This window comes from Mauremys mutica, chromosome 21 (genome assembly GCF_020497125.1).
Source record: "Mauremys mutica isolate MM-2020 ecotype Southern chromosome 21, ASM2049712v1, whole genome shotgun sequence".
Lineage (NCBI taxonomy): Eukaryota > Metazoa > Chordata > Testudines > Geoemydidae > Mauremys > Mauremys mutica.
The window spans coordinates 12,205,314-12,316,576 of record NC_059092.1 but is presented as its reverse complement, the minus strand read 5'-3'; the positions used below and the strand labels follow the sequence as shown (position 1 = coordinate 12,316,576).

General features: G+C 48.8%; 5 protein-coding genes and 1 long non-coding RNA gene across 12 annotated transcripts; 3 read left to right on the top strand and 3 right to left on the bottom strand.

The window, feature by feature from the left end:
- Positions 1–2,628: 2,628 nt before the first annotated feature.
- Positions 2,629–17,696, bottom strand: LOC123354426 (migration and invasion inhibitory protein). Of its 4 annotated transcripts, none has more exons than XM_044996501.1 (11): positions 16,798–16,875; positions 15,347–15,401; positions 12,113–12,303; positions 10,938–11,402; positions 10,210–10,312; positions 9,441–9,552; positions 8,117–8,181; positions 7,561–7,690; positions 7,056–7,152; positions 4,171–4,278; positions 2,629–3,863 (listed from the first exon to the last, which is right to left on the bottom strand). In XM_044996501.1, the coding sequence occupies exons 1-11, from the start codon at positions 16,858–16,860 to the stop codon at positions 3,723–3,725; spliced, it is 1,530 nt and encodes a 509-aa protein (XP_044852436.1). In that variant the 5' UTR covers positions 16,861–16,875; the 3' UTR covers positions 2,629–3,722. The 4 variants fall into 4 exon arrangements, with proteins under 4 accessions (XP_044852436.1, XP_044852439.1, XP_044852438.1 ...); XM_044996503.1 differs by lacking the exons at positions 15,347–15,401; positions 16,798–16,875 and adding exons at positions 17,149–17,241; positions 17,633–17,696 and having other exon boundaries at positions 2,633–3,863; XM_044996504.1 differs by lacking the exons at positions 15,347–15,401; positions 16,798–16,875 and adding an exon at positions 16,949–16,971 and having other exon boundaries at positions 2,632–3,863.
- Positions 17,697–21,191: 3,495 nt separating this feature from the next.
- Positions 21,192–37,398, bottom strand: MFN2 (mitofusin 2). 3 transcript variants are annotated; one of them, XM_044996300.1, is made up of 19 exons: positions 37,271–37,398; positions 36,362–36,500; positions 34,720–34,900; positions 33,930–34,065; positions 33,129–33,291; positions 32,664–32,788; positions 32,262–32,370; positions 32,067–32,174; positions 31,459–31,612; positions 31,136–31,203; positions 30,870–30,991; positions 30,383–30,509; positions 29,958–30,062; positions 29,270–29,372; positions 27,830–28,050; positions 27,524–27,679; positions 26,535–26,731; positions 25,943–26,077; positions 21,192–25,031 (listed from the first exon to the last, which is right to left on the bottom strand). In XM_044996300.1, the coding sequence occupies exons 3-19, from the start codon at positions 34,892–34,894 to the stop codon at positions 24,962–24,964; spliced, it is 2,274 nt and encodes a 757-aa protein (XP_044852235.1). In that variant the 5' UTR covers positions 34,895–34,900; positions 36,362–36,500; positions 37,271–37,398; the 3' UTR covers positions 21,192–24,961. The 3 variants fall into 3 exon arrangements, with proteins under 3 accessions (XP_044852235.1, XP_044852236.1, XP_044852237.1); XM_044996301.1 differs by having other exon boundaries at positions 37,277–37,297; XM_044996302.1 differs by lacking the exon at positions 27,524–27,679.
- On the top strand, positions 27,940–34,084 carry LOC123354345. The gene is made up of 4 exons (XR_006574732.1): positions 27,940–28,056; positions 29,298–29,455; positions 30,429–30,583; positions 30,976–34,084. It is a non-coding gene; the product is annotated as an uncharacterized LOC123354345 (long non-coding RNA).
- Positions 37,399–39,820: 2,422 nt separating the features above from the next.
- Positions 39,821–66,545, bottom strand: PLOD1 (procollagen-lysine,2-oxoglutarate 5-dioxygenase 1). 2 transcript variants are annotated; one of them, XM_044996162.1, is made up of 19 exons: positions 66,328–66,545; positions 57,248–57,339; positions 56,412–56,545; positions 55,339–55,502; positions 54,418–54,530; positions 52,043–52,106; positions 49,470–49,567; positions 48,561–48,662; positions 48,276–48,407; positions 47,439–47,560; positions 46,407–46,511; positions 45,266–45,391; positions 44,395–44,536; positions 43,733–43,846; positions 43,436–43,501; positions 42,772–42,876; positions 42,066–42,212; positions 41,658–41,783; positions 39,821–41,354 (listed from the first exon to the last, which is right to left on the bottom strand). In XM_044996162.1, the coding sequence occupies exons 1-19, from the start codon at positions 66,407–66,409 to the stop codon at positions 41,199–41,201; spliced, it is 2,190 nt and encodes a 729-aa protein (XP_044852097.1). In that variant the 5' UTR covers positions 66,410–66,545; the 3' UTR covers positions 39,821–41,198. The 2 variants fall into 2 exon arrangements, with proteins under 2 accessions (XP_044852097.1, XP_044852098.1); XM_044996163.1 differs by lacking the exon at positions 66,328–66,545 and adding an exon at positions 64,441–64,529.
- Positions 66,546–72,595: 6,050 nt separating this feature from the next.
- Positions 72,596–78,787, top strand: KIAA2013 (KIAA2013 ortholog). Its single transcript, XM_044996164.1, has 3 exons — positions 72,596–73,639; positions 75,290–76,143; positions 78,046–78,787. The coding sequence occupies exons 1-3, from the start codon at positions 72,640–72,642 to the stop codon at positions 78,061–78,063; spliced, it is 1,872 nt and encodes a 623-aa protein (XP_044852099.1). The 5' UTR covers positions 72,596–72,639; the 3' UTR covers positions 78,064–78,787.
- A 14,351-nt stretch (positions 78,788–93,138) lies between these two features.
- LOC123354499 (receptor-type guanylate cyclase gcy-22-like) lies at positions 93,139–100,800 on the top strand. The gene is made up of 7 exons (XM_044996617.1): positions 93,139–93,672; positions 95,594–95,728; positions 97,282–97,456; positions 97,928–98,026; positions 99,201–99,292; positions 100,183–100,320; positions 100,471–100,800. The coding sequence occupies exons 1-7, from the start codon at positions 93,139–93,141 to the stop codon at positions 100,798–100,800; spliced, it is 1,503 nt and encodes a 500-aa protein (XP_044852552.1).
- The last annotated feature ends 10,463 nt before the right edge of the window (positions 100,801–111,263 follow it).

The window sequence follows — 111,263 nt, the reverse complement described above, 5'->3', positions numbered from 1 at the left end:
AACATGTAACCGAGAGAATGTCTTAATGCTGCAAATACACCCACACTGTGAGACACTCAAGCAGCTAATGGATTGGTTCTGGCATGTCAATCACTACTTATACTGAAAGAGGATTGAACGGGGTTGTATGAAAAAGGCCAGCGAACTTTGCGATGGCAAAAATGGTAAAAGGCAAAAGCCCTGTAGATGGAAAACGTCCATCCACAGATTGGGCAATAAAACATTCACCCACTCTTCCATGCCGCTGTGCCTCCTCTCTGATGTGGAGTCATCATCTCGAGGCGGGAGAGGGCCCTTGGCCTCTCTGCTGAGACTACCAGCAAAGAGTTTAACTGGGATGGTCATCTTGGTGTGGTCGTCACGCCTCCTTCAGGAACTGGTCTGAGGCCCACCGACTTGTTTCATGAAGTCACCGAAGAGCCAGGAGAGAACATCTTTCACCATGACCAAGCTGGGCTATATTCCAGTTAGTGATCTAGCTATCGGAGACTTTGTAGCCAGTTACTAACCCCCACTGCCATACAGGCCACGACTAGAGCATCAGTTGGATGCTAAAGGTCGAACAAAATCACCTTCTGCCTGCCTTTGCTAGAGGTTGTAAGCGATTTGAGACAGGGAATGTTCTGGTTTTGGACAGGGCTTAGCCCGGTGAGGTTCTGGTCCATGGCCAGGGTTTGTAGGCACCACCACCATTCAAATAATAATAGTAACAATTACCTAGAGTCTGCTGTATACTGGCACCACGAATGCACCCCAGCAACCACAGCTCAGAGCTCAGGAACAGCAACATACGCAGTCCTTCTTCCATGTAGGTTACAGTAGGACAAGTACTCTGGCGGGATCACAAAATCCACGATGCACAGAGTCCACCTGGAACTGCTGGAACCTAGCAGGGGATATTTACCTGCTCCCATAGCAACGTCACAAAAGGCCGTCAAATAGCAGCCATTCCATAGAACACGTGCACCAGTCAACGTCTTCGGAACTTCCTGTGCTTGGCTTCGTTTCAATTCAGCAGAGCCTGGCTCTTTACGTACCTGGGAAGATGGTCAAGAATAGACTGGAAAGCTGGTTTCCCTTTCCTGGCTTCCAGTACAGGATACAATTCATTTTCTGGCTGACATGTAGCACGACACTACCAAAATCACCTGTTCTCCCAGCATTACTGGTTCCCGTATGGAGCCAAAGGGTTCACAGCCCGCCTTTTTAGAAAGGCAGTATGGTCTGTAGGAACGAGCACAGTCCGGGAGCCAGGAGACCTGAGTTGTAATCTTGGTTCTGCCACTGATATGCTGTGTGGCCTTGAGCAAGTTACTTAACCTGCCTGGGTTTCAACTTTCCCCATTAGTAATAAGGGGATAACCTATGTGGATGGGGATGTAACAGCAGCAGGTTCACATGGCTACAGTGTAGCCACGGTGGTGCGTAGAATGGAGCAGTGGGGGTATAACACTTTATATAAACGCTGTGCCTTATTCCAGGGAGGAACTGGGAAAGGGTTTATGAGTTGAGGGCTTAGTGGTGAAAAGGTTTTAAGGAGTCCTGCCGTAAGATACAAGTTTGCACAATGAAGTTTTACTGCTGTGTTCTGAATTAGTTTGAGGGGTATGTGTAGTTTCTGTGCCCCCAAAATGGACTTTCCATGTACTTTGCATCATATTTGATATACTGTTTGTTGTACCTTTTTACACTGCATTCAGATTAAGGCAAAGAAACTAAAGTGATCAGTTGCGCTTTCCATTTACAGTCAGTTTCATTTTCTATTTCTCATCCCGTCACGCAACGCAACCATGTCTAAACTTCCAACACTAAAGAGCACTTCATTTAAAACAAAATTGCTTTCAATTAAATTATTCCATTCATAGTCTTGTAAAATTAATTCCCGTTTTAAAAAAATGCACAACCTACATTTGGTGCCTGTAGTAAGCTCTGTAACACTAACAGACAAGGAGCCAAACTCATCCCTGGGGTAAGCCCATAGAAGTCAATGGTGTTACACACTAGGGACAGGTTTGGACCAAGGTTTCTAAATACTCTTATGAGTAGGGCTCTTTGTTGGCCACGGAAGTCACGGATTCTGTGACCTCCATGACTTCTGCAGTAGCCAGTGTAGCTGACCCAAGGGCCGCCTAAGCAGCTGGCTCCGGGACCAGCTGCTCGAGCAGCCCTGCAGCTGCCGCGGCTGGAGCAGTCCCAGGGCCAGCCACACTGGCAGTTGCGCCTGGCCCTGGGGACCGCCCAAGCAGCAGTCCGTGGGGTGGCTGGAGCAGCAGCTGCTCCGGAGGCCCCCCCGCAGCAGCAGCCCACCAGGGTGCCCTCTGCAGTAACAGCCCCCAAGATTTAGCCAGGAGTATTTATTGTATAAGTCATAGCTAGGTCACGGGCATGAATTTTTTGTTTATTGCAATGACCTGTCTGCTATAAATATATACACCAGTGGTCCCCAACCTTTTTTGTCTGGCAGGTGCCAGACAACAAGCCCCGGAGGACCGTGGTGGCGGACAAGCATCCGCCAAAATGCCGCCGACAAGCGGCATCATCCAGAGGCGTCGCCGCCGAAATGACGCCCAATTTCGGCGGATGCTCGTCTGCCGGCAAGTACGCAGGCGCACTTAGATGCCATGGTGCCTGCGGGCACCGCGTTGGGAACCCCTGGTATATACTATACTGACTATACCAAAAATACTTGTAAGTAAATCGTAGCCTTACTTATGAGTTAAGAAGGCTTGACTACAAGCCTATTCCTATGATAGAACTCTACATTCCAGGTGTTATACTAGAAGATATAAAACTCCTTTCTTTATTTCCTAAAGAGAAAATAAAACCACACCACATTACACACCTCAAACAACTCTCACACATTATTTCAATGCAATCAAAAACCTCCATGAGCATGTCTTCAAAATGCCTTCCCACCAGCCTTTTACAGTCAGAGGGAAACATGATGTCAGCACATTCTAAGGCATTTTGTGGCTTTGTGATTCATAAAACATCTCTTTTTTTGACAATGGTTTCTTCCCCGCCACAGATCTATGCTGAACATGACCCACCAAATCGTCTGTCCAAAGATAATGCACAAAAACAAACATGTTTTTTCTTATTGGAACTAAGTCAGTGTCATTCTTCTTTAATGTAAGAATTAATCATGTTCCAAACCTCCTGGAAGCATGAAACTGAGCATCTTTGCACAACTCATGCTGTGCCATGTAGCTCACAGTCTGAACTCCTTGTCCAGAAAGTCAGAATTCTTGGTTTGATGAGTCAACTGTATCGTTTTTATGAGCTGGGTGAATGAACGCTCTGTACGTGTCTATTGCAATATACCCGATGGCTGTTCTATTACAGGGAGCAGGACTAGTCATTCTGTTTTCTTAAACCTACCAGATACGTCTTACAGCAACTTACCACGTACACTCAGTTTACACCCCTGGGTGGGAAAGTACAACGCGTGCACACAACTGCGGTGATTGTATGTACAACGGGCCGGTTAGAGGCCCAAACTGGCCAACTGCAAGCAATTTCAGCTATTGTCTAATCGCAACTTGCGCAATTCCAATACGCACGGGCACGTGGATTTTTGCGAGGGCGTTTGCACTTGCAGAGCTCGGAAAAAATCCCTCCTCTAAAGGTTCACTTTTAGGCAAACGCCATCATTTTTACTCACTCCCAGTATCCCCCTGGGTAATCAGGTCAGCAGCTGATACGGTTGAGACAGTAGGACTTTAATTAGGAGTTGCTCTGGAGCGTAGTGGCTTGTCTGGAGCTCTCTGCTGAGAAGCATTGCTAAGTCTGAACTGAGCTGAGCGGGACAGGGTTAGGAGCTGGTCCGTTCTGGTTCCTCCGGACATTCGGGACGCCAAGGTCTAGAACCCAAACAAAGACTCGATCAACCTACAAAACCAAAAATCCCACATCCCCCATCTCGTCACAGCGCAGAGAACCTTATGACACACTGTTGGTCTCCCAGCTCCATTAACCCTTTCACTGCAGCACAGCGGCAGCATCGTTCCCTGGCCATCCCACTGGAAGGCAGATGCTTCCCAGCTTCATACCCAGTACACAGGGAAACAGAGCCCGATGCACTCTACGTCTCTTGCTCAGCTGTCAGTGAATTACCATCCTGGGCCCCCGAAAACAGGGCAAGTGCAACTCAGAAAAGCCTGTCCTTACCAGGTGAGAACGGTCAGTGGGTTTTTGCTGCAGTGAAGTTCGCAGATCCAAACCGCTAAGCGTGGGGCTGCTGGAGGGGACGACGTTTTCCCAACCGGCCAGGCAGTGCTGCGGGGAGAGGTCTGCCTGTGAATGCCTTCTTTGGTAGTGTACATGCCCCCAGAAAAGCAACAGCTCAGTCTCTCCAAAAGGGGGCTCTGAGAGACTGTTGAGTTCATTTCTTTAAGAGCTTTATATGGTCACAAAGAGGGACCGATGAGAACTTCACAGAGGCTCTAAGGTGCAAAGCTACCTCACTTCCCCCATGTGTCCTCTTCACTGGCTTCCAGCCATTTCCAAAAGCAGGTTCAAAAAAATAATAATGGAACAATTGGACTTTTTAAAATTTTAACTAAATACACATTTTCTTTTAAAAAATTAAAGCTAATTAAAATTAAATTTGAAATTATGACAAATTTATGTTTAGGCCTAACCTTACTATATACTAATAAAGTCTTTTACAATAAATACAAGTAATACAATTCATGCAGGACATGTTGGCTGCAGAAATTTTAACTAAAGTCAAAGCCCTGAACTGGTGGAAGTTTCTGGCTAAGCGCTTGGAGCCAGAATTTGTTGAAACGGTAAACTAGCTTTTAACTGCAGTAGCCTATTCTGCAGGTGGAAAGAGAATTTTCTTCAGTTCAGTTTATTCAATTAGTTCAGTTCAAAGTTGAAAAACTCACTAGGAGTTGGAAAAGCAGGCAAGTTTTTTCCCCACCCTCTTTTCCAATCTGTGGACAAAAATTAGGTGTGAGAGGATTAAATCTACTAGTTCTAAAATCTTGAAGGATATGGTGACCAGACACAATCTGTTGAATTCATTAATACAGATAGTGCTTCCTTTGATTAATAAACCAGTTAGTTTTAAACACAAAACATTTTGATGACCTCACTTTGTGTTTTCTTGTGTATCCAGCACACTTACGGCAGTTTTATTTAACTAATTAAAAAAATATATAAAAACCTTTAAAATGCTGGTTTGCGGCATTTTTAATTGTATTTCAATTTCCATCCAAATGCAGCTTATGACCCAAAACAATTAAAAAATGACTCGTCTACTAAAGAAGAAATGCATCATTCTCTAACATAATAAAGCGTCATAAAATCCATCATTTTCTAACAATAAAACAGTTGTAAAAGAATCTGAATAAATGAATGTTAGGCTATAGAATTTCTTAAATAAATGCATATAAATATAGTGTGTCCTCCTGGTTAGCAAAAAGAAGTACCAAGCAATCACAACCAACCTTTCTGTATGAAAATAAGTAAAAAGTACAAATGCAAACAAGATTAAAATTGATTATTTAAATCAAGAGTTTCTATTTGCTGTTTGAAATCAAACTTAAAACCAATGATTGTCAAATCACATGTGGTTGCAATGACAGACAAGGTGGGTGAGATAACACCTCACCTTCCTTATCTCTCTACTAATCTGGGACTCTCGCAGCTACAGCTACACTGCATAAAACACGGAGTAACACATAGTTGCAAGATTTGTCACATCAGCTTCCTGAGCATTCTGAACTCAATGCACCGGGCCTGCATTTACCTCCAGACAGAATTTTGGCTGGAGCTGTGCAAATAACTGGTTGCCTCCCTAAGAAACTACTTTGCTAGTTTTTCAGTGAATCAACAAGCCAAAAGAATATTTGTTTCAGGTCGAAGTAAATGTTTTGCTTGACCCAAAACATAATGTTTTGTTCCAATTTCAAAAGGGTTTCTGGTTTTGTTTTTTTTTAAATCAAATGGAAGGAAACTTCAAATAAAAAAGTTGTTTTGAAGTGAAAAAAAGTCAAAACGTTTCCTTTGGAAAAACTGTCAAAACTAAATGTTTCTATTTGTCTGGAAAACAATATTTTACAGGTTGAGTTTTTTGACCTAAACAATTTGGCGAAATTGACACGATTTCACAAAATGTTTCAGTCAACTTAAATCTGCAGTTTTCAATGACAAAAGTTTCAAGGCCAGATCCGCCTCTCTGGAGCTCTTTGCTCTCCGAGCCACCGAGGGTACGTCTACATAGCAACTAGACACCCGTGGCTGGCCTGTGCCAGCCAGCTTGGGCTTGTGGGGCTTGCACTTGCAGGGCTGTTTCACTGCTGTGTCGACGTCAGGGCTTGGGCCCGGGCTCTAGAATCTTGCAGGGTGGGAGGGTCCCAGATCTTGGGCTCCAACCTGAGCCCCGAAGTCTACACAGCTGTGAAACAACCCCGCAGCCCGAGCCTCGGGAGCCTGAACCAGCTGGCACGGGCCAGCTGCGGGTTATTCTTTTGCTGTGTAGACATACACCTTGTCTATATAAACACCTGCCTCCTCTGCTTCGGCCCACACTCTATCCATTCATCCTGCTTGTCTCCTTTTACCGCACGCTGCGGTTCGCTGCATTTTACCAGCCAAACTGTTTATTTGCAGTTGCGAGCAGTGACAACAACAGCCTGTTTTTCTCTCTCTGCTGCATTCTTTTGCCCTGTCTGTCTGCAGGAGAGCCACTGTACCCAACTCTGCAGGCATCTGCTCTCAGTGTCAAGCATTTGGACACACGCCGTGTATGCAGAGGGTTATATAAATTATATTGTGTTACAGACGGGCATGGGCCGCAGAATTTGCACCTAAGCTTGGCTCTTCCTGGCTGCCACAATGATCGGACCAGTCTTCAAAGCCTCGTTCTGAATTTCCCCCCAGTTTGGGGGTGTTCAGCTCTGGGATCTTAGCCGAGACCCATGCCTGGCATTAACACATCAAGGCTCTTGGTTCTCTTGTTTTCCTAACATGCTACTATTATCATTCACCAGGTGAGGATGCAGCCACCTGCATAACATTCAAATGGGAAGGTGGAAACTTACCGAGGGTAAAGCCAGATCGTCTGCCGGTTCAAAGCTCTTCCTGCGATGGATTTTGTGCTTATAGGCCGGCAGAAGGGTGGACCTGGGAATGCTGACCCTGCAACCAAACAGAAGGAGTAACTGCGCAGGTCCTCCAGAAGAGACATCGCAGCACAGAAGACATCTGCACTCCTCCTGCCACACCGGGAGTGTTAGGGCCTCATCCAATGCATACTGAAGTCAATGGGCTCTGGATAAGGGACTTGTGTCTACACCCAGACTCTGGACTAAATTCAGCCCCGAGGTAAGAGGGTACATCTCCCATTGACTTCATATGGGAGCTACTCCTGCTTACATCATAGCTGAATTTGGCCCTTTTGCATTTCAAAGCCCAGAGCTCCTTCTCCCTTAAGACAGCAACTTTGTAAGGAGACATCTTAAAGAGACCTCCTCCCCCATGCTTAGCTGGCTCTTTGTCACAGGAAGCCATCAGGGTAGACACTCGGGCTACTAGCACTGTACAGACCTGACGTAGGCTGGTTCCTCCAGTGTCTCCGGAGGCCGTCGGGCTCTCGGGGTCTTACACACGGGGCAGGCAGACTGGGAATCCACAGGGACGGTAAACAGGCGCCTGTTTAATCGATAGCAATAAACACCTGTCAGGCAGAGGAGAGAGCGTTACTTCATTCATAGCCTGTGGCACTCTTCTTCCCCAATGCACCGTACACACCACACAGAACCAAACCCCGCTGTTCTCCCAGAGTACTTTTTACACAGTTATTTCCCTCCCATTCAACTGTTTCCTGAAAACAGATGCAGATTTAGCTGAACTTCCTCAACTTACAGCATGGTCAGTCAGGTCAATTACAGAGAACCCTGGAGAAACAGAGATTCTCTTTCGTGTCATCAGCTCAGGGTCTCCTGCCTCTTTGGAGTGGGAAGTGGGGGCTGGAGAGGGGCTGAACTGTGAATTCTTCTTGCATCCCTTCTGAGAGGCTTAAGGCTGGGGTTTTCCAAAAAGAAAGCCACAGAGCACAGCTGCCCGTGCCTAGAAACTAGATCTGGAAGGCATCTTATCTTACACTGATGGGAACTGGAATCCAAGTCTGTGTCTTGCTCAGGAGCCAAGAAATCCGCTGCCTCTGGCCTGAGGAAACAAAGATTCAGTCACAGCTGTGCACTCTGGAGCCAGTGATGGGAACAATCAATATCCCCCAGAGGGGGTCTCTTGCTGTCCAGACCTCCCTTTAGACTGGCGTGGTGGGGAAAGCACTCGTCTCACTTTACACTTGCACCAAGAAACCGAAGGGCTATTCACAGAGCAAAATGTCCATCTCTGGACAGAGGACAGACCTGCTGCATTAGCATATACAGTAAAAGCTCTGCTATCCGGCACTTTATCAAGTGGAAATCTCTAGAAACTGGCATTTCTGAAGCTCCATTAAAAGTCTGGTTGATGAGGAGCTAGTAGGCTCCCTACCCGGCTCTGTGTGGCTCCCCAGAAGTGGTGACATGACCCTGCTGCTCTTAGGTGGTTCATAGGGGCTCCGTGTGCTGCCCCAGCCCTGTGCGCTGGCTCCAGAGCACCCATTGGCCAGGAATCACAGCCAGTGGAAACTGCAGGGGCAGAGGAAGCATGCAGAGCCGCCTGGCTGCGCCTCCGCCTAAGAGCAGCAGGGACATGCCGCTGCTTGCTGGGAGCTGCCCGAGATGAGTGCCGCCCGGATCCGGCACCCAGCACCCCCTCCCACACCCCAACCCTAAGCTCCCCCAAACTCCTCCCACAGCCCACGCCCCGCACCCCACCCCCTCCCATGCCCCAACCCTGAGCCCCCTTCCAAACCCAAATCTTCCCAGAGTCCCGCACCCCAACCCCCAGTCCTGAGCCACCTCCCACACCCAAACTCCTCCCAGCGCCCCACATCCCAACCCCCAGCCCTGAGCCCCTGCCACACCCAAACTCCTCCCAGAGCATGCGCTCCACACCCCTTCCCACACCCAACTCTGAGCCTCCTCCCACACCCAAACTCCCTCCCCTCCGTTGGTAAGTACAACTCTTAGTTAACCGGAATTTTTGACTTACCGGCACCCCCAATTCCCCGATGCTGGATAACAAAAAGCTTTTACTGTACTTGATGACACAAACTAATTCAGAAACCCATTTCAATCGCTCCCAGATGTTCCTGGTTTCTTGGCCATGCAGGAATGATACCATTCACCCTCTGTACGTGACACTATTTCAGTAGCAAACAGCTGCTCCCCAGAAAGAGAGCAAACGCTCGGTGACCCGCTGATGGGCTGGATGAGCCATCCTCACAGTCTCCTGCTCCTCAGAGGAGGTGGCAAACCCCCCACCAGTTCTTCCCTTGTTCCTGGCGCCCACTGCCACCTCAGTCCCCATCTTACCCCAGGTCTTCCTCATGGACACACGCTTCCTTGTTCACCTGCCGGAACTCCCTGAGCTCAGAGAAGTACTGCTCAGACTTCTCTGACAACGACGAGTCCGTCTCCAGCAGCCCTGGGAACGCGAAGCAGAGAAGGCAATTCAAAGCTGGAACTGCATCCGAGACAGGTGCCCTGGGAAAGCTCACGTGAAGCTGTCAGCTAACCAGGGTGCCGAGTGCCAAAGAGGGCGACTGATCAGACCAGCAGACACAAAGGGAGCAGCGTGGCCAAGCAGACACTGCCTCGGTCGAAGGAGAGACCCCAGCAGCGCCACAGACCCGGAGGGGCCTGTGACTTCCGTGACTCTGAACAGCTAGTGCAAAAAGCCTTGAAATGATCTCCCCTCCTCGTTTCCTTTGTTCCTCTCCTGCTCCTCTGGGCCCCCCCTCGAATTCTCTCAGCCCCACAGCAGCTGCATGGATTCCTGGCCAGTCTCCTCACTGCCGTCCCAGGAAAGCACAGGTCATCTCTGCACTGACCGAGGAACCGGGTCTGGCTTGGCAAAACTGCAGCTCTTGTGCGGAGAACACTGGCCAACTGGCAGCCTTGTCAGTGGTACCGAGGCAACAGCTCACTATGCCCTGGTCCCACAGCGCACGCCGTCTCCAGCCGCGGGCCTGCACCTCGGTCTGTACCCTTCGCCATACAGGAGGGGAGTTGTGATTTTAGCCCCTCCGTCAACCAGATCACCCCCATAACACCACAGATGTGCGGTGGGGCTAGGACTCGCCTGCAATCCAGTCGTAGCCCAAGAAAGGACGCGCTGACCAGCTATCGGCGGGGATGGTGTATTCCTCAGGGTCCGACAGAAAAGTCACTCGGCCAGCTTCCTTCTGGGGCGAAAAGAGTTCACAGCTCACTAGAGACTCCTTATGCGGCTACACGGACGCTGCGCTCCTCAAAGGGGACCTATTTTCTAGCTGTAGAAAGGGGGGCAGCTGTGGTCTAAGGAACTGGGCTCTGGTCTCAGCTGTACCAGCAATTCACTGCCTGGCTTTGGGCGGATCTCTCACCCCTCTCTGCACAACGGAGCCACGTGGCCAAGGCCACGCAGCAAGTCAGTGGCAGAGCCGCAATCAGCACGCAGGGCTTGCCGACTTCCAGCTCCGCGCTGACAATGCTACCCCGGGCTGCCCTGAGCTGCCTAGCAGGATGCCGGAAACAACTGGTGCCGGATGTATACTCTGTGCTTCTGGAGACAAGCTGCGCAATGGGGGTATCCCACGAGGCCCTCTGCGGGCAGTCAGTAGCCGCGCTGCCTGTCCCGAATGTGCGTGGTGAGGGCAGCAATGGGGTGAGGGAGGGGGGCTCGGCTCTCATTCCACAGAGAAGGGGGAAGAGGGTGGGTGAGATGCCAGGGGCCCTCAGCTACTAGGAATGGAACAATCTGGACCCGGATATTTATTTCCCCTCCACCTGGCTTGAGCTGCTCAGGCCGATGCTCATCTTGCTTTTTACCTTGGCTTCTTTGCCCCCAGGTGTCAGCAGGATTGATTTGGGAGTCCTGGAGTCTCTAATGGCCGTTTGCCGCCGGCCACTCCCTTCCGCTGGAGTCCTGCCCAGCGCCATCTCTGCCTCAGCCCGTGGCCTGCCCCTCTCCTGGGCACCGTGGAGCATGGTGGATTGCTTTCTGCTCTCTCTGTCTTCCACAGGGCTGGATTCTTCCTCAGGGCTTCTCAGGGCGCTGCCGTCTCTGGAGGTTACTCTGGTGCTGGAAGCTGCCGGTGTGAAGCTTCGTTCTGCCCTGAGGGAACCCGGATGCGCCCCCACCCTGCGGTGCAGCACACCCCTCCCCTCCCCGCCGCACGCTGCGGGTTTCAATGGCGAACGAAGGGCTGCCCTGGCTGTGCTGGCTCCGGGTTCCACAGACACTAGCGTCACGGGGTCCGTCGCATCCTTCGTCACACGGACTTGGTTCTCCTTCTGTAACGAGCACAGAGACCCACACGTCACCACTCAGAGAATTAGCTCTTCGATAACTCAGCCTCCTACCGTTCTACGCATCCCCACCCTGCCGTGCGCCAGTCATACGGTGGCTGCTGGAGAGAGAAGGGAAAAGGCCTCGTACTGGGCTTGAGCCACCACTGATCACTCTACGGAGTGGGTGTGAACAGGCTACATCCAGGCCTCTTCGCCCACATGCGAAAATCACTGCAATGGGTGACCTCTGAGGTGGTGGGGGATTAAAGGACAATGGTCCAGGATACCCCTCCTCGCACCTCAGCTAGTGATATGTGTGTAACAGACGCTGCCCTAGCCGAGAGGCAGAGCCTTTGCTAGACGGACGGAGCTCAGACCATGGGATTGCTTATTTCTCCAGCAGACTCCACAGCCACTGGATTGCACCACGAGTCTCATGCACATGCACCTCATCTACCCGGCAACTCTCTCTGCAGCATTGCTGTCTGTCACTGCGATGCCCACTTGCTTCCCCACCCTGTGCCTGGTGGATCTCAGCATTTCTAGCCCCGAGCCTCTGGGTACTGCAGGTTTGAAAAACGCCTTTTACATTAGGAAATCTCAGTTCCAGGCATGGAACAGTTAGAGAGGAAAATGCATTTCTGCTACAGCATCATTGCCCCTTTGCATCACTCTTATCTAGCCAGCCCAGCCCGGCTCAGCTCAGCACATACCCCTCTCTTAGGAACAGGGACAGCTCTCTCTGCAGGAGTTGTTCTTCTGGAAAGAGAGGATGCTGACAGTGGCTTGCGAGGAAGTCTTTTCTTGATCTCTTCCTGCTTCGCCTTGAGCCTTTCCAGAAGGTCTTGGTTTGCATGACGCAGCCTCTCCAGTTGCTCCGACTCCATCTTCTGCATGACGGTCCCTGTAGGGCCAGAGAAAGGTGGGCTGCATAACTGTGAGCACTCCACAAAGGAACAGAAAGGGAGGAGCCATTGAGTTACAAATTGAGGGGAATCCTCTCTAGAGACAAGTGCTGGAGGGTCTTCTGACAGTTGGAGTTTTTATCAGATCCCCTGAGAAAGGAATCAGTCTCAAAAGTCTCCACGCTTTACGCACTCTAAGAACAAGCATCATTTTTCATTTTTCTTCCTCATGGGACGTTATCAAGTAATTTAGGCCCCAAATCTGAGTGCTCTTAAAAAGAGAGATTATAAAACCTAACAGGGGAAATAAACCACCACGATTTAAAAACAAAAACAGAATAATAGGACTGGAAGGGACCTTGAGAGTCCAGTCCCCTGCACTCATGGCAGGGCTAAGTATTATCTATATCATCCCTGGCAGGTGTTTTTTAAGAGCAGGTTAGACAAACTCCAATGATGGAGATTCCACAATTTCCCTAGGCAATTTATTCCAGTGCTTAACCACCCTGACAGTTAGGAAGTTTTTCCTAATGTCCAACCTAAACCCCCCTTGCTGCAATTTAAGCCCATTGCTTCTTGTCCTATTCTCAGAGGTTAAGAAGAACAATTTTTCTCCCTCCTCCTTGTAACACCCTTTTATGTACTAGAAAATTGTTCTCATGTCCCCTCTCAGTCTTCTCTTTTCCAGGCTAAAGAAACCCAATTTTTTTCAATCTTTCCTCCTAGGTCATGTTTTCTAGACCTTTAGTCATTTTTGTTGCTCTTCTCTGGACTTTTGCCAATTTGTCCACATCTTTCCTGAAATGTGGACACAATACCCCAGTTGAAGCCTAATCAGCGCGGAGCAGAATGGAAGAATTACTTCTCGTGTCTTGCTTACAGCACTCCTGCTAATACATCCCAGAATGATGTTAGCTTTTTTTTTGCAACAGTGTTACACTGTTGACTCATATTTAGCTAGTGGTCCACTATGACCCCCAGATCCCTTTTCGCAGTGCTCCTTCCTCGACAGTCATTTCCCATTGTGTATGTGTGCAACTGATTGTTCCTTCCGAAGTGGAGCACTTTGCATTTGTTCTTATTGAACTTCATCCTATTTACTTCAGACCCTCTCTCCAGTTTGTCCAGATCATTTTGAAGTTCAATCCTATCCTCCAAAGCACTTGCAACCCCTCCCAGCTTGGTATCATCTGCAAACTTTATAAGTGTACTCTCTGTGCCATTGTCTAAATCACTGATGAAGATATTGAACAGAACCAGACCCAGAACTGATCCCTGCAGGACCCCACTCATTATGCCCTTCCAGCATGACTGTGAACCACTGATGATTACTCTCTGGGAACGGTTTTCCAACCAGGTTTGCACCCACCTTATAGTAGCTCCACCTAGGTTGCATTTCTCTAGTTTGTTTACAAGAAGGTCATGTGAAACAGTATCAAAAGAAACAAATATTTAAATGAAATTGGGTTTAAATAACCCTGCACTGAACATGAGAATGTGAAAACCTGCTATATTAATTAGCCTAAACTTAGGCACCAAACCCCATACCCTGATTTGTAGAGGGGTGGAGCACCTGTAACTCTGGTTGATAACTTTGGCCTAGGGTTTTAAATTACTTTTTGGTTTAATCATAGCTATTTTAGTAATTCCTAGAAATGTACACATTCAAAGCATCGTGCACACAGTAATTAATCCATAGCAGACCCTGGAGAAGTATGTAGGTCACTATTGTCACCCACGTTTTACAGACGAGCTAACTAGAACACAAAGAGGGGAAATGACTTTCCCAAAGCCAGAGTGTGAATGAGTGACTCAGACACGGCAAGTGTACTGACAGCCAATCCTATGCCTCAGCCTCTGCACCACGCTGCCTCTCTCGTTGGTAATACCGGTAGAGGGAGTTAAAACAACAAACACTTGTGTTGACAGGACGACGCCACAAGCCAGGGAAAAGGGATTTTATAAAGGAAAGAATCATAGAAATGTAGGACCTCGAGAGGTCATTAGTCCAGTCCTCTGCACTAAGGCAGGACTAAGTATCATCATTCTAGACCATCCCTGACAGGTGTGTGTCTAACATGTTCTTTAAAACCTCCAATGACACACACGCCACAATGTCCCCAGGTAATCTGTTCCAGGGCTTACCTACCCTTACAGTTAGGAAACATTTCCTAATGTCCAACCTAGATAGCCCTTGCTGCAATTTAAGTCTTAGCTTGTCCTCAGTGGATAAGGAGAACAATTTATAACCCTCCTCTTTATAACGAGCTTTGACTGTTATTATGTGCCTGTCAGTCTTTTCCCCAGACTAAACAAACCCACTTTTTTAATCTTTCCTCGTAGGTCATGGTTTTTTATACCTTTCATCATTTTCGTAGCTCTCCAATTTGTCCATATCTTTCCTGAAGTGAGGTGCCCAGAACTGGACACGGTACCCCAACTGAGGCCATGCCAGTGCTGAGTAGAGAGGAATTACTACTTCTCAGCTCTGGCTTACAACACTCCTGCTAATACAGCCCAGAACGACGTTCGCTTTTTTTTGCGAGTGTATAACATACAGTATAGTGTATACCATGTTAAGGTTGTGAGCCACTCCCCCAGATCCTTCCTAGGCAGTCATTTCCCATTTTGTATTTGTGCAGTTGATTACTTCTTCCTAAGCACAGTATTGTGCATTTGTCCTTATTGAACTCTACCCTATTTATTTCTGACCATTTCTCCAGTTTATCAAGATCATTTTGAATTCTAATCTTGTCCTTCAAAGTGCTTGCAATCCCTCTCAGCTTGGGGTCATCTGCAAATGTTATAAGTTCACTCTCCACTCCATTACTCAAGTCATTAATGAAAATATCAAATAGTACCAGACCACGGACAGATCCCTGCACGGCCCTACATATTATGCCCTTCCAATTTGATGGTGAACCAATCAATAAAAAAAACTGAGTGTGGCTTTCCAACCAGTTGTGCATCCACCGTACAGTAGGCTCTCTTTCCCCAGTCTGCTGATGAGAAGATCATGTAAGACAATATGAGAAGCCTTACCAAAGTTGAGATATACCACATCTACTGCTTCCCCACATCCACAAGGCTTGTTGTACTGTCAAAGAAGGATATTAGGTTGGTTTGACATCATTTGTTCTTGACAAATCCATGGTGAGTGTTACTTATCACTTTATCTTCTAGGTGCTTACAAATTGATTGTTTATTTGCTCCAATTATCTTTCTGGATACCAAAGTTAAGCTGATTGGTATATAATTTCCCGGGTTGTCCTGATTCCCCTTTCTAAATATACGTACTATATTTGTCCTTTTCCAGTCCTCTGGAATCTCTCTTGTCCTCCATGAGTTCCCAAAAATAATCACTAATTGCTCAGAGATCTCTTCAGTTAATTCCTTAAGTATTCTAAGACGTATTTCATCAGTCCCAGCCAGGGGCCCGAATCAAAAGAGCAGCCATCAAAGACAGTGTCAGGACTTCGACGGCAGCTCAATTAGCCGCCGGTGCCTTCAGTGGTACGTCAGCGGAGGGTCCTTAGGGGCGCGGGGCCCGATTCAGGGGAATCGCCCTAAAGCCGGCCCTGGTCCCAGCCTACCTGAAGACATCTAACTTGCCTAAGTCATTCTTAACTTCTTCGTTCCCTATTTTAGCCTCAGATCCTACCTCATTTAGATTGATGTTCACTATGTTAGTCTGATCACTGCTAATCTTTTTGGTGAAAACTGAAACAAAAAAGTGGCATTTAAGACTCTTTGGACATCGTTGCGTTTTCTGCTATTGTCCTTCCCTCTTCATTAAGTATTGGACTTGCCCTGTCCATGGTCTTCCTCTTGCATTCATAGAATGTTTTCCTGCAACCCTTTCATGCTTCTGGGCATGTATATATTTATATATGAATAAAAATGTCATCCTTCATAATCTGACCTAGTTCATTGGGATGGTTTGCTCTTGTGCGCCTTTAATAATGTCTTTGAAAAACTAACAACTCTCCTGAATACTTTTTTCCACTTAGCCTTGCATGCCACAGGATCTTATCTGCCAACTCTCTGAGTTTGCTAAAGTCTGCCTTTTTGAAGTCCATTATCTTTATTTTGCTGTTTCCCCTTCTGCCACTTCTAAGAATCATGAACTCAATCATTTCATGATCACTTTCAACCAAGCTGCCTTTCACCTTTAAATTCTCAACCAGTTCCTTCCTATGCGTCAGCATCAAATCCAGAATAGCCTCTCCACTAGTTGCTTTCTCCATCTTCTGTAGTAAAAAGTGGTCTCCAATGCATTCACGAACTTGCTGGATAACCTGTGCCCTGCTGCATCATTTTCCCAACAGACCTCCGGGTAGCTGAATCCCTCCCATCACCACAAAATCATGTGCTTTGGATGATTTTGTTAGTTATTTAAGGAAAGCCTCATCCGCCTCTTCTCTCTGGTTAGGTGGCCTGTCAAAGACCCTGATCATGACAGCACCCACGGTTTTTACCCTTTCTATCCTTACCCAAAGACTTTCAACAGGTCTGCCTCCCACTTTTCTTTCAACCTCAGTACACATCTTTGCCATCCGAGGCAACTCCTCTTTTCCCCGCCTGTCCTTCCTGAACAGGCTGTAGATAACATGTATCCATTGGCTAAGATGGATTTTCTCCTACCTTTACAATTCTATAGCACCCTTTGTCCCAAAGCACCTTGTATAAATCAGATCTGATTTGTTTACACGTGCCTGTTGCCCTGGCAGCTGGACACATGACTCAGATCAAACCCCCGTGCACACAGCACGCCTGGGTGAAGAGGACACAATTGAAACAACCGCACACAACATAAGTCACGGCAGCGAGGGGAGAGGCCCTACCATCCATGCAGAAGTGTATGGCCTTGGGGCACCCCGCGGGTTACACGCAGGTCTGAGCTGCTCTTCACACGGTGTTTCTCCGGCTCTGATCACCTGGGGAGCGAAGCCGCAGAGCTCTTTAATGTCCACACTGAGCTGGGCAGAGACCGGGCTGCAATGTCACCCGAAAGACCCAGCCCGCGGGGGGGGGGGGGTCTTTGCGCCTCCCCTGTAAGAGAGCAGAGGGATCCTTTCCCAGCTCAGGGGGGGCCTGGCCGGGCACGTCCCCCACGGGTCAGGGGGAGGCTCCCGGGCCGCATGGGGCAGCAGCTGCGGGGCTGAGTCGGACACGGGGGCGATGGGGCTTTGAAGCCTCCGTGCCCAGAATTATGGGTCACAGCACCCCCCCCCCAGGCTCTGCTCCAGCCCCAGCGACCCCCGACAACCCCGGCGCCTCCCTGCTCCCCCCCAGGGCCGGGGATTCCCCAGCCCCGCACGCACTCACCCTCCAGTCGCTTTCTGGTTTGTAGCAAAAAAGCCCCCCCCCAGCCGCCTGCTGATTGGCCAGGGCGCCCGTCCCCAGCATGCAACGCCCCAACGGCCCGGAACTCAGTTTAAAGGGCCAGATCTCCCCCCCCCCCCCGCCAGCTGGCAGGGAACACGTGGGCGGCTGGCTCACGTGTCCGGTGCTTCCCCGCGGCTGCGAGGGGAGCCCCGGTAGGGCCCCAGGGCAGCGGAGATCAGGGATTTCCCTACACCCCCCCCCCCGAATTTCCCCAACGCCCTCCCCACCAGTTTGGTGAACTAGTTACATGCAGTAGTGGCAATTTGGTGATTGGAAATTGAAACATTCATACACACTTGAAAAGCCTATGGAAATACCTGTAGCTGAAAAAAGTAGAATAGATTTGAAAAGGATGACCACAGCCTAGCTTTCTGATCCAGCTGTTGGGATTTTAGGCCCATGCAGGTGCATTCCTTTCAGTGACATTGGCCAACTTAATAATTTCAAATTCTGATTTGTAAGCCAAGTCTAAATGAGCCCTCCCTGACAGCTAGTGATGAGCTGAGGGGAAAAGGCTTCAGGACCAGAATGTATTTACATTCACACCTAAACTACCTAGGTATCCAGCAAACAGAGCTGTGTTGCCCAAGTGATAGATTTTGGCTGGAGTTGGGTTACAAATCACTTGAATGCAAGGGGGTAATGAAATGTTGTTGTTGTTATTGTAGGAGTAAAGGGCAGTAGAACTGTACTTAGCCTGTGCTGATTGAGGGCACCGAGAAAGGGTAGGAATAGGTGTTTTGCTTGATGTCTGCATGAGTCACAAGTACTAGCTGACCTGCCCCTCTCCACTGTTTAAAGAGAATTGATTAGGCTCCATCGCTGGTCTTCTGTTTTGTTAAGTGACCACTACAGACCTGATTATCAGTCATTTCAGCTAAGTGCGTAGACCTGCTGTGGGACATGTTTCTGTGGAAGAGACGGCCCAGTCTGCACTGCCAGCGAGATTCCCCACTGAGAGCTGGGCTGAACCTCAAGAGACTAACTCGCAGAGGTCACAGTGGCAGGTCACATCAGCAGGTAATGGCACAGGGCCATTGGCAACAGAGCAATGGAGTGAACAATGGCACAAGTGGCCAGAGCGAACTCTGAACAGCTGGAGGAATGAGCAAGGTGCCTTCTTGGCCCCCACCTGGGAGGTGAACTCATGTGAAATCACCTCTGAACTCTGAGTCTCCACTGACCAAGGACAACACTGGTGAGTGTTAATGAGGCTGTTAAGAAGGGTGGAGCTACAACACAGTTCATGCGAACAAACATAGCTGTGGCATCATACTTTCTATTTAAACAAGAGAACTCACACTACAAACTGGAGGCCAACATTAAGGGCACTGTCACTTTTTCATCCTGAAGTTGAACACTGATTCCGAACAAGAGCAGCAAATGCTCACTCTCTTTCTGCAAGAAACTCAGCTGACTGGCTAGAAGCATGTGGAGCAACAGTGAAAGACTCAACAGTTGAAAAAGTGAAGACCTCTCTCACCACATTAAAAAAATTTGCATACATGGCTGATGAATGCACCGATGCAAATGGGCATCAAGTCATTGTGTATGTTATCTTGATGTCAGTGGTAGGCCAGTAGATACATTTCTAGATGTTCAAGTTATAGAAGACACATCGGCTGCATCTGTGACATCCCACATCTTAGAGTTAAATGCTTGTCAGTTGGACCCCAAACAGATGGCTGCTTGTGCATTTGATGGAGCTGCAAACTTCTCTGGAAGACATAGTGGAGTATAAGCTTTGCTCAGTGAAAAGTATAACCCTAATCTCTCCTATCCACACTGCAGAGGCCACCTACTTCAACTAGCGCTAATACGAGCTGCAGACTCTTCAAAAGACATTTTAAAAGCTATACATTTAATATCTTCATTATATTTTTTCAGCAAGAGTCCAAAAAGACTGAATATCTTGGAAAATATAGAAGATACACTGCGACTGAAGTTCAAATTAGTCCAACCTGGGAAAACCCTCTGGCTTTCTCATGAGCGATCCTTGGCTGTTGTCTTAAAATTACTCCAACCGTTATTACTGGCTTTGGAAAGCAGCTACCAAGATGGGATGGATCTAAATAGTGAGGCTGGTGGATTACTTTTGCTACTACGTTCAGAGAAACCTAGTGCCATTCTCTCTTGCAAGTCTACTGTTGAAACCACTTGGGTAATTAAACAATGCCATCCAGGCATCTGCTACAATAGTAGTAGATCTTTGTCCAGTAATAGAAGCTACATTTGGATCCATCAGAGAGCTATCCATTGAAAAAGTACCCGAAAAAGCAAAGACTTAAATCCAGAAGTTGACTAATAAGGATTCAATATAAAATGTCTTCAAGTGAAAAGGACAAGAACTATTTGTTAAGACAACTGAAAAAGTACAGACTTGATTCTTAAACTACAACAGTGACTTCTAGATTCAACTCAACCTCTATATAGCTTTTACAGATCCTGGTCTATAAAACACCGACAGTTGAGTGGAATGAGGCACTACCAGCAATGGGGCTGCCCTGTGCTCAGGACAGAATAGAGAATTTGAACACAGAGTGGAATATCATGACAAATGAATGAAGATTTGACTTCAACTTTTTTTTTTATCATCATCACTAGTGGCTCAACCTGATCTTTGTGCTGTTTCCTGGGATGAAAGAAGTAGGAATTCATCTCTTGCTACTCCCAGTCACAAAAACTACAGTTGAGCATTGTTTTTCATCATTGAATAGAATTGTGTTCTGAGAGAAGTTGCTTTCTGCCTGATCATGTGAATGAACTAATGAGCATATCAATTGAAGGAACAGGAGTACCAGACACATGAGAAGCCACCAAAGATGAATGCATTGCACTCAAGAATTTTGTTAACAGTTGTGCAAAATTATAAGAAGAAACCAAGAAGGATGTAGATGTAGTGCTTCATAGACGGCTTGAGTAGCCAACTTTTAATGTGTGTGATGATTTAAAACATGAGTTAAATCTAATAAAATGGTCATGAAACATTTTTCAGTATGGTGCATACAGCCCACCCTCACCGTCTCACTCCTCATCAGCCCTGACCCCTCCCACCCGTAAATTTGAACACCCCTCCTAATTTCAATTCCTGGGGAAAACACTGGCTGGGATCACGCTGGCCCTGGGGCGCAGGGTGAAGATCCAAGTCTCTCAGGCTGCAAACAGCCCCCACTCCCTAAGGTTTGCCCAATCCCTTACCCAGAACACGGCAGGGCTGATGGAAACAGAAGCCAGGCTTAGGAAGTGGGATGAGGAGGGATTCAGTTTGCTCATAAATCCAATTCAGACACCACATTCCCTTGTCTGGAAGCATGTCTTCCATTACCTTCGCTAGGGCAGCCTGGGAAGGAGGCGTACAAAGGAAGTTCTTTAGTTAGTAATTAATTTAGGGCAAACCTGGAGAGCTATTTTGAATGAGCAAATATCACCCAAATCAGGTCAGGGTAATAGCGCAGGGCTGGCTGGGGTATGCACAAGGTGGTCAGGGACAATACACACACACGTGAGATGAGTATATCTTCAAGGGTATGAGGCATTTTATTAGTTGTCAGAATGGTCTCCATTTCTGACCTTATGTTTCACAAAATCTAGACACAGTTCAAGTGAAAAGGCTCAAACCCCTACCACGGAAACACTCGTGTGCTGTAGCCTTGGATGCATTACTCTGGCTCTGATTTTTCAGGAGTGCTAAGCACCCGCAACTCCCAACTGAAGTCAGCAGGCGCCCCAGTTGGTCAAACATTCCTGGAAATCTGGCCTTTAACCTCTGTCCGATGATGTGAGGATTAACTTTTACATAGCATTAGTCAACCACTAATAGTTCAGGCAATCTTCTCAAGAAATCACTGATTCAGTTCCTCCTTCTCAGACTCGAATCCCACCCGATGAGATAAAATGATCTCATACATCTGGGCCTGCCAAGTTTTGCTGTGAAGACAGTACAGTGGAGAACTCCCAAGTGGTTAATATAAAATGATCAACAATAGGCTATTAACAACAAATGATGAATAAGAGCTATTCACTGTTGCTCCAAAGCACGTTTTCTTCAGAATTTACTGAACTAGCTCATGAAGATTTTGTATCGAGATAGTAGGACAGACACACACAATTTTTCCCCCCCCAATTCATTTTTATTTTGGTTTCCAATGTTAACGGCATTGATACAGGAATAATTCATGCAAATGTATCATCTTAAATACAGCAGAGAGAAAACTCACTGTTAAGAGGATTTAAGAGTTCCATCAACTCAACACCAAAAATAACCAAGAAAAAAAAAAAAGTAAATTAGCAGCAATAAAATAAAGTGCATTTAGCCAAACTTCTTTAATATGAACCTGGAGGAGTCTGTTCTTGCAATCCTTTGCTCTCATACATAAGAGTTGATCACTCCCCATTAGGAGGCAGAGGCGAACTGTCTCCATAATATACAGCAACACTGTGAACTCTTCCACCCGTCTGTATTAAAGGAGTTCAGTTGTACTTTGCTTTAGTTTTAGAAGAATCAAATTAAATGGCAATTATGTTTAACTTTGATTCTGTTAATATAACATGCATAAGGCAATCTTCTCCAGACTGTAGGTGGCTAGGGTTAGATGCTCTTAACATTTCTCTGCCTGCGTTAACAATTTTGCTTTATAAAAGGTTCAAGTAATTCTTATCTGGCCTGTAGAGCGAGGGGTTTCACTGCTATAGTGAGAATGCCCAACTCACCAAAAATCTCTGAAGAAAGCATTAGCAATATCAACTCAATAGCAAGATACCCTGTTTCGCTTCTACCATCCTCTAAAGGGGGTTCAAAGACCACAATATACTATCTGATTTGAAGCCTATGCCACTTATTAGATTATCTCCTAGGGTCTGCACAAAGACCTGGCCACTTGAAGCGGTGAACGTCCCAGAAAGTCACATCAACACTTTCCAGAGGCCCCATGTAACACAGCATTATCCTTCCTGCACTCGGGAACAAAGAATTTCCTACTGCAGCAGGGATCTGCCTATTGTTTCAAACCATACAGCCTGCTGTAATGCTGGATTAGCAGCCCTGCAGTCTGAAGGGTGTTTATCAACAGAACATGCTGCTGCTGCTGCCTCTGTTTACACATACACCCACAACAATGACCTGGAGAAACCACCTGCAGAGGCAAGAATTCAGTCTCTTTTCCTATTCAGTCTTTGAGCTCAGGAACAAGTTACTGCAAGCTGTGATGGCAACTTTGATGCAAACGCACATTCTTTAGGAAACAGACTAAATTATTCTCATTCCCCAAAGGCTACTGAAGAGCCATCAGAAGGCCATGACTTTCCAGTTGGAGTTGGATTCAAACCAGCAAGCTAGAAGTGAAATGTTCCATTATCCCATAGCTAATGCCCTGATCCATCCCCTGGCAGAATCTATTCCCCTCCCTTCCATCCCAAAATGCAACTGACTTGCTTCTTGTGACAAGAACTTAACAGAACACTCAGTCTACTAACACTCTGTGCTAATCCACTGGAAAATCCCAAATCCTAGTGCTTTGAGGTTAAAATAACCTAACTGGCTTAATGCTACTTCACTATTTATCCTCCCTCAGACACCGGATAACATCTCCCTCCTCCTTTCCGGGAATAGATGAGAAGCAAGTACGCTGGTTACTGGCACATGGGTATCGACATCTGTACTTGAGCAAGAAATCATTCTAAAGCCTGTTGATACCATTTTCAAGTATCATTGTCAATATGACAAACTCCCTTCAGTCTTTCTAACCTCAGCTGGGACCTCCTTAGAGTTTTCATTCTGGATTCTTTGGAGACATCTCTGACTTCTGGAGACATGCCATGGGAAAAAGAAAAGCCCCATCACTACACATGGTGGAGAAGCATTTTCCCCAAACGGCGGGGAACCTGATCCTGCTGCTATTGAAATCAGTAGGAGTTTTACCCCCCAGTTTCAATGGTAACAGGGTCAGGACCACATTGTTCTGAATATGATCAGAATTAAACTGCATTTAGGGCAAACCCCAAAACCAATCTGATCTGTTTACAAATAAAGCAAAGCTTAGAAAGTTATGGTGACCCATTGCTTCCCTGGCATGGAATTCCCACACCAATACACGACTCCTTGGCGCCATATGAGCTGCACTGGATCAGCCCATCTTCATTCTGTTTAACTCCCCCCCAATGGAACCATATTAATGCAGACAGTAACATCCTATAGAAGCTCTACATGAAGCAAGATCTCCTACAGCTTGTAATCTACCCTGTCCTAAAGGCCATGTAGTGATAATGGAATTCCAGAAGCCTGCATCCCAAAACGCGCACTTTTAAAAAACACATTTGTCTATATATTTCATAAAGTAGCTATTCACACCCTGCCGACTGGCCCATCTCAGATCCTGCTTATCTTTCTCAATAAGATACCAATTTACCAGGTCACCAAATGCAACTCCTAATTCCACTAACTCCACAATAACTACATGACGACAGTCAGTCAGTTTTGTCTCTGCCATGATTTGTCTCTCAAGTAACACAGGGCTAGGCAAAGAGCTTTCTTAAACTGAAGAGCTTGCAGGAGGAAGATGCCCAAAACCCAAAAAGACCAGGAGAAGAAATTTACTATAGCAGGATCCCAACCCACAATCAAAAAAATGATTTGTTTTCTGCTCCTGGGTCTTATTTGCACTGACACTTCTCCATGGAAAGAAAAAGAGCAGCAAGTCTCTCTTCCGCTCTCTCTCCAGCAAGTCTCTCCCCCGCTGTATTGCAATTGAAGAGTAACGAAGAAGTGTGGACAGGTCTCTGCATGGTCTGTTAGAGTGACATATGGGCCTCTAGATGTGTGGGAGGAGGAGGGGGCAATGGCCTGCGTTTAGATGACGCTTTTCACACACATATCTGATCTTGTGACTACCTCAAAGGATTATCAAGATCCATCTTTACATATTAAGGTGATAATTCATCAAGGGGGAAGTTTTGAACTTGATGAACTTTGGTGACTAGTGAGATTTTTTTTTTTTTCCAACAACTGACAAACTACCCTACTTCGTTCTGCATTACAAAAGCCTCCTGTAAGTGTATGAAGCAGAAATTCCTCCTAATCTCCCTGGCAGGCAAGAAGAGAGGTGTGTTGAGAGGTTGGACATGATAGGGGAAAGAAGAATCCCGTTGTTCACATGGTGATAGACCACGCAACAGCTTGCTTTTGCTCGTGCTCCTTAGGGATTCCATCACCCACCATGTTCTCTGCAGCAGTTAAGAGAGCACTGAAGGGAAATGGTTTTTTGCCTTCTCACATTATCTGCTCTGCTGCAGGTACTGATGCGTGAACATGTTGAGTTCACTGTCCAGCCAGCCTGCTTTATTCCTGCAAGAAGGAAGAAAAAAAGTCTCAGTTAGGCCTATGCATTGAAGTTAGTTCACATTCACTGCCCACTCTAGTCTGAAAAGGTATGAAAGGGATGCACGACTGGCAAAGAATGGAGAGAGCTGCCAAAGAGTCCCATAACTAGGTGTCTCTACTCTAGGTCAGGGAGCTTGCATGGACAGTGATCTATAAGTTTTGGGGTTCAAACCAAAATCCTAGTTGCAAGTTTAAAGTGATCTCATCCACTGTTTGTGGGAGTGGAATATTTGAGAGGGGAGCTCCCTGCCCATCTGGAATGAAGGTGAGCAGCAGAAACTCACATGCCTTGCAATGAGGAGGGGAAAAGGCCCTTTGTCTCATTTTAGGAGATACGAGTGGTCCTGAAGGATCTTGTAGTACCCATAGTTTTCTTGGGTTTGTGATGATCCTGACCAGATCGAGAGTCAGAAGAAAATGGTGAAGTCCCAGATATCTGACTAGCGCCAGATGACTAAAAATGTCTGGCAGTGTAGGGGAAAAAAATCAGTTTTTCCTACAGAAGAAAGGAAGAGGCTGAGGGTAACAACCCAACTGCTACCAAAGCTCCAGGAACATCCCTGGAACCCTCTCTTCTTACAGGCTGAACAAAGGCAATGCCATCTACACAAAAGGACATACAACAGATCTCTGTTCAGAAGCAATGTAAGATCTGGTCCCTTAGGAACACGCATTGGCTCTTTGGAAGATTCAGAGAACAAGGAGCATGTTTACTTCACTTCCAAGCAGGAGTGAGTTGATGCTACAGTAAGGCACATTCTGACCTAAACAGTCCAGGGAAATCTTTACATTACATGTAATTGTGACTCCGCTAAAGATGGCACAGAATACAGACAGTTCTCCATGAATTTGCTGTCAGGAAGCAAAGATCTCACCTGAGCAGTTTTGCTTTGCTCTGCAATGAGTCCAAGATTTCAATTTTTTTATTCATGGCAGCAATTTCCTGCTCAAGATTCTCCCGTGTGACATCCACCTGCTGACACAAGTGAGCAAATGTCCCAGCAAGCTCCCTAGAAAATGGAGAGAGGAGGGAAGAGAGAAGAGATCAAACTCAAAAGGTATTTACACTGTGCAATGATTTGATTAAACCACCTCCAGCAAGCCTCGCTTGACACTCTCCCTTCCCATTCCCGCTTCAGAACATTTCACAGTCAGTGGACGACAGGGAATTTACTGCAAGTTCTGGACAGTGGCATAGGAACTTCAGAACTTGATACTCCTGAAGTATTAGTACTCATGTTTAAAAGCACCAGGTTACTATGACGACAGGTGCTTTAGAAATACATGTGATAAAGTTTCAATGCATGCTCATCCGTCACTGTACATTTTTAGACCTGGGAGTACAGACTACGTACAACAGACCTGTCATGTGGTAGCCAGGGTGACAGCTGGCCTTACGTGGCTTAATGGAGAGTACCTTGAAAATGGTGTTATTTAAGAGAGATTAGTTGAATTGAGGCAACTCACTGTTGGACTTGGTGGCTGCAGTTGGAGCCTGTGTAGCTGACAATGAGCTGCAGTTTCTCACTCGCATACTCCACAAACTGGCGTTTGAAGGCTCTCTCCTTCGCTTTCATAGTCCAAGTGAGGCGCTCATATACATACAGGAGCCCGTAAAGGCCAAAAGAGAGAGCAATCAATCTCCAGCCCACAGCCTTCCAGACCTGCAATAAGCACAGTAGAAAGGTGGCATAAGTAAGTCATCAGCCAAGAATGATGCTAAATTCTTACAATGGAACAGAAAACTCTTGAAAAAGGTCCATAAGTGTAAGGGATCCCTTTCCTCTTCATGGTATTCCTGTCTCTGAAGTGTAGGCAATTAAGCAAGAGCTTCTTAAAGAGATCTTCCATATATGGACTAGGGCCTTGGACTCTAGCTCCTGCTCTAGAAAGGATTTGCTGTGCAACTTCAGCCAATTCTCTCGACTTCTAATTTTGGATGCCCAGCTTGAGGCACGTAGAGCCTATTTTTGAAGGAGCTAAGCACCCACAACCCCAAATCAATGGGAACTGCAGGAACTCAGCAACTCTGGGTGAAAAAAAAACAGCCCAAAATATCTGAAGTTGGGAATCCCAAAAGTGGAAGTACACAAAACCAGAGACTGATTGCGAAAGTTTCAGCCTCCACCTCTGTCTTAGCTTCCCCGCCATTGAAATGGGAATAATACTTACTTACCACCCAGGCTCAGAAGAGTAGTAGTTAATGTTTGTAATGTGCTTTGAAAGTGTTATTTTAATCTTAACAGCCCTGAATCCACCCCCAAACTTCAAGTGCAATAGTTCAGTGGATCTCTCCCTTTTGATGTTCCTTGGGATACAACACTTCGCTCTAGGCTCCACGATGGATGAATATCACATCAGTTACTGACTGAAGCCTGCAGTCTAAATAACTCTCCAAATCAAACAGCACAACTAGCTCTGAGAAACAATTGTCTGTACAGAGATTTTCAACCCACCACTCCACCAATCACGAGGATCCCCATGGAAGTTCTGGAAGTCAGTGATGCCAATCCAGTCACCATAGACACCATGAGCTCTTCCTGGGTCATAGAACCCTGGGGTAGGGGAGGCAGACTGGGATTCGCTGGGGTTAAAGGTAAAGGACGTTGAATCTAATTAGAAGGGAAAAAGAAAAAAAGCCGCAGATAAAAGGGAGAACGCAAGCCACAGCTGTTTCTTTCAGAGCTTTGACAGCCACTGAAGTCTTCAGTGAAACCCAGTATCTACTACTGACCCACTGAACATTTAATGAGATGTCACACCTGGTCATTATAGCCCATCAAGGCCCGGCGACTGTTCTTTGGTCCCAAAAACCTATTCACAAGCATTGTCCAGCCAAGAGAAAAATGGAATTCAACGTCCTCCTGGAAGTCGGCACAAAGCTTGTCACAGTTCAGGTCATAGCTGAGTGTGAAGCATTGCCGGGGGATCAGCATGTCTATCTGACCCCGGAGAGAGACTGGGAGAAGGGGCTTTAAACCATCTGCAGGTGAGAAATGGGAGAGGATAGGAAAAACGTCAGCATAATTACGAATGGCCATGACTGGAATCAAACAAGCTCTCAGTTCTGTGCTTACCTTGTTTATCAGTTAATTGGTGTCTCTTAAAAAAAATAATAATAAATAATAATAATAAAAAACAAACAAAAAAACGCACCCAAACCTGACCCAGAACAACTGGTAGGATCTGAAATTCATTATGGCCAAATATGGCACTAAGGTTCCCCAGAGCAGTCATTCTCCAATTTTCCATTTTATAGACCACTTTGTGAGAGATCCTTCTGTGGACCCTTCCCTTGCTGCTTCTCTCCTCTTTCCCCTATCACTTCCCCACAGTTACCTAGAGCAGAGGTTCTCAAACAGTGGTCTGTGGACCACCAGTGGTCTGTGAGCACCATTCAGGTGGTCTGCGGATAGTTCCCTCTAATCTATGGACCACTGCAGTCTATGAACCATAGTCTGAGAATCTCTGTTGCACAGAAGTTGCCAGAGGTATCGTTTACCCCTTCCATTATATAAATTAGCACATGCTCTGACATTAAAAGAGGCAAATGCATCAAATCTCCACCATTTGGTTTTATTTAAAACAAATGGCCACTTTGTCTTGACCACACTAAACAATAAACTATGTTTCATAAAATAATTTTGAAACTGCTTCAAGAAAAGTATGGTTCCTACCAGCTGTGGGCGGGAGCTTTGCTAGAGCAACCGGCAAAAAGCCCCTGCAGTGGGACTAACTGAAAGTATTGCAAACTGTGCACATCACAATATCAAACCTTTTTGCGGTAACACGGAGAAGATTCCTATTCCTGCAATGAGGTCTTGTCCAGAGCATCTTGTCACAGCAAGATCTGCAAGCCTTTTAGTTAGTGCCACTGCATTTTTGCTGCATAAGCCTCATCAAAAGTTCTATTGTTTTTGAAATTGTATAGAACAAACTGCTCCCAAGCAGAGGAGGTGGGTGTGAAGTTTCAATCCAGAATGAGTTTCATGACACGGAAAACCCCTGAAAACAGGTATTTAAGAGGGACCATGCAGACACTCTGAACTACAGTCTCACTAAACAAGGCATTATTAATTGAGAAGTTGCAACCAGTTCATCAGCCCTCACAGCCCATCTAAACTTGCATGGACACAATTGCCATGCTAGACTTATTCTCATTTGTCTGTAGTAAGGGCTGGTTCTTTACATGCTGTACTGACCTATCATTTCTTGTTGCATGGTTTGCAGGGAACCAGTGATGGCATTAGAACATCGATCTGACATGTTACGGCCCAAACCCTCCTCAATGTGTCGATGTAGTTCCTGAAACAGACAGAAAACAGAGGCTGACACTGAAGCAAATCCAGACAAGATGCATCATTATCCAGACTGCTCGTTAACTGCAGGTGCTGGAATCGCCAAAACAGGCAGTTCAAAATAGGAAGCATACATTCTGTCCGCCCCCAATCCCGCCATTTGTTAAAAGTAGTCCAATATTGCAAGAGGGGGCAAGGAAAAATAGAACTGACCATATGCCCTCTGCTTTGGTGAAAATGCTGTTTACATTTCATCTACACCATACAAAGTGAAACAAGATACTAAGACAACTAGTGCCTTACCGTCATACCCTGCAATTAAATACTATATATATTTTTTTATACCAGTCTATTACCACTAGGTTAGTTTGGAAAGCCCCGGTTCCTTTTCTGGGATATAATGAAACCCTCAAAGCACAAGAGACAAATATGAACTAATAATTTCCACACTACAAAAAACTGTGCCTAAGCCCTGTGCACTTGAAAGTTACGTATTTTGAACAGCTGGTGGCAATTTCTGAGTCATCAGAGCAAGAAACAAAATTGTTTAGGTGGGTGGTCCAACATGTTAAAAGCCAGTGTCATTACTCACATTCTTGTAAACTTTGAGGACCACTGGAGATGGGTGGAAATCCATCTGGTAGTCATCTACCAACACTGAGAGCCGCCTAATCTCTTCAGCCATTGCATTCGACACCTGAAAGTGCAACCACATACTGTATGTACAGGGTTATCTGGAACACTAGCAGAGAAAACTCAAGATTATTCCCAGGATAGCTGAAAAAAGCTGTTAGAAAGATTGATTTGCTAATAAGCAGCAACACACAGATAAACCGGTTACCCCTACAGCAATACCTCCACCACATATGTTTTAGCAGAACGTGTGACTTCAGTGCTTATTCAGTATGTTGTGTTTTCTCAGCTCCTAATCCGCCTCCCATCTTCCAGTCAACCCGTCACACCTTTCCTTTCATCCCTCTGATTGGCCTCTAGGCCAACAAAGCACCTGTTCCTTACCTGTCTTTCTACCTCTTCTGTGATCTGTTTTATTTTCATCTTGTAGTCTTGAGTGAGCAGCTCCAGCTGTTTGTCAATAAAACCCAAGCGCTCCTGTCGTTCCTCTCGCATCTCCAGGCAGTAAACCCTGAGAAAAGAAGGTGCCTATCAGAAAGAAGCATCCGCACATCTCTGATCTTCAAGCTAAATGGAATCCCAGAGGTAAGACATTTGGGGGGGAGCAGAGATTCTCTTTCCCAAGGACAGGCACTAACAATATCTAAGACACGTTACACACAAGTAGCATACAGGAGAGATAGGGGGTTTCTCCATAATTATACATTAGATGCAGGAGTAATGGTATGTGTCCTCCTGTCCCTAGAAATTTTGTATGCTCTATTGTGATTTTAAAAGCAAAGGCCTGATACTCATGTTTCCCAGACTCCCTCCCAGAAATATTCAGTGCAAGCTTCAGTCTTGTGTGCACTGAGTCTCTGCAGCTGCTCACCTCTGCTCCTGGGCAGCAATATGCAGAGAGTCCATGATAAGGCGAACATCTTCAGCAATCTGCTTGGCTCTCACTGTGTGCTGCTCAAACTTTGTTTTCACTGCAGACTGTGAGATGCATTCCTGTGCATACAGAGGCAGCCATCAGAAAATCAGCAGCGACCAGAGGCATTAACATAGACCTCTCTTCTGCATCATTTACTGTCAACAGCCCAAAGTTACAGGCTCCATTCTTTTCCACCCCCTCAAGAGGACTGTAGTGCTCACCTCAAATCGTCTCTCGAAGTTTTGAAACTCAAACATTCTTACTTGAAATCCTTCTGCCAATGCTCCACCTAGGGCAAGGTGGAGGACACAAGGTTACCAGGGCAAATTTACAGAAAGTGAACAGAGAATTTGAAGCACCAGCAGGAAAGGCAGAAACATCTCTGGGGCTGGTTCTACTGACCTGCCAGATACCCTCTTGTTTAATTTTGGCTTCTCTTCACTCCCCCACTTTTTAGTTAAATCACCAATTGATTATTTGAGATAAGACAATCTTTACCTTCCCGCACAAATGAAATGAAAGACAGAGCTGGTAGTTTTCCTACCTCCTTCCGGCATCCCTTGAGCTTTCTGGATCCTGGCATTTAGCACTTCCTTCGCTGACACAAAGAAGATGCGGTCCCCAGCCTGCGCTCGATCCACCACACCCAGTTCATCCACTAGAAAACTGGTGCAGCGCTCCATGTGCTGTCGACGGACCTGAAGGATAAACCCACCCAGACACACTGTTTTAAAGTCTGCTTGATAGTCCACACCATTGCATTCAACAGGATCAGGCAACCAGATGCCCCCTGCAGGCCCTATATAGCAATACAAGTCTACAATAAAAATATTTTGCTCTTTTATAGCTCCTTTGTGGGTCTCAAAGCACTTTTCATACATTAAGCCTCACAAAACCCCTGTGGGATAGTTGAATACTCTAACCATTTACAAATACATAAACTGAGGCATGAAGATATTAAGTGATCTGTCACAGGTCCCCAAAAATGTCAGTGACAATAACCATTAGACCATACTGTCTGCCAGATGACTCCTCATTATGGTAAGCAAAGTCCAGACTGTAAGAGAATCATCCTCTCTTACCGCTAGCCACTCCTCGGCTCACAGAACGGATCCCAGTTTGAGTGAACACCAATTTAAATATGGCACAAACCTCTTCCATGTATTCAGGTTCTGAAGCTGATGCATCCCAGCGGTTATTCAGGATAAAAATGTTGGGGCGAGACAGACGCTCGTTCACTTTGTGGAAGAACTGCTTCTCCTAAACAAGGAAATCACATATCGATATGCAAAATGTCAAAGCATTTACCCCAAACCAGCAAGCATTTACAAGTGGAATTCGAGTTACCGTTTGCATCAGCGTGGACTCAGAGTTTGCCACCAACACAAATACATCAGCATCCAGACAAAACTTGTCAATCCAGCTGTCCAGTTCTGTGGTTACATCAATGCCAGGGCTACAGATAACAGAAAAACATGTCACGAGAGCTGTGAAACTTCAAAAATACAATTAGTCATTCTCCAAAGAAGAAGAAGAAAGCAGCACATTACATTTTCTTACAAAAGATGCTTTCAAAAGGTGTAGCTGCTCAGCGCAGCTAATGTCCATACTTGAGCTACACTGTGTTCTGGGGCTATTTAGTTCAGGAAATGAAGGAATTATTAAGTGGCACTCCATCTGCATTTCTCAGCTCTGCTTCCAGGTCACTTCACATCAGAGTCTCTGTACAGGAAGAGTGAAATCTCTCACCTGTCCATAAGCACTAGATCATCCTTTAAGAGAGGACATTTGGAATTGGGCCACATCACACTGACCAGGCTGCCAGCATTCAGAAATTCATTTTGATGGAGAGCATGAGCCAGTTGGTTGACTGTCTGTCAAAGGGAAGGGAGGGAGCAAGAAAAGATCGACAGGAGTATGTTATTAATGTCTGATAACTGCTAGAATAATTATCTCCCCGCCCTGAAATATTCACAGACAAGAATAAGTCAAGACCCAAATGAGAGTTATTTTCTCCCTTTTCTGAAAAAGGGGCTGCCCCATAAAACTGCACACATGTCCCTGCTGAGAAAGAGCTCCATTTATTAGGAACTACTCAAGGGCAGGATTCCTCAACACATTACTGAGATTACCCTTATCAAGAGAAAATTCCTTTCTGAAATCTCTTAGATTGGGTCAAAGTCCATCATCATCATATACTACTTAGGAACTTACCTTGACACTCCTCTTCTCCTCTGAGCCTTCAGTAAGTAGGAAGGCATCGTGACCATCCGTCCCCTCCACACGCAGGAAACAATTAGTGGTGTGTCCAATGCCTGAGGGAAGGACTTTATCCCACAGCATGGCATTTATCACTGTGCTTTTTCCATTGCTTGTCCTGGGGTTAAATGCAGAGTGAGTCATTGGGGCTCTCAAGACACAGCTGTGCTCTTTGCATATTACAGCCACTCAAATCTCAATGTCCCAATCAGATCCAGAAAGTGGTAGGTCATGTATTAGAAGCATTCTATCGGTATAGGAATACTGAAATACTACACCAGAAGAGCATTCCTAATGTGGGTGTTTTGTTCAGTATAGATTATTCTATCTCCCCTGAGCAAAACAAGCCATACCACTAATGGTGCAGTTTTGCTGGTGTGTCTGAGTGTATTCTTGGGGCTTTTGCCAGCTCAGATATGTTGATCGGCGATCACACCTCTTCACGCTGTCAGAACTGTGCCAGAAGCAGCCCCTCAGTGTAAATACGACCGTAGTGCATTAGCTGCCATATGCAACTTGCTGGTCAATCAGTACTAAAAGGATTTATTTGGGCATAAGCTTTCGTGGGCTAGAACCCACTTCTAAACAGAGTGAGGGATTCTAAACGAAAGTGAGAGAATACCAATGATGATCAGACTTTTACATTTCAGAGTCTGGACAGTTTGTGTTCCTATAAATACTTTTCACTGGCCATGATCCTAAAGATCCCAGTTGCTTCATTGAGACGAGTCTAGGCAACACAATTATCCAACTCACCTGCCAAAAAAAGCCACTTTCATGTGTCGCCGTGCCAGCACCTCACTAATGCCACTGACTTTTGACAGGTATCCTTTGACCTCCAATACCTGCTCTTCTGTGGTGACAGGGTCAAGTTCCACATTCCTGTGTGTTTCTAAAATGCAAATAAATTGTCCCCCTGAATTTCAGAAGTAATGTATCAACAGCAAAATAAATCTGAATGAATCTAATCTAAGTCTCTGGAGTGTAGTTATATATTTATCTGCGTGACAGTCAGACCCTGCTTGTTTGAGGGCCACAAACAAGTACACCTTGCCTATGCCCTGAAGCCTGTCTCACTGGCTGTTGAACAATGCCCCCTCTCTTAACTCTAAGGGTTGTCACGTAAAAGAATGCCTTGAACAGCACACAGCTGACATTTCACACCCCAAAGAGCCTTAAAGCCAATTTCTGGCATTAACAGATTAAGAAATGCACAGCAGTGTCACAGGTGACATTCACATGTTGCCAGCAACGAGATGTCAGGACTGTAAGAATCAAAGAATTAAAGACAGAAAAAAACCAATGCAGCCTAGTACAAGACTAATTTCCTTAATTTTTTTTTTTAAATATCAGTTCAATGACAACTATAATCTGAGATCAACTTGAACATTCAGAAGCCTGTACCTTTATCCAAATTTGATGCAATTTCGTCTTTTATACATATACAGGTCCAGTGATTGCATTTAATCTAGCATTTTTTGTGTGACGTACTGAAATAAAGCACTACTGTACACATGATGGCGGGCTACTCAGGGATACAGCTTACCTTCCAGGAATGTGGAACTCTCCTGGATATATGCAGCCAACTGTTCAAAGATGCCATTGATTTTCTTCTTTGCAGTGACAAAATGTTTGAGAGGAGAAGCATTTACCTCGGCCATGTGTCTTTTATCCTTCTTTACAGCAACTATGGACTTGGAGCGAGTGAACAACAGGGACATTGCGCTGTGGGGAAAAAAATCTAAGATGATACAAATTCTTAAACGCTAATTCCTGCCCAAGTTTTTTTTTTAATGTGTCTATTACCCAAACAGCTAAAAATAGCTAACACATTTTAAAGAACACTCTATTACGAAGAGTCTATATATTTCACAAATATAAGTGTCGGAGTAGCAGATCAATATGGTTCATGCTGGTTATTGCCACCCAGATTTCTTGTGTGGACAATTTAGATTTTAAAATCTAAATTTGATTGCGATTTTTGTTTCACATGGTATTTAAGCCACCAATCTACGGTCACTGAGAAACTCACGGAACACATTATGGAACAATCAGCGACAGACGTCTACTCCAGAGCAAGGAACTGAATCTAGGCCTGCCACTTACCATGCTAATAACCTAGCCACTTGTCATCCTTCCTTTTTTCCTAATCTCTACTTCCTTCTAATATAGATAAAGTTCAGAAAAAAGTATTGGGAGTATAAAAATGTTACAACAACACTGCAAGCATAAATGGGAAGTAACTGTGTTGTTCCTGGGATAGGAGAGAGAGAAGGTGGGTGAGGTAATATCTTTTAGTAGACCAACTTCTGTTGGTGAAAGAGACAAGCTCTGTGCAAGCTTGAAAGCTTGTCACTTTCACCAACAGAAGTTGGTCCACTAAAATATATTACATCACCCACTTTGTGTCTCTTGAAATTTATAGCATTTTACTTTTTAGAGTACTTCCAAATGTTAGACAATATTTCATACGGATGTTGAAAAAGTGTTGTATCTCCATTGTACTGATGACAAAACTGAGGCAAACAGATGATGGGACTCTTTCCCAGAGCCAAAAATAGAACATAGTTCTTGGCTCCCTGCCATGTGCTCCAAATCACTCTGCTGCCCATGCCTTTGGAGCACAGAATCAAGCATACAGACACCAGATGCAAAAACACTGAATTTCAGTCTCCGAAAGCAATTACAGTGCATTGGTGAAGCTCCCTATAGCACCAGAACAATCATTACTGCATTCCATTATAAGAATGGCCATACTGGGTCAGATCAATGGTCCATCTAGCCCAGTAACCTGTCTTCCAATAGCAGCCAATGCCAGAGATGCTTCACAGGCAATGGACAGAAATGAAGGACAAAAGGCATCACCCCAAGATTCCTAAAAGTGCTACTAAATAAATATCTCAGAAAAGTTACTTTAACAGCCCACCCTAGTGCCCCTACATCCAACTGCATTGCAACATGAAAGAGTCTAAGCCCTTCAGAGGGACCCTACTGGGAAGAGGGAAGTATCCTTTTTGATTAACACTGTGAGGAAGCCTGTAGCCCACTACATCAACAGCTCATACAGAGACACCCATAGTGAAGTGCCATAGGAGCATCGCACCCTCCATCCCTTCTGCCCTTTCATGAACCAGTGACTCCGCCCCTCCGGGGAAGGGGAAGAGGGGGAGGTTGCAAGCCTAGCTTACTTTCAGGATGAGTGTTAAGTTTTCACAAGCCAGGCATGGTCAGCTCCCTCTGTCCCACGTGCCAATGACTGCTTTCCACAGTGCTCACTTCTCTGGGTGGGTCTGGGTCTGGCAGCTCCTGGGGCAATGTGGATCCAGCCTGTCCCAGTCACGGGAGGAGAAGGAGCGAGATCAGATGGTGCACACAGACCCAGGAGGGTTCAGGGTGAGTGACTGTCAGGGCAGTCAGTTCAGGGTCTTGCACGCATGACTGTGCATAGGGGTTGATGTGGGCATTACATACCCTGACCCCACCACCCTCTCTGGGAGGGCACACCCAGCACACACACCAAGTCAATCTGCCTTGTACACCTGAGTGCGCACACCCTAACCCCGCCCTCCCCGTGCCCTGCACACAGTATGCACACCCAGAGCCGGCGTGCCATGTGCACGTGAGTGTACACCCTAACCCCGCCCTCCCCGTGCCCTGCACACAGTATGCACACCCAGAGCCGGCGTGCCATGTGCACGTGAGTGTGCACCCTAACCCCGCCCTCCCCGTGCCCTGCACACAGTATGCACACCCAGAGCCCGCGTGCCACGCGCATGTGAGTGTGCACCCTAACCCCGCCCTCCCGTGCCCTGCACACAGTATGCACACCCAGAGCCCGCGTGCCACGTGCATGTGAGTGTGCACACCCTGACCCGGCCCCGCGCCCTGCACACGAGGGGGCCCGCAGGGCCTCGTACGCGACGGGTGGAGGAGACCCAGCCCCACAGCTGCTCCCCGGGGGGCGTGTCCGCGCGGCCCCGCTCCCCGAGCTCGGCCTGCTGCCGCTACCCGGTCCTCGCTTCTGCGCCGCCGCCGCCCCGCTCCCCAGCTCCCGCTCCCGCGGGCCCGGCCGCCGCCCCGTTCTCCCGGCCTCTCACCTTCACCTTCTCTCCCGCACAGCAGCCATGACACCGCCGCATCGTCATCGGAGCGCGCCAGGCTGCGCGCGTCACGACACCCGCGCGACAGGCGGGAACCGGGCTACTCCGGCCCGTCGCTGGTCCCCCAATGCACTATGGGAGGAGTAGTCCAGGTACGCCCCTTTCCCAAGGCCTCATGGGAGCTGTAGTTTGAGGCAATCGCTTTAGCCCAAGGCCTCATGGGAGTTGTAGTCCTCAGAGGTTGACCCTCCCCTCCTGCTCTTTTACCTGGGCAGTGGGAGCTGGTGGGAGCAGCAGGGTTCTGGGAGGAGATTCATTTCTGCAGCCCCAGGGGCATTGTGCCTCCCTGAGGGAGCTATGCTGGCTGTCCTGGGCGTAATCCAGCCCAGTGTCACCCACCAGTGCCAAGGGCGCTGCCTGCTGAGCTCCGCTCCCTCACACTGCAGCTGCAGTGGCCGGAGAAGCTGCAGACCAAGCCCAGGTGGTGGTGGGCAGGTTCAAGTAGGAATGCCCCCACACGGAGGCCTAGCTGAGCAGCAAGCTGGGCCGAGTCCTTGGGGATGTTGAAACCCCAGGGCTGTGTCCTGAGAGGGGAAAGAGGAAGCTGGATTGAGCCCCGCTGAAGAAGAAATACTGGCTGAAATATGTAGAGAAGACGGCCGCCTGGCTAGGGCTGCCAACTTTCTAATGGCACAAAACTGAACACCCTAGCCCTGCCTCTGCCAAGAGGTGCTTCCCCCCCCCCCTCCACAAGGCCCCGCTCACCACATTTCCCCTCCCTCTGTGGCTCGCTCTCCCCCACCTTCACTCACTTTCACTAGACTGGGGCAGAGACTTGGGGTGTGGGAGAGGGTGAGGGCTCTGGCTAGGGGATGGGGTTGAGGGATTCAGAGTCTGGGAGGGGGCTGCGGGTTGAGGCCGGGAGTTGAGGTTCAGGCGGAGGTGAGGGCTCTGGGCTGGAGATGAGGGGTTCAGGGTGTGGGAGGGGGCTCTGGACTGTGGCAGGGGGTGGGGGGGCAGGGAGGGTGATGGCTTTGGGGTGGGGCAGGGGATGAGAGCTTTGGGGTGCAGGTGTGGACTCCAGGTTTGTGGGGGCTCAGGGCTGGGGCAGGGGGTTGGGGTGCAGGAGGGGTCTTAGTGCTGGGGCACGGCCTTACCTCAGGCAGCTCCTGGTCAGCGGCGCAGCAGGACTAAGGCAGGCTGCCTGCCTTTCCTGACACCACGTTGCGTGTGCCCCAGAAGCATCCAGCAGGTCTAACACTAGTGGGGAAGTTCCCAGCCATTGGAAGTGTGGAGCCAGCGCTCGGGTGGTATGCGTATCCTCATGGCTCCCCCGCCAGGAGCTGGACCTGCTGGCCGCTTCCAGAGCGAAGCGCGGTGCTAGGACAGATAGGACTAGCCTGTCTTAGCATTGCAGCACTGCCGACCGGACCTTTAATGACCTAGTCAGCAGTGCTGACTGGGGCCACTAGGGTCCCTTTTTGACCAGGTGTTCCAGCTGAAAACTGGACACCTGGTCACCCTACTTCTGGGAAGTTGAGTTGGAGGTGTGGCTCTCCCACTGTTCCTCACCGGGACCAGCCCTGCCACCTCCAGAACCAGAATTTTATTCCATTAAACAAAATGTCTGAGCCTCCACTAACCTAGGCTGGACTCAAACTAGTAACCCAATGATTGAAAGCTTCCATAGCCCAGTGCTAATCCCCCCAGTCTCTGGGAAGGGGTCACAATAACCCTCTTACACCAGCACTCTCTTAGGTAGTTATATTGAGAGATCAGTTTCTTTTGTTTCCTTCTGGATTTTTTTAAAGACCTTTGCTCTTCAAAAGAGTAACATTGGGGGCCATTCTTGAAATATTTAACTGAGATCCCCTGCCACAAGAAAAGCATAGGGCATACAGTCAAAATAAAGTAATCAAATGGAACATCTGGAAATTCTTCATTGTACTACAAAAATCTGAATCTTAACCCAAGCCCTGGACAAGACTGTTACTAATTAGGTATTTTTTCTTCTTTACAACATGAAAATAATTTATGAGGGTCACCATTTTCCAGAACAATATTCTAATATTTTTTAAAAGTATCTGTTTTGGTAAGTATTACAGCTCCCCAGCATTGTAGCACATGAACACTTCATGAGCATGAATGCATTTATTACAAACACCCACATGAGGAGAAAATAATTATTGTGCCGTACTTCCCCCATCTGTAAAACAGCAGAGAGATTAGTTCTGGGATTTATCAAAGGTCACACAACAGGCCCATAGCAGAGCCCAGACTTGAACCCAGACTATCTGTCCTGATCTTTAACTACAAGACCACTCATCCCCTCCTCATCAGGATGAAGGACAAATGATCATGTAAAGATCCATGCTTAACCATAGTAGGGAGTGACCTCATTTTTCAGCATCTGCTTTACCAGTTACTATAGATAACTTGGTGGATCCCCAATATATGAGCGCTATGTGTTCTGTCATTAATTATATGAAGTCTGCCTCGCCCGTACAATTTAAATACACATATTAAAGAATCCAATTATTGCACACATCATTTTGTTAAGTTTTAATGTAAAACTTGCTGTTTAAAACTGTACATCTGGTGTGAAATACTATGAGACCTCTATACTGATTCCAGTCAATTCCCGGGGCAGAGGCAAAAACAACCAATAACTGGGTAAATCTGTTGAATAAATACATACAACTCTTCAACATCTTCTTACTCATGACTGGCCTGGTGACACTGAGAAATTAACTTGATTCAGATTTTCATTAAAAATAGAAGCAAGTTTTGCTTTTTTTAGCTGATTGTTGGTGCGTGGATTTCTCTCCCTTCTCTGTAGGTGTGTTTGTGGACATGCATGCGCCTGGGCCCAGAAAGGAAAAGGTCACTGTCCCCTTCTTCTGTCCTATATTTGCTAATTAAAGTTCTCTGTCAAAACACACATCTATCTACCCCAGTTGTGGAGCAATTCCTTCCATCTGACTGTAACTGCCTGGTATCAGAGGCAGTAGGCTCCACTACCTGGCAGTTATAAACAGATGGCAGAGTCACTCTAGAAACCCACAAATAATATGGTTTTAGAAGGTGGCTGTTCAAAATAACTTTTGCTGAAAATTTAGAGCTCTCTCTCTCGCGCGCGCGCACACGCACAGAGAGAGAGAGAGAGAGAGAGAGAGAGATTGGGTGCGTGGACACATTCCCTTCCAGCTGCAGCAAGATAAGGTTGGGATGACATCTTTCACCCCTTCAGTCTAATCACAGAAGTCAAATATCATCAGCCAACTACGGTTTGGCTAATAGGATCCATGGGGGTTATCATCGTTGCAGTTTTTAACAAGGTGATGTGCTTCCAAGTAACTTCAAATAGGTATGGCTAAGATGAACCTCAGGCTGGGGCTACTAAGTTTCATCCAATGCTACAGCTGTTAAGACTCCACTCCCTGATCCTGGAACCAGCTCCCTGATCCCACTCATGTTTAGAGCAGTGTCTAGAAAGGATTCCCTAAAGTCTATTTCTCTGTAAGATGCACATAGAGACAGTCTTCCTGCTGCTTGGAGAAGGGGCTTGTGGGGAGAGGAAAGAAGTGACCTGCCCCCAAAGAGCTGGATTTTCAGTCCAAGCAAGTAGTCCAGTAAGCCATGGCAGATAGTGAAGAAGTAAAGTACAGTCCAAGCACAGATGAGGATGAATATCGGAATTGAAGGCACATAGAATCTCTCCAAATTCTAGAACTACAGTCCAACTTATGATCTGCAGTGTTAGCAGAGGTGATCTTCCAACAGTGAAGTCAAACCTTCATTAAAAAAAAATCAATATCCAAATAACTTTGATGGATGCCTTGGAGACTCAGCAGCGTTCCCTACTCCCACTCACAGTCAGCAGTGGGTGATGCTGGGAAAAAGGTCCTTCTCGTGAAGCATGGCTCTAAGGGTCGAGAAAGGACACTGCAATGTAACGGGTCCCTTTTGTGGTTGGAAGGCCCTCGTGATAATGGGTCAGGCGTCCCGGGTGCAGGAGGGTCCAACCCTTCCGAGGAGCTCGAATGGAGCAGTTGTAACGCAGAAACCGGCAGCCTCCTCCCTGCACGAAACAAAAAGAAACAAGCATCAGCCAAGTACCAGCAGGGAAAGGATCCCTGTATTATCCCAACAGTCTCCTGATTTTCTGGACTCCCTTGTGATGGGTTGGTGGAACTTTCTACCACCGATCTCCCTCATTAGAAAATCCTGAAATTCAAACCCCGTCACTGATTGCAGTCCCCTTTGGTATCAAGATGCCCAAGATGGAGGTGGGGATGAGCTGGGAGGTGTTCTGGATACAGCAAAGAGAAGACCCTAGACTGGTCTGGGAGACTTCCAGACTGACCTTCTTGCAAGCACTTACCTCGTAATCTATCCCTACCCGGTTCAGGGCAATGTTGATGGTGAAGGTGGAAGCATCATGGTGAGGCATTAAGGAGGGTTGCTCATCAGGTTTGTAACGAACGACAAAGGCCAGCTCAAACTGTGTCTGCAGGAGAGAAGAGAGACATACCCAGACAGTGCCACAGCACCCAGAGGGCATTCACTTCTAGGGGATGGTGTGTACATTGGTGTAATAGGAGTAACATGCCCCTTAAATAAGGGAGAAAGGGGCATGTGGTGCACACCTTGATAACATACTCCAGGGTCATTTCCTCCATTATGGCACGTATTTTGGTACAGTGCCCCAATGATATTGCCTCTCCATGGCCATGATCATGAAAGATAGGGAGCACTCAAATCCCATTGACCAAAAGTGTGTGATGCCTACCTTTGTATAGTATCCTGGGTAAAATTTCTCTGTGATTGGAGCAATATAGTGCAGAAGGAACCTGTACCATTCTCTCTCATAGCCAATTTGGTTCATGTGGATGTCAATAGTTGGGACATTTTCATAACCCCCTAGTAGCCTGCTGTCCTGGAACAGAACCATAAGATTGATTGGGGACAAATATCTTAGATGATAAGTATGAAAAACAGTTTGACGGTAACCAACAAACATAATGCTCATCTATAGGGCTTTTCAGGGTTGTAATGCAGGGACGGACCATCTACATTTTATAGAAGGGAAGTCAAGGCACAGAGGAGGTTGGAGCCCAAGTTTTCAAAAGTGGCTACTGACTCTGGATGATCGTAGTTGTCCAACTTTACAACCCCTTGGCCCTAATCTTCAGAGGTGCTGAGCACTCCAGTGCTCCAGTGGACGGCAGTAGAGGTTGCAGGTGCTCAGGGCCTGCGAAAATGAGGCCTAGGGGCTCTCAGACTGATTTTCTGAGTGCCCAGCGACCACTGTTGAACATTTGGGCCTATGTCTAAGATCACACAGTGAGTCAAGAGCAAAGCTCAATTGTCCTTACTCCAGTCCCCTGCTTGAACCACAGGATTAAAACTCCCGCCTGTAGCAGGCTGCAGCTATGCTCAGGGACTCTGGTTAAGTGGTGGGAACTGTCGCTTTGAAAGCTCCAACTTTTTCTTACTGTGTTATCTCCCGTGGACCACTGGCCAAAGTGCTCCATTTCCTCCACCAGCTCGTCACAGGCGACATCAGTGAATATAGGGAACCAGTAAACATCAGGGCAGGGCTGGAAAGACAGAACACATGAGAATTCAGACAAACAGAAGAATGAGACAAACACAGACAGACATCGGGGGCACTCCAGAAGTTACGTAACGCATGGGGTTAGGGGAGTTCCTTAATTTTGCAGGACAGCATCACGGGGGTGTTTGTTTCAGTTTTACAAGGGGGTGGTTGGGTCTTTTTAAAAAACAAAAAATCACCCAACAATGGGTTATGTAATTTATGAACAGTCCCTAGTCAGAAAAGAGGAAGACACAGTCAAGAGGAGGGAGAGAGGGCTCACTGGAAAAACAGCTAAAATGTTAAAGGTTGAATCCTGCCTTCAAATTCACATGCTTTGCTCCCAGTAAAATTAAGGAACCTGGACAGGTGCCTCTGAAGGAGGGATTTGTCCCGAAGAATACTTTCAAATAATGACAGATCACATTCTCTCTGAATCTGAAGTTCTTTTAGGCTGCACTGTCTCCTGTAAGCTACCTATTTCTGAGGCCGAAAGGCTGAAATCCTATGATAGTGACATGCCGTTCGCTCCTCCGCTGAGAGACACGAGCAGCATTTCTTACCGTCTCCACCAATTTCCCTTTCAGAGCTAGTGTGTAGTTTTCATGGATGTACTTTTCTTTCCAGTCCTATGGTTAGAAAAAGACAAGGAAAGCGGTCACTTCTGTGGCCCGTGGCTAAGGATGTGGTGCTCTGGCATCACCCTCTCTCTCATCACGGAAAGGGGAAGTGGAGCAGTAAACAGCAATTCACAGCATTTTCTCGGCTTTGAAGCATTAAGGCCCAGAGGAGTTTGAGTGAAATGCTTTCCCAAAGCCCTGCATGCACCTAGGGAACCCCAGGCCTGCTCAGCCCCTCACCTCAGGATTGCTGAAGATCTGCCAGAGGTCGTTGTGGAGATGAGTCGTCTGATAATCCTCCAGAGAGAGTATGTGTCCAAATTGGTGACGGTTTGTCACGAACATGAAGACCCTCTGTAGAATGGATTGAAACCATCAGGCTGCAACTGTCTACAGTGGGAGCTGCTTCCCAGTGGCGATGGCTCCATTCTCTCTGTCCACCCACCTCCCTCTCTAATCTTCACACTGGGCATCCCCTCCCCACTGAGCCTTTATTGTTAAACCCAGACCCACCCTAGATGCAGAGAAGACTAAATAGTCCTAGCGAGGACCAGTGATGGAGGCAGAACCTCTGTACGTTTCATCAGCTCTAGACAGAAGCAGGATAAAACAGCTCACAAAGGGTCACTCGGCCTGTGGCTATGCACATGTAGCTCCCACCGACGTCCACCGGAGCTGCATGAGTGGATCCTAGAGTATAACTGAATTTAGTCCGTGTTTCTCAGACCACAGGAAGAGATTTCCCCGACTGCATGTGCCTCGGGAAAGGCATGTAGGCTTAGTTGATGCCAGTTCATTTCTTTCCACCTAGGCCTGTACAGTTGTAATGGGTGTCCTGAAACCTGCCTGCAGAGTTGTTTCATCTCCACCCTTGCTCCCTGCAGCCAGCTCCCTCTACTGACCTGATCCCGGACATTATGGCAGAAAGCCATGTCTGCATCTAGTTTGCCGCTGTGGAAGAGGTCTCCCTGGTTGAGCTGGGATCTCAGGGTGCTGCCTTTTATGACATAGATGCTGGAAATGTAGGGAACATTCCAAATCCCACTGCAAAATGGGGAGAGGGAGATTTAGACACTAAGTAGTAACAGGACAGAGCTTACAGGATCAGGCCCCAAAGGACTAAGGGCTAGATTTAAAAAACACCAACAAAGCCTTGCTGTTCTTTGGAATTTGGTTTGTCACAAAGTTTAAAGGGTCAGACTCAAAAACCCACATAGCAACCAAACACAAGGACCTACACAAACCCAGAGAGGAGCAAATCAGGAATGCAAGCCGTTCCAGTAATCTGCCTTTGGACAGCTACAGCACCTTCCATCCAAGCAGCACACAGCCCTTTACAAACACTGTCTAAAGAAGAATGACAACCCCTCCTCCCCGCCCACTGTGAGATAGTTAAGCATCACATTCTCTATCCTTAGCAGATGGAGAAAACAAGGCACAAGGAGAGATTAAGCGATTTGGCCATACAGTCAATTAGCAACAGGGCTGGAAACAAATCCCAGGGCTCCTGCCTCCAAGTTCCCTCCTCTGGTCACCAGACCTTACTCCCACTATTGCATATGGTATGTAGAGGACAGGGACATAAAACAGCTCCTGCCTGGAAGGAGAAACTTCCTTTCCTTCTTTCAACACAGCGATGGTCTGGTACTCTTGCCCCAGCATCCCAATTGGCTTTAGACTGATTTTGGGGGTACATGCTCTCTAGCCACTGTCTATTCAGCAAGCCTTCTATTTAGGGGATTCTGACTGGCAAAAGTCCCTCACAATACTCACACCCTCCGCCCTTGAACAATATCCACGTAATCCTCTGAACGGGCATAGTATCCATCAGGACTCAGCGCACCCCAGAAATTCGACCACAGCTTTCCGAGACGGCTCACCAATGGGGCAATCACCGGCCTGCAGGCACAAGAAGGAGAGACAATTGGAGGGCAGGATGCTGCCAGGGGAGGAAAGGGGGAAGATCCCAACGAGTGTCTCAGGGTCCAGTTTTGTCTTCGCTTACACAGACGCTATCCCCCTCTTGACACCTGTGTGAGTAAGGACAAACTTGGGCCCTAAGCTTATATCTAAACACGTTCAGCAGTCAGTCCCCTCTGAATGTGCTCTAAGGAGTTCTAGCAGCTGGAGACAGAGCTGGAAATCTTTCTTCTTGAGGAGCAAGAATCATTTCAGTACCACAGCCTATATTTCTCTACTATGTATCCAGCTCCCTGAGACTGAAGGCCCAGCTAAATCTCTGAGTCAGAGACAGAAATAACCAGGAATAAATTCTGTTCTCTATGAAGCCCCAATGTTTGGAGGTTTCTGATCAGCAATGGGCCTGAAAAACTCCCTCCCTCATATGCTCAGCTGTTGAAAGTCAGTGTAGCATCACTGAAATCAATTTACACCAGTCCAGGATCTGGCTTCTTGGATCCAACACTCATGATCTTTAGGGATGGGGAAGAAAGAACTTGGACTCTGAACCTGGATATAGATCCAGATTTTCCAATGAATCCCTCCCCTTATAATGGGCTGAAGCAAAACCTGCATCTGAATGTACTGCCCGGGATGTTTGAAACGTAAATCCAAATCCAGACCTCATCCCTGTGGCTTAGACCCACTTCTGGTTTGGAAAAAAATGGTTCTGATTCTGGCCACTCTGTTCCCAATAGTGTAGTCTCTGCTCCAAAGAGATAAGGGTAAAACTAGGGATGGTTTACAGGGCCCACTGTATCTGAATCCAATAATCCAGGGAGGGTGTTGGATAAATGGCTCCAGTTTGGGTCCATCTCTACTGGAGAAAACCCTTAAATTTCATTCCCAGCAATGTTGTCTCCTCTCAGCCCCTTACACATTTGCCAGGAAAGAAGGAGCTCCCTATCTATGTTCCTGACCTGAAACCTGCCCAGGAAGGATCGTTCAGACTCACTTGTTCTGTTCAATCAGGATCCGTAGAACCTTTGAGCTCTTCAGAACCACTTCGGCATCCAGGCTGAAGTAATATTCACAGTCAGGATCCTGTCTGCACAAATCCCTACAGCCAGAGAGCCCACAGGTCAGAGCTTGAACAGCAACAGGACAGCAGAGATGACCTTCACTTTGCAGTCAAAGGGCCTTCTCTTCTGGGATGGGGATGTTTATCCTTTACAGTCTGGGTGCAGAGACCCTGACTAGGGTTGGGGGGAAGAGAGGGTTAAAACCCCATGCCTGAGTAGAGAGTAGTAGGTGGCTGGCCCTTCATGGCAGGGAGGAATGGGGCTGAGCTCAGGGGAGGATGTTTTCTCCATCAGGAAGATGGCCGAGGAGGGAATGGGTACAGGGAACCATTGCTTTGGAAGTTGAACTAAAAGAGGAACAGGCTGCATCTGAGGCTAGAGAACCTCAAAGTCCTCTGGATGCAGGAGCCTTACTGCTTCTGTTTGTTTGGCCCCAGGCAGTGGACAGCTGTATACTTAGCCTGGGAATCTAGCCTAGCTTTCACCCGTGTTGGCTGGACAATAAGCATGGGCTAAATTCATGCCTGCCATGGACAGGTTTCAGGCCAGTGGCAGGAAGATGGGGAACGCGGATGCAACCTGGACAGAGAGAGTGTTTTGTGGGACAGAGGTTGTTCTTAGCAGAGGGTCTGAGAACCCCTTTGGCAATGAGGGCATCGAAATGTGTTTGTAATGCTGTCACCCCAGATAAGTTGCATCTAATGGGCATGCATAAGGGCATATGGAAGGAAGGGAAAGGGGGAATGGTTTTGGGTGTTGCACAATATACCACTGCTGCACCAGCCATTGTTCCTGCAAAGCTCCAAAGCAGACATCTATGAAGGAAGCTTCTGTTGCTCTGCCCACAGAGGCCTGTTATCTTGGATGCAAGAAGCCTCTCCCTTGTGCTACTGAGCCCAGACAGAGAGTGGGGTTGACTCCAGAATCCCTGTCGTCTGGCCTTTCACACCTGCCTTTTCACTTACATGCCCATGTTCCGAGCATCAGCATTCTCCACGTGATCTTCCGGCCCAGTCACTTTGACCGCATGATATTCTTTGCCGTGCTCCTTCACAAACCTGTCCACCTGAGACAGGTGATGGTGCTCCTGCACACAGAGGGAAATGACACAGAGCGAAGAGTAGGTTACATGAGCTTAAGACAGGCTGTCTGGCCTCAGCTAAAGCTAGGTTTGCCGGCTACCCAGCTCTCAAAGCTCTGGCAACACCAGAGCACGTGAGCTGCACGTACCCTCACCTCCGTGTCTTCGTGGCTGGAGGTAATTGATGACCAGGCTTCTAGGAAAACAAAACATGAGTTGTACCTGTCTTCCAGGTCCTGGCAGTCTGGGGAAGTTCCAAAGACGTCTGGGATATGGGAGGATATGACAGAAGTAATGGTCTCAGGTTGCAGTGAGGGAGGTTTAGGTTGGATATTAGGAAAAACTTTTTCATTAGGAGGGGGTGAAGCACTGGAACGGGTTCCCTAGGGAGGTGGTGGAATCTCCTTCCTTAGAGGTTTTTAAGGTCAGGCTTGACAAAGCCCTGGCTGGGATGATTTAGTTGGGGATTGGTGGTCCTGCTTTGAGCAGGGGGTTGGACTAGATGACCTCCTGAGGTCCCTTCCAACCTTGATATTCTATGATTCTAGGAGGCAAGCCATCCCTCACATGGCAAAACAAAGAGACAAGGTTGGTGAGGTAGTATCTGTTATTGTTGGTCCAATAAAAGATATGACCTCATCCACCTTGTCTCTCTAGCATCGTGGAATGAACACGGCTACAACAACACTGCATAAGACAATCCAAGGCAGATGTTCCTTACATGGTTGTGGATGAAGAGCTGAGTGCGTTTCTTTGGGTACTGGAGGTTCTGAAGCCTCAGGAAGAACTGGGAGAGAAATGGAGTGGGCTGCTCGATGAAAATTCCAATCAGAACCAACGGCAACACATCATCCTGCATTCGACAAGAGGGTGAGAAGCATGAGGGCTGCTCTCCAGCTCCAGAAACCTGGCTACACCCTCACCATCTCCAAGGTAACCCAAAACCACAATGTATTCTTTTGTTAGCACCAGGCCTCTGCCACTCTAAATATGCATCAACCCTTACCTTGAACCCTGTGAGACTTCTCAGGCCTTCATCACACACAGTGCAGCCTGTCTCGAATGTCCAGGCCCGAGGAATATAGTTTCCCAGGTAGTTCAGCTGCAGCTGCAAAGGGAAATCCCCCAAGTGCTTAATTACAAGACAGGAGAAAATCTCAATCAGGTTCCATCACCAGCCTTATCTTCCTTCTCTCCCTGGGAGAAGGGGAATGGACTAGGATGCAAATCTGCAGGTTTAATTTCCTACGGTGAAGGATACTGATGTGCTGGGATAATGCGAAGGGGTGAGAGCACTTTTCAGTCTCCATGGCCTGGTCAGTCTTTGGCATCTAGGTGCTGAGACTGGCAACAAGGGGACCAAGGGTGGCAATTATTCTCACGTGGATACCTGTCCACTAGGAACTGGATTGATACCACCAGCTCAGTGCACATGTAACACCGACAGACAGTCATCGGGATTGAACCTGGGATCTTTGAAGCTTAGTGCATAAGCCTCTACCACATGAGCTAAAAGCCAATTGGCTGTTAGCTAAGGCTGTACTGCAAAGTCATTAATCTCTCTCTCTCTAAGTGGTCTTGGTGCCACTAGATAGGACAGAACACCACACCCAGAAGGTGTGTGCGTTACACACGCTGGCCAGTCATTCCTCAGGTGGTGACACTTTCAGTCACTGCTGATCTTGGTCTTGATTTGACCCAGTGACCAAGAAGTAAAACGCTCCATGTCTTGCTGTCATGGCAGGGGGCCATTCAATCCCCCAGTCTGTGAATTTATGCGGGAAGAAGTCAGTGCGTGAGGGATGGATGCCTGATTTCCCAGCATTGCCTGGGCAAGTGCTTCACCACCTCAAGCCTAAAGAGGTTATTTGCCTTGGTTTCATACCCAACCTTCTTTTTCAAGGCTCCTGCTTACCTTGGTGGGTCCATTGCCGTGGATCAGGACTGGGAGGGTGTCATACTCTACGTTTCTTGCTCTCACGCGTGCATTTTCAAACTTCAGAGCCACCTCATCTAGAAATCACATCACAGCAATGTTATCTGCAGGAGGCTTTAGTAGCAATCTGGCAACACAATGCCCTAGCCAGCCCACACAAGCAACCCCTGGGAAGCCGGGAGAGTGGGGCTGGATAACCATCTATCGTATCTGTGGGGCACAGACAATCCACGGAGGGAGAGGAATTGTTTAGGGTGGCCCAAAGAGGTAGAATTAGGAGTGATGAGATGGAACTTGAGAAAAGATAGGATCAGGGAAGGCTTTGGAGAGTGAAATCTATTAAGCCAGGGGTGGGCAAACTATGGCCTGTGAGCCGTTTTAGGACAGCCCGTGAGCTCCCGCTGGGTCGCACCACAAGGCTCAGTCCCGCTCCGGAGCTCCAGTCGGGGCGCCGGGTCGGGGGCCGCACCACACAGCTCCTGGAAGCTACGCCATGGCCCCGCTCCAAGGTCAGGGACTGCTCCATGCCTAGGAGCCGGAGAAGGGACATGCCACTGCTTCCGGGAGCCACTTGAGGTAAATGCCGCGTGGAGCCTGCACCCCTGAGCCTCTCCCCATGCCTCAACCCCCTGCCTCAGTCCTGCTCTCCAAACCCCTCAATCCCAGCACGATGCCCCCTCCTGCACCCCCAAACCTCTCAGCCCCACCCCAGAGCCCGCACCCCCAGCCAAAACCTGCACCCCTTCCTGCACCCCTGCCCCAATTTTGTGAGCATTCATGGCCCGCTGTACTATTTCTATTCCCCGATGTTTGCCCACCCCTGATTTAAGCCGTAGGGCAGCCTCCCATGGGGAACTGGTAAAGCCTCACTGATTGCATCCTTTAAATCAAGACTAGGCAAAGGATATGTGGTGAGGAACAATTCTGCACCAGCAAGGGGGTGGGGAGAATCCAGGCAAAAGCAGCTTTTCCACCTCTGAATTCTATGCTCCCTATGTCTGTCTGTCTGGCACGTCCCCAGATGGCATCATACAGTGACTGCAGAGTGACCAGCCAAGGGGTCTGTGTAACTCAGCTAGCCAAAAACGGCTAGTTCAGGCACGAAGTCCAATCACCCACAGTAACAAGGGCCCTCACCCCTGTAACGCCCCCTGGCGGCCCAGTGCAGTGTCGCCATCACGTCTCTGCCTCACTTTCCCCAAATGAAGGTTTTAATAAGTTTGTATCGTGAACAGTGCCCCTTCAGGGGTCTAGCTTGTTCAACCCCACAGGCGGAACATCACACAAAAATTCCTCCCCCAGCCTCTCTAGCGAGAGGAAGGAGGCCCTGAGTCAACCTTTGTCTGTCAACTCTCGTGATGTCCAAGGCCCCTTACCGGTGAGGCCTTCATGACCTGGAACCCTCTTCTGGAGTCAGGGGCCTCCTGTCTCTAGCAGAGGAAGGGTCCCTTTTCCTGGGTCAAGGTCTCCTCACAGAGGCCAAACCACAAAGACTCTTCCTCACGACCTTGTATAATTCCTCTCATCTAGGGTTCCTGCTGCTGCCTGGTGGAATCTTTCATGGGAGCCAGGCTTCTCTGAGCCTTAACATTCCCAGGCCCTTCCTTCTGGCCACTCTCCCACTCAGGAGCATTCGCCCCAGGTTTCCTTTGCTGGTGAGCCCCTCTCACCAGGTCCCCCCCCAGGAAGCCTTCTATGTAGACATTTTCTCTTCCTGCGCTCTGGGACCTCTTCCCCTCCCTCAGGGCCCTGTTCATCCAGCCCTGTCCCGCTGGGAGCAGCGTCCTTTTATCTCACTGAGGTGCTTCCCTGCCTAATTGACTGCCTCCCAGTCACTCAATGAGTGACCTAGTCCCAGGTGAACCTGAGCTGCCTCACTCAGCCATCAGAGATAGGCTGGGCTCCTGACCCCTCCAGAGGGCCAGCTACTCTCTGACTCCCAACCGTACCAAGATAAGAATGGGACCCCAAAATCCCACCCCCAGAAATGATAACTGCCTAGCTAATTAAAATAAGGGGAAGGGGAGAAGAGAGAAACTAAAATAAATACCTATATTTCTCTGCTCCGGGAGAACAAGTGGATAAAACTTTCCAAGGATGGAATAACCGACTGGCCAAAAGCACAGTACGGGTGAGTGAGTGCTCGCACACGGCTCTGAATGTATCTCATCAGCTCCCTACCTTTCAGGCCATTCAATCCAATGTACTTAGCCAAGAAGGCAGGCAGGTGGCCCTTAGCCCTGGGCTGTGTGTTGCTAGCTCCCTACCAGTTTCACTCCCGAAAGCTAGTGTACTTTGATATGTGTGGGGATCAAAGTGGAGAGGAGGTGTGGTACGGAAAACCCGACCTGCAGGCCTAACTGTGGAGCTGGTATTGCCGTGAGAAGCAGGCTGGGGATTGCAAATCCATTCCAGGAATCTGGGCAGAGGTTTTTAAACAGAAACCTGCTCTGGGGATGGATTCTGGACTTTAACCACTTCAGTCTCAGTGTGACAGTTTCTAGCTGCTCTGCACTCTCCAAGGAGGAATGAGCCCCCCACCCCCATCTCACCTAATGCTCCATTCAGGTTCTGGAAGATCCGGCATCTCTGATCCAAAGTGATGTTGATATTTTCCTTTAAAAGAATGAAATAAATAACCTCATTTAGAACACACAGGGCCATACGCTCTGCAAACGGATGGGTCATGCCAGCCCTCCCACTGCCCCTCCATTCATTGCAGAAAACACTATAAAACCAGCCTCCCTTGTTTCTCACACCCTCCATGGATTTGCTTCAACCTCCCTCCTGGATCTAGGCCCAGGTCCTTAGCTGCTGTAAATCAGTTTAACACCATTAACTTCAACTCCCTAGGAGCCCTGAACCTGCTCCATGGTCCCTCCACTCATCACCACAGATTTCATCTCACCACTGCTAATGCAAGAGCCTGCTCCGCTCTATCTTCTGATCTCTAGAATAGCCTCCTCCACCCGCAGCGGATGCTCTGTCTCTTTTCAGATCTCCTATAAAATAACAACTCTCCTTGCCTGCGTTTCTTCATGTTCCCCTCCCTGGGCTATTGTTGATCTATGTCACTCATTTTAAAATACACTTCGTGTGAAATACCATGTGCTAAATAAAGATGTATTGTATCATTCTGATCACTAGCATGTCCCACAGGCTCCAAAACCTTAAATAATCCCAGTGATCCCCAGTCCCACCTGAACTTTAGCAGTTCTCCCTTTGCTAAAACATCACCACCCCTTAGCTCTGACCTGGCGCTTTTCCGCGTTAGATCTCAAAGTGCTCTCCAGAGGAGGTCAGTGTCACTATCCCCATTTTACAGAATGCGGTTTTTATATTGCACTAGGCAAAACCAGATAACACGAACTGCTTAAAGCTTCCCAGGGCATGAAAAGACGACAAATCACAGCACACGGATGGAAATATGCCGGCCGGCCTGCCTGCACAGCAGCATATGAACCACGTGTCAGAACACAACCAGGAGCGCAGGTTTGGCAAATATTTCTTTTGTGGACACTCTCCAGCTTCTATCTATCTTCCAGTGACAAGGTTGTGCTTGTTTCAAGTGCTGCTCCTGTTAGCAGTGTTAAACCACAACTTAGCAATGGCTTAAGACTGGGTGGCAGACATTGCATTTACACCAGGCGGCTTCAAACCATGGTACATTGGATTTCATCAGAATCCCACTCAAACCTAGGTCTGACTTAACAGTTCACTGCCCCTCCAAGCATCACCTAAGATACATTAGAATAACTCTCAGAGCGGGAGAATGGATGGAACAGTATCTGGATTTTGAAAGCCCTGTCAATAGGACTATTCAACTCTGGTCTGGCTTTGCGCCAGGACTTTAGCTGAGATCATTAAAGAGAAACTATCATGGTAAAGGTTATGGGCCGGATTCAGACCTGGGGATAAGTACGTGCAACTTTACTGGCTTCTCTTGGCTTTTTGCAAATAGCGGACTTCACTTTCACTTTTCTTTATCATCCCAAATTTCACTTCCTGGTTCCTATGCTCTTCCACGATCCTGCAATATTTGGGTCACAAACACTCTAGGAGAATGTTTCCTTGTTCAAAGATAATAAGCCTTTTTAAATGTTATGATGCCACTGCCATTGGTATTAAGTGACATGAAACCTTGTTTTAAAAACTCCTGCCATCTGAATCAAATCTGATAGGGCAGTGACCCTTTCAAAACAAAAATTGCAAGGACGGTACAGTGTGTGTGTGTGCAAGGGGCAGGGGCGGCTCCAGGCCCCAGCACGCCAAGCGCGTGCATGGGGCGGCATGCCGCGGGGGGCACTCTGCCGGTTGCTGGGAGGGCGGCAGGCAGGCAGCCTTCGGCGGCGTGCCTGCGGAGGGTCCGCTGGTCCCGCAGCTCCGGTGGACCTCCCACAGGCGTGCCTGCGGAGGGTCCGCTGGTCCCGCGGCTTCGGTGGAGCCGTGGGACCAGCGGACCCTCCGCAGGCACGCCTGCAAGAGGTCCACCGAAGTTGCGGGACCGGCGACCGGCAGAGCGCCCCCTGCGGTGTGCCACCGTGCTTGGGGCGGCAAAATGTCTAGAGCCGCCCCTGGCAAGGGGGCACATCTGCCTGAACAAAATGGGTCACTGTACACATAAGTGAACATTTACATGTGCCAGTGCAATCCTTATTGGGGCAAGAAAGAGACACCTAGGGAGACATCCTAAGAAGAAGGGGAAAAAACAGGAAAATATTTCTGGGGTGATAGGCTCCTAAGTGGTCAACCTCCTTTGCAGTCAGCTGGGACGCTGCATGGGGGCTGGGGGATGCCACACAAGTAAGTCTGGAAATGAAAAACACACTGCATGCCCCAGAAAAGGGTTCAGGCTACCAGGGATCACTGGCACTGGCCAGATGCGGCACCCAATCCCGCCTAAACTGCATCACCTACTCACACGTACCCTTTTTTCCGGATCCAAGAAGATATTGGTGTAAAAGAGCTGGTCGCTATCATTGTCAAGTCCTTTCCAATCCTCCACAAGCTTGTTTAGGTTAGGAGCGTAACCTATGAAACCTGCGGGAACAAGGCAAAGGGGGAAGAGAGCTAGGGTCTCAATCCAGCCAGCCCGGAAGGGAAAATTCTCAGGGACTCATACATGTGGACAATGTCTCAGTCCCTTCTCCAAGGGGACATATACACTGTCTCAGTGCCCCCCTGCAACGTAGCACAGATACACAGTTTCAATCTCTCTGCAAAAGCATGTGTACTCATTCTCCCCTGCCATGGGTCATCAGTGGGGATAGAACCCTTAATCTTCAGCACCCAAAGCACAGGCTGCTGTAACCTGAGCTAAAGGAGTAGCCGCACTAGCTAAGTGTAAGTTGCTGGTTCTTATCATAGAATCATAGACTGTCAGGGTTGGAAGAGACCTCAGGAGGTCATCTAGTCCAACCCCCTGCTCAAAGCAGGACCAATCCCCAACTAAATCATCCCAGCCAGGGCTTTGTCAAGCCTGACCTTAAAAACCTCTAAAGAAGGAGACTCCACCATCTCCCTAGGGAACCCATTCCAGTGCTTCACCACCCTCCTACTGAAAAAGTTTTTCCTAATATCCAACCTAGACCTCCCCCTCTGCAACTTGAGACCATTACTCCTTGTTCTGTCAGGATCTTGAGGATACTCTTTATCCTCTACATGGACTGCAGTCAATGGAGGGAGACATATTTGCAAGTGCCTAGCTTATGTGCTACGAATGTGTGCGCACACGGTCTCAATTCCCCTCTGAGTGCACAGTACTTTTCTGCCGCTCCCACCCCCCATCTTCTCCAAAAGCCCCGTCTCCCGGAAACACAAAGCTGGGAGACGCTGACCCGTCTCTTACCTCCGGAACCCAGGAACCGCTTGCCATCTCGCACTGGAGGGTACTTGGCTTCCAGCCTCCGGTCAGGGTAGATGAAGGTCTCTGCTGAGAAAACCACCTTGCTCTTGGCCTGTCTGAACTTCTTCAGCAGCTCTGCAGGGCCCGATGCAAAGAGCACATCATAGCTACAGGAGCAGCAGAGCACGGCAGAGAGGAGAACAGAAAGGAACGAAGTCAAAGAGAACAGGTCAGGAAGAAAAGAGGGTGAGAAACAGAAGATTCCCTAGGAATCCCTTTCTTTTAACCCTGCGCTACGGCATTACAAGCCCTGCAGTCATTACAGGCATCAGTATGTCCAATAATTGCCCGATGGAATCCCCAACGCTGGAGGTTTGAAGACCACGTTGGACAAACCTCTGCCTTGCCTCAGTGCAGGGGGCTGGACCCGATGACTTCTCGAGGTCCCTTCCCGTCCTATTTCTCTATGGTTCTGTGAATACTCGTCGAGCGGGGTATGGTACTTGTTCCAAACTAACCTACTGTGGGTGAATAAAATGCTCAGCTCGCAGGTGGATTGTTTCTTACATCCCTTAACACCCAGGAGATTTGCTTCTACAGAGCTTTCCCTCCACGTCCAAGGAGCCTGTGGCAGACGCTGGTATCCCAGACCTGTCTGTTGTGGGTGCTGGGACTCCAACTCTGGCATCTGTCAGCCTCCTCCCCGCAGCCTAGTTCTTAGCCCCCAAGATGCCACTCGCCTGGCTCTCTGCCTCTCCTCGCCAAGCAGACAATTCCACTGGGAAAGGCCAGGCCAGAACGGCAGACTAGCCCACTGATCCCTTGGAGGCCAAATTCAGCCTGGCGTAAGCAGGGGTAACTCTATCATCCTTACACAAGAGCTGGATTTGGTCCACTGCCGTCAGAGCTTCCCAGCTGGCACGGATGCATTTAACATTTAGCAGTCGGCATGGTGCAGGGAATCCCAGCAGGCAGGAATTCATCTTCCCCAAACAACCTCCTTCAGGGTTAATCACCCCCTGTTGAGAACCTGCCTCTCGGCTCAACTCATGGTAAATCCCTTCGGCCCCATTTACCTTTCGGTGACAAGGATGATCAAGTCCTCTTTATCCGCATACTCCTTCAAAGCTGACTTCAAGAGACGGACCTTCTGCCCACCTCCTGCTGCCTTCATGTCCTCACCATGCCACTCCTCATCCAGCCCCAGCACCTAAAGGGGGACAGGGTATCTTTTAACAAAGGGTTCACGCTACACAGGCAACGGCTTGTTTCCCCAGCATGAGTCACTGTAAGAAATGGGGTAGGAGGACTGGCTGCCAGAGAAACTCACAGCTACTTCGCTTAGACTTTTGGCAAGGAGCAATGGTGAGGAGGAGCTCAGTTACACCCGTCCTGACCTCTCCCAGTGCAACTCACAGTGGGCGAGGGCGTAAGGACACTTGCCCTGGTGGACACACAGCTACTGCTGTGCCATCCTCTGCCACTGAGCGTCACCAGGAGAAATGGTGCGGGAGAGCTGGCCTGGCGGCGACGAGCTTTCATGGGGGTCTCTCTGTAGGGAACGATCAGGGACAGGGGCTGGCTTGCTGTAGCAGTTTTTGAGTCACTGTGGCGTGATGCTGCATCACAGCTGCGTGGCTTGACACAACCATGAAAGCTTTCTGATGGAAACGTTGTGTTGGGGGGGAGGGTCCCTTTGGAGCAGCTCCCGAGGATCTCCCCTCAGCCCACCTATGAATGAGGTAGGGATGCCTGGTGTACAGCAGCTCACCGTCCCAGCCTGTCCCCGGGAATGCCCTCCCTGGGTGAGTTGTCTATGACCCCCGAGGGGACACCCTCCAGCCCCCTCCCTCTCAGGATAACCATCTCAGAGTTCCCCTTTCACTGTCCACCAGAGGCTGCAGGGCTTCACCTGGACTTTGTAGTTGAAGAACTGAGCTGATCTTTTGAAGCGTTTGAATCCCTCAGTCTCCTGGGTGGCCACAGTAAGAACCAGCAGGTTTTCTGTAAGCAGGAGAAAGCACAGGGTAAAGAGAGACGTTCCGCCCTTATCCGTTTCACAGTTTAACAATCCACCTTCAAAAAGAAGCTTTGCTACTAGAAACAGGGTCAAGGTGGGGACTAACAGCCTGAAGGTCCCAACTGACTTCATGAAAGTAGGTCGTGTGGGGAAAGTTGAGGCACAGAGGATACGTCTACACTGCAGTTGGGAGCGAGCCTCTCGCCCAGGTGGACGGACTCACTCTAGCCAGACTCGAGCTAGCACGTTAAAAGAATAGCAGTGTGGACGCTGAGGCTCGGGCTCTGACCCCCTAGGCTCGAAAGCCCAAGCTGCAGCCTGAGGGGCTACGTCCACTCTGCTTGTTTTAGCATGCTAGCTCGAGCCCCGCTAGTGTGAGCCTGTCTACCTGGCTTGGGAGGCTCGGTCCAAGCTGCAGGGTAGACATACCCCAAGAGGTTAAGTGACTTTCCCAAGGCCACATGGCAAGTTAGCCACAAATGCAGGAATAGAACTTGACAGAGTCCTGCTGTCTTCTTCATGAACCACCCAGTATTACTGCCTCCGCACCACCTCTGCTTTTCATTGAGACAACATAGTCCTATGAAGCACAGACTAAAGCAACGTCTAACTTGAATATAGGGTCAAATGATGGCAATAGCAAAGTCATGCTCCACTGCAGCCTCTCAGCTCCTATGTTTGGACCAAATTCAGCATGCGCTACTCTACTGATTTCAATGTGGGTGGTGCGCTTCTGTCCCTGGGAAAAGATGGCTCCTAAATGACAGTCAGGATTTGATTCGCAGCCTGGAGTCCACTGGTGGAAGCCGAGCTGCAGGCCAGCAATGGTGGAAAGCCATTCTGGAGGTGCACCACGGCAACGCAAGATGCCCACCCACCGCACTGCTCCACTGGAGCAGCCAGTCAGCGTAGCTCCTGAGTGGGGCCAGTCAGAGACAGAGCACAGCTAAGGAGCCCTATGCTAATACCAGTGAAACCAGTGTCGTGACATTGCCTTTACACTGGTACAACCGAGGTCAGAAGCCGGCCCGGCACATGAAGTGTGATACTTTACAAAACTATAATTTCACTGCACGGCTTGTGAGACGTACACAGAGAATACAACTTACTGAGGGTTTCTCTAGTAACGTCAAACGTAAGCCGCGCTTTCCTCAGACGGAGTTTAAAGAAAATTAAACATGAAGGTTAAAAAAAGAACACTGCCATCAATGAAAGTGTGTTCTTGAAAATCATCCACTTAGCTTAGGTGCTTCCCTGCAGCATTGCTCTCTCTCTCTCCAGTCAACATTTACATCGGCATAAGGAACTGCAGAATTTGGCCAGGTAGCTGTTATTTTTCTCTTGGAAGCACTTCTGATTTTCTATTGTATTCCCGATCTGTATTCCAGATGTCTCCTATATATAATGTGGATTTATTCTGTCACAGTCTCCATCCAACATTCTCGTCTCTACTGCTCTTGATGAGGCCAAATTCTGAAGTATTTTTTCAGTTTTTGCACAACCTTATGCTGGCAAAACTCCCATTGCCTTTGATAAGAGCTTTGCCTAAGTAAAAATGGAGTAAAACTCTTAGGATTGGACCCATGATTTCTTTGATGTAACTGAATGCTCTGCTTTTTGGCAGGTCTTCATGTTAACACTTTCACCTGGATAGGAATGTGCATGGGTCCTGGCAGCTGTGTTTTAACAGGATCCCATGCCATTGGAATGGAACATTGGAAAATTCCAAGAATAACTGATCACACTGGAGGAGCATTTTCTTGGGTCTAGCAGGCTTATCCAGTGACATTGGAGGAGTGAATTTCCTAATGGATATACCTGATGTGCATCCCCAATGCATCCGGATAGATTTCCTGGGCACACAGAGCCCGACAACTCTGGATGCATGAGAAAAGCAGGATCTCTGGATGGATCTGGTAGACCACTCAGCATAAAATGGCTATTAGCCGGGGTGGGCAGGGATGGTGTCCCTAGCCTCTGTTTGCCAGAAGCTGGGAATGGGCAATGGGATGGATCACTTGATGATTCCCTGTTCTGTTCATTCCCTCTGGGGCACCTGACATTGGCCACTGTCGGAAGACAGGATACTGGGCTAGATGGACCTTTGGTCTGACCCAGTATGGCCGTTCTTATGAAAATGGTGAAGGGCTGATACTAACCCATAGCAATTATCCGTCAGAGTCCTTGAGATATGGATGAAACTATAGTACAGTTACAGAGAGAGATCTGGGGCAGGGGTAGCGAGGGTAGAGATTAAGTTTGGGATTTCTAGCTGAAGGAGAGAAGGGGTTTTAACTAGAAGTCCATGAGATCCTTTATTCCCATCAGAATAATATGAAGAGAGATTACAGATCAATAAGAGACCATCACGCTGGATTTAAGTATATTTTGTTAGAGATAAGGTGCGTGAGCTAATATCTTTCATTGAACCATCTTCTGTTGGTGAAAGAGACAAGCTTTCAACCTCCACAGAGCCCTTCTGGGCTATTTGTTAAGTCATTTAGGTATCACAGAGCTGAGCATGAGCCAGGTGGATGGACAGACCGATGGACAAAGCTATAAAGGAATTTGAATGATGCATAAGCACAGTTTTTAAACTCAGTTGTTTAGCCAGCATAGTTGGGGCCGTAATTACACTCCTGCTTTCTGTGTTCTGTGGAGTCAGACGATGTAAACCATGTAGGAAAGTATGCAGTCCCCCAGGGACTACGCTAAAGCTGGCAAGTCTCCAGTCATGTGACAGCGTGCAGAGCACCAGGACAGCCTCCTGTGCTAAGGAGCCAGGAGCTCAGGCTTTCCTAGAAAATAGGAATCAGCCTGCTGGTGAGAAGGGATGCAAATGTGGAATATCAGGCAGGGGCCTGGAAGAGAGACTTTAAATTCCAGCCCCTGCTGTGAGAGCTGGAGATGTAAATTAACTGAATAAGAAGGAATAATTTACAGGAGTCCACTGCGGGGCAGCTATTCCAGCCTGAATTCTCTCCAAGGACCGAGGATCTCAAACCAAACAAGGCAGGAATTCATTTTCACGCCACCTTCCAAAGACAGTCAGCAAACTGTTCACACTCATCTTATGTGACTTCCAGAGTTTTCCTGCACCAGCTGGCCCCTCTGGTGGGAGCGCGAGAGGCTCCAGCGGATGGCTGAGGAAGAGGTGTCATATTTCGGAGCCCGAAAAAGACCTCACTGTGCAGCATATAAATTAATTAAAGCAAGAAAAAGCCAGTGCAGAGCCTCAGTCCTCGCCACCCAGACTCTGGGCCGAATTCCTCAGTAAAGATTCCCCTTAATCACTGATCTGGAGGGGAGGAATGACTTTGAGAGACGCTAGCGAGGCTTCACTTCTGTGCCAAGAGACCTCTAGCTGCAGAGAGAGCTTTCCACCCACGAGGCATTCTTTCAGCCCAGTCCTGGAAGTCTTAAGGCTGAGCTATGCGGCCTCCATTGGGTGACCGGATGTCCCGATTTTATAGGGACAGTCCCGATTTTTGGGTCTTTTTCTTATATAGGCTCCTATTACCCCCCACCCCTTGTCCTGATTTTTCACACTTGCTGTCTGGTCACCCTAGGCCTCCAGCCACCTTCCCCTTTTACCCTTGTCTTTCTTCCTCAAAGTTACTGCTGTCAGTGGTCACTTCCTAAGCCGCAGTAATAACCCTTCTTTTTTCTTCCTTTTTGCTCTGTAACTGGCAAAGCCCTTTGCTGGGTTCCCCAAACACTCTTCTCTTTCTTCACTTCACCATTTCAAATCCTAGCTCCCCTCTCCAGACATAAATCACACAGGGCCAGACCCCCAGCTGGAAATCACGGGAACGGTGCCAGTTTACACCATCATTCAAAAGCCCTTGTGAGCAGGGTAACATATGTTTGGTATCTCGTGGAAGCATTTAAAAGCAGATTTACTCTTTCACATCTTCTGTCCCACATTACAGAAACATTGACTCCTTTCTGTCTCCGTCATCCAGACTCAGTGACGCTGAGGGCCACTCAGACAACCAGAAACCTGAGAAGTTACAGTGAATTGTATAAACACAGGGTACAGAAGCAGTATGGATCAGCAGATCAGGCACTCGACTTAGATTCAGGAGACTTGGGTTCTACCTCCCACTGACCTGCTCTGTGACATTAGCATAGCACTTCACTCTCTGGGCCTCCATTTTCTCATCTGTACAATGGGCATATGATGCTTACCAACTTTTCTAAAACACTTGGAGCACTGTGGTGAGAAGAGCTATGTAAGCAAAGTATCGTTACAGAGACACAACTTTGAGATCAATAATAAATGCAAACAGCAATACTATCAGGGTGGACTTAAATGTTTCTCCACATAAATAGTTAGAATCTGCTTGCTGGAGGAATTCAGCAGCAATAGACTATGGCTACAGTACGCAGCTTTTAATGACATGGCTGTGCCGCTACAGCCGTGCTGCTAAAAGCCGCACAGTGTAGCTGCTGTTTGTCGGCAGGAGAGTGTTCTCCTGCCAACAAAAAACTTCCATCCCCCACAAGCAGCAGTGGCTTTGTCAGAAGGAGAGCGCTCCGGCCGACAAAATGCTGTTCACGCCGGTAAAATGTTTGTCATTCGGGGTGTGTGTGTTTTTAACACCCCGAACGACAAAAGTTTTGCCGACGAAGTGCCAGTGTAGACATACGTTTAGTGACGATCATCTTTTTCCTGAACCTATAGGGAAAACGCAGATGCATTTGCATTATAAGACACCAAGGGCTGCCTTTAGCCGCGCTTTGGAAAGCATTACTGTAAAGCTTCCTAGTCAAATACAGCTTAAGAAAATACTACTCACCCTGGAGACAATTAGTAAAATCAATGCCTGATTTGACATCTGAGAATTGAATTGCCATATTAAGTTTACTTGTAGCACACTTTCTCTTTTAGTAGTAAGTCTTCTTGAATCATAGAGTAGCAGGGTTGGAAGGGACCTCAGGAGATCATCTAGGCCAACCCCCTTCTCAGGGCAGGACCAATCTCCAGACAGATTTTTGCCCCAGATCCCTAAATGGCCCCTTCAAGGATTGAACTCACAACCCTGGATTTAGCAGGCCAATGCTCAAACCACTGAAACAAATGCAACACAAATAGTACCTACACTTGCAAAAAGATGGCTCTCCAGGTGCTTTACAGAAGAGGACGGGTAGCATTATCCTATTACAGTTGTTGAAGCTGAGGTACAGAGAGGGCAGCAGATTTTTCTTAAGGCCCCGCAGCAAATCAGTGGCCGAAAGGGAAAAGAACTCATTCCAAGCCCCTTGCCCTATGCAATACACCACACTGATTCCTGCATAGGGCCAAATTTCTGTTCCTGATGTGCCTTGGATTCCTGTTAATAAAACCAGTGAGAACCTGGGGTACACAAGGAATGCAGGATGTGTGACCCAAGCTGAGTTGCTATTCTTATACTCATCTAAGGATTCGCCTACACACCAAAACTGTGGGGCTTTAACCATTGGTGGTAGTTAAAGCAGTACACGGCCCCAGAGGCGATAAAGTTATACAAGTAAAAAGATGCTTATAGCAATCTAAATTATTCCCGCTAATTTAGGGGAATAACCTATACTGGTACAAGGCACCTTATTACTAGTACAATTGGATCCGCACTAGGGGCTTGTACCAATGCAACTATTTTTGTAAAAAACAAAAAGCAAAAAAAAAAATCACTCTCCTAACTGAAATAGTCAAATCAGTACAAAATTTGTGCGTCGAGCAGGCCTGATTTTTTTTAATAGGTTCACACTTTCAGCTTCTATTGCTGCCTGTGATGGCCCACAGTTTAGCCTCCTTCATGAGCGATTTCAGAGGGGTAGCCGTGTTGGTCTGTATCAGCAAAAACAACGAGGCATCCTTGTGGCACCTTAGAGACTAACACATTTATTTGGGCGTAAGCTTTCATGGGCTAAAACTCACGTCACCAGAGGCATGGAGTGGATCGCTGATGACGTGGGTTTTAGCCCATGAAAGCTTATGCCCAAATATATGTTAGACTCTAAGGTGCCACAAGGATTCCTCGTTGTTCTCAGTGGGAGAGGACAGGGAACCTTTCCCAGCTAGGCTCCCAGTTCAAATCCAGCCTGGCAGCAGTGATCCAAAGACATCCCCATTGGGTAGCTGTCCTCAGTTACAGGCAGTCAGAGCGATATCCACAGCATTGGCAGCTCGGTGGCAATCTCAGTAGAGAAGCCCAGGATTGAGTGAGGCTGGAGACTGAACTGCCCCTGCAAATGATCTGATCCTCCAGATCAGGGTCTGGGTACATGGACGGGACGGTGAAGATGAAGCTTACTGTGCAGCTCTCTATGCTAACCCTCTGCTGTGTCTGAAGAGAGGCCATTGGTCTCTAGAGCTGGCATTCTTGCCTTTGACCGGAACTAAATTCACACAAAGATCTAGAAAGGTAAAGAGGAAACTTCCTGCTAAACCCCCTCAGTGCTTGACCCTTTATTAATTTTAGCTTGTGCCTTCTTGTTTAGAGCTGGTCTGGTATTTTTTGCCAAAACTCCCCCCCCCCCCCCAAAAAAAAAAGAATGCCCATTTGTCAAAAGCAAACTGTTCCCGCAAAGAGTCGGTCTTGACAAACCTCCCAATCCAAAACATTTTGGGCAATTGTCGAAACATCACATTTTGACATTTTCAAAATAGAAACTTTCAATCGGGAGGCTATTTGCTTTTAGAAAATTTCCACAAAAAAGGGTTAAAACAAAAAAGGTTGAAATAAAAAAAACCACATTTTGAATGTATCTAAATAGAATGTTTCTATCAACCTGAACGGATTTTTTTTTTCAGTTTCTTGATTTGTGAAAATTTTCAAGATTTTGACTTTTCATCCTGATTCAGGATGCGGAAATTTGTGGAATCTTGAAAATTCCCTACTCCTGATTTTGAACTTGTACCCTTATTTACAACTTAAATCACATTGCCTCTTAATTGCCACTTCTTTCATGAAAATAAATGTAATTAGGCAAATTGCTCTTCAGAGTGGTAAAATGCATGAAACTCTATCATCCCTGTAGTCATCTGCAGTAGTTTTTCCAATGCTTCTGCATTTAGCAAAATACTTTAGAGGTTCCCTCACCAGCTGTATGTAAAATGATGGTATCTTCTGATTGTTCCAGACCTCAGACAATCAGCCAGGCATCTCAGGGCTCCAACTCTCAATTTACCAATCCCTGTCTGGCTGTCTAGGTGCACCATGGAAGTGTAACAGGCACTGACCACAGGCTGTGTGATGCAATAGAGCCCAATGGCTGAGCCATGGGCACTTACCTCAGACTGGGTGGTACCTGAAGCTCATGTTACTCATTCTGTGCTATGAGCACTGACTCCAGGCTGGCGGTGCCCAGATCTCTGGGCAGGGGACACTGGCCCCAGGCTGGCAGGACCCAGATCCCTGTGTGCAGGAGACACCGGGCCCAGGCTGGCAGTGCCCGGGTCTCTCTCGGCAGGGGACACCAGCCCAGGCTGGCAGTGCCCAGATCTCTCTGGGCAGGGGACAGCGGACCCGGGCTGGCAGTGCCCAGATCTCTCTGGGCAGGGGACACCGGCCCAGGCTGGCAGTGCCCAGGTCTCTCTGGGCAGGGGACACCGGCCCGGGCTGGCAGTGCCCAGATCTCTCTGGGCAGGGGACACTGGCCCGGGCTGGCGGTGCCCAGATCCCTCTGGGCAGGGGACACTGGCCCAGGCTGGCGGTGCCCGGGTCTCTCTGGGCAGGGGACACCGGCCCGGGCTAGCGGTGCCCGGGTCTCTCTGGGCAGGGGACACCGGCCCGGGCTGGCGGTGCCCGGGTCTCTCTGGGAAGGGGACACCGGCCCGGCTGGCGGTGCCCGGGTCTCTCTGGGCAGGGGACACCGGCCCGGCTGGCGGTGCCCAGATCTCTCTGGGCAGGGGACACCGGCCCAGGCTGGCGGTGCCCGGGTCTCTCTGGGCAGGGGACACCGGCCCGGCTGGCGGTGCCCGGGTCTCTCTGGGCAGGGGACACCGGCCCGGGCTGGTGGTGCCCGGGTCTCTCTGGGCAGGGGACACCGGCCCGGCTGGTGGTGCCCGGGTCTCTCTGGACAGGGGACACCGGCCCGGCTGGCAGTGCCCGGGTCTCTCTGGGCAGGGGACACCGGCCCGGGCTGGCGGTGCCCGGGTCTCTCTGGCCAGGGGACACCGGCCCGGCTGGCGGTGCCCAGATCTCTCTGGGCAGGGGACACCGGGCCCGGGCTGGCGGTGCCCGGGTCTCTCTGGGCAGGGGACACCGGCCTGGGCTGGCGGTGCCCGGGTCTCTCTGGGCAGGGGACACCGGCCCGGGCTGGTGGTGCCCGGGTCTCTCTGGGCAGGGGACACCGGCCCGGCTGGTGGTGCCCGGGTCTCTCTGGGCAGGGGACACCGGCCCGGCTGGCGGTGCCCGGGTCTCTCTGGGCAGGGGACACCGGCCCGGGCTGGCGGTGCCCGGGTCTCTCTGGGCAGGGGACACCGGCCCGGCTGGCAGTGCCCGGGTCTCTCTGGGCAGGGGACACCGGCCCAGGCTGGTGGTGCCCGGGTCTCTCTGGGCAGGGGACACCGGCCCGGCTGGCAGTGCCCGGGTCTCTCTGGCCAGGGGACATCGGCCCGGCTGGCAGTGCCCGGGTCTCTCTGGGCAGGGGACACCGGCCCGGCTGGCAGTGCCCGGGTCTCTCTGGCCAGGGGACACCGGCCCGGGCTGGTGGTGCCCAGATCTCTCTGGGCAGGGGACATCGGCCCGGCTGGCAGTGCCCGGGTCTCTCTGGACAGGGGACACCGGCCCGGCTGGCGGTGCCCGGGTCTCTCTGGGCAGGGGACACCGGCCCGGCTGGCGGTGCCCGGGTCTCTCTGGGCAGGGGACACCGGCCCGGCTGGCGGTGCCCGGGTCTCTCTGGCCAGGGGACACCGGCCCGGCTGGTGGTGCCCGGGTCTCTCTGGCCAGGGACACCGGCCCGGGAGCTCAGAGCCCCCCTCTTACCCTCCTGCTTGGACCCGCAGCTCCCCTCCGGGATCAGCAGCGTGAGGACCAGCCCGGGCAGCAGGAGCCGCTGGGGCAGCATGGGGGCGGCTTGCGGCGGATCCTGGGCTCCCCGAGTCCGGTTCCAGCCGCGGTGCTGCCTGCAGACCGGACCCAGCCCTGCGCACCGGGGAGCGGGACAAAGCGGGCGCCCACTGCGGCCAACTCCCGGCGCTGCGAGGTTCTCGCTGCCACGCACTAAACCCGCCCCTCCGGGGGGCTCCTCCCTGCCGTCCTGGCTCATCCCCTTTCCGCCCGCCCGGGCTGCAGGGGCGGATCGCTGGAGCCGCCTGGGACAGGGGCGCGGCCCCCCGACAGCTGGAGAGTCTGCCCACCCCACCGCCTACCCCCGACCCCCAAACATCCCCCCACTAACCCAGCCCCCAGCCTGCGGGAGACAGGGTTCCGGCTCCAGTCACCCCATCCCCACTACCCCGCTTCAGGGGGGCTTCAGGGACACACCTCCTTAAGTATTGCCGGCGATTTAGGTATGAAAAATGCTGCACAGAGAGAGCATCGCTATTGCTATTTAGAAACGAACTCATGTGGCAAAGTTCAGATCCCAACTTTCCCAAAGGGTGTGTGTTGGGGGGGGGGGTCTTCAGGGGAATGGCGGGTTTTGCTGTGGACCCCTCTCTATTGTGACTGTACCTCCAGTGGTCCTGGAACTGGCGGGGGGGAGGGGGATGCAACTGGATTGAAGTAGTAATAACAGACACCAAATAACATGGTTTCCATCTTCAGAACCCACGCCCCAACCCCCGTTCCTGCCTCCCTGTGTGTATCAGGACCCAAGGGATGGATTTGTACTGAAGGAGTGGAGGGAAGTGGAGCATTTCATCGTGGTCAGAGAAGTGGGAGGAACACTTCCCTCCAGCCTCATCCAATGCATGGTTATCATGTGATCATAGGTGATGGAACTATGGGTGCTGGGGTGCTGCCGCACCCCATGGCTTGAAGTGGTTTCTAGCATATACAACAGGGTTTACAGTTTTGTTCAATGGCTCTCAGCACCCCCATGACAATAGAACCTCAGAATTATGAACACCAGAGTCAACCACAAAATCTGATTTGGAACCAGAAGTACACAATCAGGCAGCAGCAGAGAAGACCAAAAAAAAGAAGCAAATACAGTACCATACTGTGTTAAACATAAACTACTAAAAAAAAAAAAGGAAAGCAGCATTTTTGTTCTGCATAGTAAAGTTTCAAAGCTGTAGTAAGTCATTGTTCAGTTGTAAACTTTTGAAAGAACAATAATGTTTTGTTTAGCGTTACGTACATTTCAGAATTACAAACAACCTCCATTCCCAGGGTGTTCCTAACTCTGAGGTTCTGCTGTATACAAATTGTTCCAGCACCCCTGCACGTGGTTTGCACAGACATAAAGCGTGAGAAAGTTGCAGCAGCAAAAGATTACACACAGCTTTGGAATTTGGGGATCATTATTAAATATTTTCCTTCCACCTGTCAGTTCACATTAGTCAGCTCTTACTAGCATAGTATAAAATCTGTTACAATACTCACATAGGGACATGGTGTGTTTCATCAGCTACCATTTATTGCTCATTTCTCCTTTTGCTTACAGTTATTTTTTCTGTTTATCATTAAGAACCTGGTTAGTTCATCTTTAATTGTTTTGTTGTGCAAGCATTTCCCCCCTTGAAGTCCCTGCTTAGTTTTATAACGAGGCTATTTTATGTTTGGTTTGCCTTATTGATGTAATAAAAATATACTAATTTAAAAGGATGAGGCAGGGGGGTTCTGGTCATTTTTGTAAGGTACTGAATGTTGCGCCGAGTAGACCTATCTCTGATACTGACTTGCTCTGTGGCCTGCAGCAAATATTATTTATTATTACTACTACACCTCTACCCCGATATAACACAACCCGATATAACACAAATTCAGATATAACGCGGTAAAGCAGCGCTTCGGAGGGGGGGGGGCTGCGTGCTCTGGCGGATCAAAGCAAGTTCAATATAACGCAGTTTCACCTATAACACAGTAAGATTTTTTGGCTCCTGAGGACAGCGTTATAGTGGGATAGAGGTGTATTTATATTGCAATAGAACCTAGAGCAGGAGTGGCCAAACTTCCTGGCCCTCTAAGCCACATACGACAATCTTCAGAAGTTCAAGAGCCAGGGCACACGTGCCAGGAGCCGGGGGTTAAGGCTGCTGAAGCCCCGAGCCCTGGCAGATGCGCCCCGCAGGCTGAAGCCCCAACCCCTCCTCCACGCAGAGCTGAATTTGGCCCACTGCCTGTATGTGAGGATAGGAAATCTGTCAGGGTAGAGGGACTAGCACTGGGTAGATCAACAGGGACAGAGAACTAGAGATGGTAGAGTATGTGTACAGGGATAGAAAAAAGTGCAATTAGTATCAGAGAGCTGGGGAGTGCTTAATTGAGGATAGGGAGCAAGTGTCAGGAAATGTACAGCGTGTGTCAGGATATTAGCATCGAAGTAATGGGTCAGATGCTGGATGCTTCCTGATACAAAGCTCACCGCTGTAAATCAGAGAAGAAACTCACTCAGTGATGTAGAATCCTGTGGCCCAATCCTGCTGTCTTTAGGCAGGCAAAACAAACTTGTAATCAAGTGAAATTTTAGTTCCCTAAGGACTATGGGCCTCTGCAGGGGAAACCTAAGGAAGCAAGATCTTGAAAGGGAAGAGAAAATATGAAGTACATCAAAGATATCCCAGAGAGATGTAGGGTCTACAGCAGGGGTCAGCAGCCTTTCAGGAGTGCCGTGCCGAGTCTTCATTTATTCACTCAGATTTAAGGTTTCACGTGCCAGTAATACATTTTAACGTTTTTAGAAGGTCTCTTTCTATAAGTCTATAATATATCACTAAACTATTGTGGTATGTAAAGTAAATAAGGTTTTTAAAATGTTTAAGAAGCTTCATTTAAAATTAAATTAAAATGCAGCGCCCCCCAGACTGGTGGCCAGGACCCAGGCAGTGTGAGTGCCACTGAAAATCAGCTCGCGTGCCGCCTTCAGCACGTGTGCCATAGGTTGCCTACCCCTGGTCTACAGTTTTATAACTAGTTGGGGCATTCAGTTTTGCTTCATGTCAGAATATTGGCAACCTTGACACCTCAACAAAGAGCCATAGATCTGATTTTGTTTGTGCAATCAAAGTAAATGCCTGAGTGTGTTTAAATCATCTTTGATTCCAATCCCTGACCTCAGAGTAGGGATTTTCTTGATATAGTTGGGCAAACAGAGAAGTCTTCAGTATAAAACAATGCACCACAGCAGGTAGCAATCTGATAGGCTATGGACTCTCCCTAGCAAACCTGCCCCTTCAAACCTGCCAGGTCTTGTTCGTTTTATTTTTAAGGGAGATTCTTTCACTTGGGATTTGGGGGGCATTGATGGATTTGAGCTGCTTGGGATTTGAATCCAAGCCCAAACCAAACCCCTGGATTCAAATCCAAAGCAGCTCAAATTCATCAATGCCCCCCAATCTATGTGTGACCTTTAGGTGCTATTGCAATATAAATACTGAATAAATATCTATGTAATAAGGCAGATCCAAACCCCAGATCAGGACACACCAAACACTGGGAAAATTTGGGTCTGGATTCCAAACTCCTAGAATCAGGGAAGTTCAGATCCCAGGTTTTGGTTGAGCCCTTTATATAGATTCAAAACTCAAATCTGAGTTCATGTTCAGATCCAGGTTTTGATTCAGCACTTTATGTAGATTCAAACTTTGGATTCAGCTCCACAGTTCATCTCAGATTTTTGGAACAGGCCTGTCTGTCTCTCAGTTTAAGTCAGTTTAAGTATCTCCATTCTAAGATGAGAGATTTCTCGGTGCATTTAAAACCTGAATTTTCATTGTTTATAATCTCCCCTTATTCAAACTGTCCCCGCTTGGCAGCCTTGCTTGCATTCTGCAGCTCTACCAACCATCCCAGTGAGCGTATGTTTCTTTCCTGGTTCTCTGTTTGTCCTCCCCTTTGCCCTCCTCTTGAAATTCCATGCCTGTCTTTTTAAACAGCAGAAGCTGCCAATGCAGATGTTCCAGTGAGTACGTGCAACACGTGCTTCATGTGAAGCATCAGCTTGCCAACGATTTAAAGAAACAGAACTCAGTTTTAATAGGTCCTCAACCAAAGAGTGGATACTCTGGATGAAAAATCATGGCCCTATTTAATTTAATCAGAGGGAGTTTGGTCATTCACTTGATGGTACCAGGATTTCTCCCTCCATTTTTTGAAAAGATCCCAGGTGCCATAAAGTCAGTAATGTATTTACAGGGAGGAAGCCAAGAAATTTTCCTCCTCTCTTTCCCCTCGCTAAACTGTCAATTCTCTGGCTCTAAATAGTTAATTTCCCACCCAGTGAACACATTTCCTACCCCATTATATTTCTCTGTGATTTGTACTGTCATTTGAAAACTACAGCGCAAAGCACAATTTGCATTGGCTTGGTCTGTAGATTTCAGTAACAGCATAAACTTATTTTTTCCATTCACTATACAGTGTGGGCAAATATTTAAACCTAACAGAAGAGAATCAAGCTTTTTCTCCCTAAGCTTACAGGCTCTGCTGGGATAACAGGAATAACATTAATTAAAAACGTGCATTATGAGAAAAAAATGGTTTTGTCAGTAAAGTCAGCAGATTTAAGGAGGCAAAATATAATTCCTTACACTGAAATGTGGCCATGACTCCTTGACTGATACAAAATGTACCATGAAATCATCACATGACCAAGAATTTGGTTTGAACAAAAGACAGTATCTTCAGCCACACAGCACCCTCCATGTTAGGGCACTGATTCAGTACTGACTCTAAATCACTGCCACCACTCCCTGCAGCAAGTAGAAGTTCTCTGGAGTAGACACATCCAAGTAACAACTAATCTTCAAAATAGAACCGCCTGGCCAACTTTAATTTTATAAGCAAAATAATTCTTTTTGCCTTGAGACTGGTGTAAAATCTCCAGAAACTACAGAAATGAATTTGTAGAGCAACTTAAAATCAAATGAATGAGATTTAAGTGGCTCATTTGAGCCAGCTGCTTAAATATCATATTTCAGACCAACAGGATGCTAAGTGGTTGAGATCTAGATGTCTGAAAAGAGAGATTTATAAGAAGAAGCTGGTGGTATTCCAGCAGGGCTGCTCTAGGTAATGCTCTCTCTACAGTGCAGTAACAATACCCACTTTATATTGTAAGAAACCTATTGCCAAGTCAGGCTGTTTTTAAATTAGACTCTGGAAGACTGCCTGATTTGGTATGTGTCTGAAGAGCAGCTTTTATCAATTACTAACGATCCAATCCAATGGCTAGAATTGTTCTGTGTGGATCTTGCATATCCCCATAGTAGAGATTTGAAACAAGCCCCTGATACGGTAGGGTTTACACTGTGCTGGAAGTTGCTCTTTACCTCACTTAACTAGTGGTGCAACCACATTTAAAAAAAAGTTGAGCTTGAGGAAGTGGGGGAAGGAGAGCAAGAATGAAACTCAAGCGTCCTACTGCCCCTGCCCCACCCCCAGCCTGGCACTGCCCCACCCCCAGCACACCCCCAGCCTGGCACTGCCCCGCCCCCTAGCGCCCCCCCAGCCTGGCACTGCCCCCGCCCCCTAGCGCCCCCCCAGCCTGGCACCGCCCCACCCCCTAGTGCCCCCCAGCGCCCCCCCAGCCTGGCACTGCCCCCGCCCCCTAGCGCCCCCCCAGCCTGGCACTGCCCCCGCCCCCCAGCACACACGCAGCCTGGGCACCGCCCCGCCCCCCAGCACACCCCCAGGCTGGCACCGCCCCACCCCCTAGTGCCCCCCAGCGCCCCCCCAGCCTGGCACTTCCCCCGCCCCCTAGCGCCCCCCCCAGCCTGGCACTGCCCCCGCCCCCTAGCGCCCCCCCAGCCTGGCACTGCCCCACCCCCAGCGCACACCCAGCCTGGCACTGCCCCACCCCCAGCGCACGCAGCCTGGCCACCGCCCCGCCCCGCCCCGCCCCCCCAGCGTCCCCCCAGCCTGGCACCGGACACTGCACCTTCCCGGGCCCCTAAAGGTTAAGCCCGGTGTGTCGTAAAGTGTCGCGCTGCGGGGCAGGCTCCCCTTTCCGGCCGTGGTGGCGCTTCCTTGGCGGCAGTTCGGGCCGGCGCGGGCGGAAGCGGGGCTCCGAGGGGCGCGGCCGGGCGGGCGAGCGAGCGGAGGGAGGCGCGCGGGCCGGGGATGAGGGCGCCCCCGCGGGGCGGCTGGTAGCTGCAGGCCGGGGACAGGCCCCGCCGCCCCCCGCCCCCCATGTGGCTGCAGCAGCGGCTGAAGGGCTTCCCGGGGCTGCTCTCCAGCAGCTGGGCCCGGCGCCTCCTGGCCCTGCTCGGCTTCCTGCTCGTCGCCTACTGGTACCTGGGGGGCGCCCGGCTGCGGCCGCGCCTGCCCTGGGGCGCCGGGGAGCCGCGGGGCGGGGGGGCCGGGCTCTGCCTCCTGGCCGAGACGCGGGCCTGGCCGGGGCTGGAGGAGCGCGGCGATGCCCTGAGGCTGCGCCTCGCCGGGGACGGCGCCCAGGAGGCTCCCGGGGGGCACCCGGCCCTCGTGGGCAACGGCTTCCTCCTGCTGGACGTGGCCGCCAACCGGCTCTGGGTGTCCGCCGGGGCCTCGGCGGCCGGCCCGGCCCACGCCACCGACTACCCGGCGCTGGTGCAGCTCAAGGCGGTGAGCGGCCAAGCTGAGGCCCGGGCCGCGGCCGTGGTGCTGAGGGACGGGGCGGTGCGGCGGGTCCGCTGTATCCAGAGCGGGCCGGGGGCGGCTGCAGCGCAGACCCGCGACTGCGTGACGGTCCGGGAGGAGCTGCTGGCTCACCGCAGCCGGCCCCATCTCTACCTGCAGCGGATCCACATCTCCAACCCCACCGAGAGGGTCACCGCCTTCGAGGCCTCCACCCCTTCGTCCCCCGCCTCTGCCCTGGGAGCCAAGTTCGCCACCAGCCTGGAGAAGGTGGGGGACCGGCAATTCCTGCTCTCCTCTGGCCGGGTGCTCCTCGCTGGCAGCTCCAAGGTGGTGCTGGTGGTGGTGGCTGCCAAGAAACTGGTGACCCGGGTGCAGGTGGCACCCAAGTCTCAGTTCCACGAGACAGTGCTGTCCGTGGTATACACCTCAGAGCCCATCGAGGCCTCCAGCCTGGAGGAAACCTTCAGCAAGCTGAGGGAGTTGGCTAAGAAGGAGATGCTGGAGGTGATGCAGATGGGGGTTGAGGATCTGTTCCAGGAGCACCAGCAGACTTGGTCCGATTTGTTTATTTCAGGTAAGGAGTGCTAGGTTCACTTGACAATCAGATAGCGAGAGCACCACCTTGCATTAACAGGTGAGCCCCACCCACACCATTCTGGTCACTTACGAAGCATTTCAGCTCACATGAAATTCCATCCTCTTTATGAGATGGTTAGAGGGACAGTAGGGATGTCTCAGGTTGTTAATAACCTAATGCTTTTTGCTCAAAGCACTTCAAAGGAAGCTAAGCATGATTAGATAAAGAAACTAAGGTTAAGGAGAGAACTTTAAGAAGTAGCCTCTGATTTCTAGCCCTGCTCTGGATCAGCCACTGACTTGCTGTGTTTGAGGCAAGTTAGAGACCAAAACAAAGTAGCCTCTGATCCTGGCTGCCCAGTTTGAGAAACCTTAGGCTAAGCACTTCAGAAGTGCTTAGCATCCACAACTTTAAGTTAATGGGACTGGTGGGGGCTGAATACTAAGACACTCTCACTTAATAGGGCTGGAAGAGACCGTGAGAGGTCATCTCATCCAGCCCTGTATGCTGAGACAAAACCAAGTATACCTAGACCATCCCTGTCAGGTGTTTGTCTAATCCATTCTTAAAAACTTCCAATAATGGGGATTCCACAATCTCCCTTGAAAGCCTAGTCCAGTACTTAAATACCCTTAAAGTTAGAAAGTTTTTCCTAATATTTAACCTCAATCTTTCTGGCTGCAGATTAAGCCCATTACTTCTTGTCCTACCTTAAATGGACATGGAGAACAATTGATCACTGTCCTTTTTATAACAGGCCATAACATATCTGAAGACTTATCAACTCACACCCCCCCTCCCCCTCCTGGTCTTTTTTTCCCCCCCAAGACTAAACATACCTATTTTTTAACCTTTCCTCAGAGGTAGTCTATTGTTACAGGCTGGATCAGTAGGATGAGGCAACAAAGTACCTAAATAAATCTGGTAAATTACAGTTCATAAACTGTTTAAGAAAGCATGGAAAATCCAACTACATTAATAAGGAAGTTAGTCACCATTGCACATCCATCTGCAGGGTCTCAAAGCAGCAGAAGTTCCATTAACTAGAGAGAATTCAACCACAGACGCTCCTAACCGAGAGCTCCTTGGTTTCTCCAGGGATAATGTAATAGTCCTGTACTTGCTTTAGACTGGGTAAGGTTGGTTAACACTAAGTTAATGTCAGCTATGTGAGTGGACTGGAACTGAAGTAGGCTTGAGGTGTCTCCATGTGTTGCACATGTGTACAGTTCTAGGGAAAGAGTCTGTAAGTCTCCTTTCACAGGATAGGTATCTTGCCCATTAAAACTTCCTCTGGGCTGAAACTTAGTACAAGATCTGCACATAGCAATTTTTTTTAAATGAGAAAAATGCAACTTTTCCTGTTTTGATTTATAATAAATGGCACATGATCAGGTCCCGAATTTGTTCCATTCACTTCAGTGTTTTCAAACCAAGTTAAAATGGAAGATACTAGGGTTAGAAATGGCTGAGCACTGGCAGCCACGCGTAAGCGTTTGCACTCAGTTCCTTGTCACCCCCACACCAACATCTGTGTAGCTGTTGGCACCAGTGTCTGCAAATCAGAACTTCCTGTTTTCTCTGTTTACACACTTAACGTCACACCTGTTTGCCAAACTGAGTGATTTTTTTCCCCCTATATTGCAGGGGTCGAAATGAGAAAGATTACAGATTCCCACACACCATCCAGCAAGACCGTCAATATGACTCTCTACTATGTCCTAGCCTGCATGCCAGCTCCTCTGCTGGACCCACTCATCAGTGGTGAGGACAGAGAAAAAATGGAAGCCAACTTGAACTATGCCGACCACTGCTTCAGTGGCCATGCAACCATGCATGCAGAGAACCTGTGGCCTGAGAAGCTATCCAGTGTTCCTCAGATCCTGCAGCTCTCAGACTTGTGGAAGCTGACTCTCCAGAAGCGAGGATGCAAGAGCTTGGTGGCAGCTGGGGTCCATGGTCTCATGCAGGGGATGGTGCTCAGCTTTGGAGGTCTGCAGTTCACAGAAAACCACCTCCAGTTTCAGGCTGACCCTGATGTGCTTCACAACAGCTATTCCCTGCGTGGGATCCACTATAACAAGGACCTGATTAACCTGGCTGTTCTGCTGGATGCTGAAGGAAAGCCCTTCCTGCATGTGTCTGTGAAGTTCCAGGACAAGCCAGTTAGGCTGTATGCTTGCGAGGCAGGCTGCTTGAACGAGCCTGTGGAGTTGACCTCTGAGCTGCGGGGCCACACCTTCCCTGTCATGGTGACTCAGCCTATCACACCATTACTTTATATATCTACAGACCTGACCCATCTGCAGGACCTGAGACACACGCTACATCTGAAAGCTATCCTGGCCCATGAGGAGCACATGGCCAAGCAGTACCCAGGTTTACCCTTCCTGTTCTGGTTCAGTGTGGCCTCCTTAATCACACTCTTCCACCTGTTTCTGTTCAAACTCATCTACAATGAATACTGTGGGCCAGGAGCCAAGCCGCTCTTCAGGAGTAAGGTATAAAGCTGCCACTCTCCGCTGCTTTCTTGGGAGCCAAGTCATCGGCCTGGTTTTCTGTCAGCTGTTCCTAGGGAGGTTCTCTCTGGTTGTGAAAGGGTTTGGAGTCTGTCTTGAAATATGTGATGTGTGTGTGTACACTTGCACCGAAAGGTGACTCTTCCTGCAAGACAGTAGGATTAGGTCAGGGAGACTGCAAGAATAGGGCTCACTCAACCATTAACAAAATAAATCCATTTTTATTCCTTGTAAAAATCTTTGGATGGCTGCCGTGTAAAGCAGACACCCTCTTTCACTGCAGCAACTTGGAGGTTTGTTTGTATTAACACCACAGTTGCAGCAGTGACACCATACAGTGTTTGGCCTGCAATTATACAGTAGTGGAATGTTAGTGACAAGGCTGCTGTGCTTTTTCCACGGAGTACTCTTATCCTACTGTGGTGTGGGCATTGCTTGCACACTTGCCTGCTGTGAGTGAATTGTGTAGTGTGGAAATTCACACACAGGCAAGCTCCTGCCCTAGTACATAGTCCAGATGCTTATTTGTTGGGTCTGTGGATAAATATTCTAGACTTGTAGTCACTGCACGGTTCTCACTGAATGTCACCTTTACCAGCCTCAGTTTGGATAAGTGCTAAACCAATATTAGTTCTCCTGCTATTTAGACTAAATGTGCAGCCATCCTGAAGGCAGGACAAGAGGGTTCTTTCCTGAAAGCTGGGGATTTGGGCCCCAAGATTTGTTGCACCTCCCAGCTGCATAAGGGCTTTGACTACTTGGTTTACGAGGTATAGTCAAGGGCAACAGCAGAAGAGATGGAAACTTAGTACAGAAGAGACTAGGAAACATTCTCCTGCTCTTAGTGCCAATACTTTCTAGCTGCACCTTACTGGCATGGAGGGAAGATGAAAAATTAGAATGATTTGCTGTGTGAGCCAAGTGCATTGTTTAAAACTGCCTCTCTTTAGGATCAATTGTAAGACTTAATTGCGGAATTGTTTTGTGTGTTTATTAATAAACAGTCACCAAATAGAGACGAGCTCAGGGGAAACATTCTGGCTACAGATTGTCCTGCTTTTCTAGATCGGAAAAGCAAATTAAATGAAGGTTAGCTGAGGCTGGACTAGACACTGGATTTAGTTTAAATTTTCACCAAATAAGAGGGGGTTAGAGATGGACTTTCAAGGAGATTCTCTCATATGCAAGTAACTTACTGCCTCCCTCACTGCTGGTGGGAGGCTGATCCTGAGTGGTGCTGAACACTTGCAATCCTGTGAGGTCATTGGGAGTTGAAGCACTTGTGGCTGGACTCCAGCTAGACAGAGGAAGATGTAGATTAAATGTACAGCTCACAGAATGCAACTGTCTGCAGATTTCTTTCTCCAGGCATTACCCTGAGATCATGATCAAAATATTAATGCAAAGGGAAAAGTGCTCAGGAAGTCCATTTGTATTGTGGTACGGGCTACTACATCCTGGAACTCAAACTATCTCATGATCCTTATTCACTGCTGTCTGTATCTCTCTCTGCTTTTGTTACTGGAGGATCGGGGAGATTCACCTTCTGCCTTTTACATAATGGATTGTGTTCACCATTACAGCTTATTAGCACTGACACTACCCACTGAATTACTGAGAAACTGCACAGCCATAGACTTGGAGCTGAGTAAGCATCTGTTTCTTGCATTGGTGCTCTTTGCTTTGCAAGGAGTCGTGCAACGGACAGCAGATTAGCTCATTCAGTGTCTTGGGCTGGAGCCAGCTACAGTGAAGATGGTACAGAGCTGCTGTGGTCTAATGACAGCTCAGTGCCACAGACAGAGATGAAGTGAAATCTGTTGCTGAAATATAATGTTTCTGTAGCTGTAAGCAAGATAACACCTTGTTTTATTAATTGCACAGGAAGATCCCAGTGTCTGAGCAAGTGAACTAACAGTCCTGCTTTCAGCCTCCATTTGCACAAGACACCTAGTGCCCGACAGTTCTGCGGCTGAGAACAAGGATCTTCTGAAAGCAACAACCCTTTTGTGCCTTGTTAAGAGGAGAGCCCGTGACTTGGAAAGTTGATGGTTATGCAAGGGTTTACACGAGAATCTCATGTATCACTGGGGTGTCTTTTTGATGTGTAACATGTTCAGTTCCATAAGATTAATCCATTTGGTGAGGAATACTTGAAAATATGATGAGTCCTTTGATTCTTTTTAACTTTACAGGAAAATAAAGAATGAGCGTTCCCTTCAGAATTAACCTAACGAGAAAACTCTTTAATTCAATGTCACTTCTCCTTTCTAGTATGCATTTTAATTTATTGCACTGCGGGGCAGGGGTGGGACGGGATGTTAATTTTGCATTCAACTTTGATAGCAGATAACACCCACTTAAAATGTATATATAAGTGCTGGTGTCACAAGTTTAGTTCAGCCTCTGTGATTGTAGAGTGCAAAACAATCAGTTTAATGAAGTGATTTCTGGGTTAAATTTGGAAATGTTGACCTGTCAGTTTTCTGTTCTGAGGATACTATTGAGAGTTTGTGCATTGGTATGTTCTGGCTACTGGGGAGGCGTCCGACTTTGTAGTGATTTGAAGATTGTTTGGTTTTAAAATGCCAAAGCTGTTGTTTTTAAATAAATACCTTTCAGTCTACACGTGTTATGGTTCACTTTTTCTGTAGGTTAAAAAGCAGCAGCAGCACCTTTTGAAAACTGAGTGCCAGCAGCTTTCGTTACAGCCAGAACTGAGTACGCTACTGAAGTGGGTTTGGATTTAAAGGGGGAAATAAATAGGGAAAAAAATGGTGGGAAAAGGGACAAGAACGCCAAACTTTCTCTAAATCATGGGTAAAAGTAAAATTTTGCACACACAATAGCTAGATGTTGAGAAACTTATTTCCAGGCAATGGTCTTTTTAGAAAGAACAAAAGATGCTATTACTCAGTACTTCAGGAAGCAGAATAAAGAAAGTACAAATGTCAGCCTTGCACAGTATCGAATGAGAGGGGAGAAGGAACCAGCTCTTAATACACACTTGTTTTTCTGTGCTTTCCCTGTTATGCTGTAGGCCAAAGAAGGATCCCTTTAGCCCTCTCCTGAAGACTTTTCCCTTAAAGCAATAATAGTTACTCATTTTATATTCTATTTTAAGGTTGAGATTTTCAAGCAGTCTAGGGGATTTAAACATCTTCCATTAATTTTAAATGTCTAGATACCCTAGACTATCTGGGAAATCTCAACCTGTGTTTTAAAGTTCATAGTTTAAATGGAACTCTCGGAAGGTATGTTGTAGGGAAATGCCAAACTAATGAGATCTGATCCTGTGGTATTTCTGCCACCCACTAAAACAGTACAGGTTTAGTTACGGTATGTGAAACAGGGTCATGTCCATGGCGTCAGTGAAAGTTTCCTCAGTTATCCAAACTTATTCAGTGCTCCTGGTGCCATTTAGATGATCGAGGTTGTACTGTGAGAAGACTCGCTTATTTCATCCCCATCCCCAGATTACTCAAGGCAGTTTGCAAAACCTCTCAGGGCGATAATCAGATAGTGCCAGAAAAGGGAATAAAAGCAACGTATTTACTGGCTGTAAGAGAAGCCCACACCAGAGACTAGTGCTTCTGGAAAACCTTTTTCTGTAACAGGATTTTATCTGAAGGACTGATCAATGGTTTATCTGTTCAGCAGCAGCAGCACCACCTTGTATCTTACTTCCCCACACAGTATTGAAGAGAACATGATGCTTCTGAATTACGAGGAAAGTAGACTCCTGCTTCTTTACTACTTAAAGATCATGGTCAAGGGTTTCTCAGTGTTAAGTTCAGTACTTTGTTCTGGAAACTAAGCACAAGGTTGATAATTGCCAAGGAATTTCTAATGAGAATAAATGACCTGTCTTCAGAGCTGTATCTCCAAGTAAAATGAGGTGCTTGCAACACTGAGAAGAAACACATTACCAGTTCGGTTAAGGTAGATAGCAGCAGCAGACAGAGCAAGCTCAATAGTTATAGGCAGGGCTGCTAAGGTTGCCCAACACTTTCCATTCTAAGACCCTGTTTTCAATTACTAATAACTTTCCCAAACTTTTAGCATTCAGGTTGAAATTTTCCATGCTGCCTGTTGCCTTAGGCTAATTTTTGGGGGGAAATGTTTCTGAGAATGAGGCTAATGGAAAACTGTGCTTTGCATATGTTAAAAGAAATTCTGGTCAGCTTTTATTTATTTATTTTTTTAACAGGTTTAGTTTCCCCCATGCGTTGAGCAGGGAGTTGAAATGTGGGGAGGGGATAGCCTTTGTGTCAGGGATGTGACTTTTCCTGTTCCTGTAAAAATCCATCCAAATTTGGCCAAGTTAGAAGCTGTTGAAAGATTGCTTCTCACACACTCAGAGACTTGACAGTGTAGCAGTTAAATCCCCTGAAAATTCTATCTGCCATGGGCACGCTCTAGCTTTGGGCTGAGCAGGACATTCCCTGCACTCGCAGCTCTGGTTTGTGGTAGGCCATGCTGGCTCTTGGCACCTGAGCTAAGCACAGGGAGACATTCTCCTGTACTCTCATTGACCCCTCCCTGGCCCAGCAGCATGATGGAAGAATCTGCCTGATCAGAATGCAGAGGGGACCAAAGCTGGACTGGGGCAGGGGGAGTAGATTGGGATGGAGAGCCTGAGTGTGGAGAGTGGGACTGGAGAGAGAATTGGGTGAGGACAGGAGAGTGGGAGACAAGGGGTGGGCTGTGACTGGCTGGGCAAGGAGCCATAGCTGGGGGTGGGGATTGCGATTGGCTGAGAAGGCAATGGGGACTGGCTGGGCAAGGGGACTGGGGTGGGGTGCGGGGGAGAAGTAAGGACGACCAATCTGGCAAGGAGCTAGGGAGAACTGGGACTGGCTGGGCAAGCAGACTAGGACAAGAAGCCCGGGGGATGGAAAACACTGAGACTGGAGGCAGATGAGGACTGGGAGCTAGCAGGGATGCAGAATGTGGGTGAGGAAGAGAAATCAGACAGGGGAGGAGGCTGGGAGTTGAGACTGGCTGAGCAAGGGACTGGGTCCTGGGACGGGACTGAGATCAGATGAGGTGGGGAGAGAGAAAGTACTGGGGAAAGGAGACGGATCTGATTAGGAACCAGAGGATAATTGGGACTGTCTGGGCAACCAGACTAGGACATGAAGGGGACACAGATTGGATGAGGAACCTGGGGAGGGAGATAGGGACTGGTGGGGTGACTGGAGGCCAGGGCTGGAGAGAGACGGATCAGATGAGGGGTGGGAGTGTGGAGACTGGTAATTTGGAGGGATGGGACTAGGACTTGCTGGCAAGGACACTGGGCTGAGACATCTGAAGAGTGGAGACTGGGATCAGCTAGGTCAGGAGAATGGGACTGGAAGGAGGAGCCAGTGATGAGGAAGGGGCAGGTTGGAGGAGACAAGGAAGAAAGTGTCAAACTTGGGGGGAGCGGGCAGAAGACACTGTGCCCACTGGAACACACATCCCTGCAGAGCCAAGAAAGGAATTCCCTCTTCCCTCTGCTGTCAGCAAATAGCTGAAATGCACTGGCAAAATGTCCCACCCCAGCCCATGCTGGTCCACATGGAGGTTGACAACCTACTACTACTATTGGTTACTCAGTTCGCTCTTTGGTGGATCTGAGGGTTCCACCCACATCGATGAGCCATGGGGATGTTGATATGCTCCATCAACTTTGTTTATTCAGTTTGCTTTTTTCAAAGCCTCAGAAACCACTCAGAGCTCTGTTAAAAGCTCTGGTTGCAAAGTCTAAGGAATGCCAGAATTAAGGTTACCTGCGTAACCTTAATGTAGCCTCTTGTGCATATGCATCATATGACAGTCTTTAATTACATAATCAGGCACTATTTTTTTCAAATGAGACCTGCCTCTTGCAGTGCCTGGGATGGTCTTGTTCTGAGAATGAATCAGGGTTGTGTAGTAAAGATTTATTTGTAGGACCCCGGCCTCATTTTTAGCAGAAATTGGAAGATGTGTCCAGATGAGGCAGGGGATTGGAAGAACAGAAAGGATGGTCTCATGATTAAAGAAGTTGAATGTTGCCCTGCAGAATTAGATTCTATCCCGGCCTCAGCCACCGAGTTCCTGTATGATGTCGAGCAAGTCACTTAAACCCAACGTTTTTATAGGTGGTCACTAACTGTGTGTTCATTTTCTGGGTTGAGTTGAGCTCTGGGGCCTGATCTGTTAAAGTGTTGAACATTTCAAGCTGCACCTGAAATTCATGGGAACTGTGCTTTGACTGTTTGAAGTGCTACAGAATGCTAAGTACTCTGAAAAAATCAGATCCTAGGTGTCTCAAATTTGGCACCCCAAATCAGTGGATGCTCTTTACCTTAATCTGTGCATCAGTTCCCTGTCTGTAAAATGGGGAATAATAGCACTCCTTGCCTCACCGGGCATTGTGAAAATAAATGTATTAACATCTGTGAAGCATTCAGAGCCTATAGTGATGAGCACCATAGAAAAGCCCATGAAGAATTAGTAATTCTGTCTTCAAAGCAGGATTTGAATAGTGTGCACTAAATAAGACCTGGGGCCACATGGTAAACAATGAGGAGAAACAAAATAGTGAATAATTTGTCATTAAATAAGCACCCTCCATTCTGTGCACTGAAGGAGGCTGGGGTCCTGTGGAAAAAAATAGTATATGATCATGTAATTGAAGACTGTATCACAATGCATATACACAAGGGGGTGAATTAAGGTTGCATGGGCAACCTTAATTCTGTCGTTTCCTAACTTTTGAGTGCTTGGTTTTGGCAACCTCAGCTGGCTTTCTCCATGTGCATCACAGCTGCCTTCACCACGGTCCCCATCACCACAGATGCAGTAAGAGCCTGAAGACTCTTGGATTTCTGTCATCTAAGTTTATTATATATGAAATGATTCCCCAAGGCCTATTCCAATTCGTATGCCAAGTTAGTTGCCTTACATCCAGAACAGAGCACCAGACAGCAGCAGTGGGGCAGGGTAGGGAATGCAAAGCAGAGAGGAGGATGAATCACAAGATTATAGGAACTGGGCAGCAAAAACCAAAGCCAACACAAAGCCTTCCACTGGCCAAGCTTTTGAACATGCCAGTCACCAACTTCAGGAGTCATTAAACAAGCAGTGACGTTGGAGCATCTAGTCTGAACCTATTCACATTTACCCAAGTGTTGGACATCATTATTTTACTCAGCCTTCTCCCATCAGCAGCCCCCTGCATCCTCCTGAGTGGGGTCTTACTGGAGAGCAGGGGCGGCTCCAGGCACCAGCACGCCAAGCGCGTGCCTGGGGTGGCAAGCCACGGGGGGCGCTCTGCCAGTCGCCCCGAGGATGGCAGGCAGGTTGCCTTCAGTGGCATGCCTGTGGAGGGTCTGCTGGTCCCGTGGCTTCGGCGGACCTCCTGCAGGCGTGCCGCCGAATCCACGGGACCGTGGACCTCCCGCAGGCAAGCCGCCGAAGGCAGCCTGCCTGCCGTGCTTGGGGCAACAAAATGCCTAGAGCCGCCCCTGGTGGAGAGATCCAATGGTAACGTTGCTCCTAAGAGATCCATAATGCCATGGGTGATGGAAAGTAGAAAGGGGCCACAGGCCTTTCTGCAAGGAGCTCAGGAGAGTTGTGGGTTAGGTGAGTCAGACCCCCTTTGGAGAGATAGGTAAACTAACAAGCCGATTTGTAGGAAGCTGAAACTCCATTCTCATGCCCCTGAAAGGCATGGACAGGATTTGGCCTTGAATCTTATTTGTTCTCTTCATCTCAACGAGTTGCACCCTGTTGCCTTGGAAAGTAAGCTATTGAAAAATCAAAGTACAGTTTGTGGAAAATCTTCTGAAAAGCAGATTTCAACACCTACTATTTTAATGTTTTTGCTACCCCAAGAGCGAATGGGTTAACGGAGAGACAGCAAGTGGCAGGCACTATAACTCTTCATATAAAAGAACTAAGTATATTGTAAGAAAAATTTGTTCTTATGCTTCAGTAGAATCTGCACCCCCACAGGCTATCCCTGCTCTGGCTTTTTCTGAAGTTCCAGGATCTGTTTCGGGTCTGTGCAGCAGCTGGAATGAGAGGATGGGATGAAAAGACTCTAATGAAGCTGACATGAGCCTATAGCAGCCCTCTGTGAATAGGGTCCTTGATCATCATTGGCCTCAGCTGCAGTTTGGAGCTTTTGGCCTCTCCACCAATGAACATCAAAAGAGTTTCTGGGGCACAATTATTCCAGGGAAGCTACTTCAGCTCAGTTAGACTTGCTCACATGCATATTGATGACTAGACCTGGAAAGAGGTGAGCGAGCTGTCAGTGCCGATCACAGGAGGGAGAAAACAGGAGGCTTTCGGGGGGTTCTGCATTCGAGAGACATTGTGATCTATCTGCCGCTTTGTCTGAAAACGTCCATGCCATTCTATTATATTGTAAAACAATGGCTCCAGTGCTCCCTTAGGAAACAACAGCACCAGTGACTCCAACGACAATAGGGAGTTATGTTAAGTTTATGTTAAGGAATCAGATGCCACTTGGAACTCCTTGGAATCTTATAAAGCACACCGAGGAAAGTATTACAGAATACCTTGGCAGCGTCATAGAATCATAGAATCTCAGGGTTGGAAGGGACCTCGGGAGGTCATCAAGTCCAACCCCCTGTTCAAGGCAGGACCAATCCCCAACTAAATCATCTCAGCGAGGGCTTTGTCAAGCCTGACCTTAAAAACCTCTAAGGAAGGAGATTCCACCACCTCCCTAGGTACCCCGTTCCAGTGCTTCACCAGGCAGCAGTGGTACCACTAACAGACATATATCTGAGTTGGAGAGTGATTTGGAAGCAGACACACATTTGGTCAAATTCCCTTCTTGGTTACACTGGCGAAACTCTGGAGTAACTCCAGTGGAATCTCAGGGCTATAAATCTGGAGCAATAACAGATTAATTTGGCGTTGATTTGTTCAGATGTTTAAGCTTTGAATGTTATAATTGTTTTAGTCTGATTTATTCAGTGGAAGTTTTGCTTGAGTAAGGAATGTAGCATCCAGCTTTAAATAGACCTAATAACCAATTTTCTCTTCTTCCTCCTTGAAATGTCTTGCCAAGCCCCTGCCTCATTTTTCTTTTCATCCCAGATCAGAAGGGTTTCACACTGTTCCTATTACAAGTGCTGGAGCTCATTTTTTGAATGGACTGTGATGGGCTCTCAGATCATTGCACCTGCAAGAGATCTACTTAAAGGCTGATGAAAGAGAAAGGACCTTTCAGGTTCTGTATTTGTACTGGCGGGGTCATTCATTTAGCAGGGGTGCAGAACACTGCCTGAGTCAGTTGACACTCAGCTTCCCTTACAGAGGTCAGCCCCTTTGCAGCAATCCAGCTGTTCAGAAAATGAGCAACCTGCCTGAGAAAGGAGTTAGTGAAATCATTTGTGAAGTGAAACTGGTGAAGAAGGGGGGATGAATCAAAGTGTCGTCGTTTGGCAGCCAGGGAAAGAACATGACATCATAGCCTTTGCCTGGCCTTCCCATCACCAACTGTTAAATCAGATCAGTCAGAACAAGAAGCTGGTGCGTCAAAGACACGTTATGGGGTGATTGAAAATAGTCGTGGGTACGTGAGAAATCTAGTGCTTAGAGTCCTGGGTTCTGTTCCCAGCTCTACCTCTGCCTCACTGGAGAGTTGGGCAGTTTCTTTTCATCTCTCTGTGTTTCACAAATGGACAACAGAAAATTAGATGGCGCGCAGGGGTGTTGGGAAGCTCAGCTAAGTGCCTCTGTGCTATAAAAGAGACTCACAAATGAGGCCATTCCCTTCCCCGATAACTTACAATCAAAGTGACCATCCCATGTTAGTAAATGTTCACAGCAGTTAATGTTAGTGAAATAAATAGGCCATAGTAAAAAACGACGCTTTTTCTGTACACCAAAAACCTCCAAAAATTGAATTCTGTGTTCTACCCAGATAAACACATCGCCCTAGAAAGTACCGATTCAGATTAAACAGTAACTTGATAGTCTCCATTCACTGAGGCTGTTTGAACTCTTCTTCAGTGCTGTTCTCTGTTAATAAAGAGGGGGTCTGATATTGTCCTTGCTGGTTGGACAGCCTCTTTGTTCCACAGGATGGTTTCTGGGAAGCATATGAGAATGGTTCTTCCAAGACAGGCAGTGTGGATAAGTCACCAATGGGAGTCACAATACTGCCTTGGAATTGGTGTACAGAAAATCAAAATCGTGTCACGTTTCAGACTCCCCTCTCGTAGTAGTGTGTCCCCATGCCACATGGCTGGTAGGTTTTGGGCGATGAAATGCTGGAGTTTCTTTGTTGAGATCTTTTTAGATTGCAAAATCTGAGGCAGGGACTGTGTCTACCTCTGTGTTTGAACAGTATCTAGCACAATCAGGGTCCCATCCTGATTTTGACATATGGGTGCTACCATATAAGAATGTAAGAGCTGCCATACTGGGTCATACCATGGTCTATCTTGCCCAGTACCCAGTCTCCAACAGTGGCCGATACACAGAGATTCAGGAGGAGTGTACAGAACAGAGCAATTATGAAGGGATACACCCATCTTCACCTCCTGGCTTCTGACAGTCAGAGGTTTAGCATCACCCTGAAATGGGGAAGCCTCCCTGACCATCTTGGCTAATGGACATTGATGGACCTATCCTCCATAAACTTATACATAGTTTTTTTTTTAGCCCAGTTACACTTCTGGTCATCACAACATCCCCTGGCATTGAGTTCCACAGGTTAGTTGTGTGTTGTGTGAAATATACACACAAGTAATGCAACACAATAATAATAATTTTCTGGGTGCTTAGTAGAGGGAAAGTGAAAAATGGGCATGGCTGATTCCTATTCCTCAGCCAGTGCTGTCTATAAGATGAAATAAAACACTTCACATTGGGTTTCACCTTAATCTCCTTATCAGAACATCTACCCACATACCCATGCTAGATCAAAGTCAACAAAACTGTCGGGAATAAGGACATCAGAAAGCAAACTTAGGTCAAAGTTTCCAAATTTGGGTGCTTGAACGTAGGCACCGCAATCCATATTTAGGCCCCAATCAAGCAAAAATGTAAGCACATCACTAACTTGGTGCAGGTGAGTATCCCTTGGTGTTCAGTAGAACTATTTACATGCATAAGGACTTAGGCATTTAAATAAGTGGCCTGACTTTCAGAGACGCTGGGTGCCTGCAGCTCCTACTGAAGTCAATACTATGAGGAGAAAGCAACAGCCTCAGTCCACATACCATCCCCATCACAGGGTGAATGGAGAAAAAGGCATCAGACCTTATTCCCCAATGCTGACACAATGCAGATTAAAGGTGAATTTACCAGGTACTGTTAAAAGGAAGCAAAAAAAAAAAAAAAAAAAGACCAGAGACCATTTTTTCCTCAGATCAAATTTCAACTTTGTTTTTTTGATTTTGCGGGGGAATTTACGCTTCAGTACCAGACATGCTTTCTGATCCATATTCCCTTGAGTAGAACGGTCCAGGCGTTCCACACTAAAATGCATTTAAATATTAACAGGCTGCAAACCTGAGTTGTCCCCTTTCCTCTGCAAATTATATATTATTGAAACCACCAGCGCACACAAGAAACCAAAAATAAGGACATAATTTTCAGGAGTGCTGAGCCCAGTCAGTTTGCTCATTGACTTTCACTGTCGGTGCTCAGCACTTCTGAAAAGCAGGGCATAAAACCAAGTAGGAAGCATGGTCTAGTGGTTAAAGTGTTAGCTCTGTGAGCTGGGAGACCTGGATACAATTCCTTGCTCTGCCACAGACTTCTTGTATGACCTTGGACAACCATTTAGTGTCTTTCTGCCTCACTTCTCCATCTGTTCAATGGGGATATTTGCACTTCACTCCTTTGCAGGGGTGCTAAATATTAAATGAAAGGTTGTAAAGTCCTCGGGTTTGGCAGTGGGATTGCCTACGATAGATGGAAACCATACAACTAAGTCATCATAAACCATCCCCAGAAAGACACGGCAAATAAGAAAAAAAATGTCATTTTCTGTTTGACCCAACACATAACCGAGGGGATCTCCTCAGGGATTCAAGCTCTTAGGAGAACATTGACACAAGCTGCAGGGATGTGCGTAGGTGGTGGCAGGGGAGTGGTTGGCCAAATTTTGAAGACATTGACCAACTGTTCCTATCTGTTGCCCAGAAGGGTTTGTTTGCAGATTTATTGATGTTCCCAGTGGCCCTTACAACCCCTCCCAAGCTGCAGGAGAGTGCACCTGGCTGGGCTCTGTGATGAATGTGATCTCCTGGAATATCTGTGCCATGGGGGGTGAAGGGTTGGGAATTGGTGGAGGTGCCAAAGGCCTCCATTAAAACCTAAAAGCGCCGCTTGCTTACAGAAAATGAGTCTGTGACAAGCCCTGTGGATGAAGGAGGCACTGCTTAACTGCAGCTGAGATAAGGAAAGCAGCTGGGGCATGAATCCCACCATTTGAGGAAGGAGACATTAAAACCTGTCGGCCAGGGGTAGTCACCTGGGCCCACCAGACCCTAACAGAAGCCAACTGAAGTCAAACCATCCAAGCTCTCACCCTTACAATCCTACTAGGACTATAACTTTACAGCCCTCCAAGCCACAGCATACCAGGAAGCTCCATTCACAATTGCCAATGCCTGATGCTTTTGAACAGACCCCAGGATCTTTTTCTTTACTCACCTATTTTATTATTTTCCCTGGAGCCTGGACCTTGACTATACCTGGGTCAAAAACTCTGGACCTTGCTGATCTATCCGATCCCCATCGAGCTCAGGCCTAGTCCATCTTTGGCGCTCCAGCACCAAGGACAGAGGTCCTGGCTTTCCTCCGCGGGTCCCTCCAGCCGCCCCAGCGCACACTCGGGGGGTCAGTCCGGACCCAGGACGTGTCGGGTTCACACCTGCGCCGCAGGAGAGCTGCACTTCAGGCGTCTCTCGCTCCACCGCCCGGGGTTGGCGCTGCGTAAAGCCCCTGCGAGGAGCCAGCCTGCTTCAGTCCTGATGCAGTGAAGCGCTGGAAGCCTGGGGGCGGCCGGGGCCTGTCCCAGGCTCACAGGGACAGGTGACAATACCGCCCCTGGCTCGCCCAGCCCCCTTCTCCAGGGGAACCTTTGGCCCCCGCTTCCTGGAGCCAACACGGTCCCTCCAGCCCCACCGGAGAGCGCGCCCGAGCCCTGCCATGATCTCCCGGGGAGGCAATGGGCCCTCCCAGGTCTAGCGCCTCTCCCCGAGGGCGGCACCGCTGCTCTGCGCCTCGCACCCGGCCAGGGGGCTGGGGACCCTCCAGGCCTTCCTGCCCAGGGGAAAAGAGCCGGGGGAAGCTCGGGTCGCAGCTCGCCTCTGCCCCCATCCCTCCTCCTCGCTCCTGGGCGGTGGGCGCCTCTGACAGCCGGATCCCATGTCGGGGGCAGGCAGCGGGGGCCGCTTCCTCTCCTCCGCTTCCCTGCGGGGGAAACCGACGGCCAGCCAGGCTCGGGAGGCAGCCGGAGCGCAGACGGGAAGGATCGCGGGGCAAGGCGAGCCCGGCCTCTGCGGAACCTGCAGGTGGGTTCGGGAAGGGGGCGAGCGAAGCCAGGCCCGGTGGGGCAGGCAGGGGGCAGGACGAGGGAGGAGAAGCCAGGGGCTGGAAATCCAGGCGGGTCTGGGGGAGCTGGGAGCGGAGGGTAGGACTGAAGCCCAGGGGCATGTGCCCGTGGGGGGCAGGAGGGTACCCCAGGGAAGGGAGTTACACGGGGGGAGAGGGCGGGCTTCGTTTCAGCACAGCCCGGGATGGGATACCCAGGGACGGGGCAGAGAAATGGGTGGATGGATTTTAAACCACAGAATCCCAGGGCACTTTCTAACCCCCCCCCCCGCCCCGCCCCGGAATTTGGGTTTCCTCGCCCATAAAGCTCGTTAGCGACGGAGACGCCCCGAGACGGGTCGGAGGAGCTCGGAGGGGACCCATCGGGGTGCCCCGCGTTTCTGGCAACGACGTTGCCTCTGGGCCCGCGAGTCTAGAGCCTGGGGAGTCACCGTGCGGCTGCAGGGGCGCGACCCGGTCGGTGCCTTTGTTCGCGGGGGCAGCGTCGCTGATTCTTCCTAAATAGCGCCAGCAGCTTGGTGGAAGGGGGAGGAACGATTCTAGAGAACAGACGTTAGGACGAGGCCTCCGATGTTGAGAAATGGCCGAAGCCCGGGGCCCCCGAGCCTGTTGCAGCTGAGATACGTGGCCAAATTCCCCCTGGCCTTGAACAGGACGGATCGGCTCTTGAAAGCGGGGGGACCCGTGTTCCGTTACGAGCCCTCGGCCGGGATAAGGGAGACCTGGCTACCCGCTTTGACAGCGTCTGTTCGGTTCCCTTGGGTGGGGGGAATTATTCCCACCGCGATCACACGAGTCTTCGGGTAAATAGCTAAACCTCTCAAGCTACCCGAGCTTAAATATTGTCTTCACCCTGCCCGGTTTCATAGGCACGGTTAAAATACCGTGATCTTTAAATACGCAACAACCCCCATGCGATCAGCAATCGGAATGATCAACTGGGATATTTATCACGCATTTTAATGTCTATTCTTTTAATACTGAATCGCTGGGGAAAAGAAGGCTCCTCTCAAAATCCGAAGAGGCTGTAAAATAAATGTGGACATAAGATTTGAGAACAGTCCCTGGAAATATTTTAAAATGCTCAGGCCAGAGTGTAATATTCAGCGCTGAATTTCCGCGTGAATAGCATGGTTGATTTAAGGTCCAGTTGGCGGCTGTTGCTTTCTAACGGCGCTGGGATGGCTGAGAGGAGTTAACAACCATGTTAACCGAGTAAAACATCTAGCGACACTTCAAACCATTGCATCTTTGCAAACGCGTCTTAATAAAACGCAAACAAACCCATCACCTCAAGCTTTGTGCTAACTTAAAAAAAATCTGTCTGCACTGACCAGTGTGGGCTGAAAACCAGGCGGTATAGAGTCAAGTCCAGGTTTTATTTTTCCCCTCCTAACATTTATGGATAGTTTCAAAAGTAATAAAACGATTGACTGGGGGGGGGTGCAGTTTATATACAAGCAAAGAAACACAAAAAGTGAATAATAATTCTGAGTATAAAGGCATCGGGCTCTGGAATACATCTGTCTGGGTGGGATGCTAGGGGTAGTATTTTTTTCCTGTGTTTTATATGAGATTGGTAAATGTCAGTAATAAGGAGCGTATTTACATGACTATTTTTCATCCGCAAGGACAGTTTTTCTTCTTCCTTATAATAATGAAAGCCAGAGAGCTCAGGAGAAGCGTCTGATCTGCCTGAGAGCTGCCTGTGCTGAGAAATACCGTTTTAGGGTATTTTTAAATTATCCTTCCTCTATAAATCCAAAGCCATCCATCCAACGCAATAGGAAATCTGAGGGAGGTTTGGCAGGTGAATTTTCTTAAATTCACATTAACTGCTTACAACAAACCAAGCAAAGGATTCATAGATTCTAGGACTGGAAGGGACCTCGAGAGGTCATCGAGTCCAGTCCCCTGCTCTCATGGCAGGACCAAATACTGTCTGGAGAAACAAAACAGTCTCCTCACTGGAACAAATGGGAACCCCTCCAGCTCCCCAATATCTGTATCAAGGGCCGGCTCCCGTGCCCATAGAAGTAACTGGCAAAGCTCCCGTTGATATCCCATTGATCAGTTCCCAACCTGCTTCTCGGTTTGATCAGAGCCATTCAAGTAACAGATGATGAAGGACTGATTACAGGTCCTGTTCTGTGTTACTGATCACTCTGCCATAGAATGGCTTGAGCATGGATGAGCCCAGCCGTATGGATGAGAATCGCACAATATTTACAAGTACTATTTTTAAATAAAAGCACCAACTATCTAGTTCACTTATTCACCAGCGTGGGGACAACTGGGGAACATTCATCCAAAGGTCTACATGTCCTAAAGGTTTCACACATTTTAGCACAAATGATTCTACAATTCACACAAAAAATGAATTCTCCCGTTTACCATGTTTCAGTCATCCCGAGCCAGATCCAAAGCATCTTCTCCTGGACTTCAATGGGACTTGGATCAGACCACCAATGAAGGAGCAAAACCAAATACCATGTGACTTAGGTGACCAATCCTAAAATACGTGAAGCCAGGACAGTCTCTATGTGTTCTGTGCTGCACAGAGCAGGCTGAGAGAGCTAAACAATCCACACCACTAAGTTTCCATTTCAAGCAGCCATATGGAGTAAGGCAGGGTAAAAAATAAAAAATGTTAATAACCTTTGAAAAATTCTCAGATGATGCACGTCCCCTTGTGCTCTCCATTTAACACATGCAAGTTCTGAAGTGTCTCCAATTCTGCTAATATATTTCCAGTAAGTGGAAGAATTGTTCCAATGATCCAATTCCTTCTTCTCTCTCTCTCTCTCTTTCTCTCCTAGATGCTTTCCCAACTCAACCTCTGGAGGTAGCAGAACAGTCCAGAGGATTTTGGCAGCGTGCATGGTCTCCCTGTTTACCCTCCTAGGAGCCATCTCTTTTGATTTAAGCAGTAGTTTTGAAATGTGGAGAAACACAGAAAAAGCCCTTCAGGAATTTTCCTCTTGTGAGAATCTTTTGGCTTTTCGCCTTATAGTTCTCCTCCAGGAAGAAAGACATCTCTGCTGTTGGGATCAACCAGCTAGGAGGAATGGATCTTGGCATGCTCAACTACTGGAAAGGTTAAACTCTCTCTGCCAAGAGACTGAAGCGACATTATACAGCAAGAACCACCAATGCAAGGAAGAGAAAGGATCTGCCTGTCGGATTTACATCACTAAAATGAGACAAAGATTAAATAACACCTGGGATGTTGTTGAGCCTGGTGTGGTGTTGTCTGGAGTTATCTCAGAATTGCTGGAGGCTTTTGATAGCCCCAGTGAGGACCTCATAACTGTGAGATCCAACCCTGACTGGGCAGATGTGATGTCCCTTAGACTCATACTTAGAATAAAGGAAGTCATCCTCCGAGCTCATGAGATGCCCAAGGCATCACCACCACCTAGAAGCTTGCAATCAGCATGGCAGCCGATCACCACCATTCTGAATTATGCCATCTTCACATCAGAGAACGTACAGACGTGCTGGATGGAGAACGTGAACCTGTCACGCTATTTCACTCACTATGAAGGCATTTCTCTTTTCATCCCATTCCTGGGCTCATCCCCACCAATTCCCAGCAGAGGCCTGGCCAAGGAACTCAATTATGTACAGAGCTGTTTATTACAGAAAGGGCACGAAAAACTCCATAGGAAGTCTAAGGAAATTGTCTCCACAATTAGCCTTAAGATCACACTACTGGTGATAGCCTGCCTCATCTACCCCATAGTCCTGGTGTCCTTTAAGCAAATGACAGATTGGATCCAGAATTATGCCAGGAGCCTTAAGGAAAGGACAGAAGACTTGAAGAGGGAGAGGCGGCTGGCTGAGGACCTCCTGCACCAGATGTTGCCAAAATCTGTGGCAAAGCAGCTGAGGAAACACAAACATGTTCAGGCAGAAAACTATGACCAGGTAAGTCGATAACGTGTAGTGTGACTAGCAGAGTCACAGCCGCCTGGATGGAAAGGTATTATGGATATGACTTTATTTTAAAGAGTTTCTACCTGGTTTCCATTGTTGTGCGTGTGATTCTGCATCCACCGTTAACTGTGGGTGAAAATCCAACCAATATATGCTTTATAAACGGATTTGCAGAATTGGCTGGTGCAAAAAGAAAGGCTGGTTTTTAAAAGTCCAGCTCTAACTATCAAAGGCCTTGCTTCTATAAACTGTTCTGTTTGGGCTTAAGAGACCACACACTTGGGTCGGCTTGCAGGATGAAGTCCTAAATCTGAAGAGAACCACCATGGCAGAATGGGCCAAAATCTGCCTTCAGTTACACCTCTGTAGCTGCACATCAGTGGGGTTGCCTGGATGTAACTGAAAGCAGAATTTGGACCAGAAGCTTTGACAGAAGGACAACAGGACCAGACTAAGTCTTGGTTGCTATTGCACTGAAGTCAATAGGGTTACAGGGATATAACCAAGGACCAAGTTTGGCCAGGATCTCCTTTCTCAGTAACATCAGATAGCACCACGTGTTCTTTTACTAATTCTGCATTTATGCAGCTGGCTGAGGGCTGGAGCTGGGAGAACACCACAAATGTAATTTGCCTTGGCCATGTCTATAATCATATCTCAGCCAGACTAGCTAAGTGTGTGTCGTTCATTCCATCCTTCTCAGTCATTTCCCCCAATCAGTTTTTGTTGATTTTCTCGGAGCTCTATTCAGTTTGTCAAAATGAGTTCAAGGAGATCAGCCAGAGGATTTCCCCTACCTCATGCACATGTCTGCTACACAAAGCCAGCTAGTGGGACATTTATACTGTCTGCATTGCCGAGCCCACAACAAAGATCATCAGCCTACAGAAATCCTGTCTACTGGACACTCCTTTACTTTCAGCCAAGACACAAAAACTGAATATTTGCATTTAATTTCTAGGTGTCATTACCCAAATAATAACCTATAATTAGATAATTACATATAATTAACCATAGCTGTGCCATCAAAAGCAGCTAAACCAAGGCAGAGGGGGTTTAAAATAAACCATCTGGCATTATAATTGCTACTAACATAAAACAAACAAACAAAAAGCCCTAACCATCAATTGCAATTTAAGGAACTGACACTGATCAGGTGCTAGCCCAGGATAGTGAATTATTTGTCAAGGCCACTAACACACATTTTCTTTTTCATGGCAGTTGTGAAGGGTTGTTTTTAAAATGTATCTTCCCTTCTCAGTAAGTTCTTTGATTAACAAGAATAGGGAAAAACAGGCTTTATGTGAAGGGAAAAAATGCCCAGTTATTATTATTTCCTCATGTGAACAAAACACAATCTTGAGATTTTGTTTTTGAACCTGTGCAGATACTTGAATTCAGTCATCGCCACAATTTGAATAATGAAACAAAAATAGGCCCCAGCTGTGGAAGGGGCCTGCTCACCAAGCTGAAACCTTAGTACATCCTGTTTTAAAACTTCCTGCTAGTAAAAGTAATTTAAGTTGATACAAATGAAGAATCTTGGAAATCAATGGCCCGATCCCGCATCCCTTTTCCAGGCAGGCAGTTCTATTAAAGTCTTTGAAATAAAGCTTCAGTAGTGCATACGCCGTGTGCTGGTCCTTCACACAGAGGTGCATTTCACTCGGCATACAGGAGTTTCAGCACCTTTGCTCATCATTAGGTTTGGGAAAATTTGGGTCCTGGTCCCAGAACCATTATTCTGGTAAATCAGCCTTATGCCTTCCAATGGGACTACCTCGCTAAGCGGGGACTGCAGGATCAGGTCCTTGTTTGTAGTTTTTAATCAATGTAAGACACACACAGACTTCAAAAGCTCTGCCACCTTCCCTGCAACCTTAGCTTCATGCCACCCATCTCCCTCTGCCAGGTGACTATCTTTTTCTCTGACATCGTGGGGTTCACTAGCATCGCTGCCTCCTGCACCCCCCTGCAAGTTGTCGAGATGCTCAACAACCTCTACAACTGCTTTGACACCAGGATCGAGTCCTATGATGTTTACAAGGTGAGTGAAATTCTTTGGTGGGGGTGGAGGCGGGGGCTGGGTGCCACGGATCTTCTCATTCGCTGTCTGGGAGAGGGGATCTGGCACCTCTCCAGCTGCTCGGTTGCAACAAATGCTGCTGTTGCTTCCACTAATTCTCTCCCACAGGAACCTTCTGCTCCCTGTACCTGGACTATTGTGGAGAAGGGAGAAGCTCTCTGTAAATTCAGGGGGGCAGCAGATGTTAAACATATGTAGAAATTGTACATGTGTGAATCAACCACTAGACCAAGGCAGAGGGGTAGGGGGGGTGCATGTGGGGGGGCACGGCTAGAGGAGGAGAGGAGAGAAGGTTCCTCCCCCACACCCCAAAAACTCCCACCAGTGGAGGAGGAACCCTCTCTCCTCTCCAGGAAGAGACTTCACGATTCAGCTCCCGCTAGCCCTAACCCACAGGACATCCCCGGCCTTTGAGGGGCCAGCAAAGATCTAGTATTAAGATAAACTTGCAGACAAAGTGAACACCCAGTTGCTGGAGCTAAGGAACAAACTAGGTACATACCGGCCTTGTTCAAGCTGCGGAGGGATCCCATCTCTCACTGAGGGCCGGGAGTATTTTTTCCCCTTTCCCTCAGAGGCAGCCAGGCCTCTTATAAACTCCTGATTAGGCAACAAGGGTCACCTGCCCTGATCAAGCCAGGTTCAGCAAGACAGCCAGAGGCTGCTTACCCAGCCCTAACCCCCAGGGACCCCAGCAGAGCTGATTAGGGGCTGGCATTTGGGAATTTAACCCTTAATCCACGAGCCTGGCTGGGAGTTGTAGCTTTAGTCCAGTGGCTCTCAACCTTTCCAGGCTACTGGACCCCTTGCAGGAGGCTGATTTGGCTTGCGTACCCCCAAGTTTCACCCCACTTAAAAGCTACTTGCTTACAAAATCAGCCATAAAAATACAGAAGTGTCACAGATCCCTATGACTGAAAAGTTGCTTATTTTCTCATTTTTACCATATGATTATAAAATAAATCCATTGGGATATAAATATTGTGCTTACCTTTCAGTGGATGGTATAACTAGCAGTATAAACAAGTCACTGTATGAAATTTTACTTCGTACTGACTTCGCTAGCGCTTTTTATGTCGCCTGTTGTAAAACTAGGCAGATCTCTAGATGAGTTGATGTACCCCCCGGAAGACCTCTGCGCACCCCCAGGGATACACGTACCCCTGGTTGAGAACCACTGCTTTAATCCACGCTCTGAAGAGTCTGTCCCAGTGCCTCCGCCTAGGATAATGGGGCTCCCCCACAGCGGGATAAGTAGTGCAAGGAATGTCCCCCAAAGCTTCCACACCTCTTCACAGCACAGGGGAACACTTAATACCAGCTGCCTGGCAGGACAGGGTGTGACTCTAAAACACCCTCCTGCAGGGAATATCCATCCAGTTGGCCAGTGGGTGGGTGCTACAGGTAACCTGTTCTTTCCTGATCCCTGAATCCAGAGCCCACATGTCTCTTTAAGAGGGAGGTTTGGCACGACTGGCACCAGCAGTTCAATGATGCTTGTCCCTTCCCACCAGATAGAGACCATCGGCGATGCCTACATGGTAGTGAGTGGCCTGCCGGAGAGGAACGGCGAGAAGCATGCTGATGAGATTGCCAAAATGTCTCTGGACTTGGTGGCTGCGGTCCGACAGGTCCCGATCCCCCACATGCCAACGGGCAGGCTGCAGCTGCGGGCTGGGATCCACACAGGTGTGTAGACGGCTACCAGAGAACAAAACCAGGAGAGAGAGGCAGCAGTCAAGTGATTTGAGGACAGGGTGGGGACAGGAATTGGGGCTTCTCGGTTGCATTTCCAGCTCAGCCACTCACTCCTTGTATGATCCTGAGATGGTCACGTCTCTGTGCCTTAGTTTCTCCCTCTGCCAAGGGAGGATAAGGATTCTTGCCTACATCACAGGGGTGCTCAAACGCTTAATTAATATTGGCAAAGTGCTTTGAGCCCCTCCGATGTCACATCAGTACAAAGTATTAATAGCTGGCCAAGTCCTGAAGTCCTTACTCAAGCAAGGCCCTGAGGGCCTGCAACTCCCATTGACTTCAGAGGGGCAGAAACGAGATGCCCAAGAAGAGACAAAAACTGGCACCTGCATCTCACTTTTCTCTGGCATTTCTGCTGGGCCTCTCTCAACCCTGGACTCTCTCTGCCTTGCATTTCTGCAGGCCCCTGCGTGGCTGGCGTTGTTGGGTACAAAATGCCCCGTTACTGCCTCTTCGGGGACACGGTGAACACGGCTTCTCGCATGGAGTCCACCAGCCTGCGTAAGTGTTTCAGGTGCTTCCCTTTCCCCCCCGTCAGTCCCGTCTCCCCCAGCGCTCATTCAGCAAACAGGCTCAGGGCTGTGGTTCAGGGCATGGCGGTACCATGATGATTGACTCATCAGAAATACCCAGCGTATCCGTCCTGCCCACTGCCCACGTCAGCACAACGGCAGGGGTTAAGTGCGCAAGGGACTGAGGTTTCTCTGGGGCTGGTGAATGAACTCCCATAGGCTCTAAGAACCATTTCAAGCATCACCACTTGGCATTCAGACACACACGCACAATTTTCCCATTGGATAGAAAAGAGAAAAAGAGAAACCGTGACACCTGACAAACGCTAGTATGTCACTTACGGTGCTCCGGGAAGGTACTCAGATGCTACGGCGTGATACAAGAACCTGACCAGAATAGGACCCATAGCCATAGGTGCCAACTCTGTAGGTGCTCCTTGGCTCAAGCACCCCTGGAAAAAAAAATAGGGGGTGCGCAGCACCCACCAGCTGTTGGGTGGGCCGGGACTGGCTACTGATCAGCTGTTCAGCGGCAGGGGCTCAGAGGAGGGCAGAGAGGAGCCACCAGTGGATGGGTGGGCGGGAAGCCTTGGGGAAGGGGGCGGAGCAGGGGCAGGAAGAGGCAGAACGAGGACGGGGCCTCATGAGAAGGTGCGGAGGGGGACAGGGCTTTGGGCGGAGCCAGGGTGGAGCATCCATCGGGGAAAATAAAAGTCAGTGCCTGTGCCCATAGCAGAGAAGGGCAGCAGCTGTCCGAGGCAAGCTAAGCACCTGCTTTTAAGGAGAGGTAGGAACTTTGATATGAAAGTAACAGGTCCCTCGGAAATACCACGGATACAAAGGCGATGGCCCTGTTATTGCGCTGTGCATTACTGGCTGCAGCCGCCGCCGTGTACGCACCATCTCCTCTGCTCTAACAACGCCCAAACTCTCCATCGGTCTTGCACTCACTGTGGTGCACAGTTCTCCCCTCAACCCTCCATTCTCCAAGACTTACAAAATCCTTAGCTGCACATAGCTAGTCCCATTGATTTTCAAACCGGCTGAATCCCATGCAGTGCTGAAAAGACAGGGCCAGGCGGACACGGAAGCAGGAGGAACAGGGTTCCTGCTAGGGGGCGGTCTGGCGCCAGGCACTTCTAATGCTCTCTACTGACCTGTAGCTCAGAAGATACACATCAGCTCTGCGACGTACCACGCTCTGCTCACGGATGACGCCTATGAAATCGAGCTGAGAGGGGAAATTGAAATCAAGGTAACCGTCTCCTGTAACAAAGCAATTTAATAGGACAGGGGAAGAAACAGAAAACAGATCTCCCCCAGCTGTATAGGAAGAGGTGCTGGTGAGTTAGTAGGGGACACTCAGCCCTTTGAGGAACTCTTGATGTCCTGTCATGGTTTTAGGGGTTACTCTGCTGTTAGGAGTGCTGCCTTTTGGCTAAGACATGACACTGAAAGGTCCCTGTCCTCCTGCCCGGATGATCACGTCCTGACACTTTTCACATAAGAGTAGGGCTCTTAACTGTGGTTTTCAGGCCCAGGTCCAACGGCTGACCTAAGTTGCCCCTGCCAACGTAACCAGATGGGGCAATTCACGGCTCCTCATCTGTGGTAGCGTGTCGCTCTGTCATGTTAAAGGTGTGTGCTGTGAAACATGGGTGCTGGATCTGACCCACACAGCTTCATTGGCAGGGGTGGGGCTGGTAGGATCCCTGCGTATACAGTTTGTAAATGACGTATGAATAGAAGAGCATCGTCATGACATAGAATGATGCTGCCAGTTCCCCCCTGCAAGTCCCTTATCTGAGCTGATCCTTTCCCTGCACTCCAAAGCCATCCCAGCAGCTTGACACTGCTGCTTCCTTTAGTCCAGAAGAGCTCTGAAGCTACAGCTGTCTGGAACCTGAGCACGTGAGAAATATGCCCCTTCTGCTGTGGCACGAGCACCTCAAGTCTGTGCAGCGTATGAAATCTTTCCACGAGCACAATCATTTCCTCCGGAGAGGAGAGGAGAAAGACCCTCTGAGTGTCAAGCCCCATGCACTGACAACGCAAATCGTAGGCCTGCCCACAGCAGTAGTTCCCTGCGCTGATCGTAGCCAGTGGCAATGGGTTTTGTTCTGCTCTCTCCCCATTTTTGCCCAGGGCAAAGGCAAAATGAAAACCTACTGGCTCCTTGGGAACAAGAACTACAGCGTCCAAAATGACAGCCTGGTCTGTCACTGGAATCCAGCCATCTCCAGGAAAAAGAAGATGGAGACCAGTCTGCTGTCTGCCCGACAAGTAAGGGGCAGAGTGTTCTGGTCGGTGGGAGGTCTGAATGGTGATCGGCCGAGATAAATGGGGCTCTTGGATCTTTCTTTTTCCTCTTGGTCATTGGGAGGCCCCTGCAGTGTATAGATGATAACTCCAGTGTTCCCTTGTGTTTGATAGTCTAGTACAGGTACCGTGGGTGCAGTGCTGAGCGAGAGAAGCACCTTAGCATCGCAGGATGGGACCGGCTCAGCCAGCCACACCAGAGTAACCTCTGACCTGGCTTGGACATCTGGGAGTTCTATCAGCGAGGCAGGCCGGGAGCCGAAGAACGGATCTCATCACAGCTACCCACAGAGTCTCAAGAATAACATTGTTCCCCTGGGCTCTCCAGTGTCTGGGCAAGGGGACAACAGTGCTCGTCTGGACCAAGGGGAGTATCTCGGAGACTATGGGAATGGATTGCTGGAAAAAAATGGGTTTCTCCCAGGGTTTGTGGATGAGATGTGACAGGATGGGATGTGGCCCATGATGAGGGAATGGACTTTCCCCAGACACCGTCATTTGCTATTAAAGCACCTCATCTTTTGTATTTAGCAATAATTCTGGCTTCCGATTAACAAGGGAAGCCGGCCAGCGGTAGGATCTAAAATTGGAGTAGAAATAGGGAAAGTGTTTTTCGTCTAACCCAGGAGACATTGTGATGCTACAGCTGGGGACCCTGTCACTAACGGGAGAGCGATCACATCAGATACTTCTCTGTTACTCCAGATTTAAAACAGCGTAACCCCTTTCACTTCAGTCATGTTATTCTGGTGTTATTCCAGTGTAACAAAGCAGACAATATCCCTAGGAGTCCAGAAACTTGGCTAACGGACTAGGGAAGTCAGCATGCACAGTGTGTCAGGGAATGTGGAAATACACCTCTTTAATTCTAGTGTCTTTCTGGGCCAGGCCTATGTGAGACAAAGGGCTTGTGACGGGTGCTCAAGTCTCCTTTTCTCTAACTCCCTGCAGCAATCCATCTTCCCAGCTCTGCCCCAGAGCAGAGGAAAACCCCACCCCACCTTGCCTCTCCCAAATCTCTGGCTAGGCCTTGGGGGAGTCCGTTTATAACTGAGCAGTGAGATGTGGCTGCAGCTCAGCTAACATTGCGAGGGGAGGCTAGTGCCCGCTGGTGAGAGTTTAGCTTGGTTTTTTCCTTCTGTGGGATTTATGCACCATGTTACTGGTGAGCAAGTGGGAACAACTTCCTCTCCAGCATCTGGAGAAATCAGGGCATGCTAAGCCATCGGCCGCTCCCTGGCTACAGCAGCCATTAGTCACCCTCCTCTCCACATGCCTCTCTCAGCCACAGGTCTCTTAAAGAATCACAATGAACAGGAGCTGAGGCAAGTACTGTAGCAAAGGGAATCCGCAGTTCTGGGCTCACTGCAGGGAGGTGGGACAGGAAGTCAAGGCCCCAGGGTGGTCTCAGGAGCAGAAGTCCCATATTTGGGTGGCAGACAGGATTGGGGGGAGGGATAGCTCAGTGGTTTGAGCATTGGCCTGCTAAACCCAGGGTTGTGAGTTCAATCCTTGAGGGGGCCACTTAGGATCTGGGGCAAAAAATCAGTACTTGGTCTTGCTAGTGAAGGCAGGGGGCTGGACTCAATGACCTGTCAAGGTCCCTTCCAGTTCTAGGAGATAGGTATATCTCCAATTATTAAATTAAATTGGGAAGCTGCACCCTGTCTTCAGTTCTCTGTTGTCAGAACAGACGTGGTTTCATGCACCTCAGATCCATTTGGTCTGTGTTGTCTTGCTGTAAGGCCGTCCCAGTTCCCTGGCTACTAATGGGGACTGAGGAACATCAAAGCGATGCTGCTGAGGTTCTCTCCTCACAGGCTGAAAGTCTGCAGCAGTCCCATCAAGCAACCCGACCAGGTCACTGCAGGGAGCGTATGTATGTCAAGCTACGGAAAACCTCCTAAATCGCTGAGTGAGGTGCTGTGGGAAATGGATGCCCTGCATGGAGACTGCAAAGGTGGAATGCTTCAGCCAGTGCTCAGCAGAGGTGATGCGGGTTAAAGCAGAAGAGGGGGACTGCAGCAGACGCTGCGGAAAAGTCACCACTTTCGAGCCAGAGAAAGCAAATGCCACAGGTGCAAAAGGAGCAGCCATAAAAGGAGAGGGAGAGAGGCAGCTGGTTATGCAGGGCGGCGGGAGCTGGAGGAGCACCTCGCTGTCTGTGATTGTTATGAAAATCCTGGGTCGAGATCAGAAACAAGTTATTTGCATGGAAAAGGAGTCTGTTCAGATCTTCCCCGGCTTCGGTGAGGATTTTCATTTAGAAAACTGCAGAAAATGGCCCCGTCTCCATGATGACAGGCAGCGATTAGTGTCATTAGTGCAACCGGCTTTGGTTCAGCTCTGAACAAGCCCAGCCGTGGTCTGCTTCTGCCACAGACAGGAAGGGCCAGTGTGGACTGGGTCTGTGCTGCTCCACAATTAGCGGAGTGGTGAAAGGGTAGCTGGGCTCCAGGGGATTTGGGGGTGGAGGTGGGGGCTGTGCTTGAAATGCACCAAGGCTGGTGCTGGGTGAGGCTTGGGGTTGTGTTCCAGCAGGCTGGGTCCTCAGCTGAGGCTGACTCTTAGCAGGGCAGGCCCTGGTCTGTGCAAGCCGGGGACTCAGCTTGATTAGAATGAGCTCTTTTGCCTGCATTATGCCTCGGTGGTAGCTGGACCCATGACTGCTCCATGGCTGTCTGGGCTGGAGCAAAGTCTGTGGTTGGAATGAGAGGCACAAAGGGGTGAGAGGCATAGACAGCCCTCTCCCCTTGCCTAGCTACCTGTCTCTGAGCAGGTCTGCCTCCTGGGTGGATGCGGAGTTTTAGGCAAGGCCCCTGTCACCCTGACAGTGACAAACATTGTTTGGAACTCGGATCCAAATGTCTGTGGCTGCACTCAGCACCGTAAATCCAAAGGTCAATGCAAGTCTCCTGCTGTCGCCTACAAGAGGGGCATTCAATGAAATTGCAACGATTTTCTGTCTGTCATAATACGGCATGCTGGGGGCTCAGGACTCTGGTCTTCCAACGACGGGAGATTTTGCATCAGCTGGTGTGGCTGTGCCATTAAATCAGAGGCGGGAAGCGTTTGGTTTCAAGAGAAGGACCCCGGTTATTCATGGTGGGGAAGCCGCTCTGCATTTGCACAGACACAAATGTCCATTCATGTACATTTGCACTCTCCTGTCTTCTGAGAGGCACACTAATGTCAAATGGCACTCGGATTCATATCCAGCATTATGGTCACACAAAGTAGACTTGCTAATAAAGCTTAGCACTTCTCTGCCTGTATAACTAGTTAATCCTCACAGCCTCCCTCTGAGTTAGGGACGTCTCTGTGCCCATTTTGCAGGGAAAGTCTTTTTGTTGTTTTCTTGTACCATGCATAGCACACTGAGGACCCTGGTTGAGGTCCCTAGGTACTACAGATAATTAATACTACTACAACACATGGGGAAAACTGAGGCAGAGAAAGGTTAAGTGATTTGCCCAGGTCTACACAGTAAACCAGTGTCAGGGCTGGGATTAGGAATTGGGAGCTCCTCCCTCCCAGCCCTAAGCTCAGACCACTAGCCTTCACCCCTCTCTTTAACAGGATAGTGAGTGGAAAAAACAGCAGAGCTTTAAATTTCATGAGAATCATGTGTCCTTAACTGGGATTTGCTTAGCCAGCCATGGTAGAACATGTAAAAAACCCCAATGGATCTGGGATCTCTCCTCTGCAACCTCCATAGGATGGGGATATGTGGCTAGGATGAGTCTAATTGGTTGCTGGATTTCAGTCCAGACAAAGACATCTAGGAGAGTTACCATTTGATGTTTAACTCTGGTAATGTGTGACTAAGGAACATGGGTGTGCTTGTGTGTGTACAGCCTCCTCCGTCCCTTCAACGTACTTCATCATGGCCTGTGAGCCCAGAGCTTCACATCTCAGCTCCTCGAGGCCTGGCCAGCCAGCCCTGCCTGCCCCCTCACTGCTGCCGTCGCTGAAAACTATGGAAGGCAGGACCCAGAGCGGACACCGTCCTGGCTGGAGGGGAACCTCTCAGCACACCAGCATGTGGAACCTCTGCCTCCGCTCCGGGGCTCCAGTATTTTAGCCAGCTTGTGCAGATGCTAATTCTCATGTGCCAGCAGTTCCCTAACGGGTCCGGGGGCTCTCGTGCAGCTGTGTCACAGAGCGCCCAGGAGATGTCACTACAGGCTTGGCTGAGGTGCCCCGGCCCTGGCTATGAGCAGCGCTAACCATCCAGCAAAGCCGGGGAGGTGGCCCAAGGAGGGTGATTTCAGTGCATTTTGCTATCAGCCACATGGGAACCTTCTCCTTTTCCAGCTGCTGAAAGTCAAAGGGGAAGAGAGGGTCTGCCTTAGAGCATGAATCCCCTTAGCAAGGAGGAGACACCAAAATTCTCTGCTCCCGTTACCAACTCCATGCGTTCAAAACCCAGCAGTCAAGCCCCGGAAAATCACCACTGGTTTAAAAAATAATCTTTTAAAAATTAATACATTGTAGGGTTCCTTTTATCTGCCCTCTGTTTGGTTCAGCATTTGGGAGTCAAGTTTTCTCTGCAAGCACCCGGGCTAGAATTGTACTTTTTTAAAGAAAAAAAAAGAAGAAACCACCAGAGATTCCCATGGAATCACATGACTCGAGGAGCTGAGGCTGAAGAGAAACACCAGCTACCTCGAGACTCACGGTGCAATCACGAGAGCTGGCAACGCTGCCGGGAAGTTCCGGGGAATAAACCTACCCAGCGCCACCGCCCGATGCGGCTGTAAAGCATTTCCCATGTAAATATTGCTGGGCTGCATTAATCAGACCTTTAGGGAGTCACCGAGCCAATGGAGGCAGGCATGGGAGTGCAGAACAGAGCAGAATTTGTCCTGCTGTTTTACCTTCAGCATTTTCTCTCCCCCCCAACTTCCCTCTGTCCCAGTCTCTCCTCCCCATCTCCTTTACCTGTCCTTGGCCCTCTCCCTTCCATCTCTTCCCATTAGCCTGCGAATCCAAACTCTGGTCTAGCCTAGAGGAACAATCCAAGGCGCTGGAGGACAAAGCCTCTGCTTTTAATTAGCGGGCGGGGACACAAACCTATCTGGCCACTTCAGGAGTCCAAGGCAGACAAAGGCCCTTGGAGGGGGCTAAAAAAGAGCAGGGAAGAGGGAGGGAGGGAGGGGGTGCAGGGACTCAGCCCCAGAAGAGCGTGTGTGGGGCTAAGCCGGGCTTAGCTGAGTTTTAGGTAAGACAGCTATAGCCGTCGACTTTCTGTTGTGCTAATACCTCTTTGCTCGTGGGACGCAAGAGAGGCAGTATTGCCTAGAAGATAGGGCACTGGACGGGGATTCCGTAGAGCTGGGTTCTGTTCCTGGCTCTGGCCTGCTGGGATCCAAGCCAGGCCTGCTGAGCAATCACAGTTGACACCAGGGTGCTGCATCCCACGGCCCCAGTCTGGAGAGTGGGCAGATCAAGGGACAGGTGAAAACCAGAGCCTAGCACCTGGAGGGGCACCCTTGGAGACTGGAGGGGGCTCAAAGGGATGGATAGCTTTGAACCGTGCCAGGGATTCACCAGGGAGCTAATGTATTGTGCATGCAACGTAAATCTGCTCACTGGGCCAGCTTCAGAGACGGAGCTCACAGCCTGAGCAAACAGAGCAGTATTTCCTGGTCTCCATCCAGATTTCCCCTCCCACACTGTTGTGCAGCGTTTTGTACACAAATTGTTCACCCGGCTGCTGCCCTCCACCCAAGAGGTGGCTGCATGTCAGAGGCACAGTATGTACGGAGCTTGTGAAGCACTTTACAATGCAAGGTGCTGGATCAGGGTGGCAGCATCCTACGCAAAACAGCTGCAGCACATCTGGGACTCAGCTCAAATGCCAAGCCATCCGCTCCCCCAAGCCAGGAATGCATCTAGCACCTGGAGCTGTGACTGATACCACTGCTCCTCCAATTTCCCAGGTCTGCTCCCTCTCTTCCCAGCAAACTCCTCTCCCATCCCACTTCCCTTTTTTTGGGAGAAGAGACCTGGCTTCTTACGCCACTGGTGGCTGTGCCTGGCCCACCAAGCAAGCAGCTGATCCCAGCGTGCTCCCTCGAGGTTTTCCGGATAAGCGGGTGGGGCAGCTCCCTCAGGCATCATCCAGCATGAATGGGCGCTGACATCATTCCCCCTCCTGGGTTAGGCTTGCTCATTTCAGTCCTTATTGAGCCTGATAACGGGAGGTGTTTGTGCGAAAACATCCCAGAAACCCTGCCTGGCTCCGGAGTGGGAGCTGGATGAGATTTCACCAGCGGGGCTGTTCTGGATACGTGCTCTCTGACAGAGGGACGTCTCCCCAGGCGGAGAGGGAAAGAGCCTATGTTCTACCACGCTTCAGGGACAGCGAGCCGGGCTCCGGTTATGAGCCCTCCGTTAAACTCACTCAGCGCTTGTCCTGCTCTTACTTAGGCCCTAGGTTGGAGCTTTCCAAGGAGCCCAAGTGAGTTGGATACCCCAGTCCCATGGGAATAGGATGGGAGTTGGGCACTTCATCCTCCTAGGCTGTGTTGAAAAATCCCAGCCTGGTTCCTTTAGTGGGGTTCAGAGGCTCACTGAATGGGGGGGCAAAGGGATAGGAAGAGGAGATGGGTGGGGGCTCTGCAGGGGAAGCCGAGACCCCGGGCAGCCAGCTCCAGGCTGGGAAGGACGGGCCTGGAGGTTCTGTTTCTCTTTCCAAGGGTAGCTGCCCCTGGCCCCAGCCCAATCAACCCGGTTCCTACCTGCTCCCCAGCCTGATCCTAAGTACTGCAGCAGCCATTCTGGGGCCTGCTCCATCCCTGACATGGGCGCAGAGTTTACAGGGAATCTTGGTTCCCAGAACGTGCAATGGAACTACGCCCATAGAGCAGCCTCCTCCATGTATCGATTTGGAGCCAAACTCTTGTCAGAACATCTCAGGTGACTTCAGCACCATTCAATCCAGCCCTGAACCTTAGCCCTGGTTTCACCTTGGGCTTCGAACTGATCCAAATGCCCCGTCCCCAGCTCATCTACCTCTTGCCCTGCTTCTGGTAGCAGCTGGAAAGCAACCAGTCAACACGCTGCCCATCACCGTATTTTCTGAGTGCCCCGAGCCTCAAAGTTAGGGGCCATAGACAGACTCAGCAACTCAGCCTGGCCCTTCCAGCCTGGAGACTGGACAGGGAAGTGATCTGCAGCTTGTGCTCTCCTCCAGCAGCCTGCGGGCACACGCTGAACTGGGGCCACACAAGGCTGGATTTGGAGCAGCCAGAGCCCTGGTTCAGCCTGATGGCCATTTTCCTTGGCCGCTCTCTCTCCCCATTGTGGCAACTCCTACCCAATAGCATGGACTGGGCCAATGGGATCTGACCGGCTTCATAAACTCACTCGCTCTTTGGTATCAGAACAAATGAGCTTCACGGAGCTGGGGAATGCTGAACACCCGTCTTCCTATTGGTGAGGCTCATTATGAATGCAGCTGAGCAGCTGGACGACAGGCGAGACAGCAACGGGGGGGCATTTACTCTCCCCCCTCCACCTTTCCTTCTTATGAATCCCTTGCCCCATGCACATGTTCACTGGCACATTGACAGACACCCCATCCAGACATTTGTCCACACACCTGTGTACCATATGCCCCAGGAGCCAGTGAACCAGCCTCCATGGCTGCTGAGACCTTCCACTCCCCCTGCCCACCAGCACCTGCAACTCGGCACTTCTCCGGTGGGGGGGGAGGTTGAGGGAGGTCGGGAAGTTAGAGGGACAAAACCATGACTTGGAAACAAGTGGTGAGCAGGTGAAAGGAGATGCAGGTGATTCCGCCTGGAGGGAATAAGAAATTTCCCCCCTGGAGCCTTTGCGCACTTCTAGAACCAGTTTGTTGTTTGACATTCTGAATGGTTTGGAGAACTGCAGAATCCAGTGGGTAAGACCATTCCCCCAGCTTTACATGACAAGACATGGGTGGGTCCCCAGTCAAACCCTGCCCCCTCCCCCCCCCCGCTCCCGGGTATCCTACTTCCCCATATCACAGGATGGTCTTTGAGGCCAAGGCACCGGAATGGAAGCCAGCAAAGCTGGATTCTATACCCAGCTCTTCCACTGATAGGCTCTGTGACCTCAAGCAAGTCACTTAACTTTCCAAAGCCTGGTCTCCTCATCTGCCAAATGAAGGTAACATCGCGGCCCTTCCTCTCAGGGGTGTTGAGAGGCTTAGCGAAACGCATGCGAGTGGGTTTTAAAACTAGAGCTGGTCAAAAAAGAAAAAAAAAAGCCACGCTTTTTCCCGCAACAGAAAATGCCATTTTTGTCAAAATTACAGTGTTTCATGGAAACATGTCCATTCAGAAGAAAATGACCTTGGGAAGGTTTCTCAGGTCCCAGATGTCATTTCTGGTCAAAATGGAAAGAGATTGGCTGCATCTACACTACTGAGATAAAAGCAGCACGCCCCCCCCCCCCCCCGCCCCAGTTTGGACACATCATGCACTGACAGGAGGAGTTTTTCTGTTGGAGTAGGACCACCACCTGCCCAAGCGACATGAGCTACGTCGACAGACGCATTCTTTCCTGAGCTGCATCCAGACTGGGGATTGGTCGGCATAGCCACATCAGTCAGGGGTGTGTTTTTTTCACACCAGCAAGTGATCTCAAACTTTTAAGCGTAGATCAACCTAGAGACAGACACACCCCAAAAATAGCCAATAGTCTGGTGGTTGGGGCATGCAGCTGGGCTGTGGAAGACCCAGGTTTAAGTCCCTGATCCGAATCAGGCAGAACAGGGTCTTGAACCTGCATCTTCCATATCCCAGGTGAGTGCCCTACCCAGCGAAATAAAAACACATTTTGAAGCTGCAACGTTTTTCACACAATAGAATGGTTGTTTTCCAGCCGGCCCTAATTGAAACCCTCCAGTGTAATCCTACAATGTATGTAGGCAACAGATTATGTATTAAACAGGATCAGTTATTTGGTGCCATCCACGTCCCCCTGCCCCACGTACCTCTGGCTTTTGTGGCAAGGGGCAGTGCTTAATTTGTGATAAAAGACGGGCCAAGGCTCAAGCAATTTTTTTACTTTCATAACTAATACGGCAAGGCCAAGGGTGCCGGGGCTCTGAACTGCCAAGCCTAGAGATGCCGGGGCTCAGCCCTAGCAAGGCCTGGCACAAATAAAGCACTGTTGGCCAGAATGAGAACTCCCGATCTGGATCTAACAGTTCAGTTCCAGGTCCTGGCCCGTGCAGTCACTAAACACACAAGATAGAATGCTCACAGTAATCCAGAGCGACTCCAAAGTCACTGGACGGCACTGCCCAGAGTTACGTCCACACTCCCTAGTGGCGGTACTGCCTAACGGTAAAGCTTTGGTCTCATTTCCAAGCTCTCTCTGTGAAAAGTTCAGAGCACATGGCCCCAGAGGCCCCTCTTGCTCCCGTCAATTAAAGCCCAGCAGGGGCCATGTGACATGACTTTGCCCTAGTTTACAGCATTCGGTAACTCCACGCACACCTTACGGGAGCAGTCAATATTTTTAGGTCTTGGCTGAATGATGGCAAACGGTGACGCGGCTACCGCCTCAGCAGCCTGCAGAGCCAATGCAATATACAGTCCCAGAGATCCCGGCAGCCCCAGAGCTATTGTTCCACCAGCCTGTTTTCAGTGCTGCTCACAAAGGAGCCCAAGCAGCAGGCAGCATGGGACCCAGCTGAGGGCCTGGGGTCCTTTTCCCATTTGCTGTTTATGCTGCACTGGGGGCAGCAGGGAGCCTGTTAGCTGATCAAGGATCTGGTTAATTAGCAGCTCTGAAAGACGCACAGGAGCTGGCGCTGGGGAGCCCATGCAGAGGGAAGTGGCATAAAGACAATGACCCCTGAAAACACTTCCTCTGTTCCCATTTGAAGAGCTCGGTGGAACACAGCACTTTCCACTAGCTCCACCAAGACTCTGCTAATTAAAAGCAGAGGCTTTGTCCTCCAGCGCCGTGGATTGTTCGTCGAGGCTAGACCAGAGTTTGGATTCGCAGGCTAATGGGAACAGCCAAGTGCAGGAACTTGAAAAACAAACAAACTTTTGAGTGGAGTTAGTGACCTCCCCCCAGAATACTGCCTGGCTGTTATGTAGCACTCTTTATCCAGGGGCCCTGAAATGGTTTACAAAGGAGGTGAGCATCATGATCTTCATTTTACAGATGGCAAATGAGACACAAAGGTGAAATGACTTGCCCCAGGTCACTGGCAGAACCGTGCCTAGAACGCGGGTCTCTTGAAGCCTCGCTCAGTGCTCCAGCCCAGAGGCAGTCCTGCTTCCCCAGCTAACCCTGTACAAAGGCCATGGAAGGGAAGGATAAGCTGGTGGTTAGGGTACTAGCTTAGGACCCATGAGCCCGTGGTTCCAGTCCCTGCTTGGCCACAGACTTCCCGTGTGATGTTGGGCAGTTCCCCATCTGTACAATGGGGCTTAGTGGCCCTACCTCACAGGGGTTTTGGGAGGGTTACTACAGAAAAGACTGAGGTGCTCGGTTACTATAGTAACAAGGGCCAGAGAAGTACCTAAGGCAGGCTGGTTCCAAAAAGTCACGAGGTGATCCTTGAATTCCTGCCCTCCTCCTGTGTGGGAGAGGGCTTAGTGTGGGGAGTTCTTCTCGGCAGGGCCTGTGGAAGCGCCTCTGTCCTGGTTTTTAGGACAAAGAGAGCTGCTAGGGGCTGAGGTCTTTGGAAAATCTGGGCCTGTGCATTATAAACTTCCAGGGGGCCTCAAAAGCAGAAGTGGGCCTAGGCTCCAAAGTTCGGACCCAACTCTGGCTTCTAACTTCTTCAGAGTTGTGGATATTTGGATCTAGCGGTTTTGGTTTGAGCTCATCTCTACTCAGAAACACTCACCCACCACCCCTCCCTGGTACAGTTCGCTCTTTGGACTGGT

Bases quoted from the DNA above. Each gene is read 5' to 3' on its own strand.
- LOC123354426 (XM_044996501.1), bottom strand. From the start codon at position 16,860: ATGGCAAAGATGTGTACTGAGGTTGAAAGAAAAGTGGGAGGCAGACCT. The intron at 11,403-12,112 runs GTATGTGCTGAG...TGCTCGTTACAG, and splicing joins TCCCTGTTCCTAAGAGAGGG to AAGGAGAACCAAGTCCGTGT. The intron at 4,279-7,055 runs GTAAGTTTCCAC...CTCTCCCCGCAG, and splicing joins ACGATCTGGCTTTACCCTCG to CACTGCCTGGCCGGTTGGGA.
- MFN2 (XM_044996300.1), bottom strand. From the start codon at position 34,894: ATGTCCCTGTTGTTCACTCGCTCCAAGTCCATAGTTGCTGTAAAGAAG. The intron at 32,175-32,261 runs GTAACTCGAATT...TTCCTTGTTTAG, and splicing joins AGTCCACGCTGATGCAAACG to GAGAAGCAGTTCTTCCACAA. The intron at 30,992-31,135 runs GTGAGCACTACA...CTGTATGCACAG, and splicing joins ACTTCGAGAGACGATTTGAG to GAATGCATCTCACAGTCTGC.
- PLOD1 (XM_044996162.1), bottom strand. From the start codon at position 66,409: ATGCTGCCCCAGCGGCTCCTGCTGCCCGGGCTGGTCCTCACGCTGCTG. The intron at 57,340-66,327 runs GTAAGAGGGGGG...TCCTGCTTACAG, and splicing joins CTGCGGGTCCAAGCAGGAGG to AAAACCTGCTGGTTCTTACT. The intron at 41,784-42,065 runs GTAGGCATCACA...TCTCTCCTGCAG, and splicing joins ACCCAGGATACTATACAAAG to ACACAGTTTGAGCTGGCCTT.
- KIAA2013 (XM_044996164.1), top strand. From the start codon at position 72,640: ATGTGGCTGCAGCAGCGGCTGAAGGGCTTCCCGGGGCTGCTCTCCAGC. The intron at 73,640-75,289 runs GTAAGGAGTGCT...CCTATATTGCAG, and splicing joins GTCCGATTTGTTTATTTCAG to GGGTCGAAATGAGAAAGATT.
- LOC123354499 (XM_044996617.1), top strand. From the start codon at position 93,139: ATGCCCAAGGCATCACCACCACCTAGAAGCTTGCAATCAGCATGGCAG. The intron at 97,457-97,927 runs GTGTGTAGACGG...GCATTTCTGCAG, and splicing joins GCGGGCTGGGATCCACACAG to GCCCCTGCGTGGCTGGCGTT. The intron at 99,293-100,182 runs GTAACCGTCTCC...ATTTTTGCCCAG, and splicing joins GAGGGGAAATTGAAATCAAG to GGCAAAGGCAAAATGAAAAC.